Source organism: Enhydra lutris, unplaced genomic scaffold, assembly GCF_002288905.1.
Source record: "Enhydra lutris kenyoni isolate GAN:26980312 unplaced genomic scaffold, ASM228890v2 scaffoldscaffold17, whole genome shotgun sequence".
NCBI lineage: Eukaryota > Metazoa > Chordata > Mammalia > Carnivora > Mustelidae > Enhydra > Enhydra lutris.
Genome location: NW_019154101.1, coordinates 2,090,224 through 2,234,022, shown reverse-complemented (window position 1 = coordinate 2,234,022; position 143,799 = coordinate 2,090,224). Strand labels below are relative to the sequence as shown.

General features: G+C 41.2%; 5 protein-coding genes across 14 annotated transcripts in view; 3 read left to right on the top strand and 2 right to left on the bottom strand.

The window, feature by feature from the left end:
* Positions 1-32,921, bottom strand: part of LOC111147739 (24-hydroxycholesterol 7-alpha-hydroxylase) — an 89,860-nt gene extending 56,939 nt beyond the window's left edge. The window contains exons 1-7 of one of the 2 annotated variants that reach the window (XM_022503961.1): positions 32,573-32,921; positions 17,560-17,695; positions 15,418-15,592; positions 13,969-14,118; positions 12,739-12,832; positions 5,485-5,592; positions 949-1,039 (exon numbers count right to left, since the gene is read on the bottom strand). In XM_022503961.1, the coding sequence (XP_022359669.1) occupies positions 949-1,039; positions 5,485-5,592; positions 12,739-12,832; positions 13,969-14,118; positions 15,418-15,592; positions 17,560-17,695; positions 32,573-32,749 (931 nt within the window). In that variant the 5' untranslated portion in view covers positions 32,750-32,921. The remainder of the gene's footprint in view (positions 1-948; positions 1,040-5,484; positions 5,593-12,738; positions 12,833-13,968; positions 14,119-15,417; positions 15,593-17,559; positions 17,696-32,572) is intronic. The other variant, XM_022503962.1, reaches the window with a different exon arrangement.
* Positions 32,922-33,108: 187 nt separating this feature from the next.
* On the top strand, positions 33,109-59,457 carry LOC111147747 (solute carrier family 25 member 27). Of its 7 annotated transcripts, none has more exons than XM_022503964.1 (9): positions 33,109-33,500; positions 36,185-36,376; positions 38,164-38,248; positions 40,255-40,377; positions 42,404-42,516; positions 46,281-46,365; positions 51,234-51,326; positions 51,951-52,053; positions 58,502-59,457. In XM_022503964.1, the coding sequence occupies exons 1-9, from the start codon at positions 33,395-33,397 to the stop codon at positions 58,676-58,678; spliced, it is 1,077 nt and encodes a 358-aa protein (XP_022359672.1). In that variant the 5' UTR covers positions 33,109-33,394; the 3' UTR covers positions 58,679-59,457. The 7 variants fall into 7 exon arrangements, with proteins under 7 accessions (XP_022359672.1, XP_022359678.1, XP_022359673.1 ...); XM_022503970.1 differs by lacking the exon at positions 58,502-59,457 and adding an exon at positions 51,578-51,643 and having other exon boundaries at positions 51,951-52,039; XM_022503965.1 differs by lacking the exon at positions 58,502-59,457 and adding an exon at positions 57,288-58,326 and having other exon boundaries at positions 33,310-33,500.
* Positions 59,458-66,569: 7,112 nt separating this feature from the next.
* On the top strand, positions 66,570-79,592 carry LOC111147862 (tudor domain containing 6). 2 transcript variants are annotated; one of them, XM_022504128.1, is made up of 4 exons: positions 66,570-72,630; positions 74,246-74,370; positions 76,091-76,180; positions 79,569-79,592. In XM_022504128.1, the coding sequence occupies exons 1-4, from the start codon at positions 66,570-66,572 to the stop codon at positions 79,590-79,592; spliced, it is 6,300 nt and encodes a 2,099-aa protein (XP_022359836.1). The 2 variants fall into 2 exon arrangements, with proteins under 2 accessions (XP_022359836.1, XP_022359837.1); XM_022504129.1 differs by lacking the exon at positions 76,091-76,180.
* A 3,718-nt stretch (positions 79,593-83,310) lies between these two features.
* Positions 83,311-120,048, bottom strand: LOC111147579 (phospholipase A2 group VII). Of its 2 annotated transcripts, none has more exons than XM_022503690.1 (12): positions 119,928-120,048; positions 100,329-100,467; positions 96,796-96,917; positions 96,226-96,373; positions 94,661-94,754; positions 92,104-92,172; positions 91,444-91,570; positions 90,455-90,568; positions 89,218-89,309; positions 86,365-86,535; positions 83,926-84,074; positions 83,311-83,511 (listed from the first exon to the last, which is right to left on the bottom strand). In XM_022503690.1, the coding sequence occupies exons 2-12, from the start codon at positions 100,435-100,437 to the stop codon at positions 83,381-83,383; spliced, it is 1,326 nt and encodes a 441-aa protein (XP_022359398.1). In that variant the 5' UTR covers positions 100,438-100,467; positions 119,928-120,048; the 3' UTR covers positions 83,311-83,380. The 2 variants fall into 2 exon arrangements, with proteins under 2 accessions (XP_022359398.1, XP_022359399.1); XM_022503691.1 differs by having other exon boundaries at positions 83,320-83,511; positions 100,329-100,471.
* A 14,415-nt stretch (positions 120,049-134,463) lies between these two features.
* LOC111147723 (ankyrin repeat domain 66) lies at positions 134,464-140,855 on the top strand. Its single transcript, XM_022503945.1, has 3 exons — positions 134,464-134,626; positions 136,405-136,633; positions 140,654-140,855. Exons 1-3 carry the CDS (start codon positions 134,464-134,466, stop codon positions 140,853-140,855), a joined length of 594 nt encoding a protein of 197 aa, XP_022359653.1.
* Positions 140,856-143,799: the final 2,944 nt, after the last annotated feature.

The following is a 143,799-nucleotide window of genomic DNA, read 5'->3' as shown; positions in this document are numbered from 1 at the left end:
TCCAGAATCTAACATGTTACATGGTTTATACTTAGTGATTCTAATCCTCACTATTTCTATATGACTTAAGGCTCAGAGACAGTATGGCGTAGATAGTCAATGTTGAACAAGACAATTTGCTTTCTGGTTTGATTCAATAAGAAGCAGTAGAAAATAAAGAAAAAAATTTCAAATAAAATATTTTCAGCAATCATGAAGCAGGGGATTGCTGTTAATTTATATCCTACCTTTTGTAGGATATAATATACCTATTATATTGTTTTCTTCCAAATCATTTATCATTCTTTTTATATCAGAATATATAATTTGACATAGTAAGGTTTTTTAAAAAGATACTACTTCCCAACAGGTCAAATTATGCGTAAAATAAACAAGTAGTTGAGTGCAAGTAGCTTGAATAAGCATCCAAGCTTATTTCTGCTTTTTAAAACAGATGACAATTGAAGAGTACAAATCTGAACTAAAAAACACAAGGTGGCAATCCCCACTTAACTGTTCTAACCCCCCAAAGCTCTAACTTTTAAAACAATTCCTTTGGTGACAAAACCTTAAACATCTGTGTTATGTAATATATGCACTGTATTACTTTTTACAAAATCTAGAAAATCCTGAATTCCAAAAATAACTGAGGGGCCACGAGATTTGAAGAAAAAGGCTTTGTCTATACATATACAGTAGAGAAATTGGGCAAATCACAATCTCTCTAGCACTTATTTCATGATTTGGAAAGTAAGGGAGTTAGACTAGATGCCCTCTAAAATAACCTGGACAGTAATTAAATTCTAGGAACCTACCTGATCAATTTATACCCTGAAACACACAACTTGTGTTCAATTTTGGATTACGTTCAATTTCTATAAAATTCTGGGCCTTTAGCTGTACCCAAAACATGTGATAAGCACACATTAGATATCTCTTTAACCAGGTCAGTTCATTCAGGTTTAGTACCTGCTGTGCCAAACACAGAAGATATGCCTTCCAGAATGGTCTCGTGGACAGTGGGATGAGAGAGGACAAATGCAAGTGTCCAAAATGCAACCTTAAAAAAAAACAAAACAAAACAGAAAACATGTATCACACAATACAACCTCCTTTGAAAGTGAATAAAAGCATGCTTAATATTCGCCATAAACATTAGAAGAAACCAGGAAAATGTTTAAATTAAACTTAAAAGTATGTTAGTAAGGAGCATTTTGGGAAACAACTAGATTTTTTAAACAAGAGAGTTGTTATAGACTTCTGAGAGGTCAAATCTATACTTCCATTTTGTCACTATAGTTTAACTCTGTTGTTTTTACAGATTAAACTATCTTACTACAAAATGAGGCAGGATTCTTTTTTAGTAATACACATTATAAAATATTATATATGCATACATTAAATATTCAGAAACAGCAAATTATGACACTTAAAATGTTAATCCCAATGAAAATATTTTTTAAAATTTAATTTCCATGAAATAGATATGAATGAGAAAATCCTATGTTCTGCAAAAAAAAAAAAAAAATGGTAATTTTCAATAAGCCCAGAAAAATATACCTCAAATCCCATAAATTATGAGAGTACTCAATATGAAACATAATGGTCCTTTCCCCAGCTGAATGTTACTGAATGTATCATGCTTGCAAATTCTCTCTAGACCAAAGAAGATTATTTCACATCTTTCCTCATTGTGGTATTACAAGGTTAAAATTATACTGCCATATATCTCAAAAATTAACTTTCCACTAACTCAGGTAGATGTTTTTGCTTCTAATTTTAGACTACATAATAAAGGAAACTGTATAAAATTAATAAAAGAAGTTTGGGTTTCCCTTGCATCTTTTCTGTAAACATGTATTGTAAAAGAAATTTCAGCTAGGACAATCAGTCCTGAAAGACTCAGACAATATTTCACATTTAAAACACTTAAGTCTTTTTGTCTCGTTTGTGGGGCAACTTTACATAATCCCAATACTCCCCTCTGTGGCCAAAAAAGGAAGAGCAACTATCTGAAGGGAAGCGGTCAAGTAAGCCAAATTCAATACTCCTTGTGGTTTCCCGCCCTGGGGCATGAAACCAGAGGGCCCTGTAAACAGGGTACTGTGTACATAGACAAAGTGAATGGGAAATCCAAGGTCACCACCTTGCAGAGGTGAGAGCCTCTTTCTGCAGCATGATTCAGATCACGGAAGACTTACCCTAGATCTCATCCAGTCCATTTTACAATAGAAGAAACACGCTCAGAGAGCTCACTTCTGTCTCCCCGCTAGGGCCCCTGCTACCATTGTCTACGGATGGAAGTGCTGAATTACTGGATTTAATTAATAACGACTCCATACTCACTTCGTCTTATTTAAAGGGTGGAATTTGTAATGGGGGAAAAACAGCTTAGTGGATAGCACATAGATTTTCAGTTATACAAAAGAGGTGTTCAGAGTTATACCAAACAGTGCTTAGAGTTTTAGAGAGTCACAAAAATTGGGTAAAACTTATTTTATAATGAACACAAGGAATTCAACTAAATTATTCATGGCTGTACAAAGGTGCTGTTTATCATTTTTAAATTTGGTAAAAAACTCAATTACATTTAAAAAAAAGAAAAGTCACATAAAAGACAGTAATGAGTAAATAAGAAATTTGCATATATTACGGAAACAAACAAGAATAAATGACCTCGGGATCTTTGCGCACGCCCAGTTAAAGACCGCTCCCCAAAGTATCAATTAGTATTTTGCCAAAGGGTCAAGTCCATGGCAATGGCAGCTCAAAAAGGAGAAGGGCCACCTGGCTCACTGAACTTCAGAAGCAGCCACTGCAATGTTTTTGGGATAAGAATAAAGGTGGAAAGGGACAAGGAGGAAAGTCCAGCCCAGTAAGAGAACATGAAATAGGTATTCTCTTCAGCATCATTTATTGTTCCATTCAAAAGAGATTTAAAAATACTGATGGAGTCTCTATAACAGGTCAGACAGTCTTCTACAATCATGGTAAACACAAACATGTACAAGATATCATTCCTGCCCAAAGAACTTTCACGTCTAGTTGGGGATACGAAATGCAGTCAGGAGGAAAAAGAGCTAAGGGTACAGGCAATGGGTGGGACAGACAACACAGACTGTGGGAGTCGAGGGTAAGGTGGGATGGGGTGGGGGGTCATGGTCAGTACTGAAAGGGTTCAGAAAGAGCTTGGGAGAAGCAATAACAATGATAAAATGTCAGCGGTGAGATTCATTTTGGAAAAATGGTCCACAAGATTTATTGGGCAGGGATTTCTTGGAAATTGGAAATGGTTTTCCCATACAAATTGTTTCGCAAATCATGGTTGGTATTTTGGGGCCAGTCTACCAAAGTTCACCTCGACCACAATGGAGCCTTCTGGTGATCTGTCCTGTCCCCAGCCTATCTCAAGCCTGAGCTCTGAGTTCCACGCCCCTTGAGGGAGAGCCCAGAATGGGAGAGAAGAGAACCTGACCTGGGCACCAAGAAAGGACAGGCCCCACCACTTATCCCAGTGGCAGGGCTTTTGAGGGTTCTCTAGGCAGTGAGGGGAGATCACTGAAGCCAGACAGCAGTGGCCACTCCCACCCTGGGGCATTTGAGTGGTCCAGTTTTGGAAGACAGGGCAGTTTATTATTAATGCGTCACTGAAAGTAATGATTGAAACAACAGCCTTACTTTTCATAAAAGAAAGCTAACATTCATTGAGCACCTTCTTTCTTCCAGGGATTGTCAGCCACTTTCCATATCTTAAAAATATCATGTTCATGACCATCCAATGAGGTAGATTACATTCACCCTATTTTATAGATGAGAACACTGAGACTGAGAGAGGTTAAACACTTGACTCACTGTAACCCAGCACCGGGATTTGGCTTTTGGCCTGACTCTAAATAAAGCCTTTCAAGGGTTTTTGCTGCACACCAGCTGCCTCTTGGAGGTGCCACTGAGAGCCAGAAAGATGGAACTCTCACTAATTATCAGACACTCTCTTTCTGAAATTCATGATTTAAATCCTTTCAGGCTGGTGCCAGGAACCAATTCCAAAGAACTGACTTCCCCTGAGTCAGATCAATGGGGCTTTGTGTCCCCTTCTTCTGGAGGATCTCTCTAGTGAGATCTTGAAAATTAATCCAGTGACAGGAAGGGCTGTTCTGTTCTGCTTAGGGAGATGTTCTGACATTCGCTTTTTAATTTTGCTATAAGCTTAATCAGTATCCAAGAAAACGACGCAAAGAGAAATCAGGGCATGATATCAGAAGTACATAAAGGAGGGGAAAAAGGATTAGATGATTTTTATTTGCCCATGCCAGATGAAGTACGTATGGCAGAGATGGCAGAATTTCTACTTCTGCTCTTTACTCAGTTTACAACCCATGAAAAGAAACTAGACTATCAGTACTTAAAAAGCCTTCACTAAGAGGAAGGAGACATAAATTATACCTGAAATATCTCATTCCTATTTGTTAGAATAAAAAAGAAAACAGACACATTTATCATTAGAGATGGGTTGAATATTCCTGCTCAGTAGAAAACAGGTTACCCTTTAACTTCTCAAATAATATCAGAGCGTTTAGGCTAATGTGAGATCCTCCCTGATGTGCATCAGACAAGAAGGGGCAGACATATCACATGGCTTTAATCTAGTTCATAACAGCTTTAGAAAGAAACAGTTAAAAAGGTTCTGCTTTCTTTAGTACTGTGAGTTCCAATGTCACTAGCTCTATTCATGGGGAAACTTACAGGACCAAGATGCCAGGAAACACAAACAGGAATGGCGTGCAGGAGAATGGGTAGAGGGAAAGACAAAGAACTGATACTCACTGGGCATGAGCTGGGTTTATCTCACTGAATTCTCACAACCACCTTATAGAGAAAGGAGGGTTACCATTTATTAAGTACCCAAGTCCTAGGACCATACCGGTTGTATTACCCCTTTGTTACCCATAAAGAAAAGGCGGCTGAGGGTTTAAATTATCTCCATGAGATTCTATAGCTCTGGCGGGGGTTATCTTGATTCATGCCTAATTCTATCCCAGACTATCCGTTTACCTACTCTCTCCCCAATAAAATGACAGAGTTAAGACTTACTCATCTTTGCAGCGCCAATACTAAGCATGTTGCCTGACAAAGAAAGCTCTTTTTAAAAGCACCTGTTTAAAAGCAGGTGTTGTCACAACTGATCCCAAAGTGCAAGCTTTTCCCTTAGCCTGATACAAGCTTGCCTTGCAAAGGCAGAATTCACTTGATGTCTCTGCTCTGCCTCCTTTGTGATCTTATTAGATTTCATTAGGCATTCGGTTTTGTTTTTCTAGCTTACAACCAAATCCACTGTAGCCTTTTTCTTTCCCATAATAAAGTGAAAAGACAAAAACAAAAACAAAAACAAAAACAAAAAAAAAAAAAGAAGAAGAAGAAGAAGAAAAGAAAAGAAAGAATAACGAAGGGAAAAAACCGAAATTGCAGGAGACAGAAATATAACCCCTATTTTACTAATATACTTACAGGGACAGCATTGGACAGAGAAGCCCAAAGTAATAAAAGCCCATAACTGGGGCTCTCTTCTTCCTTTCTCTCCGTCTCTATGATATCCAGCATAGCCTGCATTAATGTCTGTTTAAAAGAAATACATCTTGTCAAACCACAGCTATGTGACAAAGAATGGTGTTCGTAAACATAGACCACACATTTTTCCTTAATCTCAAATACATTATTTCTGTCTTTCCTAGGTTTGCAGCTTGAAGCATGCTAAAGGGTTTATGTAGTTACTGGTAGCATAGTAATTAGGAGTAGGCACTCTAGAGCACAATTGCTTTACTGCATTGGTTCAAACCATGGCTTCGTTTTTGTTTTTGATTTTTTTTTCTTAAGTACTTTATTTTTATCACAATTTTAAGTTTACAATAAAACTGAGAAGCAAGTACAAAGAATTCCCATATAGCTCTGATCCCTACACAGGCATAGTCTTCCCTACTTATCATTATCATTCAACAAAATGGTACTTTTTTTTTTTTTTTTTAACCATGGAGCAAGGACCTTGACACATCACAATCACCTAAATCCTATAGTTTACCTTAGGTTTGACTCTTGGCATTGTAAAATCTTTAGGTTTGGACAAATGCATGGTGATATATATTTGCCATTATAATGTCATATAAATTATTTTCACTGCCCTAAAAATTCTCTGTGCTCTGCCAGTGTATCTCTCCTCCCTCCCCAACAACCACTGATCTTTTTCCTTTCTCCACATCTTGCCTTTTCCAGAATGTCATATAGTTGAAACCATACATTACATAATCTTCTTAGATTAGCCTCTTTCACTTAGTAATACACATTTATGGTTCCTTCATGTCTTTTCATGGCTTGATGGCTCATTTCTATTTAGTGCTGAATAATATTCCATTCCCTAGATGTGGCACAGTTTATCTATTTACCTACTGAAAGGCATCTTGGTGGCTTCCAAGTTTTACAGTTATGAATAAAACTACTTTAAACATCCAAATGCAGGTTTTTGTGTGGACATAAGTTTTCGAAATCATTTGGGCAAATATTAAGGAGCACAATTGCTGGATTTTATGGCAAGAGTATGCTCTGTTTTGTACGAAACCACCAAAGTGTCTTCCAAAGTGTTCGTACCATTTTGCATTCCCATCAGCAATGAAGGAGAGTTCCTGTTGCTCCATGTCCTTGCCAGTATTTGGTGTTGCCAGTGTTTCTGATTCTGGCCAGAATGAGAGTAGTGGTGTCTCAGTGTTGTTCTCATTTGGATTTCCCCCAAGACACATGATGTGTAGTATCTTTTCATATGCTTCCATCTTCTCTCATGGATTATGTTTTTGATGTTTTATCTAAATAGGCATCACCATACCTAAGGTCAACTAGGTTTTTTCCTACATTATTTTCTAGTAGTTTATAATTTTGCATTTTACACTTATATCTATGATTTGTTTGAGAGAATTTTTGTGAATTGTATTAAAGTCTCTATCTAGACTGTTCTTTTTTTATTTTTTTTTTCCTTTTGCCTGTGGATGTCCAGTTGTTCCCGCACCTTTTGTTGAAGAGTCTATCTTTGTTTCACTATATTGCCTCTGGTTCTTTGTCAAACATGTTGATTATATTTAAAAGGATCTATTTCTGGGCTCTCTATTCTGCTCCACTGATCTACTTGTCTATTCTTTCACCAATACCGCACTAGAACATTAATTACAGTAAATCTTGAAGTTGGGTAGTAGTGCTCTTTTGAAGAACTCTGTTCTTCTCCTTGAATGTTGTGTTGGCGATTCTAGGTCTTTTGCCTCTCCATATAAACTTTAGAATTAGTTTTTGATATCCATAAGATAAGTCACTGGGATTTTGATTGAGACTGCTTTGAATGTGTTGGTCAAGTTGGGAAGAACTGACATCTTGAGAATATTGAATCCTCCTATCCATGAACATAAAATAATCTACTTACTTAGTTCTTTGGTTTTGTTCATCAGGTTTTATAGCTTTCCTCATATAGAGCTTACATATCTTTAGTCAAGTTTATACCTAAAGATTTCATTTTGGGGGATACTGATGTTAATGGCATGTTTTTCTAATTTCATACTTCACTCATTCATGATTGGTACATGGGAAGGCAGTTACCTTTTGGATATTAACTTGTATTTTGCAACTTTGCTATTATTGTTTGTTAGCTTCAGTAGTTTTTTGTCTATTCTCTCGGGTTTTCTATAAATATGATCATGACATCTGTGAACAAAGGCAGTTTTATATCTGCTTTCCCAATCTATGTAACTTTTATATCCTTTTTTGGTTTACTACATAGGACTTCCAGTACTATGTTGAAAAGAAGTGGTAAAGAGGACATACTCACTGTGAAATTCTGATGCCAATTTCTAATGTGTGTGTATATGTGGAGGGGGAATTCCAAACAGCAATAAAAACACTCAGGACACTATCTAGTTGAACTCAGTTCAACTCAATTCTGACACCATCTATCCAGAAATAACATGGGGTTCTACAGGTTAAGGATTTAGTCCTCCAAGACTATATCTTTTCCCCACCTCCCACCTGTCCTTCAGGTGCCAGTCACAGCCCAGGCTATTACCTGTACTTTGGGCCAACTGGCTACAGATTGGAGGTTCTAACAACCTCGTCCTTGGAATTCAGATGCCAGCTTCAAGTCTAGTTTGTTATCCGTACTTCTGACTGATTGCTCGTATAAATCAGAGGTTCCCACAACCCTTCCTCACATTCAATTAATTTGCTTATGGGGTTCACGCAAGTCAGAGAAACATTTTATTTACTGGATTATTATTATAGAAGGATATGATAAAGGATACAGACAGACATGCAGATAACCATACATATTGATTTCATTTATATAAGCACACATTAAGTGTGTGTGTATGTGTGTGTGTGTGTGTATCTGAATATATTGTTGCTATTATAATTTTAACAAATTGTTACCTGTTAGATCAATTAAGATTAAGGAAAATAAATTTCTATTTCACCTTTACTTATTTTTTCTTTGATGCTCTTCCCTTCTTTATATAGATCTAAGTTTCTGACCTATATTATTTTTCTTCTCTCTGAAGAACTTCCTTTAATACTTCTTGTAACTCTCTCATTTTTGCTAGTCTGAAAAAGCCTTTATTTCAACTTTACTTCTAAAGGATAATTTCACAGGGTGCAGAATTCCAGATTGATGGTTTTTCTTTTTTCTCACTCTACTCTTTTAATACTTCACTCTACTCTATTTTTGTTTTGCATAGTTTCTAAGGAGAAGTCAGAAAAAATTCTTATCTTTGTTCCTCTATAGATATGGTGTTTTCCCTTATGGCTTCTTTAGGACTTTTTATCTTTGTTTTTTTAATAATTTAAAAATGATAATGTTTTTGGTGTTTACATGCTTGTTGTTCTCTGAACTTCCTGGATCTATGGTTTGGTGTCTGACATCAATTGTGGGAAAATTCTGTCATTATTGTGTCAAATACTTCTTCTGCTCCTTTCCCCCTTTCTTCTCCTTCTAGTATTCCCACTGTATGGATGCTATCCCTTTTATACTTGTCCCATACTTCCATAGTCTTTGGGTATTCTGTTCTACTTTTTTTTTTAGTCTTTGCTCTCTTTGTTTTTCAGTTCTGGGACATTCAACTGCTATATCCTCTAGAGATTCTTCCCTCAGCTCTGCCAGTCTACAAATAAGCCCATCAAAGGCATCCTTCATTTATGTTATAGTGTTTATTATATCTAGTATTTAATCAGACTTAGGATTTCCATTTCTCTGCTTATATTATCTATCTGTTCTGCCATGCTGTCTACTTTATGTATGAGAGCCCTTGACATATTAAGCATAGCTGTTTTAAAGTCCCAGTCTGATAATTTTAGTATTGGTCTGTTCAGCTTTGCGCTTGTTGTTAGGATAGAGTGGCAACTTCCAAGATCCTTATATGTGGAACCAGAATCTGGCTTCGTTAGTCAAGACCCAGATAACCTTGGACAAGTTACTTTAAGCTCTGTGTCTCGATTTCATCATCGATAAAATGGTCATAACATGGTATCTACCTCATAGAATTGTTGTGAGAATTAAACCAGTTACTACCTATAAAGCGCTTGAAACAAAACTTAGTACATATTATCATTTTGACAATTTTTAAAATAAACCTCTGCTTTTAGGAAAATGCAAGCAACACAGAAACACAGGTATCTGGAGCATTCCAGAGCAAAGCCTACCCCCATTTGCCATGAAGATTCTCAGCCTGTACACCATGGAGAAAGCACTGCCAAGCCAGGAGATAGTATAAATACTACAATATGCAGAGAAGGGATATCTGACTGGAATGGTGCCAACTAAGATCAGGGCCCCATCCAAGTCCACCTATGGTGGCTCTCAGGTCATTACACAAATTCCATGGAAGCTTTATCTTCACTGGGAGGTTTCCCAGTCACACCTTTGTTAATGGTCATTCTCCATCGTGGGGAAGAGATTCAGATACATTTGCATTAAGTTACTCACGTACTTTGAATCTTAAATAACTCAAATTCAGGTGATAAAAATAATGGCAGCTAAGGCCTAGTCATTGCTTGCTAAGGCGAGTACTGCTTTAAGGGCTTTGCAAATGTTCAACCATTCAATCCTCAGTACAATTTGAAGAAGTAGATACTGTTATCTTCACCGTTTTACATTTGAGGAAAGTGAAGCCACTTAGGGAACTCTGCCAGGACAAATAGCTTGTCGGTGGTTGAGCTGGGATTCAAATGCTGGGAGCTTGGCCCCTGCTCCAGAGCCCACATTCTTAGCTACTGTGATATACTGCCCCATGAGAGATACAGCCCACAACTCCCATGGATTAGGGATTAAGAGAACTGTATTGTACCACTACTTAGTAGTTTTGCTTCAGATCTTGGGATACATGAAATAACTGTTAAATCACAATCAAAGAAAATACACAATGAGAGACTAATACTATGACTTACAAAGGCATGTAATGTTTCCAAAGTGATTAACCACTCTAATCCTCTGTTTTCTGGTTTTAATAATCCCCAGTTTTCTGGGTATTAGAGCTGCTGTGAAAAAATGAGTCATGAATTTGTGAAATGTGTAACACTATGCCTAGCACAGAGTAAGCTCCCCATAAATGTTAGTGACGTCTTATTGTTTTTGTAACAATGGGTTAGCAAAATTGCAAATTATTTAAGTATAAATTTTATTCAGTGCTAGTTTCTATCATACAACATAAATTAAAATAACACAAAGTTTATAGCTCATGGAAAATCCTATACATGGATTTCATTCTTTGGATGCTATCCTGTAGGTGAAATCTTAATTTTAAATGAAAATACTAGTTTAATACATAGCTAGAATAACAAGGGAGAAACGACCACACTTGACGTTTATAATGTAATAGGATGTGTGTGTAATATTCCCAAAAAACAAAAACTTCTTCCAGTCTTCTGCTTAACTAGGCCATTGAAATCTACTTATACAGAAGACAACAGAATCTTTTATTTTCTTCTTAGACCACATTAAAAAAAAAATTGGGTACAGAACGCAAGCTCAGTGTGAACACTGCTGGAAAAAAACAAATTATACACACAAAAAATGAAAACTGCTCCTGAATGTTCAAACTGAGTTCTGCCTCCAAGTCTTAAACATTGGATTAGCTTCAGCAAAATGCAAAATCTGTCTTTATTCAAACAGAGAGTTAGAGTACCCATGATTAAAAATGCCTCATTTCTTCAGACTAGGAAAAAGAAATGCTGCTCTAGAAGTAATGTCAGTGGAGAGTTTTATCTGGGGCATTCAAAACCCTGTTTGCCAGGCCCACAGAGCACAGATTCATCCGGGCGCATCTTTTGTACACATGCCTCTTCACCCCTAAATCCTGGAAAATGATGCAAACAAAATGTGTTGGGTCTGTTTGTAAAGTAGAATCCTTAGCTAAAACACTGTTTATCAGTGTGGGGCATTCCAAAATAGCTTTCTATTCCCTTTATTCTGGTGGGAGATAACTAAATATTCATACATCGCTTTTTTTTCTGAAGTGATCTTCCCTTCTAGTGTTAGGCAGAGTTGCTTGTGGTAACACTTGCTGTAATAATGAAAGGCAAGCAAGTAAAAACACTTGGTATCATCTATAAGAAAGAAAAGGTCTGATTTGGGGGGCACCTGGGTGGCTCACTAGGTTAAATGTCTGCCTTTGGCTCAGATAATGATCTCCTGGTCCTGGGATTGAGCCCCATATCAGGCCCCCTGTTCAGTGGGGAGTCTGCTTCTCCCTCTCCCTCTGCCCCTCCCTCCTGCTTGTATGCATGTGCATGCTCCCTCCCTCTCAAATTAATAAGTAAAAATCTTCAAAAAAATAAAATAAAAGGTCTAATTTTTAATGATAAACACATGGTCTGAACTCTTATGTAGTCCTCACTACTCTCCAACTTCTTCACAAATATTAATTCACTTAATCCCCACATTCTATGAGCTAGGTGTAGAAACTGAGCCAAGAGACAAGATGCTATGCCCAAGGTCATGAGACTGGTGACTGAACTGCAGCCCATGTTCAGACAAAGTGAATCCCAGTCGCTGAAGGGGAGGGTGGTCTGGAGAATCAAGTCATTTCCAAAAGCTCCCCGAGATTCTGATGAGCAGGCAGGGTTGAGAACTTGTCATTACACAAGCATCAGAAACACCTGGAAGGGCTATGAAACCACAGACTGGGGGGCTCCATCCTAGAGGCTCTGATCGAGTCCTCCCCAGACGATGTTGGTACTGTTGGTCTAGGAACCACACCTGAAGGACCACAAATCTAGGACACTTGGGAAGTGGCTTCCAGTGCATTGCCTTTCAAAGTATACCTCACTACCTCCTTTTATTTGAAGAGAGAAATAATTAGTGATAATGGCATCAAGAACAAAGTCTGCTTTGTAGAACTCTGTTATCCTTATCTAATGTGCCATAACTCCCAACTATTGCTGTTGACCTAACTATGTAATATATAAATCAATAAAAACCTCAGCACCTTGTTATATGCTGTTGTCTGTAGCCTTAGTTTTTTCTCATGTAGAAGACTATTAATACCTACCTCATTGTTACAGGGTTGTTTAATAGAATAACGTATGTAAAAATCCAACACAGTACTTGACACAAAATGTTACCTAAATAATCTCACGATTTTTGGCAAAAAAAAAAAAAAAAAAATTATTTTAAAAATCATAGCTTATTACTGTTTTCCTCCCATATATTTTGGCAAAAACTCACTTTAGCAAAAAACTACTTACCATGGAATTATTTTTTACAGATTTGTATGTTTTCATATCTGGAATGGTTTTCTCAAAAAGTGCTAAAAGCCACTTTTTGGATTTTGACCAGTTTCTAGGCAAGAAAAAAAACGTGCATAAATTAATTTGAAAGCACATCAGGAGTAATAGGTCATAGCATTAAAGGGGGTATATCTATGGAATTATAATTATTTCTCCAAATTTCTTCTTTAAGTTTCCTAGAATTTCATGCGAGGTCTACCTTCAGACTTACTAGATCACAAGGAAAATGGAGTGGGCAAGGCAGCCACATCTTAGTAGGGGTTTTGCAACAAATGTTTGAATCCCTATAGGATTGGCATTGAATAAAAAACAAAAACAAGCAAAAAAAAACAGAGCCCATGACCTGATTATTCTACTTTTACTCTGGCTGTTAGCAGTGGCTGGAGGATGAGAAACTAGCACAAGGACCCAGTGCTGGCTTAAGCCAGGTAAAGCCAACTGGCTACAATCTTTTTCATACTTTCTGACCAGTCACCACTATAAACCAACTGCCAAGACATTTAAAAACTCATGTGTTATTTTGCATTCGAACCACTGAGCCAACTGTGAAAAATACATTTGGCCATACCTCCTTGTGCCTCAGGGAGAATAAGGTCAACCATGTCAGACTCTAAGACTGGTCATGCCTGATGATTTAGCAGAGTTCCAAAGTATAGCAATGAATGTGATCATAATAACAGTAAATAGGATAAAAGGCCTCAAAACAAACTCTTTGTTTCATTCTCGTATCTTTTCTCTGGCTCTCTCTCTCTCCCTGTATCATTTTTGCTCCTCAAAATAAGGAAAAAAAAAAAAAAAAAGGAAATAATGCATCTCTCTTCTTCAGTTCCTCCATCAAGTCACCCACACACCAAAAACAAATTCGTCTTAAAAAGTAGCTCCTGGGGGTGCCTGGGTGGCTCAGTGTGTTGAGCCTCTGCCTTCGGCTCGGGTCACGATCTCAGGGTCCTGGGATCGAGCCCCGCATTGGACTCTCTGCTCAGCGGGGAGCCTGCTTCCCCCCCTCTCTCTGCCTGCCTCTCTGCCTACTTGTGAGCCCTTTCTGTCAAATAAACAAATAAAATCTTTAAAAAAAAAAAAAAAGTAGCTCCTGTCTCTTCCTCGTAGATGCTGCTCTCTGTACTGAGAACAGGGAAATTGCTGGGAGGAGCTTGGTCAGTGACTTAATTGTAGGGAAGAGCTCCCTACCTTAGGAGACATTCTGGCATCTGGGACCCGTACTCAAAACCTTCATCATAAGCTTGAAAATGCTGATAGAACTCCCTGATTTTTCTCTCGTCTGTGGGAAACAAGTCTTTTTTAAAGAGTATATTCATTGTGACTGGATAAAGGAGATGCCTACAAAGAAAAACAGATAGAAAGTCAGACCCAATGACCAAAGAAGAAAGGCAAAAGAAACAAAAAAAGGACATTATTTAGTAGCTATATATTAGGGGTAGATAATAATATGCAACAGATTCTTTTGGGAAAGAATCAGTTTCAAAAGGTTTTAATATTTGTTTACTGTGGTCAAGATAACTTAGGGGTAACTGAAATTTTGGTTCATTTATCTGAAGGTTTTAAAAGGCTTTCTAAGCAATCGTTGTTAGATCCTGATAAATGTGAGATCATGTGTAGAAATAAATTGATTCAATATAATTTCAACAAGTTCTTATTTAGTAAATAATAGCAATAACTAAGATATAGTCCATGACTTTAGACAGCAGCAAAAGAGAGCCAAAAAATCAGGGCAACACTGGTTACCAAATTCCCAAGCTCTCATAGGATCCTACAGATTTAAACTACTACCCATTGGAGTATAATGCTTATCACCATAAGTGAATAAAAATAATTACTGTGGCATAATAAAGAAATGAATATCAAAGATTGTTAATACAACCTAGATTAGTAACACTAAGTACTGTTTGTTTCAGTTTTATTTGCCATCTCTTCCTCACTAGAAATTTTTCAGGATCTCCTTCCCCCCAAAGTTTCAAGATATCCAAGAATTTGCTTGGTTTCGTTGTAGATACTGGGCATGCTAAAAGTTTAGTCAGTTGCTTGCCTTTTTTTGTTGTTGTTGTTTTCTTCTCTCTCTCTTTCTGGACCTCTAACAAAATATTAACTGTTATTCTTTTTTATGAGTCTGAACTACTGAATCCTGCCTTCAGCATCCCAGTATCCCACTGAGATGGAAAGTGCTTAATAGGTAACTTCAATTGAACAAATCTCCTTACACACATGAAGAATTTTTCTCACAGCTCCTAGGCCCAGCCCTTACCTTTGCCAGAAAGCTTCAGAACATGGCTGAGGTCACTTGATTCCCTCCAGTGCCCTTCCCTGTCTCACCTGTCTCTCAGCATTCCCTCTAGGTAGGTATGTTCTACATGGCATGGAATGGCTGAGGAGAAATTACTGTAAATGTATTAAAATGATCATATTGGCTCACCTTAAAATCGGAGTGCTAATGAAAAATTGTCCATTAATTAAGATGTAAAAGATTAATAAAATCTCTTAAATTACCAGTTAGATCGACTTCATTAATCAACCAGATAATTTTTAAAGTTCAGTGTGCAGGATTCCAAGTTTTTTATTCCAAAAAACCCCCCAAACCAAAAAAACCAACAAGCTCGAACACTACTAATGCATGTACTTTACCTTACTAAGTTGTTCAGCTCCATTGTCCCATGAGTGCCCAAGTTCTCCAGTTGCTCATGTAATTCTTCAGTCAGTTGTCCGGTGAGTTGATACAGGTTGAAAGTCCCTAGTTTCCCTTTCATCATGATATAAAGTTTTTCATGCAGTGTTAAAAAAGTATTCTTTGGAATTGATGCTAAAAACAGAGAAAACTATTTTTAACAGAAGCAACAATTCCTTGAAGCAAACAGTCAATGTACCTCTACTATTACTTGGCCACAGGGACTGCAGCCAAAGCCTTCCCAGTACATAAAATTACCTCCTGCAAGTAAAAGGAGGTGAAGATTCAACCTATCCCATGAAACTGTAAGAGTCTGTAGGGAAATTCACGTTTGGGGGTGATCTACAAATGGGTGACTAGGAGGGCCTCTGGGAAACACAAATCTGGGGATTTTTATTTGCACGTTAAAAAGCTTTCATTGGCTTTCTACATTTAACAAAGTTTACAAAAGGCCTTCTACCATCTTTCTAGTTTTCCAGTAACATTTCCAGGCCCTTCTCCCCCCAGATTTGTATGCCAGGTACAGTGTGGTATTTCCGTTATTTATATTTATATTTTCCAGCATTTTTATTAGATGTTCTAGCTGCGCAAAACACTCTCTCCTTGACCAGCCTCACCCCATCCCCACACACCCACAGCTACAAGCCACACGTTTCTCCTGCCAACTTCTATTTCTCCTTCAAGTGTCTACACTTCCTTACCCCATGAATAGCTTTGGCTCCACTACTTCCTTTGTATTAGTGCTCATGTTTCTTCCATGATACACACCTCCTGCTTGAGTTTGTCTAGCAAGAGTATGAGTTTTTAAACTCATTATTCTTTTATATTTTTCTTTAATCCCGTTTTATTGTCTGTAAGGTAGCTTTTTCAAAAAAATAGTTTTTAGTTTTCTATTTCATCAGCGTATTATGTATTTTATTATTAATTAAAAATAATGTTTCAATTTCCTGAGCACAGATCTTTTCTGTACTAGAGGAATAGGAAGCTGGCTCAAGAGCACATCTTAACATATTTTGTCTATTAAATAGAAATATTTAAACATCAAAGTCCCCAGAGGTGGCACATGTGAAAAAACTTGATCACTTCCATGCACACCTGATTGGTGAGTAAGTTGGTATGTTTTTCTGGAGGGATATGTGAACTTACAGATTCAGAGCCTTCAAACTTCAAAATATTTATTTTCTTTGATCAGGAATCCCATAGTTTAAGTACCGAGAAGCACTCAATAGTCAAAGAATTTAACCAACATGTTGTGATCTTCATGTGGGCAAGAAGAAACAACCATCATGTTCTTGGTCACTGGCAGCTTCTAAATTTTTTGTTTTTGTTTTTGTTTTTGTTTAATGGCAAGAGATGCATGAGAGGCTACATGAAGAGGAACCTAAGAAAGAAGCCAAAAAGGAAACCAAGAGAAGGAAGCTCATAGACAACAGAAGCAAGCACAGACATTACGGAAGCAGAGAAAAGAATGAGGCACCAAAACGAAACAGCTCCCCCTTCCTGGGAGGACGAGTGGCCTCAGCACCTCATATCTGTAGCCTGGGAAGAAATCAAGTGGGCAGTCACACCGGAAGCATGCTGAGAAGTACAATCCAGAAGTCTCTGAGGAGGGAAAGCAAAAGGCCACGGATTACACGAGGCCAAGCCCCACTTACCTTAATAGCCCTAGGAATGTGTCAGGAAATGCCACAGTAAAGGGTGCATTAAACAGTAGAATTTCAGTGAGCAGAGTAGCAACATGTGATCAAGCCAAGAGATATAGCCTGTGGAACATTGTCTACACAGCAGCAAAACAGAGTGAAGGACATCCTGGGAGCTGTAACAGGATACAGATTCCAAATATTTTCCAAAGTAAACAACAGTGGGGTAACCTCATCTCTTACCCACATCTAATTAAAACTTATGTGAGGCTGCCAATAATTTGTTTTTCAATGACCAAACTCATCAGATATTCTTTCTACCTTCTGTCCTGATTTTAAAGTATAAAATAAGGAAGGGGCCATCAACATTCTTGATAGAGGAGTGAGGATATAATTGTTAACAAAGCTACTCTTGGACTCCAAAGTTGTATTTCAAACGAACTATCTGAAAATATTCTTTACCTGTACGATAGACGGGATTTTGCACTGCTAGCTCAAAATTTACTTCTTTGGATTTTAGAAACACATTAATTCCCTCTTCTTCAGTAACAAAGGTCATTCGGGTGCCCATAATGAAGACTGTAAATACTGGTCCATACTGAAAGATAACACAAATATAGATATTAATAAGGATTTCTAATAAGTTACTGCATCATGGGTTATGCAAGAACCCTAATGCTGAAGTTATAGCCAAGATAAAAATTATTATGATTATATATGTAATTAATTATAAATTTTGCTAGATTAAGACAAATCTAAATTAGACAAATCATAATTTATTCTATCCTAATACTTAACCTTCATTTTGATCATTGTTTGAAATTTCTTTTCTTATAGTATGACATAATAATTAGAAATAATTACTAAGGGGTGCCTGGGTGGCTCAGTGGGTTAAGCCTCTGCCTTCTGCTCAGTTCATGATCTCAGGGTCCTGGGATCAAGCCCTGCATTGGGCTCTCTGATCAGCAGGGAGCCTCCTTCCCCCTCTCTCTCTGCCTGCCGCTCTGCCTACTTGTGATCTCTGTCAAATAAATAAATAAAATCTTTTTAAAAAACAAAAGAATTACTTGAAATTATGTCAAACAGTGATATTTAAACATTGTTTTCCAGATATCAGTGTGCTTACGAGTAACCTCTACTCAGTTTTGTCCAAGAAAAAGATTCAAAACAGCTGACTTAAATCTGTGGTCACTCAACGATGTCCTGCAATCCTGAAAAGTTTTCTAATGTGCTCACTTTCCAAAATTACTATTTCCCCTGGATACCTACCCAACCCTTTCCACTCTGAGGTACTGTTCCTGCTTTGTAACTTACTAGGAAACTCGAGGCAATCAAGTAAGAGCACTCACAACTTTTCACCACCAAATCTTGCAAAGATACACATTTGTACCCATTCTCTATGCCTCCCCTCGGGTTAGTAGGAATGGGAGGTCCTGCCCCTGTAAAATGCAAGTGCTCCCTCACTTATGTTATGGATTCTACACTCTTACCTTCTCTTCATTCTACGTCAATGCTTCTGTCATCCACATCTTCAGTTCTGCCCTCTATCAGATCACTAGCAGCCTACAAACCTACACTAGCCCTGAGTTTGATTTCAGGAAGTCCGTGATTTTGTTGGGAGCTTCACTACTGGGTGGAGACCACCCTCCCAGGGCTAGCCAATTCTTGGAGAGAGCAGAGGGCTCAACCTGCCAGAAACATACCTTTCACATGTAAACCAACCAATCCTGAGTCTCTGCCCATCTACTTCCTTATCTAATGCTCACACACCAATATTTTCCCTGCCTGAAATCATCCCAAGGCCAGTAGCCGGCAACCAGAAACCACCCATATAGCCCAAAGCTGACCAGAATTATTCAAAGTAGCCAATCCTAAATTGTTTTCCCTGCCCTGCTTTGCCTTTCCTGAGGAAGCCCCAATAAAGGCTCAGCCACAGACTTTTCTCTGGTATTATCTTGGGCCTCCTGATGGATACCAATGCTTTTCCCTGTGGTCCTGCATGGCCTACAGCAGCCCCTCTTTTGGACACCCCTCAGACACATGGGTATAATAAACATCTTCCTTCCAAACCCTCCTTCTCATTTCCTCCTGTGGCGGCACTGACTTTATAATACCACAATACATACCACATATACATTCTTGCAGCAATCACCCATACTTTCATACCCCATTATAGTTACTATAGTTACTGTAAGTATTTCAAAATATTATGCTTGTCACTACCCCAATACTGCAATCATTTCTAGGCAACCCTGAAATGGCATGTGATCATTCCTACAACACACTGTTGGGTGCTATCAGGCAACTGTGGGCATGAAAAACATGAAGCCACCAAACAGTGAAGTCTCTTTTTCTTACACTGGTAATCCAGTGTTTTTTTTTTTTTTTTTTTTGAGAGTTTTTTTTTTTTAGAGTTCTGTTTATTAATTTATTTATTTGAGACAGAGAACGAGAGAGAAAGAGAGCATGAGAGAGGGGAGGGTCAGAGGGAGAAGCAGACCCCCTGCTGGAAACCCAATGTGGGACTCTATCCTGGGACTTCTGGATCATGACCTGGCTTAACCATCTGAGTCACCCAGGTGCCCTGACTTTCCAGTATTCCTTATCTACAATTACTTGTTAATCAATATTTAGAAGAATATGAATAATTTCCATTGTTTTGTACAAATGAGAATTCTTAACTTCCCATTAGGAGAGTGGCCCACGTAACACTTATAGGTACCCAGGCCACAGTGTAGAACAGCCAAGTTCAAACACATTGAAGAATTGACCTAACTACTGCTGCATGGTATTTAAAATAACTTACTGCAAAACTGCACTGTACAAATGATCATGTCTGATGTTATAAATTCTGTGGCAGTGGGGGTGTTTGTGTTTCTATCTTATTTGCTTTGCTTTTGTTCTACTTCTTTGTGCAATGTCTGGATGTTATGAAGCAAAGGCCAGAGTACACAGTATGTTGTAGTCGTGGTGCCTGTGTGTTTGTTCATGTACATTTTATTCTAAGATAATGATAGAGTAACATGCAGTTATAAGAAATAATACAGAACAAACCCAAGTACACATTTCTCTGTTTCCCCTAGTGTTAACAGACTGCAAAACTATTAAATGGTATCACAACCAGGCCACAGTGCACAAGTTAAGGTATAGAAAATATCCATCACCATGAAGATGCCTCAAGTTACCTTTTTATAGTCACACCCATTTTCCTCTCACCCCCACCTCTTCCATTACCCTTGACAACTACTAACCCGTTCTCCAGTTCTATAATGCTGAATTTCAGGAATGGTATAAAAATAGAATCAAATCGTGTACAAATAGAAGAGGAAAAGATGAATAGTTTGGAAAGTGGAAACTTCGCGGGTTGGCTTTTTTTCACTTGGCATAAACCTCTGAGATCAGCCCCGGTTGTGGTATGCATCAATAATTCATTCTTTTACATTTCTGGTAGTATTCCACAGTATGGATGCACTACAGCGTGTTTAAACATGGTTGAAGTATCTTTGTGTTCTTTTCAGGTTGGGACCATTACAGATAAATTTGCTACAAACACTAATGCACAGGTTTTTGTGTGAATGCATGTTTTCATTTCTGGAGACTAAATGCCCAGAAGTGAAATTGCTGGGTCAGATGGCAGCTACATATTTCCTTAAAGAACTGCCCAAGCAATGGCCATGGTCGCCAAACTGTGGAAAGAACCAAGATGCCCTTTAACGGATGAATGGATAAGGAAGATGTGGTCCATATACACTATGGAGTATTATGCCTCCATTAGAAAGGATGAATACCCAACTTTTGTAGCAACATGGACGGGACTGGAAGAGATTATGCTGAGTGAAATAAGTCAAGCAGAGAGAGTCAATTATCATATGGTTTCACTTATTTGTGGAGCATAACAAATAGCATGGAGGACAAGGGGAGATGGAGAGGAGAAGGGAGTTGAGGGAAATTGGAAGGAGAGGTGAACCATGAGAGACTATGGACTCTGAAAAACAATCTGAAGGTTTTGAAGGGGCGGGGGGTGGGAGGTTGGGGGAACCAGGTGATGGGTATTAGAGAGGGCACGGATTGCATGGAGCACTGGGTGTGGTGCAAAAACAATGAATACTGTTATGCTGAAAAGAAATAAAAATAAAAAATAAATAAAAAATAAATAAAATAAAGAACTGCCCAAGTGCTTTCCAGAGTAGCTGTACTATTTCCTCTAGTGATCCCGTTTCTCTCTATCCGTACTAGCATCTGAGTGCTGTCACTTTTTTTTATTGGGCCATTCTGATAGGTGTGTAGTCTTATCTCATTGTGGTATTCATTTGCATATCCTCAACTGGCTCATGAAGTTGAACACTTTTCCATGTGTTTATTTGCCAGCTTTATGCTCTCTTCAGCAACTTATTCATGTCATTTGCCATTTCTTTAGTTAACTTGTTGAGTTTTTTTACATGTTGAGTGTGGAGAGTTCTTTATATATTCTAGATAGCAGTCTCTTATTGGATATGTGGCTTGCAGATATTTTCTCTCCATCTATAGCTTGTCTTCCCAGTCTCCTAACAGGTTCTTTATTTCACAGAGCAAAAGCTTGTAATTTTCATGAGGTCCAATTTGTCAGGATTGTTTTTATGGATTTTTGGTGTCCAGTCTAAAAACTATTCTTCAGCCCCAGATTAAGAAGATATTCTCCTTATTTTTTTTTAAAGTTTTATAGTGTTACATTTAACATAAAAGTCAATGATCTGTTTTGAGTTAATTTTTATATATGATGCAAGACTTAGGTCAAGGTTCATTTTGTTTTTGTTTTGTTTTGGCTTATTGGTGTCTAACTGGTTCACTGCCATTTGTTGAAAAGGTTATCTTTATTTCAATAAATTACTTTTGCACATTTGTCTAAAATCAATTGGACATTTAGTGTGTGTATTTCTGGGTTCTCAAGTCTTTTTCATCGATCCCTGTATCTATCCCTCCACTTGCATAATCTTGATTACTGTAGCTATATAATGAGTCTTGAAATTGAGTACAATGACTCTTCCCATTTTATTCTTTTAAGACTTGTTTTAGCTATTCTAGTTCATTTGCCTTTACATATACATTATTGAATAATCTTGTCTATATCTATCCTTTATCAGAAATTTGATAGAATTTGCATTAAACTTGTGTATCAATTTAGGGAGAATTGACATATTTACTATGTTGAGTTTTCCAATCCATGAACATGGTATGTTTCTTCATTAAGTTCTTCTTTTTATCAAGGTTTTCTAGTTTTCATCATGAAGTTCTATACACATTCTATTAGATTTTTACCTAAATATTTCTTTCTCTTTTTGAGTGACTATAAATGGTATTGTATTTTTAACTACTACTTGCAAATGCTCATTGTTAGTATGTTGCGATATAATTGTTTTTTTTCCGTTGAGTTTATATTCTGTGACCTTGTTGAATTTACTGATTAACTTCAGGAGATTTGTTGTAGATTCCTTGAGATTTTCTAAGTAAACAATCACATCATCTGCAAATAGAGAAAGTATTATTTGTTCCTTTCCATATGATCTTTTTTCTTGCTTAATTGCATTCACCAGAACTTCCAGCATTATGTGGAATAAGCAGTAGATATTCTTACTTTGTTTCCAATCAGAGATGAACCATTTATTCTTTCACCATTAAGATTGAGGTTAACTGTAAAATTTTTGTAGATATTCTTTAACAAGTTCAAGACGACTCTCTCTATTACCATTCTGATAATTTTTGAAAATCATGAATGAGTGTGGGATCTTGTCAAATGCATTTCCTGTACAAATCAATATGTCCATGTGCCTTTTCTTCTCTCACCTGTTAATATGGTGGCTTGCACTAACTGATTTTCATATCTTGGACAAGTCTTAAATCCCTGAAAGAGACCCATGGAGTCATGGGATCTGTAATTCCTTTATATATTGCTGGATTTTATTTGCTGATACTTTGTTGAGGACTTTTGCATCTATATTCATAAAGAATACTGATCTGCAAATTTCTTATTTTGTACTATCTTTATCTGGTTTGGTACGAGGATGATTCTAGCTTCATAAAATAAACTGGAACATGCTCCCTTCTTTTCTATTGTCTGGAGATTATTTATACAATTGATGTTAATTCTTCTTTAAACATTTGGCAAAATTTTCCAGTGAAACAATCTGGGCCTTAAGATTTCTTTTTTGGGAGTTTTAAAATTATGAACAATTGTTATCCCCAACAAATACAGGGCTATTCAAATTATTTATTTCATACTGAATAATTGTAGTTTGCATTTTGGGGGGAATTAGGTCCATTTCATCTAAATTGTCATTTTTCTACATGTGGGGTTACATATAGTGTTCTTTTATTATCCTTTTGATGTCTGCAGTGCTATGCCCTATTTTATTCCCAACATTAATAATGGGTGTCTTTTTTTTCTTTTGCTTGTATGAGGTCTTCCAATGTTATTGATCTTTTCAAAGAATTGGCTCTTTCATTGATTTTCTCTATTTTTTTCTGTTTCCACTTACAATGATTTCTGTTAATATTTCCTTCATTTTTCTTGTTTGGGGTATGCTGTCCTCTTTTTTGGTGAGGAGGCTGACAGGGAAGCTTTGTTCATTTCACACTTATGCTCTTTTACAATGAAAATATTTAGTGACGGTAATTTCTCTGTCAGCACTGCTTTAGCTGTGTCCCCCAAATTCTGATAGGTTGGATTTTATTTTCTTTCAATTCAGCATAATTTTTTATTTCCCTTGAGAGTTTCCCCTTAAATCATAGATTATTTAGAAATATGTTGTTTGCTTCCAAGTGTTTGGTGAGTTTCCTGCTACTCAGTTCTAGTTTCATTCCACTGTAGTTAGAGAATACATTGTATGATTCAAATTCTTTTAAATTTTGTGAGGGTCTATGGCTCTGAGTATGGTCTATCTTGTCATGTCTCATGGGCACATACCTGCTTTGTTAGGTAGAACATTCTATGTATATTCATTAGATCTTTTTTGGTTGGTGGTCTTTTATATTCTAGCTGATTTACTGTCTGTTCTACCCATTGTTCAGGTTGTTGAAACATCTAACTATAACTGTGAATTTGTCTGTGTCTTCTTTCAGTTCTAGTTTTTGCTTCACATAGTTTACAGCTCTGTAATTTGGTGCATACACATTTAGAATTGCTAACTCTTTGTAGTATATTGACCCCTTTATCATTTTATAATGTCCCCCTCTGTCTCTGGTAATTTTCTTTGCTCTGAAGGTACTTTTTCTGCTATTAACATAGCCACTCCTACTTTCTTTCGATTAATGCTTGCACGATATATCTTTTTCCATAATTGTTTTTCACCTGCTTATCTCATTATATTTGAAGTGAGTTTCTATTATACATCATGTAATTGCATCATTTTAGATCCATTTTTCAAATATCTATTAATAATTGTATTTATACCATTTATAGCTTAAATTATTGATATATTAGGGTTTAAGTTTCTGGGTTTTTTTTTTTTTTTTCTGTTTATTCTCCCTGGTTTTTGTTTTGCTGTTTTATCTGCTTTCTTGTGTGTTACTTGAACATTGTTTAGAATTCCATTGACTTATCTATAGTATTCTTAAGTGGATCCTTTTGTGTAGAATTTTTTAGTGATTATTCCAGCTATTACAATATATATATACAACTTATCATAATTAATCAATATAGCCACTTTTTGAAGTTTTTTTAATTCCATCATGGTTACCACAGTGTTATATTAGTTTCTGGTGTACAATGTAGTGATTCAACAATTCTATACGTTACTCAGTAATCATGACTTTTTAATCCACTTATTTCATCCATTCCCCCACTCATCTCCCATCTGGTAACCATCAGTTTGTCCTCAATAGTTAAGAGTCTGTTTCTCAGTTTGTCTCTCTCTCTTTCCTTTTCTTCCCCCCTTTGTTTGTTTTGTTTCTTAAGTTCCACATATGAATGAAATCATATGGCATTTATGTTTCTCTGACTGACTTATTTTGCCTAGTATTATACTCTTTAGCTCCATTCATGTTGTGGCAAATGGCAAGATTTCATTCTCTTTTTATGGCTGAATAATATCTATATCTATATCTATATCTATCTATCTATCTATCTATATGATTAGGCTCTCGATTGGGCTATAGAAATACACACACATACACAAACACACACACATACACACACCATATCTTCTTTACCCATTCATCTGTGAATGGACACTTGGGAGGCTCCCATATCTTGGCTATTGTAAATAATACTGCAATAAACATTGTGCTGCATGCATCCCTTTGAATTAGTTTTTGTATTTTGGGGGTAAATAGCCCATAGTGCAATCATGGGATAATAAGGTAGTTCTATTTTTAACTTTTTAAGGAATCTCCATACTGTCTTCCACAATGGCTTCATAGTGTGGCTATTTTATCATTTCAAGTGAATCTCTCTTTATATCCTCTTATCCTCACCCATTTGTAATGTAATACATACATCTAGAACAATATCAAGCAGTGTAATAATTTCTGCTTCAGCCATGAAACAATTTAGAAACCATGAGAAGAAAAGTCTATTGCAGTTACATATCTTCTGTTTACTGTGTTCTTACTTCCTTCTTGATGTCCACATTCCTTCTTTCATTGGTCCCTTTCTGTTTAGAGAACTACTTCTGGTCATTTGTTTAGGATAGTAGGTATTCTGGCAGAAAATTCTCTTAGTTCTCCTTCAACTGAGAATGTCTTGACTCCTCCTTAATTCCCAAGGGATATTTTTGCTGGAGATAGGATTCTAGGTTGACAGTTCTTTTCTTTGAGCACTTGAAAATTGGTATGCCATTTCTCCTAGTCTCCATGGTTTCTGATGAAGAATCCACTATCACTTCAGTTTCTTTCTCCACTATGATAAGGTTCTATTTTTCTTTTGCTGCTTTTGTGCTCGCTTCGGCAGCACATATACTAAAATTGTCTCTTGCTGCTTTTAAAAATTATATTTGTCTTTAGTTTTTAGAAGTTTGTCTATCATTTGTCTTGCTGTGGACTTCCTTGGGTTTATCCTCTTTGAGATTAGCTTAGCTTTTCAAATATGTAGGTTCATGTCTGTTGCCACTTTTGGGAAATTTTCAGCCCTACTTTCTACCAATACTTTTTCAGACTCACCCTCTTCCTTGGACTCTGATGACATAAATGTTATGTCTTTTACAGTCCCTGAAGTTCTGCTCATTTTTCAGTCTATCTTCTCTGTTTTTCATATTGGGCAATTTTTATTGACCTATGTTGAAGTTCACTGATTCTTTTCACTCTTCTCCATTGTGCTGTTGTATCCCTCCACTGAGGTTTCCTTTCTTTTTTCTTACTTTCTTTCTTTTTGTGTGTGTGTGTGAGTTATTGTATTTTTCAGTTCTAAAATTTCCATATGTTTCTTTCTTATATGTACTATTTCTTTACGGACTTTCCATTTCTTTCCTGAGACTTTCTATTTTTTCATTTGTTTAAGGCATGAGTATAATTGCTTGTTGAAGCATTTTAATTTTGGCTACCTTAAGATCCTTGTAAGATAATTCTAATATCTGTTTCATCTGTTGATTGTTTCTTCTTATTCAAGTTGAAATCTTCCTGGTTCCTGGTATCAGGAGTGATTTTCTACTAAAATCTGGATATCTTGTATATTATGTTATGACACTGCATTTTATTTAACTCATCATTTTTCCAGGCTTCCTTTGTCACTATTCTGACGTGAGAAAGGGAATGCCACCATATTATTGCCAGGTAGGGGGATGGAAATTGAGGTTAATTACACAGCATGGAGAGAGGACTCCTTGTTACTGCTGGTTGAGGGTGAAAGCAAGTCTCCTTACTAGGTTCTCACTGTTATCATTCTGGCTGGGAGAAGAAGGGATTCCTCATTATTGCTCCCACATGACCTTCACTGGCCTGGAAGTGAAAAGGTGTTAGAGGAGTAGCCTCTTTCTTGCTAAGTGGTGGTGAAATTCCTGACCCATCTTCTAAGGCTCATGGGGCACCACTCCAGTGAGTAGGAGGGGACTCCTTGTTATTGCTCAATGGTGATATAGTCTATGCTCCTGGTATGATCTCCATTAACCCTGCAGTGGGGATGGCCTCATAACTGCTAAATAGTATGGGAAGTCACGACCCTTCTCTAGGCCTATTTTGACACCACCCCTACTAGGAGGGGGAGGTTTACTTCATTACAGCCTGGCCAGGATTTAGAGCTAGACTCTTCACTTGGCACTTGCTGACTGAGGTGATGCCATAATTTTTTCCTATGATGTTTGCATGGAGCAGTTACAGTCTAAAGGTTTTCTGTCTTGCTGGGGTGCTCCTTTCCTGGCCCTTTACCTAGATAGAGTAAGTTTGTCTTGAGGGTTATTTTTTTTATCTGTGCTCAGGGGCATCTCCAGGTTGCTGGTTTTTCTAGAGCCCAATCCAGGTATGTGAAACAGAAAAAAAATCAAGAAAACTCAGCCACATATTGTTCATCAGATCCTGTGGTCCTTAGCCTGTCTGCTTTTCTCTCTCCACCTTTTAGAATCTTACGTTTGTTTTATATATAGTGTTCAATTATGATTTAGCTGCACTTAGTGGAAGGAATAGGGGGAAGTACAACTATCCCATCTTTTCAGAAGCAAACATTCCTAACTCTTTTTTTTTTTTTTTAAATTCACAGAATACCTCTGAAAGCTATACAAGAGAATGGAAATATTCTTGTTGGAGGAGAAGATAGGCAGCCAGAGGACAGAGATGAGAGGAAGACCTTTCATTGTATATATGTTCATGGCTTTAGAATATGGACCCATCTGAAAAAACAAAACAAAACCCATTTTTTAAAGAAGAATGACTTCCAATTTTGGTAGTGATAATACGGCAACTTCTTTCTGAATTGTTCTGCTTCTTTTCTGGAAATCATGCAAAGCCACAAAGAGAATGAAACACATGTACACTATAAACATATTAAGCTAGATAATAAGAAGAAATTCTACTAACTACAACAGTGTGCCCTGGCACCTGATACCAACAGAACTCTCATTTCTGCCCTTAGAAGCTATCACGGCATGATGGGAAAGAAAAAGGGCATGCACAGGGGGCTCAACAATGGAAAATCTTGGAAATATACACTCTGAGATATGAGAAGGAAATGTACAGAGTTGGAACCTCTATGAGATGGGCTAAGATAACCAGGCCATGGATACTGAGGTGGGGGCGGGTAGCAAAAGATAACACAGAAAGTGGGCTCCAGGAAGCACTATCTTCTGAAAGTAAAAAGTACACTTGGGAAGGTGGGTCACCTCTTTTACTAGCAGCAGCTATTGAAGAAAGGCAATGAGAGCTCATATCTGTAAAATTACATCCTAAAAGCTGAGGAGCTATGGGTGTACAGAGACACTCTATTTTCACTGTAGCAAGGGAGAGTAGAAGACTTAAGTCAAAAAACCTAGAAGGCAACTGCCTCCAAGCAAAACCTCCTGCTGACAGTTGGTCCGAGACAACTCAACTCCTTAAAATATAGTTAAACAAGAAAGGAAAAATTCAGCACTATAAGAAAAATTCTATAAAAAAGAAAGGAGAGCAGAGCTTCCTTATAGATGAAGTAACTCACCAAAAACTTTCTGCACTGGGTACATAAAACCTGTACTGCGAAAAGATTTCCATGGATAAAAGAAGAAAAAAACCCTTGTAATGCAAAATTATTTTCAGAATTTAAAAAATTAATGTAATAATTGCAACTACAAAGGAAATAAGCAAAAAACAAAAACAAAAAAACAAAAACAAAAAACCCATAAAACAAAAACTGTGGAAGAAGTCACTAGACAATTGAGGGAAATTAGAAGATAAAGGAATGTAGGAAAGGAAGAAACAATAAAGATATTTCTGAATAAAAGATAACAATGACTGGGGTGTCTGGGTAGCTCAGTCAGTTAAGCACCCAACTGGGTTTCAGCTCAGGTCATGATCTCAAGGTCCTGGGATGGAGCCCTGCATCTGTTTGGGCTCCGCGCTCAGGGGCGAGTCTGATTCTCTCTCTTTCCCTCTCACTCTGCTCCACCCCTACTCATGTGTGTTTTCTCTCTCTCAAGTAAATGAATACATAAAATCATAAAAAAAAAAAAAAAAGAGGGAGAGATGGCAATGACAAGAAGCACAAGGGGGACTACAACCCACAGGAAATAAAGAGTCTAAGGAAGAGAGAGTATAGAAATGTGGAAAAAAAAAACATTAAATAGAAATAAAATATGTGAAAAGAATTTCAGAGGAAATGACAGCTATAGAAGATAGGTAAAAGAGATTGAAACTATGCATCACTGGACGTCTTTTGCAAACTCTAAATTTATTTATCCAGCTGCTTAACTCAGTATTCCCACTTGGATATCAACATCCCAAACTCCAACATATCTCAGCATATCTTTTTTTTTCTCATTTTAAAAATTTTAATTGTTTTATTTTGTTTATTTTATTATTATTATTATTTTTTAATCAAACTCCAACATAGCTAAAGCTGAGCTTCTGATAACTTCTTCCCTTCCAGTAAATTCTTGTATTTGTGGCTGTTTCACTTGACAGCAACTCCCATTTTCTAGCTACTCAAGCCAAATTTCTTGGAGTCATCTTAGGCCCTTTTCATTCTTTTACACACCACATGCAGTTTCCAGTAAATCCTTCTGCTTCCACCTTCAAAATATATCCAGCCACTTCTCAAATTTCCACTGCCTTCACCATGGTTGAAACCACAATGGTCAAAACCACAATGGTCTCAAGTTTGAAATACTGTAAAAACCTTCAACTTATCTTCTTTCTTTAATTTTTGCATTCCTTTTTTTTTTTTTAACAGAGCAGCCAAAGTGAGCCTTTAAGATTTAAATCAGAGTCCATCACACCTCAGCTCAACACATTCAAAAGGTTTCCTATTTCACTCTAAACCATAAATGCATTTATACTTTGAATCTGATAATTCATTCTGTGGATACATTTTCACACACAGAAATGACACTTGTTCCTACAATATTTATAACAGCAAAAATACGGGAAACAAACAATGTCAATCATTAAGTCACTGTTTAGTTAAGCTAGGATTCAGGGAACACTTTGTAGGTTTTTAAAACAAATGCAGATGCGTCTGTTTCTGTGCAACGAGGTAGAATCAGGTGAGATGAGGATTTCACTGGCAGCTAGGAAGAGATGGATGTGAACAGAGAATAAGTCCCTATTTATTTCTCTGGTGGCATCTGTGATTTCTGTGTATGGATTGAAGGTCAGGACTAAAATAGGCACCTTTGAAAAGTCTGCAGCTAATATCAGGCTCAGTGGTGAAATACTGAACAATTTCCCCTAATAGTAGGGAAAAGACAAGCTTGTCTACTCTTACCACTTCTATTTAACAATATCCTAGAAATCCTACTGATTATAATAGAGGGAAAAGAAATAAAAAAACATCAAGATTAGAAAAAAAGAAGTAAATTTATCTGTTTACAAGACATATTGCTTATGTATAAAAATCCTAAAGCATCTCTGAAGTAATTACTAGAAGCAATCAACTGAATTTAGCAAAGTCACAAGGTATAAAATTAATATACAGAAAACAGATTGTATTTTTTATGTTTCAACAGGATACGAGTGGAAAACCAAAAAAAAAGCAATTTTATCTACAACAGCCTCAAAATATAAAATAATTAACAACCATAGTCATGACCACATCACAAAAATCACGGAACATTTCTGAAAGAAATTACATAGCTAAATAAATGGAGAGATACATAGCAGTCATATATTTGAAGACTTACTATTGTTATGAAGTCAATTCTCCCCCAATTTTTCGATAGAGTTAACAAACTTCCAATCATAATTCTAACAGTCTTTATGATAGATATTGACAAGCCAGTTCTAAAATTATAATAAAATGCAAACAATCTTGAATGGCAAGTCAATTACAGAGAAATACAGAGAACTTTCACTGCCTGATTTAAAGACTTACTATAAAACTAGAGTATTTAAGGCAGTGTAGTATTAACAAAGGAGTGGGCATTTAAATCAATGGACTAGGATAGAAAGGCTAGAAATAGATCTACACAAAAATGGTCAATTAATTTTTGAAAAGCTACAAAGGTGATCAATGAAGAAAGGAGAGACCTTCAGGATATGAAATTGGAACAACTGGACATCCAGATGGAAGAAATTAACCTCACCCCCTTTTCTTTTAAAAGATTTTATTTATTTATTTGACAGACGGAGATCACAAGTAGGCAGAGAGGCAGGCAGAGAGAGAGAAGCAGGCTCACCGCTGAGCAGAGAGAACAGATGTGGGGCTCCATCCCAGGACCCTGGGATCATGACCTGAGCCAAAGGCAGAGGCTTTAACCCACTGAGCCACCCAGGTGCCCCATCACCCCTTACAAAAAAAATTTAACTCAAAAATGGATCACAGACCTGAATGTAAAGTGGGAAAGTACAAACCTTTTAGAAGAAAACAGAATTATATTTTTGACCTTGCTTGACCTTCTGAAACAAGCTTGTAAAACTTGTAAAAACGTTTCTTAAAATTTATCAAAATCATGACTAAGGGAGGCTATGGGAGACAAAGAAATATTCCTTTAAAATATATAATTGTTCCTATATCAGACTCCCAATAATTATGGCACCTAGTGTGGGCCAAAATATGAGGAACTAGGCAATCCTCTACACTCAAAGGACAAGAAAAGGTGTATATTGTTACATTCTTTTGCAAGAATAACACAATAATATGAACAATTTAAGTGTTCATGTCATTGGACTAGGCAATTCCACTTTTAGGAATTTATTCTGAGGAAACAATTGGATAGGTGTCAAAAACACAACCACACAACACACACGGGAATATACATTGAGGAATTCATTGAAATAAAAGGAAAAAGTTGGCAGTAACTTACATACTATTTTTGAAAGATGAACTATATTTGAAAGCTATTTTAAGGACAAAAACATCTACTACAATATTACTAATCTCCTTAGTATGCAGTGAACATGGATCTCATCATCATCAAATAATACCAGCCGAAAATACAGTGCGGGCTAAATCTGCAAAGACCAAGTCTGTAAGTAATTTTTACAGCAACCTGGTGTTAACTTTAGTTCGGGTACTAATTTATTACCCGTTTTCATAAATTTAAATTAACCGTATTTCACTTCTTTCCGAATTATTCCAAATGTTTAGTTAGTGTGGGTACCCTTAGGACTTTTAAACTACGATGAAGTATAACTAACATTTATAAATTAATATCGACGTCCAAAAAGGCAGCTGCAAGCTAAGCTGATAAGAATCTATCCATAACCAATAAAAATCTATTTCTTTCGAAAAAACTTGCATAAGGTTAGCTGTTGATAGCTGAGGAATGAACGTCTGTGGACAGCAGGTATGTTCCCTGTGTTTTAATGTTGCATTTGAGAGCCAATAAAAGAAAATAAAAAAGAAAACATTACCTACTCCGGAAATCCACCTGCTAAGGCCACATACCTTGATTCTTGCTTTCTCTATAAATTCTAGAGGGGCTTTCCCAAACTCAAAGCCAGCTCCAATCCAAGGAATCCATCCCCTTATGCACGGGGGTCCACGCAAATTCTTCCGCTGAAGGAATAATAAAAGAGCAATGCAACCCAGGATTATAATCACTGCTGGGGAAATTAGTTCCATGTTTTTGTGGAACTTTGATTTCCCAATCAAAGAAGGGAAAAGTCCTGCCGCCGTGGCACTTGCTCATTCCCTGTTGGGAGGGGCACCTACCGGACCTCCCAACTTGTCTGCTACAACTTCCGCAGTTTGTTTGCCTTCCTAAGCGTAGCCTCCTTTCCCCGCCCCAATTTTTAGATGACTTCTGCATTATCGCTCCCTCCTCCCACCTCCACTGGTCTTTCCAGACCCGGCCACGCTGGACCGAACGCAGGGGCTGGACCAAACTGGTGCGGGTGCGGAGGGGTGGAAAGCGGGAGAGAACTTGCTCTGTTGCCATGGAGACCTGGGCCGGCGGCGCCGAGGGAGCCTCGCTCGCAGCCAATCAGAGAATGGCGCCCAAGAGGCGCGCAGCCCGGCGGACTACATTTCCCAGAAGCTTCGTGGGCTTCGCGTTGTTGTTCTGCTCTCAGTCCTGTGGAGCTCTCCCGCCGGGGCTGCGAGGAAGGCTGTAGGTTTGCGAGGCCGCCTGGCTGAGCGGAGCGAGGGAAATGGTCCCCGCTCCGCCACTCGCCGGTTGAGGACGGGCCGCCCTGGCAGAGTGGCAGGCCAGCCGCGTCGCTGGGCGCCGGCCAGAAGGGGTGTACTGCCGTCCCGTCTTGCTGCTGAATGTCGCTTCCAGAGGATGAGGAGAGGCTTTTGCCGCTTGCCCAGAGATGGCCCCGAGCGAGCAAGTTCCTCCTGTCGGGCTGGGCGGCTACCGTGGCCGAGCTAGGTACCCGGCCGCCCCCGCCCGGGCCTCCCCCGCGACTCGTCGAGGTGCCGCGCTGGGGGTGGGGGTGAGGGCACCGGCGAGCGGTTTCGGCCCCCCCGGGGGGTGCGGCCCTCTGGGTTGCGCCCTCTGCTTGCACACCTGCTTGGCCCTTGTGGCAGGGCGGGGACAAGGCCGGCTTTGCGAGGAGGCGGCCCTGGAGGTCACTAAGGTCTTTTCCTTCCAATTTCGTCTCCCTCAGAGGTGTTGCTATTGTGTCTGAATGTCTACGCTTGGAAGCTTCAAGAACCGTCCTTCCTCTCTAGGAATCATTTTCCCATCCGTGAGGATGACCTTTTAAAAACATGATCCACTCTTCATCTCTATTGAGATAATCTCTCTGATTTCTATTCTTCCATAGCCTCACCACAGCCTTATCTTTTGTAGACTCGTAGGACTTACTAACCTGTCACTTATATGGAGCATCTTCTCGACATCTGCCAGTTTTCCTCCTTGAGCTTAATTCATCTGTACTGTGTCTGCATCTCGGAGTCTGAGAAGTAGATAATATATAAATGCTAAATCCAAGGCGGGGCGCCCATTAATTGCAACATTGTTATAATTACCACAATTTTAGACTGTGGTGAAGGTGCTTCAAAGACTCAGCCTTGACCTTTCTTACAGGCGGGTGGGGAGACATGCTGAGACAGGCAGTTACCTTGTGCTACTTACTATAATGAAAGTATTAAATATCATAAGAACATAGAGGACAGGACAGTTACCTATGCATAAGCAAGTCAGAGAAAACTAGAGGCCACCTAGGGAGAATTTTGATGCCCTTGAGTGAGCAGGTGGTGTTCCTTCCAATGATTTTGTGAGCAGAGTGCCTGTGTGTTCCCTGTGAAGCCTTCACCGTGCGTTTTAAGATTACCCTTTCATTTTCTTGCCTGCTGAAAAACAAAACTAGCAACAGCTTTGGTGTGTATATCATCAGGAAATGTTACTTTGGGTTCTCATCTAAAATGAATTTGTTTTGTATTTCCAGCGCAGCCAGCACAGGATCCGTTGTTTTGCTCTTTGTGCTCCTCCGCTCTTGCCCTTTGGACCCACTATTTTTTCTCCTTCTCTTCTCTTAAAGCTGATGGGAAAATTTTTGTTACTCACTGTTTTTACTGAAATACAATTCTTCCACTTTAAAAAAAATTTTTTTAAATCAGATTGCTGGATTGGATATTTCTAACTTTTTTAAACCTGATTCCCCCCCCCCCCCCGTTGACCAATGGCTAGGAAATCAAAATATGGGTTGGTTTTGAGTACAAAACACTTTAGGATCAGAACCTGAAGCATTATTTAAGTAACCAGTAAGTAAACTAGAATTATTTTGAGAGGTATAACCCATGTTAATATAGAGGAACCTTAGGAATCTTAGATCTTTTCAAGGTTCATGTGTTAATAAAGCATTGTTAAAATTCTCTACATGCAAACTACTTCTGTTTTAGGGGAACTATCAGCAAGATATTTTTTCCAAAGACCAGTGGTAAGATTTAATATTCTCCTCCCCCTACTCTGTTTTCTCTTGGAAAAAGCATAACTATGATTTTATATCAGGCAGTGGTCATTGAAAAGACTCATGTAATGTCAATAACGTTCATGAACTTACCCGAATCTGGTTACTTCAGTTATTTGGGACATTATGAGTATAAAGTGAGGAGCTTGATCTTCCTAATGTGGACCAGTTAGCTTCACTGTTTCAAGGAAAAATGTATTCTTGAATTCAGTATCTTGAATTCAAAATATAATCATTAGAAAAAAACTTTTCGGGGCGCCTGGGTGGCTCAGTGGGTTTAAGCCTCTGCCTTCAGCTCGGGTCATGATCCCAGGGTCCTGGGATCAAGTCCCACATGGGGCTCTCTGCTAAGCAGGGGGCCTGCTTCCCCTCTCTCTCTGCCTGCCTCTCTGCCTACCTGTGATCTATCTCTATCAAATAAATAAATAAAATTTAAAAAAAAAGAAAAAAACTTTTCAAGTATAATTGGTACTCATGAGGAGGCCACACGTAAAACTTTGTACTGGAAAAACAACTCAATCTGTGCCTTAATTGGAAAGTATATTGAGCATGCTGCCCTTGTATGAACTCCATTACATTACATTACATCTTCTATATCTCAAACTTCAGGTCAGTGAATATCACCCATGAAATTACATAATGCATCTTCACCTGCTTATATTTTGAACCTATCAGAAGTAGTACAGTATTCTAAAAGTCACATTGGGTCTTAATCATGGTTGCAGTCAAAGGAGCATCAGAGAATATGGAAATCTGAAATTATTCCCATTGAAAAACACAAATTAAGGACTAAAGTAGATTTTAGGCTGAAATTTCTGAGTAAAAAGAACACAAATCTTGTCACGTTTTTCCCCCTGATGATCTGGGGGTGAGGGTGCTCTGGGACAATGATTCTTAAATTTGGGCGTGCATAAGAATCAAATGATTTCTAAACCCCCATCAACCTGCTCCGAATCCATAGGTATGGGACTAGGAAATAAGTTTTAATAATTTCTCTAGCTGATTCTGATGTACTCTAAAATTTGAGAACCACGGATCTTGTGGAGACTAAAATATTAGTCCCATGACTTTAGAATTTTGGAATTTTTGTTTATTTCTCTGAATGTTATGGGTTTCCCTCTCATTTTGTTTTTTTTATTAGCAACCTTTCCCCTCGATCTCACAAAAACTCGGCTCCAAATGCAAGGAGAAGCTGCCCTTGCTCGGTTGGGAGACAGTGCAAGAGAATCTGCTCCCTATAGAGGCATGGTGCGCACAGCCCTAGGGATTGTTCAAGAAGAAGGCTTTCTAAAGCTTTGGCAAGGAGTGACACCTGCCATTTACAGACACATAGGTATTTATCTTGATTCCAGCTGGTAAGTTTGTTATGAGTTCTGTGTGTCATCTGCTTTTGTGTTTAGCTGTGCTCAAAATCTAGTGGGTTTTTTTTTTTTTCTGCTAATGTAATAAATGAATATATATTCTCTTGGGAAGAAATTTAACCACCAATTGTTATTAAGGAATGATTGCCTTAAATTTTTAGAAAAGCATATTACAAGTATTTAGGGGTGAACTCTCGTGATGTCTATAATGTACTTCAAAATAATTAAGCAGAAAAATGAATCAAATGTGGCAAGAATGTTAGCAATGATACATCTCAGGGATACAGAGGGAATTATTTTCTCTATTCTCTGCATGTTTGAAGAATTTTAAGAAAAAAATTAGTGATATTTTTCTCCACTTCAGAAACTTTAAAACACAAAATGTAAGCTTTTCATGTTCTTTGAAAATGAAATATATTTGACTAAAATGCCAAATCTCACTAGTCTCTGTCCCATATACTACAGACTAGGCAACTCTGAAAGAGAACAGGGATGACTGATCCAATTCTGGCAGTTGAGTGATTGCAGTGCAGCTTATTTTCACCTCTGTTTCCAAGGCTACCTCCCTACCTGTGTGGGCCTTTAGTCAGTCTTCAAGGGAAATAGTTGTCACTGTGCTACAGCCAGTGAGAATACTTCAGATTTGCTTCTCAAGTGACTCTCACAAAGATAGTCGTTGTTGGGTTTTCTGCTTGTGGATAGGAGAACATAAACTTGGCTTCAAAGGAGGTAGGACAGGTGTGGCATTCTTCTCCTCTACGTTCATAATACTTCCACAAGTATGTAGGGACCCTTGACCAGAAAAGCATCCAGTACTAATACTTACCAGCTTATGATTTTTAAAGCTTCAGTTCTTCAGGTGAGTAAGCTAGAGTGTTTTCATTAAGAGCTTTCCAGAAGTGTGTATAGAGACTGTTGTTGTTTTGGTGATTTGTATATTTGTGAATATTTTAAAATATTTTATTAGACTTCCTGAAATATCAAGAAAAATGCTCTCTATGAATACCATGTGCTGATTTTAATGATTTTTATTTTCCAGTCTTTTTTTAAAAAAATATTTTCTCCTTTGCTTTCCATTATTGTTTTGAGTTTTACTTCTTTTCATTTGTATTTAGTTGAGCATTATAAATGGCTTTACAGTTAAGATTCATTTTGTAAGTTTGACAGCTGACTGAAAAAGTTACCTCAATATAATCAACTACCCAGTGAAGTTATGCATATTTATTAAATGAAAAATGCCTGCTGTGTACCAAGCTCTGTATTAGGGTACATAGAGTAATGAAAACACACAAAGCCTGCCCTGAAAAGCTCATGGTCTGATGGAAAGATGAGCAACAAAATCAAGTTAATCTCCAATTAATGTCATATTGGATGTATGCATGGATTGTTCTGGAGGAGGAGAGGAGAAGCATGGCAGGTGCAGTGGCAGTCTAGAACACTGGAGGTCGGAGAGCATGTTTTAGAAAACGTGTTCTTTGAATTAAGTCTTAGAGGACTAGGAGGAGTTACCCAAGCACAGAAGGGAGAATCCATTCAAGAAAGATAAGACAGCATATGAGAAGGCCTGAGGGGTAAGAAGGCATGCCACCTTTAGAGAAACATCAAGAAAAGCCAATGTGTTGTTCTCTCACGCGAGAGATATGTTGTTCTCTCATGCGAGAACAACACAGCTAGAGAGATGGACTGGCCCAGGTCAGAATGCCCTCTTGTTTTATTATGTCTAGCTGAATTCACCTTTTAAATGGTCCATTCTACACAGTGTACTCCGGAGGCCGCATGGTCACTTACGAACATCTTCGTGAAGTTGTATTTGGCAAAAGTGAAGATAAGCATTATCCCCTTTGGTAAGTTTTGTTTTGAAAATAATGTATACTATTGATCCTAAAGGCTTTAATGTGTATCCATTAGATTTGTATAAAATTGTGTATTTGTACCAAAATTGCCTCAAGTTATAGGCTTAAAATAATTAATAATTACAATGTAAATCCAAATCAGTGAGCATTTACTGCACATTGTATACAAACATACATGTGTGTATGTATATGAAATTTTGCATATATATTAATATTTTAATATTAAAAGAATTCCTTTTTAAAAAAAGATTTTATTTACTTATTTGTCAGAGAGCAAGCAAGCAAGCACACAAGCAGGGCGGGGTGGCAGGCAGAGGGAGAAGCAGTCAGCGGTTATGAGATTCTCAAAGAGAAAAAACAGTCCTGTGTTCATCATTATGAGGGCCAGGCGCTCCTAGGCTGCTGATGTCGGTGGAGAGTGATACAAGTTCTATGGAAAACAATTTGCAGGGCCTATCAAATGTCATGTAAATGTTTACATTTCTTAGTTAAAAGTTAAGCTGTCTAAATAAATTGTGATAGGTCCATAAAATGGAATGCTATAAAACGATTTTTTAAAATGAGGCAGTTCTGAATGAACTGATAACTTTTGAGATACATTATTAGGAAAAATATATCTTAAAGGACATTATTAGGGAAAAATTAAGGTGTATACACCCTAGCATTCCACATTTGTGCTTTTTGTTTTTTTAAGATTTTATTTATTTATTTGAGAGAGAGAAGAGAGTGCAAGTGGGGTAAGAGGAAGGCAGAGGGAGAGGGAGAGAATCTCATGCTGACCCCAAGCCAATCATGGAGCCCGATATAGGGCTTGATCCAGGACCCCGAGATCACAACTCTGAGATCATGACCTGAGTAGAAGCCAAGAGCTGGTGGCTCAGTATATAAACTGAAAATTAGTCAGTTGAGTCACCCCAGCGCCCCTACATTTGTGCTTTTAGAAAGGAGTATTTATACATATATGTTTGTGTGTACACAAACTATCAATTGAAACTTAGTGCTTAAGACTGTGTGGTTGGCACTCAGATTTCCTGCTGTTACATCTTGGCCATATCACTCACTGGTTGTGTGATTTGAACTGTCCTTCAACTGCTTTTATGCCTCAGTTTCCTTATCTGTAAAGAGGATTTAACAGTAGTACTAATATCATAGGGTTGATATGAAAATTAGATGATGTTTTTAAAAACAGGGCCTGACATAATAAGCACTCAGTGAATGCACTATTATTATGTGTGGGAAACCATAAGAAACTAGTAACTGTGATTGCTTCAGAGGAAGGGAACTGATAATAGGGAACCTTGTTACTCTATACCCATTTGTACCTCTTCAAATACCGTTTTAGAGTAAAAGGAAAGAAATTATCCCTTTTCTTCTAAGAAAAGGTAAAAGATGATCAGAGCCTGGTCTGAGACACAGGTAGCTGGCATGGAGAGGAGGGGATGGATTCAAAGCGTGTTCAAGTATAGTAGTCTAGACTTAATCACTGTTGGCTTTGGGAGGTGAGGAGAAGGAAGAGCCAAGGGGCAGAGAGAGTTTCTTCGATGAGAAGAAAGTTCTCAAGCCCCCTTAACTATGTAAAACTACTAAAATAATAGTTTACAAAATCTGACTGACCAGCTTTTGTCTGTTAGACTGATTACATCTATGCTCTTTTCAGTCCCCTGTGGTCAGAATTAAACTACAATTAAATGGTCAGTTCAGATATTTATAACTTTGAAGCAACTGCCCTTCCTTTGACTTTCAGGCCATAGAAGGCCCCTGAAACCAGATTTGAATTTCAACTCCTTTAACCCTCCCTTCAGTAAACAGACAAACCATCTACTTTCCTCTGTGATTTGTATGTCCATTCTTTTCTTCACTTTGTCTTAAATCCCTAGTCAGGGGCCGGATCAGCTTGGTACTGTTCACTACAAAATTTGCAAAATTAACAGAAACTATTTTTTTTTAAGATTTTAATTTAACAAACTATTAAAAAATGTATCTCCTTTTGCAATTAGGAAATCAGTGATTGGAGGTATGATGGCTGGTGTTGTTGGCCAATTTTTAGCCAACCCAACTGATCTAGTGAAGGTTCAGATGCAAATGGAAGGAAAAAGGAAACTTGAAGGAAAACCTTTGCGGTAGGTTCTCCAATTAACTGATTCTGTTCCTTTCCCCTGTCTTAGTTTGAACATGTACCTACTGATTTATGCATTTTTGTAATCCAGCATTCAGTGAAGATATTAATTCTGACTCTTTCAACTTGGAAGATGTATTCATTAAGAGAAGGGCTAACATGGATCTTTTCATTGCATGATAAGGTGCACGTGTTCTCTAGTAGAAAAATTATATGTGTGCGTAGCTGTTTGCTGCTTTTCCCAGCCAAGTCAGCTAGACTTGTGTTGTTACAGCTTGATATAGAGTCTGATCACTAAAATTTGCAGTTTGTCTCAGTGTGAATCCCAGTTTTGCCACTGTGGCTTAGTGTTGTAGAAGTCACTTAGCACTCCTACCCTTAGTTTCTTTATCTTTCGAAAGGGACCGTTCAGAAGGTTTGCGTGACAGACTGCATGGGCTCTTCCATGACTGAAAGCTTGGTTCTTTTCCCTTTAATCCCTGAAAGAGGGAGAACAGCAAGATTGACCTTGCAAGTTCTTCCCACTTCCCTATCTAATCCCATTTCTCCTCTTTTCCCCAAGTTTAAGGAAGGTTTTTATTATGTCTTTGTGACACAAAATTCTCCTACTGCATTACTCTACATTATTGAAGTCTGCCTTTCTTCAAAGGACTTCATGTTGAATAATTTATTAAAACACCACTTAGCCTGGTTCTCTGGGAAAGGGGCAAAATCTTAGAGATTGATAGACGTCTCCCAGAAAAGAGGAAAAGTGCAGAACACCTTTGGCTGAGTAAGAAGAGGTCTGTTCCTCTGAACACTGCAGGTCTGTGGCTGGGCCAGAGATGAAGGAGCGTTTTGAATCTCCTTTAGGAACCCACCAATGACACGGACCACTGCTCTTCACAGTGCTGCTCCTCTAGCTGGCTCAGTTTGAAGCTGAGGTTGGGCTTGGCAGTCCAGGCCCCCTTGAGCCCTCCAGACAGAGAGAATGCCCACCACAGAGGAGAAAAGGGTAACACTCTGACTTAACCAAGCAGTTTACAGAATCCCAGGACCCATTTTGTCATCTTGTAACACCTTCTAATTAATTACTAAGTAGCAGGAAGAAGTGATGTTTTCCAAGTTGACTACATGGGGAGAATCATCGGGATCCAGAAAAATCTGAGTTTTTAACTAATCCTGTCAGTTTCTCCCCTCCTTTGTCTCTGCTGTTGGAAATTATTGGTTTGATGTAGTAGTAAAAAACATTTCCTGCTGTTGTAAAGAACATCAACCTTGGGGTCCGACAGCCCAGGATTCGTATCCAGCCTTTACCACATTTTAGCTCTGACCCTAGTCAAGTTCCTTAACCTAGTTAACTTAGTTCCTTAACAAGTTCCTAAGACTCCAGTTTCCTCAGATGGAAATTGGAACATAAATTCACACTTCATAGAGTTTTCAGGAGTACAATTTATCTAATGTATATAAAAAGTCCTATGTTTAATAAGTACACAACAGATTTTGACTACAGTGACCATCATTTGTGAGTATAACTTCCCATGTAGCATTATAGCAATTTTGCATGCCTTATAAATATATCTTATTATCTTTTTGGTGAGACTTAGGGAATGTAGAGCCTAAATTAAAGCCACTCAGCTTGTAAGTGGTAAAGATGGCATTGGACTCCAGGTATTTCGGACTATATAAAACCCAGACTATTATTTTATAACAGGGGTTTCCAGATTTGATTCATGGGTCAGCACCATTTTTCACCTGTGTACAAAAAAACAAAACTGAACAAAATCAGGATAGGATAGTAAATTTTTATAAAACCCGAAGTATTCAATTTTAAGAACTTTTATTATGAGATTGCCCTCCCCACTCTTTGGACTAAAAATGTCATTTCTTTTATGAGAATACGTGAGGATTGATTTCTTCAATTTCTAACAATTCTGGGTAATTAAGATGTTATTTTACTCCAAATCATAACAGCTATAGGTGAAGTTTATCCAGCTGCATTCCATAGGAAGGCATAGAATTTTCACATTTCGTTATTATTTTTCCTTTAGATTTCGTGGTGTGCATCATGCATTTGCAAAAATCTTATCTGAAGGAGGAATACGTGGGCTTTGGGCAGGCTGGGTACCCAATATACAAAGAGCCGCGCTGGTGAATATGGGAGGTAATGGAAACTTTATTGAACTCTGAGAAGTCCTTACTGCCTTCATGATTGTAATGATAAGCACAGACATCAGGGAAAAGGAAAAACTTTATTTAATCATTTTTAGTAATCATTGGCAACAGTCTTCATTTCTGTTTGAACAACTTAATTGAATATTTTCTCTAGAGTATTTTCACTTTTCTCCATGGTGATCTATGAAAAGGATTTCCTAAAATAAGCAAATTATGTCAATAAAGAGATAGTACTAAACTATTTCTAAGGTTTCCTCTCTACCCACACCCTCCTCCAAGATCCAAAACGGCACATATAACCATGTGACAATCATTAGATCCAGAATGCCCAACTCTTTCCCCCAGCTTGTGCAGCAGGCATCCCGGACTGGAAACCTCAGTGCTTCCTTAACTCAACCTGTCCCTCACCTCCCATAGTCAGTCACTAACTGCTTCTGTCTTTTGTTTTATGGTTTTATTTATTTATTTTTCAGAGTGAAAGAGGGAGAGAGAGCACACAAGCAGGGGGAGTGGCAGGCAGAGTGGACAGAGGGAAAAGCAGGCTCTCCACTGAGCAGGGAGCTCAATGTGGGACTCCAACCCAGGATCCCAGGATCATGACCTGAGCCAAAGACAGATGCTTAACTGACTGAGCCACCTAAGCACCCCTTGCTTCTGTCTTCTGTCTTCTTCTTCTTCTTCTTCTTTTTTAAAAGATTTTATTTGTTTATTTGACAGACAGAGATCGCAAGTAGGCAGAGAGGCAGGCAGAGAGAGAGAGAGAGGAGGAAGCACACTCTCCGCTGAGCAGAGAGCCTGATGTGGGGCTCGATCCCAGGACCCTGGGATCATGACCGGAACCAAAGGTGGAGGCTTTAACCCACGGAGTCACGCAGGCGCCCTTACTTCTGTCTTCTAAATATTTCTTGAAAGTGTACCCTCTCCAATACCTATCACCTTAGTATCCTTAAAACGACCATTTTTACAATTCCCACCATCATAGCCACAGCCATCAGGCTGGTCTCCTCCCCTGTCCTCATATTTATATCCAGTATCCAGGAGGATTTATCTAAAACAGAAATCTCAACATGTTACTGGGACTCTTAAAACCTTTTACTGGCTTCTCATCACTCACAGAAGAAAAGTGGAAGTTTCATAACATAATATAGAAGGTCTGCACAATCCAAACTGTGCCTTCAGGGAATTGAACAATTCATTGATTCAGGAGTAAAAAGTGAAACAGAGAGTCATGAGCTAGAAGGTTCCATTGCCTGCACATACCAAACTGCTCTTCTCCTACTTTCTGTCCTCCTCCCTCTTCTTCTATTTAGTTTCCTTCTTGCAGATGTTTTAGTATTCTGCCAAAGTGTCTTTCTACCGTGTATTTTTCCTGAAACCCACAACCACCCTTCCCTAGCCATGTTGTGTTAGATGCCTCTTTATGAGTTTCTGTAGTTCCCGGTACTTAACTCTGTGATCACTTATACCTCATTACATTGCTTTCTACTGTGTGTCTATTTCCTCTGCTAGATTATGAGCCCCCTGAAGGCAAAGACATTTTATTTATCATCTCATGTAGTCAGTAAACATTTGATGAATGAGCTAATGAATGAAAAGATTATTTCTAAGACCCAACTTAAATGATTCTAGGAAATGAAGGGATGGCCTTTTTGAGGGTTATAGGAACATATCACTTAAATATCAAAGGAAGTAAGTCTGGTTTTTTAAATTTTGCTCTTTCAGTCCATCCATAGCTACAACATCATATTGGTGGCTATTTTAGTTATCAGGAATCTTTACTGATTGTAGTTTCTCAATTCAATGCTTCAAAATCTGTTGTAGCTCAGATTTCTCTTCCAGCTTCCAGCTATTTACTCAGCATGTTTATTTGGGTTATCTTAAATATATCATGCTGTGTCCAAACCAAATTCATTTATCAAACTACTTGCTCTCCATTCTTCCCAATCTCAAAAATACCGTATTTTCTCACTTGAACAGGGTAGAAACCTAGGCAAGAGTTTCATCTCTTTCCTTTCACTTACTCCTAAAAACCAATCAGTCACCAAGTCCAACTACTTCTGTCTCCTAGCTGTATCTTGCATCCATCTACTTCTTTTCATCCCTGGAGCCACTCCTTTGTCCAAGTATTTTTTATCTCCTCCTACTGGGTCAATACAGAAGCCTCCAGACTGGTCTTTCCATATGTACCCCACGGCCATTTTGTCCCCCCATGCATTGGAAACTGCTGTGACCAAGGTCATCACTCCATCAACTTAGTTAAAACATTCTAAATTAGTCAAATCTCATTTTCACCATCTCCAAAAATGGCAGCTCTGCCATTCAAATTGTTTAAGCTCAAAATTTTTTTTTTTTAAGATTTTATTTATTATTGACAGAGAAGACAAGCAGGCAAAGAGGCAGGCAGAGAGAGAGGAAGGGAAGCAGTCTCCCCGCTGCGGGGCTCGATCCCAGGACCCCAGGACCCCAGGACCATGACCCAAGCTGAGGGCAGAGGCTTTAAACCACTGAGCCACCCAGGCACCCAAAACTCAAAAATCTTGTAGTCATCTTTGATTCCTTTCTTTCCCTCTCTATTCGATTTGGTGATTCTGCCTTCAAAACATACCTAGAATCTGACCAGTGCTCCACAACTCCTTTTTCCAAACCATCATCATCTCTCATCAGAATAAATGCAATAGTCTCATCTCTAATCTGTCTTGTCTCCCTGTACTCCAGTCACAGCAGAACCGCCAGAGTGTCATGTAAATAGTAACCCAGAGTTGTCACTGCTGTGCTCAAAACCCTCCCTTAAAGATCCCATCTTTAAAATTCATATATATCATTCTCCTCCACCTTCTGATATTCTTATCCCCTTTCTTTGCCTTATTTGTCTTTGGAGAGTTATAACTATCTGAAATGCTGTGGTTTATATATTTGCTTACTGTCTATCCCTCAACAAAGAATGAGGATTTTGTTCAGTTTATCCGTGGCTTTTTTCCCAGCACCTAGAATAATGCCTACTACCATATGGTAGACACTCACATATTTGGTGAGTGATCAAACGCATCTATCCATTCTTGCTTCTTTACAATTCACTTCCTGTACTTCACTGTAGGTAGTCATTATAAAACTCCAATGTTGTAATATATCACTGCCCCGTGTAAAACTCTTCAATAGCTCTTCATTGTCATTAGAAAAAAATATAAAAAGCTTAATGTAGAATAATGGTCAGGACCTTTTATTTATAAGTGATGGAATTTCATCTCAACTTACTTAGGATTAGAGAAGGAATTTATCATCTCAAATACTAAGAAGTCCAGGGGTTGAGCTGATGGTAGGCGATAGCTGGATTCAAATGTTCAAACGATATAATTGAGTACCTGTCTCTCTTCCTCTTTTCCTCACCTTTCATCTGTTGGTTGCTTTCCCATGCTTGAGAATGATAATAGTATCTTACATCCTTGTACACATTCCTACCCCAAGCCTAATCTATTCTTTTTTTTTTCTTGAGAGTGTGTGTGTGTGTGAGCGGGAGAATGAGAGGGCCAGAGGAGAGGGAAAGAGAGAGAGAATCTTAAGCAGGCTTCATGCTCAGCGTGGAACCCAACATAGGGCTCGATCTCATGACCCTGAGATCATGACCTGAGCCAAAATCAAGAGTCGGAGGCTTAACTGACTGAGACACCCAGGTGTCCTAAGCCTAACATATTATTAACATAAAAGACATTCATTGTCAAATGAATATTTCAGCCTCCTTTTTCTTTTTATTGCCAGATTTAACTACTTATGATACAGTGAAACACTATTTGGTACTGAACACTCCACTTGAGGACAATATCATGACTCATGGTTTATCAAGGTAAGTGATTATTTTAGTTTGAATTATTTTCTGTATCACTTTTCTTCCACATTTGGCACAAATTCTAACCTTTTATCTCCTGTGATGGAGAATCTAGTGATATTACCCTTAGAGAAATGTGATAGTACATTTAAAAAGAACAATTTTCTTCGAATTTTTTGCAGTTAAAATGGGGAAGAAAGAGACAAAATTGCACAATGTTTCATATTAAACCATCCCAAATATTTGCACCTTGATGGGACCCTCCTGGGGTCAGATTCTGTTGATCAATTCTGCAATTCAATTCCACAGTTAAGTTTGAGCATCTTTTATGATAAAGGCACCTGCAGGGCACTGCAGTGGGTACAAAGGGTAACCCCGGCTTCTTTCTAGGCAGCTGAGCAGGGAAAAAACAAGACACATATGAAAACAATATCTAGGGGTGCCTGGGTGACTCACTCAATTAAGCATCTGCCTTTGGCTTAGGTCATGATCCCAGGCCTGGGATTTAGTCCTGTGTTGTCAGGCTCCCTGCTCAGGGTGGAGTCTGCTTCTCCCTTTCCTTCTCCCACTGTCCCTCCCCTGCTAGTGCTCTCTCTCCTTCTCTCTCTCTCAAATAAGTAAATAAAATCTTTAAAAAACAAAAATAATGTATGGTAAATGCTGAAACAAAATGCCTAGTTACTGTACCATTCAGAAGAGGGAGGAAAAAAATAACCACTTGGGAAGGGCCTATAAAGGAGCTAGAATTAGGTGTTTTGAAAGGCTGTAGCTCTTGACAGAGACAGGAAGTAGAGCAGTCCAGGAAGCAGAAGCACCTTATCTCTTTGCAGCACAATTTCAAATTATCCATTAGAGTGAGTTACTTTATAGATGTATAGTGTTCTTAACCTTATAGTGATTTCATATAGCTTCTGATCTTGTGTCCAAATTCCAGAATGCTTTATGCTATTAGATGACCCCAAAAGTATATTAAGAGTGTTGAACCAATGAGATTTGGAGATATATAAATATAAGCAATTCCAATTCCAGATTCACCTTAACTTTATATTCCTAGAGTAGTTTTTCTTCATTCCTCCACTCTTAAAATAAGTGTGATCTTTAGTGCTACTAGGGCAATCTTTTTATGTGTCTTTGCTTACCATTCTTTTCCATTCCAGATTCTCACCCAGGTGTGTTCACTAGCTACACCATACTTTCTGTAGCCAATAGTCTGGCCTCCTTTTTCAGAGAAAACTGAGGATTTTGACCTCCTTCCACTTCTTATTTCCATCCTGATAAACATATATATATATTTGTGTCTACCCTTGCCATCTCTCCTGCACTATCTTTGTTCATGCTGTTCACTCTGCCTAGGAGACTTTTGTCTCCAGTTTCCACCCAGTAGAGTCACCTTGTAAGACTTCCTCATCTTTCAAGATGCTTCTCTGTTCTGGTGTTATGATCTACTCTAGGAACAAGATAGTCAGATCTGTCCTGTAGTTCCACGTTGATATTACCACTCTCTTTCATTCTCTTTCCACCCAAATGTTCTCTCAAATACCACATCTAACCAAAGAATCCTGGATTTCCTGGCAGGTGTAAATCTGCCCAACATATACCAAACAGATCTGTCTTTTGTGGAAAAACAAGATTTCCAGCTGTATATATTCGTCCTAATGTGAAATAACTTAGTCTTATTCTTCTCTAGTTCAGGTTTTAGGGAAATGAAATTATGGGCATTTGTTTCATTTTTTAGCTCTACCCACTGGATCAGTTTTTTAAATGGGTTGGTATGAATACATGTGTTACATGGGGCAACTCAAAAGTTGCTAACGATGAAGTCAAATCGAGTAGGTAAACGGTGCTATGTGGTATGGAAGTTCTGGATACTGTGTCCTAGAAGAAAATGAATGCTCCTGGAGGCTCAATGGGGATTGCAGCTGTACACCAGAGAGCTTCTTATGAGCCATCCAACACCTGGGAAAAAGGAATTTGATATAAAGAACAATAAAAACGGTATAAGCTCTGAACTGTGCACTTAAAAATGATTAAAATGGTAAATTGTATGTTGTGTCTGCTTTACCACAATTTCTAAAAATGGGGTAAATAAGAAGTCCTGGGGTAGGCCAGGAGCAATAAAGACAAGTGAGGATTTTAGTGAGGTGGGAAGGCAGGTGGCAAAGTATATTAATCAAGGAAGCAGAGGAAAGGTAGAGAGTTGAATTAATCATCAGGAAATGATATAGAACAGGAAGACCAGGATAACCTTGTTTTTCTTTTTGAAATCATGAGGCTGTTGAGAGGTAAAACTGTGAGAAAGGTGAGTTTACTCTGTGTGAAGATGACCCATGAGCATGATTTACTTCATCCTTAAGAGGCTGGCTTTCTCTGAAACAGTGCTGATGGGAATATCTGAAACTGGTCTTAGAGATAGCCGCTTGGCTGCCTGGAGAGATCAGGAGACTCACCAGTCACTTTCTGTCTGTTATCACTTTAGTTGTGTCCTCAGCTTCATCATGTTGTTAACAAGGAGCGATGAAGGTCAATAGTAAAAAGCAGCAATGTCCATTTCAGTGCAAAGAGCTTGGGCGAAATCAGTGTTCTTTTTATTGCTCTATCTTTTCCCATTGACTCTGGATACCGTCTTCCTTGAGGCCTCCTGAATACATTATTCTCTTTTAGTATTTATTTTTTAAAGAAGATACACTATATCCTTAGGTGTTGGTTAAGAGGTTTCTGTGTGAAAATTTTAAGGTATATTAAAATCAGTGGTATTAAACTTTCAAAGAATAGAAACAAATAGGAAAGAATATTAAAAGAGCAGTAGTGTATACCTACTGGAATGTACGTGGTGAAACGAGCTCTTTCCACATAGACAATGACTTGTGTGGGCAGAGACCCAAGGATGTTATATGCACAGTTAGGTCTTTTGCTGTAATACGAAATAGGTTATATGGGTTTCTTCCCTTGAATTCAAGTATTTCTAAAGTAATTTTCTCCTTTGAATTATAAATCCTGACCTGAAAGTGGTGGACAGAGTCTGAGTACTTTCTGCTACAGCAGTTTAGAGTAAGAGAGAATACAAAGATTCCTAAGGTAGCTTCAACTTCCCTGCCATAGAGCTTTCAGAGACTTCAAAAGCCTTGACACAGAAATCAGTAGTCCTTGTCTTTGTGAGGTATTTGATGTTCCAGAAGATCTAAAAGTTTTCCACAGTTTTCCTTTCCAGTTTTGCATTAGCCAGACATAAGCTGTTATTCAGGCTGCCTTGATCCCAGTTTCTGTAGATTCAGCTGCTGGGATGCGGGACTTCATACTCCTTGACTCAGGGCAACCACCCTTTTTCTCATCATAGGTCTTTCTTGTGGAAAAGTTTAAAGCAGCTCATGAGTTTTCAGTTTGTGGAAATTCATCCTCTGAATTGCCTTGCATACCCACAAGTATAATGAACTGCTAGTGATTTCTTAACTTTCTTTTTTTCTTACGACTTTATTTATTTATTTGACAGAGATCACAAGTAGGCAGAGAGGCAGGCAGAGAAAGAGAGAGGAGGAAGCAGGCTCTCTGCTAGCAGAGAGCCTGATGCGGGGCTCGATCCCAGGACCCTGGGATCATGACCCGAGCCGAAGGCAGAGGCTTTAACCCACTGAGCCACCCAGGCGCCCCTGATTTCTTAACTTCTTAGTCACTCATTTATAGAATTGCGATTGACTCTGCCGTAGGTTGACCACAGAGAGCCATTTTGTCGCTTCGGAGGAATTGACAAGCCTTTTTCAAGAAGGAGCAGATAACATTGTTGGACAAAGGAAGAAGGGATAAACAGAAACTTATTAGACCTTATGCCTGAGCGTAGACTGAAGGAAAAACAGGAATTTTCCAATTAGACGGGGGTGCAGGCATAGAGGTGTTGCATAGTACGGTAAATACAGAGCTACACTTAGTCATGTTGTTAAAGCAAAATGGGTGAAGAGAGATATGATCTTGGAATAATATGTATGACAACTAGTGTGTGAGCTAAATCAGGTAGTAGGGAATGAGTCTTAGCTGCCTTTAAGTAGGGAAAAATGACATAATTGGATTTCTATTTTGATCCCTTAGGATGGGGAGAAGAAGGTAAGATTATATGCAAATGGAATAGCTTAGTGAAATGAGGCCTAAATAGTGGTCAAAGTGAATTTTTTGTTGGTTAAATATTAAGCAAATAAGGTGATTCCCCTGCCCAAGATCCTCTCAGTGACTTCTGTTCACATCTAGAATAAAATCACACCCCTTCAATAGCCTTCATGGGCTGATCTCTGCCTGCTTCTTCAGTCTTTCATCTGGCTGGACCCCTTCAGGATGCCTTGGCCATGTGGGCTTCTTTCTCTCTCTTCAGCCCACCTTGGCCATTTCTGCCTCAGGGCTTTTCCTGGGCTGTTCCTCTAGTGGGCAACATTCTTCCTCCATGTCTTTACATCCTTGCTCCACTCCACTCTGTTGTCACTCAAGAGCCTCTCCGCGATGGCCTGTCATCCACTTACTCCCTATCATGCTATCCAGTTTTATTTTGTTCGTAGCACTTACCGGAGTTTTGAAATTATTCATTTCTTCTCTGCCTCTTCCCAAGTAAGGGCCTCAGGGACAGGCTTGTGTGTGTGTGTCCTCTTCACTGCCTAGAAGAGTGCCTGTCACCACCAGTAGGTGTTCAATGTCTATTTGTTGCCTGGACATTCTTTTTAATTTTTGTTTTTTCTATCTCTTTAATAATTTCATTAAGCATTGATTTTAAGCAAAAATAAGATTATTATAAAGAATAATACAATAATATATTTAGTATTCCATTCTTTCTAAATGTCAAATTTCCTTTTCTTGCAATTTAGAAATCACTATATTTATTATCCTTCAAATTCATTTATTTGTATTTATAGTTTATGTTCTGGACTGGTAGCTTCTATTCTGGGAACACCCGCTGATGTCATCAAAAGCCGAATAATGAATCAACCACGAGATAAACAAGGAAGGTAGATAGAAAGTCTTCACTCTCCATGTGTTCAAATGTCCTTAATAATAATGTTCCTTAAAGATGTTTTCTTGCATTTACTTTTGATAGAAATGTATCTGTGTGATCACGTGTTCAGCCAGCAAACTGTCTTTATGTAATTATCTGCTCTTTGTCTGATGGAAAAGTACTGTGCATTTGGGGATATAAGCTAATTTAATGATCATATTATTTAGACACAAGGTATTTATTGTGATTTTATTGTTTTTAAAGAGTTTATGAAAATATACTCTGCTGAGAATTTACAGAGCACTTTCTTCAGAAGCTTATGACTTACAGGTAACATGGAGAATTTGATTTGATATAAAACAGTATGTTCTCTCTGGAAGAGATCAGGTGGAGTGAATTCTAACTATAAGACTAAGGGTGGGATGAATCTGAAGAGTCAGCCTTAGACACCTAAAGAAATTCTCTTTAAACTCAAAAGAGATGATTTCTATATACTGAGTCACAAATATTATTTGTTCTAAATTAGCAGAAAATGTTTAAGTTTCCTTATAGTAAGTTTCCTTTATTTTTTAATTTATGATTTATTTATACACTATTTACACACAAATTTAGCAGAACTGTCTTCTTTCCTTTTTAGGGGACTTTTGTATAAATCATCAACTGACTGTTTGATTCAGGCTGTTCAAGGAGAAGGATTCATGAGTCTATATAAAGGCTTTTTACCATCTTGGCTGAGAATGGTAACGTCAGGTTTTTCCTTCTTTTGTTTTTGTCTTCTTTGCACTTAAATTGCTTTTAATCTACAAATATTTTCCCCTTTCTCTTTCGGTTTTTAGCATGGCTCTGCCCCCAAACCACAATTCTTTCTCTCTTTTTTATATCTCTTTTTGTTTTCTTTTTACCTCTCCTCAGAGTCTTATTACCTTCCTAGATGGATTAAAGTAATACGATTCAGTTACTATTCAGAAATGAAAAGGTTGACATTCTGTTGTTATAAAGTCAGTGGATAGGGTTTTCTGCAATGTAAAACCTTTAGTAGTCCATTTAGCCAAAGTATCGTACGTTTGGAACAGGTATTAAGATTTTATACTAGATACTGTTCCTATGAAAATGTTGCTGTTTCAAACAAAATTTGTTACTTTGCTGGCACATGTTGCATTATCCATTAATACTCATTACCACAAAACTTAGTTTGGTAAGAAAGCATTATGTCATTTTTATTTGATCTGTATATTACTTTTTACTGAAGGTAAACTAAGATGTAGAATTAAATAGACTTATTCAGGTAACATAAGATACATAATAAAAATAAGGTACTCAAGTATTTTGTAAGGTAGAACACATTTGAAAGACCGAACGAGTCATGGGTTTAGAAATTCCAATAATCAACGCTCTACACAATATAATAATATTAATTGAGCACCTATGCCACACAAAGCCCTGTACCCAGTGCCTGGCTTTGGGATGAACAGAAGAGTCTCAACCCCTGTTGTAGTGCCGGAGCTTCTAGTTTGGTAAGGCCAGACACTGAATAAAAAACTAGAAGTGACGAGTGGTCAGGCAAAGTGCCTGGTGCTATGAAAATATATAGCAAGCACATATAGCCTAGGCTTGGAGATTAGGAGCAACTCTGTGGAGAATGGGCTCTAAAACTGAGTCTGAAGAATGAGTAGTATTTGCCAGGTAAGAAGAGCAGAAAAAAAAACATTCTAGGTAGAGGGAACAGTTGGAGTGGACAGAAAACTTGATGAGTTCAGGGAATTGAAGGAAACCCACAGGCCAAGGCATGGAAACATGGAGGAAAGAGGCACAAGGTGAGGCCAGAGAGAGGTAGAGGCCAGTTTGGGAAGGGCTGTAAGACCCATAAGAGTGAAGGGCACCAGTTTGATGACGTGTGTGTTTTTAAAAATATCATTCCAGCTGCCATGTGGGTTGGGGAAAGGCCAGGAGTAGTAGTAGGTGAGACATAATGATAGCTTGCATGAAAGTATGACAGTGAGGACAGAAAAAGATAGATTCAAAAAATAATTTAGGGGAGGTAGCAAGGAGCTAGAAGTATGACTGGATGGGGAGGGGAAAATTGTCAGAGAAGACAAGGAAAGTTGGACTTCATTCCCAGATTCCCGACCTGAGCAACAGATGATGTAATTTCCTAACATGGGATCATTGGTAGGGAAGATCCTGTGGTAGAATAGCAAGCTTAATTCTAAATTTGTTGAGTTTTGGGTATTCGTAGGACATCTAAGAACAGATTCTAGATGGCTCCTTCGTATGTTGATCTGGATCTTACAGAGCATATGGGGGTGGAGCTTTAGAGGTGAGCACAAAGCCCTTAGCCATATCTGATGCAAAGAGCCAAAGCTCTTAGCAATATCTGATGCAAACGTGTACCCAAGTGTAAAACCTTATTTTGATTGTCTTGGTTATACCTTGAAATTATCTCAAATCTGTGGATATTTCTTAATGGAAAGGAAAATTTTGATTTGGCCTGCATATCGTAAGTGCTGGTGGCACTAAGGAGTAAGATGTTTTGCATGAGAGCAGCTTATAAAAGGATGGAAAAGAAAGATATGTAAGTAGTTAAAATTACAGAAATGATAAAGCCAATATTATTATTATTATTATTATTATTATTATTTTAAAGATTTTATTTATTTATTTGACAGAAATCACAAGTAGACAGAGAGGCAGGCAGAAGGGGGTGGGGGAAGCAGGCTCCCTGCTGAGCAGAGAACCAGATGCGGGGCTCGATCCCAGGACTCTGGGATCATGACCTGAGCCGAAGGCAGAGGCTTAACCCACTGAGCCACCCAGATGCCCCTAAAGCCAATATTATTAAATCACTTGGTATTAGCACCAACACTGTGCTAATCATTTTCATGGCTTACCTCACTGAATTCTCCCAACAATCTCTTCAGTAGGTTATTATCATATCTCTTTTATAGAGGAGGAACAAAAGCTTAAAGAGTCTAAATAACTCAGCCAGTTTAGCTGTTTACTACTTTATGAAGTCAGGGAATCAAACCCAGGATGTTTGACTCCAGAGGACATGGTCTTTGTGAGCAGGTTGTATTAAATGCTCTACTCGTGGTGAACAAAACATGGTGAGAACATGGGTAGTAAAGTAAAAATTGGCTTTACCTGTTTAGGAAGTCACAAAGTCTTTCACAGAGATGATGTCTGACCTGAGCTTTGAAAGATCAGTCAGCATTTAACAAGAAAGGCACGAGGGAGCAATGTGAACACGGACATCAAGTCATGTGTGTACCCAGTAGGTTTGGACAACCGCAGAAAATTCAGTGTAGCTGGAGAACAGGTCCTCAGAGAGGATGTGGTGGGGCAAAATTCTAGAGAAGAACTTAAGGACCAGGTTAAGAAGGACCTTATGGGGGCAAGTTTAATGGTTTAGGTGGAACCTGTAGTAGGCAAGCAGCTGTTTAATAGTGGGAGCAAGGTACTAAGGTTTGTTTGGGTACAGGATTACTTTGGCGGCTTCTTTGGATTAAGAAGTAATACTTTGGATTACTTCTTAATACAGAAGATACTCTGAAAGCTAGAACCCAAGAAAGGAAGTTTTGGCAGTCGTCTAACGTGAAGATGCTTATAAAAATGGAGGGAAAGCAGATTCTAGGGCCATTTATGGTTAACTCAACAGGATTTAGTAATTGACTCTGTGTAGCTGATGGGGGAGGGAAGGGAGGAAATGGGACTTTCATATTTCTAGTGTGGGAGACTATAAGGATGGTCTATAAGGTTTTCCATTGATGGAAAACAGAATCAGAGTCAAGAGGTGTGAGGACAGGGAGAATAAGACAAAGGAATACTGAGACAATTTGACCCATTCTCTTTATGCATGAGACTCAGGAAGTATAAGTGAGGGGAAAAAAAGAGAGTACTTCATGTATGGTAGACACTGTGCTAAGCTGTTTACACATATTTTTTTGTTTTTAAGTCTTGTAAGAGCCCAGTAAAACAGGTGGTGTTATCCTCATTTTTCAGATGAGAAAACCATGGCTCCAAGTATAAGAAACTTGCTCAAGTTCATACAGCCAGTGTGTGGCAGAGCTGGGAACAGACCACAGGTCTGTTGAGTTCTAAACCCATGTTCCTAACTAATACAATGCACAGAATGTCTTGAGATCCTGCGGCTAGCTATTAAAGTTGTCAGGGGAAAGGGACAGTGTGTAGTGGTAAAGAGATGTTGCTAGAGAAAGGCTGGCTAACCACCAAAGGTCGCCTGGGTGGCACTGCCTTGTTGATGTGCCACAGTGCATGACCATGACCTTAAAAACTGACTCATGGGCACTTCCAAGTAAACTGGCCTTGCAAATACAGATTTCACCCTCAACTGAACTCACTGAAACTGATGATCAGATCATAGCATTGGCTCATTCACATTGAGAAACACCCTTGGCTAGTGATCCAGATGCTGAAGTCCTCTCAACAGTGTGCTTCCTCCTAAATTCAAGCCATCTGTGAAGGCAAGTTATAATCAGAAGGTTGCTTACTACACACGGAATAATAACAGGAAGAGCTTATTCGTAATCTTAGTATTTAAGAATATCCAAGAACCCTTAATGTTCAGCCCCACAGTAAAAGACATGGAGAAGGACTCTTGTTTTTCCAGCGGTTATGGCAACAGGCAGACCAAAGCAGACAACACGGAGTCATACACTTGCATTATTTACAGCGGTCTAGCTATGCTAGGGAAGAAAAAAACACAGAGGCTCAGTATATGCCATTCGTATACTACCCCGTTATTGGCTGTATGATCTCCCTGTTTAACTTCTATTCATAACCCAGCTAAACTCAACCCCAGTCCCTCCCATTAGGTAAGGGTAGCGAGACCTTGCTTTGCTCACTCACTGATTAATATTTACTTCATTTGCCTACAGAAGCCTGACCACCCGAGTAGCTAGAAATGATTACATAATCCACTCTTAGCTGAGACCTCTATTCCTTGATCTGATGGCAGTTATATCACTGGCTCACTTCATTTTCATATTCTTTATTTTGTCCATGTCTTCCATATGGTTAACTAACCAACATGTGTTCTCCTAAATCCACTGGTAAAGTCTCAGTCTCCCAATATAACACACTCAATATTTCCAAACACAGGACATAAATATTGCTTCACAAACTCTCTAACCAAATACATTTTATATTCTAATTGCTCAAGCTTCTTTTTTGACTCTAGTTGGACAGTTTCTCTCTGATCAATATTACGTATCATCTATGAACCAAACCAGACAGGACCTGGATCCAAAATACCCCGCCTCTGATGATACTTCCAGTGTCTCCTCTGCTACTTCCTTCTTTGTCTTTGATGTTTTTATCTTCCTTTGTTAAAAAGCCTTCATCCCCTGATAATTCCTTTTGATGTGGTTATACCTTTATTCAAGTTAGTCAAGTCTTTCTGAGCTGGAAATTCTTTTCCCTATTTTATATGAAATTTTATAACCATTTTGTAATACATCAGGTGTTGAGCTTCTGATCTAACTCTCAAAGGATAATCTTTCATCTTCACTTGCAAGTTCTTAACTGACTCCTTGTCACGCTTTACAATCTACACACAGAGGAGCCTAGCCTAGAATTCAGGCATGCAGAGTCCCAGCCTCTTAGCGGGGAAGGGTTCAGTAGAAGGAACCCTGGAATGCAAGCCAGAAGTCTGTTCTCTAGCTCCACAACATGTTGATGGCTTTTTGATTGCTAAGCCTTAGTGTCCTCATCTGTAAAATAGGGGTATTATTACCTTTCCTTTCTATTGTAAAGTGTTCAGAGAAATCTATGAGAAATAAGACATGAAAATACTTTGTTAATTATAAAGTGCTCTATAAAGGTGAAATACCAAAATATTTGTTTTCAGCCTAAGTGGATTCAAAATGACTTTGTCATTCAGAGATGTATATGCATAAATGTAGAATATTCATAATCACTTTGAAATATGCACTAACTTCTTTGGTTAATCTTTCAGACCCCTTGGTCACTGGTGTTCTGGCTTACTTATGAAAAAATCAGAGAGATGAGTGGAGTCAGTCCATTTTAAGCCCTTAAAGATGCAGCCCTTAAAGATACAGTGTTCAGTATCATTGAAATGTGGGCATCTACAACACACACCCCTATTATTTCTACCTCTTTAGGAAGACACCTTACTCCACAAAGACTGTGATTTATAGGGGCAGCACTTTATTTTTCTCTGGAAACCCAAGTTCTCTTTGACTCCTCTTTTTGTTCAAGAGCAATCTGGTTGGATTACACAAGGCCACCCAATGAGACCTGGCACAGAATTTTCAAGAAGATTTGAATCCTGAGCACTCATCTTACAAGAGAAGATTTGACCTTTGAGATGCTCTTCTATGCTGAGGAGCCTACGTAGAGAGGTGCCAAAAGGGAGACAGCATCTCAGACCTGAAGTAGACAACAGGAATCTGGAAGAACACATACATACATAGTGATTCAGAAATATATTTAAACTGTTGTCAGTATTTTCAATGGAAATTTGATGATTCCTTTTTCTGTTGTTAAAGCGCACATACTGTAAATTAAAGGGAGGTGAATGAAAATTCATGAATAAACATTTTGAATTTCCCTAGTAGTGAAGGAAGTTAATGTACCTTTTCTTGCCAAGAGGATGAAAAACATCAAGTTGAGATGATGTTTGGATTTCCAGGAGAGAAGCTTCTTTCTGTCAGTGTCCCATCTTTGGTTAGGTCTGTATTATTGGCTAGCACTCCACTGCACATGCTAAGGACTTCCTGACAGCCACATGAGTCTTGATGAACACCAAGTAGAGTGTTTGCTTTGTTACATACGCTGTTGCAACTAGAGTTTGCCGGTAGCCTCCAAGAAGCTCGATATATAAAAAATGCTGCTTGTTTGATTAAAGCTTAGGTGGGTAGGTCCTTTTCATAAAGCAACCTGTTATTATCAGCCTTTCCGTGGCATTTCCAAAGCAGGGCTGAGATGAGGTCAGCCACTTTGGACAGCCATCCTTTCTCATCTCCTTCCCTAACACTAAGGGCCAGAGAGAGAGAGGGAGCGAACTCAGAAATCACACTGAAGCTGTCTCTATCCTGAATCTTACCCAGTTTTGACAAAGTTTCCTGCCTAAATAGTGATAAGTATAAACTGCCTATGGTGTACATTTATGTCTTCAATCATCGAATCAAATCCATTTTCTTATTTTAGAAAGGTGAGAGATTTCTTCAGATTGACCTGTATGCCACCTGTTCCCCCAACCTCAGCCAGTGGGCATTTCTGGAGGGATGGATAGAGTTGTGGGTAGAGGCTGTAACTGCCAATGTAGGAAAGCTCAAAAAGCTTAGACCCAAGAAACATCTTGGAGTTAACCAGAGTTTGTTATAGACATAGATGATGTTGAACAAAAAAAGTTTACACATGCCCTGTGGTTGCACTACTGTATAATCACTGCCATTTAAAAGGGGAGTTATACTTTAGAATATATTTTAATGTGATGTACTAATATGCAGTGGCTTGTTGTTTTTCTATGGAATTTTCAGAATGTGGAGTTCAACCAAAATCTGTTGGTGGTCTACTTTTCCATTCCATCTGTCAATCTGTATGAATTGAGTTGTTAAATATATTTAAAATAATATTATGTATTTAAATCCCCACATGTTCTGCATTGGGACCACTTTTGGGAACTCTTTGGGTTTTCATGTTTTATAACCTTTCAAATTAAGTAAAGATTGGATCAAAATATACCAGCTGGACCACAAAAAAATTTATTTAGCTTTATTCTTCAAGGGGCATGGGGTGAAAACACTGCTTTTAATTACTGAGACTGTTCCTTGATATCTGGATTCAACATGAATAATTGGAATTTTTTAACCTGAAGTGACTCCTTGGGATCATCTGGTTTAACCCTCTCATTTTACATGTTATGAAACAGAGGCCCAGAGAGGTAGAGCTGCTTATGCTCATAGGTTACTTCATAACAGAGCCTGGATAAAAATATAGACTTCCTAACTATTATTATTATTAGTGGGACTTATTATATATGAATTAGGTACATAGTCAATACTTTATGTTTTCTTCACAACAACCCAGTCCAGTGCTCTTGAATCTTCCAAAACCAGATTTTTCTCTATAGCATTTTTCTGTCTTACACATTTTAAATAAATTTGAATTGTTTTCAACACAAATTTTAGAATGGAGTCACCCTACCTTAGCTTGAGCCTGAAGAACCTCCACCATCTGATCAAATCCTTTATATCTAACACATAATGTCTCTTCACATTTCATATTTTTCCAGTGAAGTCATATCCATTAATGTGTCTTGGAATTTTGATCTGTCTTTGCCAACTTAAAATCATCTTGATCCTCTTCAAAATAATCCACAATAAATAAAAAGGAGTAAAATTTTCAGTAATTTTGTATCCATACTAAAAGACTTAACCATTTCAATCTCACTTGTTGATTATAATACTACCAAATATAGTATTTATCCTCACTAACGAATACCTAGCATTTAAGTTGGTTTTGCTTAGCTTCCACATTTTTCTCTTCTGAATGATTTTTTTCTCATTGAAAAATAGTTATTTTTAGTTATATACAATTGTTTTTATATGTGTAAGGGAATTAACATAAATAGAGATAACCTATCTTAAATGTGTTTTTAGTAAGGAATAAAGAGTCTATCAAATGCTCCATGTCCCAGTTCATTATAAGCTGCTAATGGTAAGACCATGTCTTATTTTTATATAAATCTTTACTCTCATTAGTAGCATTTCTTTGCTGTTAGGTACTCAACAAAAATTAATTACAATTATATATAACAAGTCAATTTTGTCTTCATTATTTCAAGAATCTATCATAGACCAGTCTGAAATTTATTTCACTTTGCTAAGGAAAAGAAGGAAATAATTCAGGGAGATTTTAAATGTTTAAAAAAAAAAAAAAGCTGTTCTGTCTTCACCTTTTTAAGCACAACCATTTATTTACATCTGAAATAGTTTATATGTTCCTCTTGTTAATGAAAGCAGATTCCTTCAGAACCTCCCCTGGGGGGTAAAAATGTGTATTTTATTTTAATACATGATGCTTAAAAAATTGAGGGGAGGTAATTAATTCTCTTCCCTGCAGTTAAACCAGAACTCTTTAAAAATGATTACCAAACAAATATATATTATTATTAAATGCCTGGTAATGTGGAGGACAGATCGAGCATGAATTCTAATTAATCCATCTAATTCTATCTATCTAAATTCCACCTAATTCGGGTTCTACTTATGACAAAGTAGCATAAGTATTAGCAAGTCCTTCCATTTCTCTTGATTTCCATTTCTTTGTATGATGAAATGACTGAACTCTAGAATCCTTTAGAATCTTAACTTGCATATCCTTGAAGGTGGGCATTATATTGATGTCATGGGGAAAGAAAAGAGGATTTAAAAAAAATCTGTGGGGATTTGCTTTTTCCTGGATTTGATTAACTTCTCATATTTGAAACTCAGTTAAGGTTAATGCAGGCCTTCAAGTATAATACAAACTTTTTAATATGGGTGGCCTGTCTCACAAGAAAGTCCTCCCTCATGGAGTAGCAGCATCCTCTTGGTTCAGACAACTCTGGACATGTGACTAAGTTCTTACCTTCAACAACTCCTCATATACAATAAAAACGAAAATTTTTAATACCACGCCCAGGACCTTCTCATTCTGACTCCAAGCCATGTTCCTACTCTTTGCATTTCACTACATACCTGCACTCAACCTCCTTGCAAATGCAGTGCTCCACTTTTTTCTCTGGGGATGCTCTTCACTTGGCTGCTTCTCCTGCAGTGTTCCTGTGGTTCTCCCCACCTAACTCTGCTCCCATCACTACCCGCCCCCCATTCATGCTCATTTTTGGGTTAAAGCCTACCTTAGTATCTAGAATGATCTCAGAAGACTTCCACATTTTCAACCCCTCTGTGCTCCTACTGCTTTCCCTACTGAGGATATGTGTCTGTATATATGGATTTATGCCTGCTTCTCCTATACAGAATGAATTGCTTGCAAGCAAGGACCTTGTCATACATCTGTTTCCCTTAAAACTTCAAACAGAAGCCACTCAGGAGGTATTTGTTGCATTCAGAGATTTTTTTAGGGGGTGGAGAGAGAAAAACATTTCTGCACACATGATAAAGTCCTTTGTTGTTTTTCTCCTACCTTCAGAATAATTATGCTGGGTTAGTAACGTGTGATTTCATGAGCTTCTTTACCGTAATAACTGCTTAACTGCATTTTCAAAAGATCATGTGTGTTTAACATATGTAATTGTTATAATGTTAAGAAGTATGCCACAGTTTAATAGCTATTCCACAAAAAAATCGAGAATGTAATAGGTTAATACAAAATATCTGGTTAGTTAATAATTAATAATGTGACCAGTTTATATTATTCTTCCTTTTACAGTGTGTATGAAAGTTACGTCACTATTTTGGCCTTCATTGGTAGCATACAAATGCACATTTACCCACTCAATTGTTTTATTATTTCTGAATTGTGAAGAGTACGTGATTATTTTTCTCTCCCCGTACTTTACCCCCAACAGGCTGCTGTGATTGTCAACAGCAGCAGGAGCCACTTTGAAGGTTTGATAAAAGCAGATGAAGATGCTTAAAGATGTCTGTTTGCTGAAAATATCTGGTAACAGGAATATATGTGAGTAAATATAGTGCATTATCCTGATTTTTAAAATAAATCTTTAAGAATGCCTGATTGGTTGTGAAAGGTTTTGTTTTGTCCTGGTATGGTTTCATCCTGATGTATTTTTAAGTGCAAATGGTCATAAACACTGTAGAGATAATTTTTAAGCCTTAATCTTTACTTTTCACAATTGAAATAGAAACTGACTTAATTTAGATATCAGATTTTAAAACTTTACATTAGCAAAAAAAGAATCCTTATGCCTTGTCAATATAAATTCATTAATTTATAATAACTCCATCTCTGCATTTAATCCAGTTCTATTAATCTAGTTCTGCTGTGACTAAAAAAGATATTGACAACTGGTAATTACGGTGATGGGCATCTCCCTGACTGAGCATAGAGGAGGAAGATAACACCGGAATTCCTTGAAACACTGAAGAATCATTCTCCTTTTTGAATACCAAATTCTATTTTGATTTCCATAATACTTTTCCCTCCTCTTCTTACTATTTTTCAGTCTCTGTTGGCCATTTCTTTGCTGCATTGTACTTAAATTTCGGTTCTTTGAGGTTCTGTTCTTGGCCCTTTTGTCCCTTTTCACTCTCTTTCTCTAGGAAGAGTCCCGCAGTTCTGTGACTTCAGCTACTACACTTACACTGGTAATTCCCAAACATTCACCATTGCTCAGGATATGGTAGATGTTGCCATTATCTGTGTTTTTGGCCCTTACACAGTTCTCAGGCTTTAGGCATATTTTCTCAGTTGTCAACTATATACCTCCTCCAGGATGGCCATAGTCCTTGTGAGCTGACATTTCCCAATATTACAAAAAATATTGCACAAATTTTGTACAAATATCGTACAAGCTTCTATATCAATATTGTACAAAAATATTTGTACAAAAAATATTGTACAAATCCTTCCTCCCTGCCCTTTAAAATCTGGTCCTGCTCCGGGATTCTCTGTTGCACTACAAACTCACTAATGCAGCCAAGAAACCTCAGGACAGCCTTGACTTCTCATTCGTTTTTTTGTTTGTTTTTTTACTTATCGTCCAAAATGCTTAAACCCATTTATAAGAAAAGACAACTACAGACCAATGTCTCTTAGGAACACAGATGCAAAAAAATTCATGAGTACTACTTCATACCCATTTGGACGGCTATTAACAACAACAACAACAGGAAATAACAAGCATTGGTGAGAATATGGAGAAATTGGAACCCTTGGGCATTGCTGGTAAGAATGTAAAATACTGCAGCTACTATATAAAACAGTATAGGGTTTTTAAATGTAGCATTATCATGTGACCCAGCTGTCCACTTTTAGGTAAACAGGCTAGGAACTAAAAGCAAGGACTTAGACAGATAGTTGTATACCAATGTCATTTTCAGCATTTTTCACGTAACCAAAAGGTAGAAATCCAAATGACCATAGATAGATCAAAGTATGAACAGATAAACAAAATGTGGTGTATGCATATGTATATGTGTATATATATTTATATACATACACAGATAATAGAATATTATTCTGCCTTAAAAAGCATGGGAATTCTGAGACATGCTAGAACATGGATCAATCTTGAAAACAATATTCTGAGTGAAATAAGACACAAATAGACACATATTGTATGATCCCAGTATATGAGACAACTAGAATAACCAAATTAATAGAAACAAAAAGTGGAACACTTTCTATGGGCTGGAATAGGGGAGAATGAGAAGTCAGTGTCTTATAGGTACAAAGTTGGGGGTGATGGAAAGGTTCTAGAGATGGTTGGTGGTAGCAGGAGCTTAATCTTCACGTGCAGTAGTCTGATTTTTTAAGTTCCATGTCCAGCAGCAGAGCAATACAGAGCAAGTAAAGCTATCTCTCCCAGACACGGAAGAAGTGGGACATTGGAAGTATCTGGGAAAATGGGAGGAAAAGGCTCTCAGCCCATAATGGCTGAATGATATGCCCAGATTATCCAGGGCCCTGAGCCATGGAAGGAGGTTGAGGGACAAGTTTGATATAAAACAAGTAATTTACTCTGTCTACAACCCTGTGGTCTCTGTAAGTTTGGTTATATTGCTTGAGCTGATACAGAGAATTGAAATTTCCATTATTCCATGGGATGATCAAACAAGTCCAGATGATAATAAAACCATTTTATAATGAACAGCTTCCTTTTACCATAAATGACACAGTGCCAGATAATCTACTTATTCTCTTGTTAAACATTTATTGCATGTTGATTAAAAGTCCCATATTGTGCTAGACACTGAGAATATTAAAATAAATTAGAGGAGTTCTTGCCTTCAAGAAATTCACGTTCTGGTAGAAGGAGAAATAGTAAACCATTGCATGATATGATCAATGTATATTATAAACACTAAATGTAACAGAAGTTTGTAAAAGGGGATAATCAATTCCACCTGGGTGAATAGTAGGGGAAGAGGACTTAAGAGCTAGATCTTGCTAGATGGTTTTAAATCAAATGTTTGTTTTTCTTCTATCATGAGTATAAAGCATTAATTAAAGAAGATCTGGAAAATGAAACTAAACTGAATTTTCAAGGATGAGTTTATCAGGTTAAAAATTAACTTTTTAAAGAAATCAAATGATTCTTTTATTTATTCAGTCAGTAAGTATTTATTGCCTCAGTCCCATGATAGGTTCCAGGAATGCTCAAAGACAACTGCCATTAAAAAGTAAGCACAGGGGGCACCTGGGTGGCTCAGTGGGTTAAAGCCTCTGCCTTCGGCTCGGGTCATGGTCCCAGGGTCCTGGGATGGAGCCCAGCATCAGGCTCTCTGCTCAGTGGGGAACCTGCTTCCTCCTCTCTCTCTGCCTGCCTCTCTGCCTACTTGTGATCTCTGTCTGTCAAATAAATACATAAAATCTTAGAAAAAAATAAAAAATAAACAAAAACCCGGGTTTTTTAATTTTTAAAAAAAAAAAAAAAAAAAAGTAAGCACAGGAGAGGCTCCTGGCTGGCTCAGTCTGGTAGAGCATGTGCCTTTTTATTTTTTTAAGATTTATTTATTTATTTGACTGAGAGAGAGAGAGAACACAAACGGGAGTGGGAGAGGGATATGCAGCCTTCCTGCTGAGCAGGGAGTCCCATGCAGGGCTCCATCCCAGGACATTGGGATCATGACCTGAGCCAAAGGCAGATGCCTAACAACTGAGCACCCAGGCGCCCAGAGCATGTGCCTCTTGATCTTAAAGCCCTGAGTTCAAGCCCCATGATATATAGAGCTTGTAATCAATCAACAATCAATCAATCAACCCATCCTTTAACAAAGATAAAAGTAAGCACAGGAGGCTTTGGACGTAAGGTTACATCTACCCTGAATAGATAGAAAGTGCTGCGATTTACACTGGTAAGCCAGGATTATATTAAACACTGTCTTGATTTTATCTACATTGTATTTGATATTTCAGAATGTGAAGGAGTGACACGAGACACTCCCACAAATGTGTCGGACTTTGCAAATGAACAGAAATCTACTATAGACAGATTTCTGGGAGCTCCTCACAGTTTGCCTGCAGGTTCCCCTTCCCCTCCCTCCCCCTGGAGGATTACCCTGGTTAAGATTTAGGTGGGGGAAGAGAACAAGAGTCCAGCCAACAGATCCTCTGCCATGGCGGCCAAGAGTACCAAGTCATGTTTCTTCCCGTTCCTCTAGACCTCCTTTTGTAAGTCCGGTTATGCACCAGCTCTGTGAGGAAAAGAACAAATGCGTACAAAGTTGGGAAGCTAGAACTAGGCAAACAAAACAGCAGGGAAACTCAGACCAGTAACTGTGGAAAAGGGGGATCGAACAGTCTCCAAGTACACCCATACTTTATTGTAACGCTCGCAACAGCTCTATCAGTTCAAGTGCGGGAAGGGGTTCATGGACGAGGGTGAGCAGCTTGCTGGGCTCAGAACACGGAATGTGCACAAGCCACCATTCGCGCCGTTCCGTCTCAGCCCGGAAGGGAGCGCGGGGCCCCCTCAGGGTTCGGGCCCTAACGCCCAGGCGCGTGCCATGGGCGCCTCCAGGTTTCCTCCCGGTTCCTCCCCAGCCCAGCACGGCGCGGGGCACCAGGCCTAGCTCAGTCCTAAGCCAACGGCCCGCACAGTGAGCGGCTCAGGGGCCCCTCCGGAGCCCCGCCCTTGGCCAGACCTTCCCTCCGCCGCGGAAGGAGCCCTGAGCAGCAGGCTGGGTCCCGACGCTGCCCCGCGTGACCCGCGGAACTGCCCTCGAAGCCCCTCCCGCCCGGGCTCGCCTCCGCACCCCGCCCCCCGGGGTCCAGCTTCCTGCGCCGCGCCGGCCCACCGACCCCCTCCCGCGCCCGGAATGCCGGAGCGCGCGCTGCAAATGCCTCCGCGGCGCGACGGTGGGCCGTTGGTCCCGCCGCCGGTCCTACCAGTCGGCGCGAGTCCGGGGGCCGCGGCGTCGGGCAGGTCGCCGAGGGGGCGACTCGCCGGGCGTCTTCCCCGGTCGCTCTGTGCCCGGAGCTCGGGTCTGCGGGGCCGTCCAGCCGAGGGTGCGGGCGCGGGGGCGCCGGCGGGCCTGACGCGCCGCCCTGACCGCTCGGGGGTCGACGGCCGCGAGGCGCCGCCGAGATGTGCTCCACGCCCGGGCTGCCCACGCCGGGGGCGTCGCTGGTCCTGCGGGTGTCGTTCGTGGACGTGCACCCTGAGGTGATCCCCGTGCAGCTCTGGGGGCTGGTGGGCCAGCGGCGGGAAGAGTACCAGCGGCTGAGCCGGGAGATTCAGGAAGCGGCGGCCACGCGCGGCCCGTGGGCGCTGGGCGGCGTCTCGGCCTCACCGGGCGAGCTGTGCCTGGTGCAGGTGGGGCTCCTGTGGCACCGCTGCCGCGTGGTCAGCCACCAGGCGCAGGAGAGCCGCGTCTTCTTGCTCGACGAGGGCCGCACCATCACGGCGGGCGCGGGCTCCCTGGCGCCGGGGCGCAGCGAGTTCTTCCACCTGCCGTCGGAGGTGCTGGGCTGCGTGCTGGCCGGCCTGGTGCCGGCGGGCGGCGGCGGCGCGGGCGGCGGCGAGCCCCAGCACTGGCCGTCCAGTGCCGTGGACTTCCTCAACAGCCTGCAGGGCAAGCAGGTGCACGGGCGGGTGCTGGACGTTCTGCTCCTCCATCGCGTGGTCCTTCTGGAGGTTCCCGGGCTGTTCCAGCAGATGCAGGAGCTTGGGCTGGCGCGGCAGGTGCCGGACAGCCTCTTCCGCTCTCTGCTCAAGCGCTACCTAACGGCGGCCACTGCCGGCCTGGGCTCCGCGGCCCCGGTCCTCCCGCGGGTCCCTCCGAAGCAGGAGCAGCCTGGCCTGGATTACTTCTACCCGCGGCTGCAGCTGGGCGTGACGGAGCCCGTGGTGGTGACCCAGGTATGTCACCCCCACCGCATCCACTGCCAGCTCCGGAGCCTCTCGCAGGAGATCCACCGCCTGTCCGAGAGCATGGCCCAGAGCTACCGGGGTTCCACAGGGACCGGGGATGAGAACTCTACCAGTGCCACCTGGGAAGAGAGGGAGGAGAGCCCAGACAAGCCTGGCTCTCCGTGCGCATCCTGTGGGTTGGACGGACATTGGTACAGAGCGCTCTTGCTTGAGACTTTTCGGCCCCAGCGCTGTGCCCAGGTGCTCCACGTGGACTATGGAAGGAAGGAGTTAGTGAGCTGCAGCAGCCTCCGCTACTTGCTGCCTGAGTATTTCCGAATGCCCGTGGTGACCTACCCTTGCGCTTTGTATGGACTCTGGGACGGTGGGCGAGGCTGGTCTCGGTCCCAGGTCGGTGACCTGAAGGCCCTGATACTGGGCCAGGCAGTGAACGCAAAGATTGAATTTTACTGTTCCTTTGAGCACGTTTATTATGTCACCCTGTATGGAGAAGATGGGATCAATCTGAATTGTGTGTTCGGAGTCCAGTCCTGTTGCTTGGCCGACGGGTTCCTTCAGAGCCAGGGAAAGGAGGAGGAGGAGGAAGAGCAAGAAACAGCTTTTCAGTCTCAGTCTCCTGCTGAAGAAGTGGATGAGGAGATTTCACTCCCAGCCTTAAGATCGATCAGGTTAAAGATCAACGCCTTCTACGACGCCCAGGTGGAGTTTGTTACAACTCCTTCCGAGTTTTGGATTCGGCTGAGGAAACACAAAGGCACTTTCAGCAAGCTGATGAGAAGAATGTGCAGTTTCTATTCCTCCGCCAGTAAGCTAGACGGAGTAGTTTTGAAACCCGAACCCGATGACCTTTGCTGTGTCAAATGGAAAGAAAACGGCTATTACCGGGCCATAGTCACCCAATTAGACCACAAGAGTGTGGATGTGTTTCTAGTTGACCGTGGCAGTTCGGAAAATGTGGATTGGTATGACGTGAGGATGCTGCTTCCCCAGTTTCGGCGGCTGCCCATACTGGCTCTGAGGTGTACGCTAGCAGATATTTGGCCCTTAGGGGAAAGTTGGAGCCAGGAGGCCATTTCCTTTTTTAAGAAGACTGTGCTCCACAAAGAATTAGTTATCCATGTCCTTGATAAGCAGGATAATCAATATGTTATTGAGATTCTGGATGAATCAAGAACAGGGGAAGAAAACATTAGTAAGGTAATTGCTCAAGCTGGTTTTGCCAAGTATCAGGAATTTGAAACCAAGGAAAAGATTCCTGGAAATGCCTACTCTCCAGGGCATGTTTCAAGCCACTTTACCAGTGAGAATAACAAAATATCTCCTGCCAAAAAGGCAGAAGTAGAAGAGAAAGCCAAGAGGGACAATCAAACTGCATCTGTTTCAGAAATTTTGACTGAAACAACAGTCATTACAGATATTCCATTTGGACTAGTTATGCCAGAAAAAGAGAAGAGAGTATCTGTTTATTCTCCTCTTATAAAGAATTTCTTGGAAATTAAGCCAGGCTCTTCTTGTAAAGGTGAGCTGAAAGTTGGAAGCACGGTAGAAGTCAAGGTGTCTTATGTTGAAAGCCCTGGCTACTTCTGGTGCCAGCTGACCAGGAACACCCAAGGGTTTAAAACTTTGATGTGTAATATCCAGGACTACTGCAAGACGACAGCTACTTCCTATGGGGGTACCACCCCTGCTTGTCTGGCAAAACGAACAGTAAATGGAAAATGGTCCAGAGCTGTGATTCGTGGGGTACAATCTGCAGAGCATGTCAAAGTCATGTTCGTAGATTACGGAGACAAAGAAATGGTATCTGTAAAGAATATTTACTCAATTAGTGAAGAGTTTCTCAAGGTTAAAGCCCAGGCTTTTCGGTGCAGTCTTTACAATTTAATTCAACCGACTGGTCAAAATCCTTTCGCTTGGGATGAAGAGGCAATACAGGCTTTTAGTGAATTTGTAGACAATGCCTGGGAAGAGAATCTTGAATTGAAATGCACAATATTTGCTTTGGCTTCAGTACAAGATGAAGAACTGTTTAATGTTGTAGATTTGCTCACACCTTTTCAGAGTGCCTGCCATTTTTTGGTAGAAAAGAGACTCGCAAGACCAGTTAAACTTCAGAAGCCTCTGGAGTCCTCTGTTCAGCTACATTCTTACTACTATTCGACACATGATATGAAAATTGGAAGTGAAGAATCTGTGTATATAACACATGTTGACGACCCTTGGACATTTTATTGCCAACTGGGAAGAAATGCGAGTATTTTAGAACAGTTGTCCTGTAATATTACACAATTAAGTAAAGTTTTATTGAATTTGCAAACAACTCCCTTGATTCCTGGAACCTTGTGTCTTGCCAAGTATACTGATGGAAATTGGTATCGAGGGATAATAATAGAAAAAGAACCAAATAAAGTCTTTTTTGTGGATTTTGGAAACATATGTATGGTAACAAACGATGATCTGCTTCCAATACCAACTGATGCATATGATGTCTTACTTTTGCCCATGCAAGCTGTGAAATGTTCATTATCTGACATTCCTGATCATATACCAGAAGAAATTACAGCATGGTTTCGGGAGACTGTTTTAGATAAGTCATTGCAGGCTTTGGTTGTAGCAAAAGATCCAGATGGAAGACTGATTATAGAACTCTATGATGACAGTATTCAAATTAATGCTAATATTAATGAGAAGTCAGGGCTACTTGGCTACAAAGGTGGGACCAGAAAAAAAGAAAATGTAGCACTCCTCGCTACAACTGAAACTCTTGAAATAAAGAAGGAAAATATGAAATTGTCACCTATACAGTATGTAAGTAAATCCACAGAGAACAAATTATGTAGTATGGAGATCTTGGGAGAATCCTACAAATCTAAGATCAGCTCAGCATGTAAGGAAACCAAGCTTTTACGAAGTTCAACAAAGGCAAACTTAGTCACTCAGTATCAGGATTCTGTAGGAAATCAAGATAATCAAGTGTGTCTGGTAACACCAGAAAAGAAAGAAGAAGGTTTTGCTGAGCCACCTTTGAAAGCGAAAAAACTAGAAGCTACTCCTTCAGAGAGAAACATAGGAGAGTCCTATAACAAAGATTTGCCTCTAAAATTTTCTGACTTCCCCCAGAAGATTATAATGCCTGGCTTTAAAACAGCTGTGTATGTTTCTCATATAAATGACCTTTTAGACTTTTATGTTCAACTAACAGAAGACGAAGCTGAAATCACTCATCTTTCAGAGAGATTAAATGATGCTAGAACAAGGCCCAAATACTACTCAGGTCCACCTTTGCAGAGAGGAGATGTAATCTGTGCCATCTTTCCGGAAGACAATTTATGGTATCGAGCTGTGGTCAAGGATCAACAACCCAATGACCTTCTCTCTGTACAATTTATAGATTATGGCAACGTTTCTGTGGTTCATACTAACAAGGTAGGAAAGCTTGACCTTATGAATGCAGTGTTACCAGGATTGGGCATTCATTGCTCCTTGAGGGGACTTTGGGTCCCTGAGATTTTAAAATGTAAGGAAATGATGCATTACTTTTCCCAAAGGACGGATGAGGCTCAAATAAGATGTGAATTTGTTAAATTTCAAGACAGATGGGAAGTTATTCTTACGGATGAACATGGGATCATAGCAGAAGATATGATTAGCAGATATGCTGTCAATGAAAAATCTCAAGTAAGACTTTCTGATCAAATAATTAAAAGTGCCTGTTCAAAGTCTGTCAACAAAACCGACACTGACACTTCACTGTTTCTCAACTGGTATAATCCAACGATGAGGATGATAAGAGCTTATGCCACCGTGATAGATGGACCTGAGTATTTTTGGTGTCAGTTTGCTGATACTGAGAAACTTCAGTATTTAGAAGTGGAAGTACAAATGGCTGGAGAACAGGTAACAGATTGGCGAAGTTGTGTCCCATGCCCTCATATTGGAGATCCTTGCATAGTGAGATATAGAGAAGATGGGCATTATTATCGGGCACTTATCACCAATATTTGTGAGGATTCTCTTGTATCCGTCAGACTTGTAGACTTTGGAAACATTGAAGACTGTGTGGATCCTAAAGCACTCTGGAACATTCCTTCTGAACTTTTGGTGGTCCCCATGCAAGCCTTTCCATGTTGCCTTTCAGGATTTAACATTTCAGAAGGTGTGTGCCCTCAAGAGGGAAATGACTACTTTTATGAAATAGTAACAGAAGATGTGTTGGAGATAACAATATTAGAAATCAAAAGGGATGTTTGTAATATCCCTTTGGCAGTTGTTGACTTGAAAAGCAAAGGTGAGAGTATTAATGAGAAAATGAAGAAATATTCTAAGGTTGGTATTAGTAGCAGTGATCTGCCCTATGAAATAAAAGACCCAGAAACAAAGGGAGCCCTTGGGTCCCTCAGTCCTGAGGTTAGACTTAAGAAACCAAGTAGTAAAGCTGGACAAGAGAAAACCCCATATGTGGAACCATCCACAGATGAGCTCTCTGAAAAAGTTGAAAAAGGCTTGAAAATTCTCGAAACCAAGCCAAGTAAATTCTATGACCCTGACACCGGTAACATTTTTGAAGCTTTTGAAAACTCAGGCAAAGATAAAATTGGCCCCGAGGTACTGGAAGGTAAAATACAATGCCATCTGGTTGACAAGGCAAAGTTTGATGATAAATACCTCATGGCAGGATTTAACGCGTTACTACCCCAGGCGAGCGAAACAAAGGAGATGTTAGAAATGAACTCCCTTGAGGTGACCCTTTCCCCTGAGGATGAATCCAAAGAGTTCCTGGAACTGGAATCCATTGAGTTACAGCATTCTCTCGTTGGGGACGAAGACAAAGAAGAGCTAGGCCTGGTGCCTCCAATAGTGCCGCTGTCCCAGGGCTGTGACCCAGAACCCACCCTGCAGCCATTTACGATGCAGCTTTCCCTCAGCTGTGACTCTGAGAAACAGCCAGAACTTGAATTACCCACAGCCCAGATGTGTCTGGATGACAAAATAAACACTTTGTTGCTAAGAGTTGGTCAGATGGCCCAGGAACCCACGTGTGTGGAAGACACAAGAGAGCCAAGTTGCGTGGAGTGTTTCCACGACCAGCATGGGTCACCATTGCACCTACACGCAAAGGATTGCCATCCCAACATGCAGATTGAAACCAATATATATAAAGAAGAGTTTACAGAGTATCACAACAGGGATGCCATTTCACCATTGACTTTGTTCTCTGAAGAAGAATCCAGAGCAGGAAGGAAGCACCATAATGCTTTACAAGACCATGTCTCAGGTAGGTGATTTCTCTTTATTTAACTTGGTGTCTTTCAAAAGTATTTATTTATCTTAAAGATAATGATAATTTTTTTGTCTTATTATTTTTTAATTAGTTTGGGGTTGGGGGAAGGTTAGAACCTGAAAAGAAAATCAGATCTGGATTTCATGAAGGGCGTCTTAAATGGGGGGGATGAAGTTGTGAAATCCATGTAGGAGCCCGCCGGATGAAATGCTGAATTGTTACTACTGTGTTTACAAGTAGATTGCCTAAAATCGGTGTCTCCAAAAAGCAGTTATGTTTAAAATGTAAGCAAGTACGCTCCAAAATCAAGAGTTTATGTTTTTTTGTAGGTCTTAAAAAAACAGGGTGCATTGGGGCGCCTGGGTGGCTCAGTGGGTTAAGCCGCTGCCTTCAGCTCAGGTCATGATCTCAGAGTCCTGGGATCGAGCTCCGCATCGGGCTCTCTGGTCTCTAGGGGAGCCTGCTTCCTCCTCTCTCTCTGCCTGCCTCTCTGCCTGCTTGTGATCTCTCTGTCAAATAAATAAATAAAATCTTTTAAAAAAAAAAAAAAAAAAAAAACAGGGTGCATTTGTTAAGCACTACTGTGGGCATGAATTGATAGGGATCAAGTTTGCAGCTTTCAAATTTAACTGTTTTGCTTTATGCATATAGCTTGCCGTTGATTTAGAAACCCCTAAACAAACACTAGATTTAGGGAGTTTATATTAACCGGACAAGAGAACTGCCATGAGTAAATATTGGAGAATATTTTTTTTTCATTAACTTTTTCATGAATTACATTTACTGATATTTTCCTGGCTCCTTAATAAGATTTAAAAGTTACATGAAACGGCTAACTTTGAGGGTTTTTTAAATGATCAATGTCAGACTTTGCATAAGTACATTTTTATATTGTTAAATTTGAACCATCATATAAAAGAGAGAAAACAGTGGTCTAGAGAGAATGGAAATTACCATAATCCCACCATTGATAAGGCTGCAGAGCACTTGCTGTCCTCTTTCACCGTGTGTGTGTGTGTGTGTGTGTGTGTGTGTCCCCGTTTATGTAGGGTTTTAAAAACTAAACCAAAATCACATTATCATAGTGTCGAATCCTGCCTTTTAATCCCTTAAATATGCTTTCAAAATATTTTAATTCTATGGTATGCCTCCGTGGATATACTGTGATTTATTTAAGTATCACCGTAGATTTTTAGTCCTCATCGCCACATTTTAATAACAAGAAGTGATAGCTTTATGATAAGAATGTCTGCTAACTTGTAATATGCTTGCTGCTTCGCTAAAGAAGTGGTGGTTGTAACTGCTGACCTCACCACATGTAGCCACAATAACCAACTTTTGAGAGAGAGAGTTTCAAAGTCAGGAATCTGATTCACATCCTTTAAAACACCACATCACATCGTGGGGGTGTTTTTTTGAAGAGAGCGGTAAGGAATTCTATTGGGAAGGGGTACTGGAAGAATTTAAAGTGAAATCCAGGAAGAGAGACAGACTCAGACCATACATGATGCTGATTATATGGTAAGTGCAGATTAAGGAAATGCGCTAATAGTGTATCTAACGTGAAGGGATTAAGAGGTATGCATTGAGGCTTTATTCAATTTGGCAGCTCAACCGGAGAAAACCTACACTCTGAAAGGATTTGCTGTTGGATCTGCATGTGTTGTGTGGTCAAGTCTAAGAAACACATGGTCTAAATGTGAGATTCTGGAAATCACTGAAGAAGGCACAAGGGTAAGTGAAGTGGAGGTACTTTATCTCCAAATATACTAGGTGACTGCTAAGGAAATGTTACTGAAATTTACCAGACTAGAAAATGCAATTGAATAGACATTTACTGGATCATTCCCCCTGATAATTTGGTGCCCTCCAAAAGTCGTTTCAAAGTTCAGATAGAAGCATCCTAGAAAGAAACCGTCTTAGGCTCTTTCTCCTCCCTTACTTCTGAAGTCCTATCAGTCACCAAATTCTACACTTTCCACTTCTTGTCGCTTAGTTTTAAACTTTTTTATGCCGAATGCCACTGCCTTGGCAAAACAAGTCCCTTGTTTTACAAGTAGATTACTCTATTATCCCTCAATCTGGTTTATTTCTAGTCTTCCTTCAGCTGATTCTCTGTACTGCCAGTGTGAAGTCTGTCACATGCAAATCTGAGTGGGGCATTCCTGTGTGTAACAGTTGCTGGGGCTTTCCAGGTCCTAGTGCTCCTCCTGTGATCTGAAGACCAACCGTATCAGAATCACTTGCTGTGTTTCTTCGACTGGAGATCCCTAGACCTTGCCCTGGCTGGCTGATTCAGGATTTCTGAGGGTAGGACCAGGAATGTACATTCTTATGCCATTAAAATTTGAGAACCACTGGTCTAGGGTAGAAAAGTCAAGCTCATTAACAAGGGTCTTATGAAAAACTGGAATCCTCTAGGGTTGAGTGTCCATATTCATCTCCAGTCTTATGTGTTTTTTTAAAGATTTTATTTTTATTTATTTATTTGTCAGACAGAAATCACAAGTATGCAGAGAGGCAGGCAGAGAGAGGAAGGGAAGCAGACTCCCTGCGGAGCAGAGAGCCCGATGCGGGGCTCGATCCCAGGACCCTGAGATCATGACCTGAGCTGAAGGCATGATTTTAACCCACTGAGCCACCCAGGTGCCCCTCTAGTCTTATGTTTGTGTTTTATTACCTTATATTAGATGGACATCAAATTGCTTGATTTCTCTTACGTATACTATTCTGCTTGGCTTCTTTGCTCTATTTAATAATCCAGTTCTATTCACTTGTATTCTATCCTCCTTCCAAACTGGTTAATTTTCACTTGTTTTTGAAAGAGTTTCATTTTGCGATGCCTCTTCTGTGAAGCATTCACTAGCATTATTTTCTAAGTCTCTCCATCTTGGGGCACCCAAGGCAGGTAATCATCAGCCTTGGGCTCAGGTCATGATCTGAGGGTCCTGGGATCCAGTCCTGCATTGGGCTCTCTACTCAGAGGGGAGTCTGCTTCTCCCTCTCTCTCTGCCCCTCCTTCCTGTTCATTCCATCTCTGGTGTTCTCTCAAACAAAAAAATAAATAAAATCTTAAAAATAAATAAATAAATCTCTCCATCTTTTCACCCCCCCCCAAATACCTGGGCTTGATACCTGTATTATATTCCTATTCTTCCTGCTGTAGAAGTTTGTACTTCCTATATTGTATTGTAACTCTCTGCTTGTAGATCTGTTTCTCCACAAAATTTTGAACTTCTTGAGATCTCATTTTTAATCATCTTTGATCTCTAGGCATAGATACACAATATATTAATTGAATGGAAGTTCTGTAGAGTTGAAACGTAATATTGAAGTTTAATAAGATTATTTTCATTGCCTTTTGAGGTATTTCATTTGAAGAAGGATTGCTGTGGTCCATAGATCACAGTTTTTGGAAACTCCCAGTTTTTATTAATTTATCTTTCTCTTGCAGGTTATGAACATTTCAACTGGTACGGAGGAGATAGTGAACCCTGAGAATGTCTGGAATGGCATACCCAAATTGGATAAGGGTCCATTTGAGGTATGGAATTATATAAATATTAATTCATGAGAACATTGTCCTTCATTTTAAAAGGTGACTTAAGCTATTTCCAAAGCCTTTGTGTTTGGGAATAATGGAGGAAAAAAGTACTAATATGGGGATACCAACAATGAAAAACAACAGTAACAAAATCAATGATTCTGAACTTTATGCCAGGTAACCCTTTGGGCAAACTAGTTATTACTGTTTTACTCTTTGGGGTTTTGGAGGGATTTTAAAAATGATGAAATAGATCCATTCAAGACAAAGAGGTTGATCAATTTTGTTTTCTTTCATGATTTCTTTTTCTGTTTATATGGAATGTAAATATATCATCTGTGTATTTTGAGCATAGTTGATTTAATTCTGCATATAGCTTTATACTCTATATTCTTCATTTAAAATTATATGGTGGGTAGTTTCCATGCCATTATAATATCTGGGCATTTGAGTTTATTCTGTTTGGAGTTTATTGAAGTGCTTCATTTAAAATTGGCGTCTAATAGTTCCAGTACCTGATCATCTCAGGACTTGCCATTTAATGATTGGCTTGAAAAATGATGAACTTTTCCTGGTTCTTTGTATGTTGAGTAATTCTGGATTATGCCCAGAGTGTCTTGAATATTATGTTGTAAAACTTTGGATCCTTTTAAAATCTTCTAGAAAATATTGAATTTTTTTTTTTAGCATGTGATCAACTGTTAGGTTCATACCACAATTCTGTCTCTCCTGAGTTTGTTGGTTCCAGTGTCAGTTTACTTTAAAAAAAATTTTTTTTTTAAAGATTTTATTTATTCATTTGTTGGGGGTGGGGAAGAACACAAGCAGAGGGAGAAGCAGTCTCCCTGATGAGCAGGGATTCCCAATGTGGGACTCAATCTCAGGACCCTGGGATTGTGACCTGAGCAAAAAGCAGATGCTTAACTGACTGAGCCACCCAGGAATTCCTACTTTTTTTTTTTTTAAGATTTTATTTATTTATTTTACAGAGAGCAAGCATGAGTTTGGGGAAGGGATAAAGGGAGAAGGAGAGGTAGACTCCCTGCTGAGCAGGGAGCCCAACGCAGGGGCTTGATAGAGATCATGACCTGAGCCGAAGGCAGACACTTAACTGACTGAGTCACCCAGGCTCCCTCTTTCCAGAATTTTTAGCTGTAATGAGAGTGAGAGAGAGGCTGTAGTTGGTTCATTCTACCTTGGCTGCAACCAGAAGGCCATAGCTGCATAATATGATATGACATGAATGGTCGGTCACTTGTTAAACCATTTCTCCTAGTGGTGCACATCGAGGTCATTTGAAATGTTCCACTATGAAAAATCACTGGACATCTCTACCTTCTTATATTAATTCCATGTTTTTGTTTACTTGTCGAAAATAACAACTTGTTTCATTTATGTTACATCAGCAGTTACTAAAACTTTCTTTTACATTCTGATCTTTACCATTCATTAATTTTCAAGCATCCACAGCCACAGATAGATACATACAAGATTCTGTTTGGATAAACTACCCTATACCTGCCAAATAGAAGATAACCATTTAAGACAACTTAAAGCGTTCATAAAATAGTATAGATATATAGATATAACTCTGGCCTTGCATGGTTATTAATGAGATTGAAATGATTCTTTCCTCAAATTCGAAGAAACTTACATATGTGTCTACAAATGAGCTGTGTTCCCTTAAAAAGTAGATATTGTGAGGTATTAAATTATGTATGACTTTTCTGGTGATATGTCAAGGCACTGTGATCTGGGAGTCTTTCTGATTACATTTTTTTTAAAGAAATTTTTCTTAGCTGAGTGATGTCATTTCACTGTAAGAATGTCTCATGAATTGATTTCTGTATAGGCCTCACATACACATACAGTGCTATTATTTGTTGAAAGGAATACAGGAGAAATATCCCTCTTCATTAAGTCTTTAATAAAGGGTCTGTGGCTCGCTCACCATGGATAATGTGTTCAAATAGTAGCTCTTTGAAAAAGACACCAGAGTTGTGAGTTTGGGAGCTAAAAATTAGAAAGTGATACTTTTCCCAGTGTGGGATGTTCCAGAGAAGTGAGTACTGGAAAGATAAAACATGTACTTGGATGATTCTTCACTGTAAAATCAGATTGTCATACTTTTAAAAGGATATGTTTTTCATTGTTTACATTTTTCTGGTTTATCTATGGTCCCCTTTCTGATTTTAATAATTTTGTTTCTGTAACAAAAAGTTGATAGTACTCCAAAGGTTCTTTTTGTGGGGCTATATTCCAAACCGGGGGAAAAGATCTTTTACTTTGTGTCATCGGATGATACTACAATCGAAAGTCACTTGTGTTTTTATTTTTATTTATTATTATTTTTTTAAAGATTTTATTTATTTATTTGACAGAGATCACAAGTAGGCAGAGAGGCAGGTGGGGGTGGGGGGAAGCAGGCTCCCCGCTGAGCAGAGAGCCCGATGAGGGGCTCAATCCCAAGACCCTGGGATCATGACCTGAGCCGAAGGCAGAGGCTTTAACCCACTGAGCCACCCAGGTGCCCCCTAACTTGTGTTTTAAAAGAAAATAACTTTTATCACCTGCTTGCTAAGTCTGAAAGATACCATTATCCTGAATCCTCAAATAAAAATGGTCTATCAATTTCCTTAGATGTCAGTAGTAGAAAAAAAACCACAGCTCTTTAGTTAAAAATATTAAATATGCTTCTGAGGATAAATAACCAAGAAGAGGATTTCATGAAATGTCATAAGAAAACTTTATTTGTTGATTGAATTCATCTTGAAAATTACATTGTGAATTTGATAAATTTATATTTTAAAGGACTTTTAAGAATTTTCTCAGTGTGTATTAGCTCATACATTTGAATGATCTTTGTATGTGAAAAGATGTCTTGGAATTTCTTTCTGGGTTTTTAGCTTAGCTCATAAGATTCGGTTTGTTGGAAGTTACTAGTTATTGCATGATCTTGTTCATAAGCAGCACACTGGTTCTTAGCATCGAGGTACACTGAGAAATCAGCTCTGGGAGGCTCTAGTATTATTTGAAACATACATACTAAGGAAAGAGAACAAAGGACTTACTTGGTTATCAGCTTGGCTAACATCATTCTAGCAAAATATAAAATATGCCGATTTTATAATATTTTAGAGAAACTTTGTCTGATAATAGTAGAGTGAGAGAACCAAAATACTAAAAGAAAAAAAGAAAAACAAACAAGGACAATCTCCATGGGATTATTTCTCCATAGAATAGTTCTCACCATTTTGAGAGGACATTCAATTTGTTGTGGGCGCACTATGTAAATAATTTTCTTGTTTCTTTTTTTTTCAACTTGAAGGTTTTGGGTTTTTTTTTTTTTTCCCTCTTTCTCTCTCTCTCTCTTTTTCTTTTCTTCCAGAAAAGGGGTCTGGAGGTGATCTAGATTTAACAGTGGATCCACAGATGTGGCTAGTCCGCCGGTCAGGAGCTGCTATTCCACCAGTGGCATCTCACCAGGCCAACAGAGCATTCGAGCACATCGAGATATGTAGTCCCAAGAAGCTGCCATTTTTGAAACCTCTGATATGCATGGAAAACCAAATAGATCTCATTGTGACTAGGCAGTATACTTATAGTGGGGTTGCTGTGTATATGGATCTGGGATCGTCTCCCTTTAAATGTGTTATATTCTTAATCAGTTAGGAGAATTTATTTTGCTAAACAGTTGGCTAACGCATTACTCAGATTTAAAAAAAAACAAAACAAAAAAAAAAAAAACAAAAAAAAAAAACCACCCCAAACCCTATTTTTGTTTCTTTTGAATATAGTGTTTAAATTAAAATAGAAAATTATAGGTTTATGACAAGTATATCCTCTGATGTTACTTTGGGGGATGGGTTTGTTAGCAGGAACTCCTCCCAAATGTTTTGTTTTGTTTCTGAAGCTTTACCTTGTCTGTCTAGTCAAACATTTGACTAATACTCTGTTTGATTTTGGAAGTATTCTAATATGACCCAAGATTTGAATAAAGTTTCTCCTGAAAGGTGTGGTGGTTTCATTTTATTAAAAAGGAAATACGATTCTGAACACTGTGGTTGTGGATTATCTGTAGTAAGGGAATCACAGTTCTAGAAATGGGGGAAAGCAGTAATCGTCAATATTAGCTCTTACAGGTCAGTCCCTCAGTTGGTGCTTTAAATGCATGTCTCATTTAATTTTCAACTGCAAGGGGCATATCAATATTATCCATAGTTTACAGGTGAGAAAATTAACGCTTTTTAGAGAAGTTACATTAACTTATCTAGGTCAAAGAGCTGGAGAGTCTCAGAAACCTGATCAAACCCAGATCCAACCAACTTCAAAGCCCACTCTGTTAAAACAGGGTTTGTATAGGTGGTGGTACAGATCCAGCTGTAGGACACTCTTAGCTGTATGCTGCTAACGAGATAGGTGACCTGCACAGGTTATACAAGGTCTCTGAGACTCGATCTTCCTCATCTGTCAAATGAGGATGATAAAACCTTTCTCAAAGTGCCTTTAAGTATTCTTTTCTCTGCAAAACCAGTGTGTGCACTGGGTCATTATTATATTTTTAAATTTTAACTCACTAAGTCTTCTCCATGGTTATATTCTCCTTTAGCATCTGCATGGCCCACTGATAAAGGATTTTTTAAAAAAATGCTACTTAATGAGACATCAGGACAATTGGAAGGGTTATCCATTTCCAAAATGAGTAAGGAGGTTTGCTTTGTGCAGGTAGGGGAAAGAGGCACATCTGAAACATAATCAGACTCCCAAAGCCTGATGGGGGAGCAGTGAGAACTAAGGACATTGAAAGGTGGGTACAGTTTCAATAAGTAGAGAGGTGAGGGTTTTGCAGTAAACATAGTTGAGGTAGAAAGCCTACTGCTTGTCCCTGGGATAAGAGGAGACAAGTTGGGTTCACACCTACAGGTGATGCAGCTACAGATTAGTGGCAGAAAAGGTCTGAGAAGATACCTTAGGGCCAGATTATAGAAAGCCTTCAGTTTCATGCTAAGGAGTTTATTTAACACTTTAAAAATTTTTTTAAATCAGAATGGCTATAGGATAGAAGTCAGATTTCTCAAAATGAGCGTTTTTGCTCCGTAAAACACTTAAGATAGCCTGAAGTATCACATCAAAATACATGGTCACTTATTAACTGAGCAAAAGGGGTGGGGATGGAGTGGTTAACCAGGCTCTCTGTGAAACCGAGTATCCCTGTTCACACAGGCTTGAACACGTGTGGAGAATTCACAGGAACCAGACCACCACTAAGCCAAAATATACTTGACTTATGAGTGTCACACGCTTTTATATTCCTCGGGAAACAAAACCCATTTCCCTTGACTCCCAGATATATAAGCAAGTTTTGAGCTTTTTACCTCCATGTGCAGGCCTACCTCGGGGATATATGGGTTCAGTTCCAAACCACTACAATGAAGTTAGTCAATGACTTTTGTTGGTCTCCCAGTACATATGAAAGTTATGTTTACACTGCAGTGTAGTCTATTAAACGTGCAATAGCATTATGTAAACAAAGCGAGATACATACCTTGATTAAAAAAAAAAAACCTACTTAATTGCTAAACAAAAATCCTAACCATCACCTAAACTTTCAGTGAGTCGTATCTTTTTGCTGGTGGAGGGTCTCTCTTCCGTGTCGATGGCTGCTGACTGATCAAGGGGGACGGTTGCTGAAGGCTGGAGTGGCTGTGGCAATTTAAAAAAATAAGACAACAGTGGGGGCACCTGGGTGGCTCAGTTGGTTAAGCGTCCTGGGATCCAGCCCACATTGGGCTCCCTGCTCAGCAGGAAGCCTGCTTCTCCCTCTCCTGCTCCCCCTGCTTGTGTTTCTTCTCTTACTGCCTTTCTCTGTCCAAATCTTTAAAAAAATAAAAACAAATCAATAAAAAAAGACAACAATGAAGTCTGCCCCTTCAATGGACTCCTTCCATGAAGTTTCTCTTGCATGTCGTTTGATAGCATTTTACTCACTCCAAATTGGAGTCAGTCCTCTCATGCCCTGCTGCTGCTTTCTCTGTGAAGGGTAACTCCTATTGTAAATCCTTTGTGGTCATCTCAACAACGTTCACAGCATCTCCACCAGGGGCAGACTCCAGCTCAAGAAACCACTTTCTTTCGTCATCCATAAGCAGCCGTTCTCAGCCACTCACGTCTTATCAAGAGATTGCAGCAACTCAGTCCCCTCTTCAGGCCCCAATTTGAATTCAAGTTCTCTGTTTCCACCCCATCTGCTGTTACTTCCTCCACTCAAGTCTCGAACCTTCAGTTTGTAAGAAATGCAATAAATTGCAAAGCCCACTAAAGCAACATATGCCTGTGTTGGGCTATTCTGCTTCCACAACTTCATACAGAATTAAAGAACATCGAAGTAATTGGAAAAATCAACCAGTTAAAAGTACTCTGAATGTTTCCTTTGTTACCTTCGCAGCCTTCCGGTGAATAATGTGTTGTAACCGGAATCCCTGGCCTGTCTTATGCACCTTCCTTGAGTAGGTAGAATCCACCCGAGATAAACCATTAAGTAAAGGCAAACAAATTATAAACTCTCTTTCATCCATCTTAATCTGCTGCCTTTGCGTTGTCTCCAATATCCTTATCCTTGGCCAGGCCCCGTTTAGTTACCATATTGAAATTGTTGAGTATCCCTAATCTTGTGGTGAAACAATGCTTTTACCATTTGCTTGGTCTAATTTTTCTTCCCATGACCAAAAGTCAAAGGGAAGTGCTTCCAAATTCTACCTAGAATACCACATTGCTAAAACTCAATTCTACTCACAATTTAAAAAAAGATGCATGAAAACCTGTATTGTATTTTTTCCTGTATTGTATTTTTAAGGAGTGTTATGTCACTGCAACACGTTTTCATTAGCACTGTGCCCGTTTTGATATACTTGTCCACTAAAGTAATGTAAAAGTCATTATTAAGTTTGACACTAAAAAAGCATCATCTTACTAAAACCAAAATTTAGACTGGCATGGTTCTAATATACATCTGTCTTTACATTTTAAGAAAAAAAAAAAAATCCTAGTCCAAGCTTCAATCACTTTTATGGTATAGTCTACATTTTACAATATGAGTTATTTGAGAAAATACATTAAAATCATACACACACACACACACACACACACTTTTAGACCGTTTTTAAACAAGACTTTAAAAAAAAAGTGCCTTTAATCTAAATGCTATTGCTCTGTTTCTGTAGGGTTCTGTAGACTGACATCGTGGCTGGTTATGTTAATGTTGGTCCCTGGAATAAGATTAGCATCTTTTCCTTCAATCAAAGAATCCCACTGATCAAAATCTTTCTGCAGTCCTGTAAAATAGAAATGGTAATATATTAGCATAGTAAACTTTTTGAGAGCATGAAACATCTCAGTGCCTCTAGGTGGCAGCATAGCCTCACTAAAGACATGATTACAGCCCTGGCCGCTGCTTCTGTGTAAGTGATGGAGCTAGGCACCTGCAGATCAGCCAGGACCCTCAGCATGGAAGTCCACCAAGTGCGCCCAGAAGAACTATTCCCTTTAACAGGTAGACTCGCTGTCTGTGATACAGAGCATGCAAGCAGCAGAATTAAATTTCTCACGCTTCTGTTTGAGAACTGATTTACTGCCCTATTACATTACAAACCAACTGGAGACAGTTAAAATAGGACTAAGGCTGGATTAAGAGAGTTTTGTCCTAAGGATCACCTGGTTTATGTCATGAAATACTCTTAGTTTCTTACCTAAGTGCTTTTGTAAAAATGCTAATGAAGCTTTGTTGTTAAGACCAAGTGCTACATTTGAATCTGTATCTCCTTTTAAGGTGAATATGTACCCAATTATTTTGCCAGTTGCAAATGTGAAATCAGCAAAATTTTGATGGACTGAACCCCTGAAAGAGAAAGGAGAGTTATAAATCACATAGTTTGATAAACTTATTTCTGTAGTTAGGGTGCAGGAAGGATACTGGCCTCGCTGACTATGTACTGAAAAACCAAGGAAATAAAACCTGTAGATTCGATCTCTTTAGTTGTATTTGTAGGTCACAGGGTGCACGTATAGGGATCTTAGAGTATATACTGATCTTCCCTTTTAGGTAAACAAAGATTCCAGTCTTCAGCGGCATCTTGGCTTTAGAAGAAACGATTCCAGCTTCTTCTTTCTTTCTTTCTTTCTTTTTTTTTGAGCTGATGCAACGTATTATGTTTTGCAGGGACTGTGTACTCAGAGCCAGAAGGCTATTATATCTGCTTACCAACACCACCTAACTTCGTATCTATTTGATGCTAGTCAAAGCACACTGCACAGAAGCCTGGGATAAAGTAGATTTAAGGGAAAAAAAAAACAAAACCTTTTCCTTTTATTATTTAAGCTGGAAGTATCTTATAGGTATCATTTATGCTGCTCCTTAAATCCACCAACAGCCTAACATCAAGTAGAATGGCCTTTTCCTTGGTGCAGTCGTTTTCTACTGCCTCTCAGACATTTGACACTTTCTTGCAGGTTTGTGTTTTTTTCTTTGTTTCCCTGACCATCTCTTTCTTGTTTATACCTTCTCTTCTTCCCCTAACCACTCTGTTCTCCACTGGCTCTTCACATACATAGAGGCATTTCCCAAGATTCTGTTCTCAAATCAGTTTTAACCCCCTTGGTGGTCTTATCTGCACAGGTTTCATGTATAATATGCAAATTCTATATTTTCCCAGTGTGTGGCCAGACATCTCTACCCAGATTTCCCGAGCTCAAGCTAAGAGATTATAAGAATACATCTTTCCAGCACCCCCTCCCCTACCGTGCCCCCCTTCCTCTTTATTTTATTCCTGCTTATAAGCCAACCACCACTCCCAGTTATCTATACTTGAACCAGAGCCATCTGCCTCCCGCTCCTTCTTCCCTGCTTCCAATCACTACATGAATGTCAGAAGCACAAAGAAGCTAGAAACGGGGTCAGGAGCAGAAGCCCAGATGCTACCAACAGTGGTGGAATGGCCTCAGGAGGAGACCATGGTGGGAGAGAGGGAGCGAGCGGTCAAAACAATGGGAGGAAGGGCGAAGAGTAGGGTTGTAGTACCCCTGCGGGGAGAAACAGGGACGTCCACAAGGTCAAGTTCGAATGGATACAGAGAGCAGGGTCCAGGTGGCAAATAGCCTGCAGGGTCTTTTATGTCCTTGGTAGGGCGAGCTCCAGTATGCTGGTGGGGGTTTGGGGAGCTAGCCTACAGGAATCAAAGTGCACCTGGAAGTAAGCATGAACTATGAAATATGAGCTATTATTTCCAGGCTCCTAGTAGAGAAAGGAAGAAAAAAAAATAAGGTAGAGTAAGAGCCTAGTAAAGAAGTGGAGTTGAGGGAGGCTAGGCATTCTGCATTATTTCTGCTTTAAAATTAAATAGACTTGCCCATCCAAATAATGAAGTCCTTAGCTCACGTGAAGCTAAACTGAGGTCTTTAACTAAACTACCTAGACCCTCCTCACTATCTAAAGTCTCTTGATCCTTCTAGACCAATTCTACTCTCTTGTCTTCCAAGCAGCCTGTCCTGAACACCTCAGGCGGAAAAGCCTCCATTCTCTGACCCCATAGCGTTTACTGCCTACATGGTTTGTGTTTCCTTCCCACCCCCTCTTCTTGTCTTCTTTGAAATAAGCCAGGTTTCAGAAGAGGGATGAGCCCTACCTTGTAACATCACGTTGTGAGTTCAAAACTCTCCTGGGGTTTCTTTTTCACACCCATGATACCAGCATATCGCTGATGCTCAAAGGCATCCCATTATAGCTTTGGGGGAATTTACAAATCCATATTCTTTTGAAACAGGTACACACTGCAGATCTCAACAGACGCTCTCCCTTTTTTCCCCAAAGAGTTCCTAGTCTAGTCTGTTGATGGAATACTTCTCCCTACTCCAGCTCCCAAATGCATAAGCCTGCTCTTGTATCCTAATGCAAATTTTAATTATCAGTATAGGAAGGACTTACATTAACACATTTCAAAACATCTGCATTTTAAAAAAGAACAAGCATAAATGCACTTAGACCCTGAAATTATCTCATATTCTCCCTCATGGAAAGTCTAAACAATGCATTTAATGACTCTATCATGCCTACCAAATGGTATCTTTTGGTGTATATCCAAGTTTCAAGTTTCTGTTTCAGATGATGAAATAAATCACTTATTAATACTCACCTGATTGTAATCATTTTTCTTTCTTTGCCGGGTGAGTAGCACTTTTCCATTTTTTCAATATTAGCAGGATATTGGAACCGTTCCGAGTTGATAAAAAAGAGGGGCTGAGGAATTCTGGAAAATATTTCATCATCCAGCGGAGCCATCCAAGCATCCAGGGCAATCCCACATCTGCAGGAGTTCGGGGACAATGACAAAAGAAGGCTGGTGACACGCTGACGGACATGCGGAATTTCTAATGACATTAGGATTAATGGGCATACACCATCCTGGTTCACTGTGGGTTATCTCACTGGTATTATACCTCAGTGTGGGAAGGGAATATGATGAGCTTTATTAAGGTAGCAGACTTGGAATTACATAATCATTTTCTTTAGTAGACATTTAGGAATTGTGACCTTAAAAAGATAAGAGTATCTTTAAAATGTTTTATCATTTTTGTTACATTGCTTTCAAAATAAACTTTTCAGTAAGAATTTCTCCAAAACGATGGGGTGTCTGAAGACATACAATATATGCATTATTGCTCCCATGTTTCCAGGCCTTCTGGACACCCTGCAGTCCATTTACTGTGCCTTTTTCACAATTAACTGTTGGACCAGTTGCTTTATAGGTAGAGGTACTTCACCTGGATAAGTGTCTGGAGGTTGAAGAAAAACATACAAGGTATATCATTTGAAAATGTAACTTGCGTTTTAAAAGTACGTTTATCCTGGGGTGCCTTGGGTGGCTCAGTGGGTTAAAGCCTTTGCCTTTGGCTCAGGTCATGATCCCAGGGTCCTGGGATTGAGCCCCGCATAGGGCTCTCTGCTCTTCAGGGAACCTGCTTCCCCCCTCTCTCTGCCTGCCTCTCTGCCTACTTGTGATCTCTGTCAAATAAATAAATAAAATCTTTAAAAAAAAAAAGTAAGTTTATCCTATGTTTCTGGACCTTTTGGACACTCCACTTTATGTGCTAAATGGGCAAAAGAAGAGAATTCCCTTATAGAAACTGATTTTAAAAATTTGTGAGATGAAGTTTCACAAAGGGTCCTACCCATTTTCTAGATGGTTGGCTCTTCATGAGTTCATCCAGTCTGTGATGCCATGGTTCAAGAAAGAAGGTAGTTTTTTAAGTTATAAGACTGGGACCTGGTCCTGACTCTCACCCAAACAACTATAATTTAAGACCTCTATCCATTTTTTTTAAAAAAGATTTTATGTATTTTTATTTTTTATTTTTTTAAATTACCATCTAATTTATTATTTGTTTCAGGGGTACAGGTCTGTGATTCATCAGTTTTACACAATTCATAGCACTCACCATAGCACATGCTCTCTCCAATGTCCACCACACAGCCACCCCATCCCTTTCCACCTCCCTCCCCTCCAGCAACCCTCAGTTGGTTTCCTGAGATTAAGAGACTCTTATGGGGTGGTTGGGTGATGGACATTGGGGAGGGTATGTGCTATGGTGAGTGCTGTGAAATGTGTAAGCCTGATGATTCACAGACCTGTACCTCTGGGGCAAATAACACATTATATGTTAATAAAAATAATTTAAAAAATTTTTTGTAAGCACCTTCTAAAAATATATATCAAATACTGTTCTTAATGATGTGATTCAAAAATATTCCCATTTAAATTCCAAATAAAAGAAGAATGTTCATTAAAAAAAAAAAGAGTCCCATGGTCTGTCTCCCTCTCTGGTTTCATGCCATTTCATCTTTCCTCTTCCCCCATGATCCTCTTACTTGTTTCTCAAATTCCACATTATCAGTGAAATCATAAGATAACTATCTTTGTCTGACTTATTTCACCTAGCATAATACCCTCTAGGGTGTTATGTGAAATATTAAGTGAAATAATATTTTATTTATTTGTTTGTGTGTTTAATTTATTTGCGAGACAGCCAGTGGAGGGAGGAGCAGAGGAGGAGGGAGAGGAAGAGAGAAAGAATTTCAAGCAGACACCACACTGAGTGCAGAGTCCAACCTGGTCTAGTTCTTAAGATCCTGAGCTCATGACCTGAGCTGAAACCAAGAGTCAGACACTTAACTGCCTTAGCCACCCAGGCACTCCAAGACCTCTATCAATCTTAAAGATGGAAAAAAAAAATCAATTTAAAAATGCCTGGCATATTGGGGAAATCTAGAAATACTGTAAGATACACTACTGATGTCACAACCATTATGTCATAGATTTTATATATATATATATACACACACCCACACATATATATATGGATAGATTTTATATATATATATACATATATACACATATACATATATATGTGGATAGATTTCCAATCTATGTGGATACATAGATTTCCAATATATGTGGATACATTTTCATATGTATATTATATGTATATATATGTATATGTATATATATGGATAGATTTCCAAGTGAAAATATTAAGCCCTTAAGCAAATATATAAGAATGATGAGGGAAAATATATAGGAGGGGGAAAGCTTTTAGTAGCAAGTGAGGTAGATGGTTTCTGTCTGGGAAAATTCATAGAGTACTTAATGGAGGCAAAAGAACAGACTTATAAGCCCTGGAGGATCCTTTCCTCATTAAGAATTTGATAAATGGGGCACCTGGGTGGTTCAGTGGGTTAAAGCCTCTGCCTTCGGCTGAGGTCATGATCCCAGGTCCTGGGATCAAGCCCCACAACGGGCTCTCTGCTCAGCGGGGAGCCTGCTTCTTCCTCTCTCTCTCTGCCTGCCTCTCTGCCTACTTGTGATCTCTGTCTGTCAAATAAATAATAAAATCTTTTAAAAAAAAGAATTTGATAAAAATTCTCTCTCACATGGGTTATAGCTTTCTGTCTTCCAATAACTTAGTTTTCTTTCTCTTCCTTCTCTTACCTGAATCTCTGGTCTTCACTAAGAGTCTGAACAACAGTGGCTCCACCAAAAGAGTGTCCAATTACTGCTATTTTATCCCTGTCGATAGAGTCCTGTATGAAATAGCATGATATATATTCATCACTGTCTCACAGGCGGTTAGAATAGAACGGTTTTTCACATTCTAAAATTTGTGTTCACTGCATGGGCATGGTTAAGTACTTTGATCTCTTGTATAAGAAATGCATACACACATACATTCACATGCACTCACACACACACACACACACACGTATACATACACATACATACGCATGGACGTACACTGGCATATATATACACAAATCTACATGTTGGGCATTCGTAGAAGTTCGAAGTAAACTAGGCAAAGTTCCTAGGCACCCACACTTGAAACACTGACATCATTGCTGACTTCTGCCTCTCCCCACTCCACATTTAATTCATGTGTTCATTCCCTGCGTATCTATCGTGCACCTGCTCTATGCCAGGCACCGTAGACCACTTTCAATGAGCTCCCAGTCTACCAGTGGAAGACCAGGTACAGGTACGTGATGCAGATACAACAGCGTTCAACAGGGTGGTGCCAAGGAGCACACGTGACAGATAGCTCAGCAGCCCAGGGGTGGCAGTGGGGTCCAAGAAAGCTTCCTGGGGAAGGTGATGCCTGACTTGGAGAGTAAGCAAAACTCAGGGAGAAGAATGTGTCAGGCCAAGAGGACAGCATGTACAAAAGCATGGAGGCAGGAGAGGGAGGGGCGGGCTAAGGGACAACAAACTCTTCACTGGCTCAGGAGAACAGACCATCATCTTCTGCCTGAACTGAAGTACATCTTGTTCCTTCTATCCCATCCTCCATCTCCCACGCACAATTTCGGGTCTTTGTTTATGCGGTCCACTTCGACAGTCTTCTATCCCCTCTCAATAGTCTGTTGAAAACTTCTGACCACCACTGCAGGATCAAGCTCAAAAATATGCAAGAACCATCCAGAAATTTAACTACTTCCACTGGACGTGTTGAGTTGAACCAGAGAATTTGCTCTTTTTGTTGGCTGTTGGCAATTTCATATCTTATGCAACCTAATGCATTCCTCATAACTGTAATACTTCGTGTATCTTTTTTTTTTTTTTAAATTTGCAGCCCTCTGTCATATCAAGCCTTGCATTACAGCAGAAAAGCAGATGAAGAGGAACAATGAAGAATGACAGGATAAGGGACATGGCTTTTTCTTAAGCTCACCTTCAATTGCTCCACATCAAACTCTAAATCTAAGACATTCTTCACTGGCCTTCCACGATCAATGTCCAGAATCAAATCAAGAGCTTGGGAACACTCCTTTGCTCTTTTCTGTACCTAAGATGATGATTAGAAAAAGGAAATGACAAAGTAAAAAGCTGTGGCACTTATTTTAGAGTCTGTGTAGGCGTTGCATATGGGAAACCTGGCTGATTGCTTCTACACTGGAAATGTCTAAGTGATTAGTGACTGGAACATGACCAGCGTCATGACGTGGGCTCCAGCTTTGCAGGTTATAGTTGAATCCAAATCCTAGCTCTGGTGCTTACCTGCTGTGTGACCTCAGATGAGGTACACAACCTCTCTGAGCTTCCATTTGTTGTATGGCAATACCTACCTCGGTGAAATGTGGGTGGGATTACATGCAAGGATATATATATGAAACACCCACTGCAAAACCTGGCACAGAGGTGAAAGCCAGTGTGCTCTCACCTCATCTTCCACACACTCTTGTGAAAAAGATGCTGTTATTATTCATTATGTTGTAGCAGATCAAACAAAGAGGTCAAACAGAGTAAGTAACTTGTCCGAGATCAGCCCACCCTGAAGTGACAACATCAGCATTCAAACACAGATCTTACTACTTATTCCATACTGCATCTGTCTTTAATATTGCCTTGGAAGGGAGGATCTTTGTCAATTTCTTTTCTAGCATGTCTGAGATTCTAAAATAAGAAGTTCTACTGCAAAAGATTTCTGAATATGCACTGTCTTCTCTCAGGATATGTATGTTTGTCTTTGTTTTTACTATGATCCAGACTTTTCATTAAGGGAACTGTGTCTCTCAGAGAATCTTCTGACAGATCTTTGGGAAATGGGAAACAGGAGAGCGAGGAGCTCCCCTGGTAGCACATAAATGACATGAGCAAGCCTTAACCTGTTTGCATATACTTTTTAGTCTCCAGGCCCCCTCCCCTCCGGCTGCCACGTACCTGCTCACTTCGTACAGACATCTCCTCCTCCTCTGTTTTGAGGCTTTGGAGATAGAGCCAAGACTTGTTTCCTATTTCTGCAGCAGACTGGTCTTGGAAATAGTAAGTCGCGGAGGCCGATCCATCTCTACAATCAAACAGAGTCAATGCCTTACCCTCGCTCTTCCTCTCCTTCCTCTCCTCCCATGCTCCCCATCCCCAACTTCCCTCTGATCTTTCTGACTTCCCAGTCTTCTTCCACTCTGTTTGTTTTCATATCAAAGAGGCCCCCAAGAAAACGTCTTTGCTACAGGTCAAGTCCACCCTTTCCATCTTCTAATTCTAGGAGGTCAGCTGGAGACTCCTGCTGGAAACCAAATCCCAGGACTGCCACTTACCCACTGTGTGGTTTGGGGTGAATTACTGACCTTTTCCAGCTTCATTGACCTCTTCTTTCAAACAGTGATGACAGTAACCATTTCGAAGGGTTCTTACAAAGACTAAATGATGGTGTACGAACAGGGCACACAATAAACACCAGAAATGCTAGCTGCTTTTTAACTCTTAATAGTTTAACCCAGTCTCCTTTTTTTGTTTTCCTTCATCATGTAACCACAGTTGACAATTTCACTGATTTTTTTTTATAAATCTTTTCTGAAAATTAGAGCCCAGGTGACCTACCTGTGTTCCACAGCAGCAACTATGAACCCATGGGATGCCAGATCAATGCCAATAGCAGAATAAATTGTTCTTCAAAACAAAAGGAGGAAAGCATTAAACTACCAGCCACGCCTGGGGGGGGGGTCCGCTAATAAACCTGGGAACATGGAGCCATTATACCCCTGTAATAATGCCCGGGGTGTAAACCAGATAGCTGTGGTTCTCAAAGCTCTGGCCCTCAGGGTATATTTGACAACATCTGGAGGTATCTTCATTATCATGATGGGCAGAGGGTGCTACTGGCCTCTAGTGGGTAGAGAGATAGTGCTAAACATCCTAGAGCACACAGGACCACCCTCCACTGTAAGAAATTATTTCCTGCAAAACTTTTGTAGTCCTGGGTGCCTGGGTGGCTTGGTTGGTTAGGCCACTGCCTTCGGCTCGGGTCATGATTCCAGAGTCCCAGGATCGAGTCCTGCATTGGGCTCCCGGCTCTGCGGGGAGCCTTCTTCTCCCTCTGACATTCTCCCCTCTCATCTCTTACTCTCTCTCTCTTTCAAATAAATAAGTAAAATCTTAAAAACAAACAAACAAACAAACAAACAAACAAACAACACAAAACGACAACAAATGTCGATAGTCCCAAGATTGAGAAACCCTGATGCAATGATTCTAAATATCGCTTTTGAGAGTTCTGGGCTTTAATCTTGGCCCTACCACTTATCAGCTATATGACTTTAGATAATTACATTCCTTGTCGGCACCTGTACAATGGGACTAATAATGCCTTTGCTTTAGAACAGTTGTAAAGTTTTCGCAAGACAGCGTATGTAGGAAGGCAATGCAGTGTGGTGCTTAGGAGAATGGGACCTGCAGTCCGATCCCTGTGTTTGGTCCACTACTGATGAGCTGTCTGCCTTGGGGAAGTCACTGACCCTTCCTCTGTAATGGCAGGGTACTTGGTGGGATTACTGTAAAGGATCAAGTAAGTTAATACATTTTCAGTGCTTATAACTATGTCTAAAACAGGGTAAAGACTGAACACATGTCAACTCTTATTAAAATGACTGGACACAAAGAATCATGTGCTAAGCAACTGCATTCATACCTCCTTTCCCTTCTTCTCTCTGCACAGTCTTCTCATATGCACTCAGTAGGAAAGGGCAATAGAGAACCAAAGGGAGGTAGTAGGAACTCTGTCTTCTACTGTTAAAAAAACACAACCTACTTAGGGAGGGATCAACAAACCTTTTCTTGTCAAAGGCTGGGATATAAATATTTCCAGCTTGGTGGGCAATACAGTATCTGTCACAGCTACTCAACTCTGCTGTCATAGCACCAGAGTAGCCACAGGCAATGTAAAAGCTGGAATGAATGTGACTGTGTTTCAATAAAACTTTATTTATAGAAACAGGGAGCAGGCTGGAATTGCCAACCACTGGTCAAGTAGAAGTTAAATAACTAGGTGGACAACGATTAAAGTACCAAAGATAATTTCTTTTGATTTATCTATTTATTTACTTATTGAGAGATAGAAAGAGAGAGAGCATGAGCAGAGGGAGGGACAGAGGGAAAGGGAGAGGGAGAGAATCTTAAGCAGACTCCCTGCTGAGTATGGAGCCTGCTATGGGACTCGATCTCATGACCCTGCGATCATAACCTGAGCTGAAATCAAGAGTCACATGCTTAACCCACTGAGCCATCCAGGCGCTCCCTGAAGAGAATTTCTTATTGCAGATACTCCCTAACTTCTTGCCAGCTAAAATCCACCGATTTCTGTAAGTCTTTCTAATCCTCTGAGGTAGAAGAAGGGTAGGCAGCTGAAAGGATGGAAGAGGAGAGGGAGTGGAGGTCATGAAAATGTGCCACTCAGAGGTCATGCCACAGAGAGCATAGCTGATTAAAGACCCCACCGAGCCCCTCCCCCTCTAGATCTATCAGCACCAGCTAAGCTTCCTGTGAGCAGAACCCAGTGACTGGGCAGTGTGGGCACTAATGTAGGCCCATTCTGGTGAGAATTGTTGATGAGCAACTTCCAGTCAAGCATTCCCTCAGTTGGCCTGGTCCCATGTCTCTCTGAAGTGTGCTGTAATCTGAGACTCTGTACCCAATCTCACCATTCCACATCTCCTTCCCATGTGTCCAAGCTGCATCATGATCTGAAGGTTCTCCCTATCTTTTCCTGCTCCGTTCCCTCTATCCTTCACAGACATTTCTCTCAATAAAAGTCTTTTACAGGTAATCCAATCTTAGTGTCAAGTTCTCAGAAGACCTAACCCAGGGCATGGTTTTGAGACTGTAAATATTACAACATAGAAGGGTGATAGCCAAAAATGTAAATCCTTCTCTTCTTGTCATGAGGCTAGTCCCCATGAGCTGGAAGGAAGGAAGAAACTACTTGCCAAGATAGGCCTGGACTGATGAACAGACCACAGCCGAAGGTTGAGGAACCCCAATTCCTCCAAGACAGGACCCAGTGTGATATTCTAAAATCTGCTCTTCTTTTGGGGGGGTGGGGTGGGATGCATTCGGTCATTGGTCCTTCAGAATTCAAATTGTTCAGCCTTTCAAACATTACCGGAATGCTCCAAGACCATGGGAAAAAACAATTAGTGGATATTTTTCCCCAGTCCTCAGAGGGGAGTTCCAGTCTGCGGGAGTTGTCATTGAACCTAGACAACAATGAGAGATGACAATTAGTGTTTTCTCTGACTTGAATGTTCCTGGTTAATTTAACTTACATCTTCTTAGTGCAAATCATGACCCACAGAATTCATACTTATGTTTTTAATGTAGTACTAGTCAATTCATTAAAAAGTCTGCTACTAGATACCTACCGACCAAGGACCTGAAGCATGAAGTTTTTCTCAAGACCATAAAATCATTAATCATCTGTTCTCACTGCTAGCTCTGTGCTTAAAATAAGACAGTCTCCTACTTACAGGTGTATTCAGGAAGGCTATTCTTTAGTGCCAAGCCCAGGTGTTGGCAAAACTTCAAAGGGAATATTCTGAAACCAAAATGAACTGCAGGAGCATTACACTGAGAACCAGAATCTTCAAATCAGGGACTCCTTTCCTTCTAATTTGGTTCTGATCAAGAGGAACACACACACTTCATACTCAGATGTGGTCTTGAGTGCAGCTCCGCTACTTACAACTGACCTTGAACAAGTTCCAAGAACTCTTGAGTTTCCTATTCCTCTTTCATAAAATGGAGCAAATGGTATCTTATAGGGCTTTTGTGAGAATGGTATCTAAGTAGGACATATATGCAAAGCACTCATCTCGTGACATTAGTAAGTGGCTCAAAACATGGAAGATACTGTCTTCCCTTCCTTCACTTCTCAACTGCTCTTGTCATCACTACCCTAAGTGATTTGTGTTCCATTTTCTCCTTTATTTAGACAGAGCTGCAGTCATGAAGACTGGATGTGATGACTGCTTTGGAAGTGATTTGTAACTTATTCAGCACCATATAGAGGTGTAGCTACATTTCCATCATTTCTGTTGTAGAGGGGTTTTTAAGAGAACTCCACGGAGAAGTTTAAAATAAATGCCGGAAGTTGTAGGTAGTTTTGAGAGGGAAGTTTGAAGACATGGTTAACCCTGGCCCAACAGTAGTGTCTGAGCAAACAGATAAGGAAACATCTATATTAGTGATAGGTAGACAAACGAAGTCATGAATGCCCAGCAGGTTGTCTTGGTGAGAGAACCTGGTACTTGGGGATGGGCGATGGGAATGAGGATGGAGTCCCCTTGCTTACCATAGGGGAGAAATTGGCTTTCCCTTTCCTATAAAGCATCCAGGGCATGGGGCATGACAGCCAGCCTGCTTCTTACTCACCAGATTACTGCTCCTCCACAGTATGTGAGCAGGAAAATTAAAGACCAGCCAGAGACAGATATTAAGGCTGTTGGAAAATCTGACACTTTCACTCCATCTCCCCCCATATATATAGAACAAAGCAAATGAGAACCCTTGATTCTCTGATGGTTATCTGGGCTTTTAAGAAACACTTCGTCCTCTGAAGAGAAGTTTAGACTGGAGAAAATCTACTTTGATCTTTGCCTGAAACTTCTGCTGTTTTCCAGCTTTTCTTATATTCTGGAGCCTACAAAGCAGGATCAATGGGAATCTTACCAAAAAATAAGCTTAGCATTTTGCCCATAAGCCAATGTGTTCCAAGATATTTACTAAGACCAAAAAAATATTCTTTGTTTGGGATCCAAAGGGTGTCAGAGTGGGGGTCCTCCTCTTGGGATGGATAATACAAACGCAAGAAGGTACCCTGTAGAGGAAAGAAATTAACATACTTTTAGTGAGGTTCCTTCTCCATTATGTTCCAATAGCTATTTTGCACATTTAGTTAGTGAAGACCCAAATACTTCTGTTGTTCACAGAGAGGTCCAGAAAAAAAAATTTTAAGCTGCTGTGGTGACTGAACAAAGTCAGTATGCTTTCTGAGTGAAAAGAAAGCATAAACATGTTGGTTTCAACCATGATGGATGGAGAAAATAAAGAGAATTTATAGATAAATTGGTCAGATGACAGCAACAAACTAACTTGCGAAAGGCTTCCAATGGGACAAGATAAATGGCAACGTGAGTTGTTCTCAGGTGAGGGCAAGGACAGGTTTCAAATCATTTTAGTGGGCAATACTAAGAGTCAATATTAGATTATAAGGCTAAGTGGTATTAATCAAAGCATTACCTTCTTAGTATAATCAAACATCAAGTCTGTACAACCAACAGAGTAAGATCCATTTCCTTTGGGGATTTTAGATTGGCCAACACTTGCAGCAGCCATCAGAGCTTGTATTTTATTGGCCCATGCTGAAAAAAAGGTAAATATTATCTCGCTGTCCTTCATTACACACCAGACTTTATTATGCAAAAGGAAATTCCAAGGGAATGAAGTCACACCCCTTAGTTTCTGGCCTCCTTCATTTCTTTACCCAACTAGTAAAACACACAAATAATTATTAAGGGCCCGATGTAAGCAAAGTATTTTGTGGGGATACAAGAGCAAGGTGGACACAGCCCTTTCCCTAAGGTACTTAAGGCTATCACCTCCTAATACTTTCAGCCTTGCCCTTAGCTTCTGCTCTGATTCAGATCATGTCAAAGACCATTTCCCCGATCTGTTTTTCCCAAACATGAACCTTGGAGCTTGGACAGGCAGGCTCTTTAGCCTTAACCCAATTCTACTGACTCAGAAAAGCTCTGCTTATTAAAGTTTGAAAAATACTAGGCAAACAAACAAACAAGCAAACAGCACTAGGCTGAGGTACCAGACCACCTGGTTGGACACACGGGTCAACAACTCATAGTTCAAAGGTAAGGAGGGAGTTCCAAGAAAAGCAGGAGATGAATGGACCTGGGGCATTAGAGCTAGCTGATCCTAGTTAGGATCCCAGCTAGACTTCTGATGCTGTGATGCTCTGGCCTAGGCAATTTACTCCCCTCTCTGATCCTCCTCTGTGAAGTGGGGCAAAAAGCACTTGACTGGCTGCTGGACAGTTGTATTAAGAATAAAGTGCTGATGAAAGTCAAGGGCCTAGCACAGCATACAACACATCATCAGCAGACAACTGGTATTCTGTGTTCCTTACCTAGAATTAGCTAACTCTGACTACCCAAATTTAAGCCCTCAGGGGAGTGTTAGCAGATCTAAACTATATCATACCCTTTTCCCTCTGGGCATATTCAAAATCCAAGGTGTTTCCTCAGACATCAAAACAAAACAAAAAACAACTTCACCTGTAAGGTGAACATTTTCAGTCCTATTTAGAAAGGCACTTTCTTTCCCGTTTAAAATGTTCTACCAAGCCATGCTCTGTGGTGTAACGGGGAGACATTAATCCATAGGGAGATACCACATGTGACTCCCTCCTTGAGGAGCAGCCCTGTTCTGCTGTGACCCCACCCACATCAGCCATGAGGGATGGTACTGGGCTTGAAGGGGAGGGCTCTGGCTCACAAAGTTTGAGGAAGAGTCCCAGAGAGCCCACAGCTGCCTTGGAGGTGCCACCTCTGGAAGTAAGAGTTTAGTTCTAGAGTCATGGAAGGGTTCTAAGTCAAACAAGGTTTCTCTTATGAGATCTCCATTCCACATAGGCTCGGGGAACTTTTCTCGGTCACTGGGGAGGACCCAGGTTCTCTAAAACCTGCCCTCCCACAAAGTCTCCTCACTCAACCTTCAGGAGCCACAGGTCAAAGTGAGGCTATATGGCTGTCTAGTCTGAGACACTTGACCCCTCAGGAGACCTAGAGCTGACCTGTGTTGGGGTGTAAGTCTACAGAGCCCCTGTGGCTGTTTGGTGCTGGCGGGGGATGGGGGGCGGTTTGTAGGAAAGTTTCATCAGCCTGCAGCTAATCCAGTCATGGTCCTGGATTTCCTGTTCTCGAACCATCTGTTAGATCAGGGCTCATCTTGAAGGATGAGGCAGGAGGAGGCTTGTCAGGTAGAACTGGGCCACCCTCTAGAGGATACAGTTTGTGGTTCAGAATTTATACATGTCACGTCCTATTTTTCTTCAACCTTTGTTTAAGAGGAGCATTGGAACCGATTCAGGGCTATGAATCTTGTTACACATTTCCGGTGGGGTTCATTTGTCAAGTATTCCTGATACCCATTCCTGGGATTTGAGATGAATTGTACACATGCTAGGAACATGGTATTTCCTTACAGAGCTTCATGTCCTCCACTCACAAAAAGGATATCTCTAGCCCATACTTCACCTGCATAACCCTACTTTCTATATATTCATTTGGTTAGAAGAATACAAACAATCATCCATTACTTTAACCCTTTATTCAATAAATGATTTCTAGTAATTTACAAAATATTTTTGCATTCATTTTTGAGCACTGAGAATGGGGCACTGGGTTCAAGGGTGAGGTTATAAAGATGAATAAAGTAGTGTCTGTTTCCCCAAGTTTCTGCCCGTCCAATGCCAGCTTTCCAATGATTTTCAACAATGAAGGGGATATAAAACGTGTTTTGAAATTCCCACGCTGTTCCAATAAAAAGTACATGATGTAAAGGTCTCTTCACTGATAATCCTCTCACAGTGTAAGATGCTCCTTGTTTCCAATCCTTAGAAAAGGTAATGGGAAAACTAATTTAATTAGGCTGGAAGCTCCTTGAGCTTGTCCACAAACTCACTGTCTTAGTCACCAGTGCCTCAGCTTCCTGGTATGTGTTATTGAATGAGCGAACCTGTGAGATATTACACCATTCCCCATGCAGATGTGGACACAACATATGGTCCTTCCTAGGGATGCCTTTACTTTCCTAGCTATGAAACAGGGCAATATTTATCAGGCACAGGGTGACGAAAGCTTTTTGTAAATGTTACAATAAGGAGTCACCCGTCAAACCTGAACAGCTAGATCCAGAGTGACCAGGCATGGGACCAGACAGTATGACACAATTCAGAAGCCACCTACATGGTTCACCTGAGGGGAAGCTGGCTACAGAAGATGATGCAGCACAATGCTCTGGGATTTGCAGGCATTCCCAAAGCTCTTTGCAGTCAAGGTCCTTCTTAGTGAAGGCACATGTCCTTGTCTAGAAATGGCTGCCTCACTCAGGCCACCTCTTCTGGGCTTGACTCAACCTCTGCCTCTTCTTCTTCCCTCCCACTACAAGGTAAGAACGAGCAAGAGATCCACGTCCATTCTCACCCGGAGCTCTTTAGCTTGTCCCTTCCTCTCCTTGTGATGACAGTGGAAACACCGTTCCCCTCTGGGCCCCAAGACCCTAACCTGCCATTTTCTCATCTCCTCCCCATACGAACCAGAACTAAACCTGTTGATCAAGACAACTGCCTGTCCTTCCCCTTCCACGGGAGCAGGTTTTGCGGTTGCCTCTGAGGGAACCCCAAGGGGTTGTGTCACTGCACATGCGTGGGGGCAGGTTACGGTGGTGAGAGAGACAAGGGGCTGGGTTGAGGAAGTTTTCTACAGTGGTCGTGAGCTGAGTTTCTGGTTTGCCTGAAAAATGCCTCACTTGGTTCTTTCCTGCTGTCATGACGTTTAAGAAGACGGGAGCTTCTTCAGTTTCGGTTGGAGTGAGGAGAAAGGGAGGCTTTGTTCCGTGCCCCAAAACACAAGGTCTCCATAAGCCTCTTTGTAATTAACCTTAGTTAAAAGTCCACACGTGCAACTGAACTGCTCTGGGGTCAGTCGAGTCTGGCAACGGGTCAGTTGCTCAAGCCCTTTAACAAAGAGACCTCTTACCTGATGATCTAATTTGGGCAACAGGATTTAGGTCTTGCCAGTCAATAGGATGGACTAGTGCGAGGCAGCTGCAGAGGCAGAAAAGCGCATGCACTTTGGGTGGTAACATCTTGGAAGCTGAGCAGCGGTTTCAGCTTAACTTTCTTCAAGGCAGGTTATTAAAAGAAAAAAAAAACATGCAATAAAGAGGACTTAAATAGGCTGAGAAATCAGTGCGATTAAGGTACGAGCAACATGACTTCATATATATTGTTAAGGGAGGAAGGCACCTGGAAACAATGCAATGCGCACTGTCTGAGCTGGGTTTGTTTTTTTTTGTTTGTTTGTTTTTTGTTTTTAAAGATTTTATTTATTTATTTGACAGAGAGAGATCCCCAAGTAGGCAGACAGGTAGGCAGAGAGAGAGGAGGGGAAGCAGGCTCCCTGCTGAGCAGAGAGTCCTGGGATCACAACCTGAGCCAAAGGCAGAGGCATTAACCCACTGAGCCACCCAGGCGCCCCTGAGTCCCTGCTTTTAACCACAACACACCAACTTTGGGTAGCCCTGATTTCTCTTGCCCCTAGAATGATAATCTTCTGAAGTTAATGAACACACGACTCTTTCGATGATGCTCTTGTGTTCAGGAACTTCCTGGATTGAGGGTTTAATAAAGAGCTAGAAATTGTTCTCTAAAGAGATGATCATCTGTCTCATTGTTCTTGCCCTAATTGCTATGTGAAGCCACATGCCAGAACCCTTGGAAACCGCAGAGTACTGTATATGAATCCAAAGAAACAGCTACTGAGTTTTCCAAATAAGCAACAGAAGCTGAACCGAGGCTCTCTGCTCACCAGCCTCCAGCACCCCCCTGCTGTTGGACCGTCACAAATGGGTTTCCCATCCAATAACATCATCCACAGAAAGTATTTACAGGGACATGAGGCTTGAGAAAATTCCACCTGCGGTGCTCACAGCCCATAACTAAATAAGAGGAGTGTCATTCGGCCATTTGGAAAATCACGGGGCACGAAGATGAAGAAAAATGAAGGCAAAGTGAAACACATAGGAAGGTCAACAGAGATTTTTTAGGAATATCACACTAATGCAAAGGAAGTTAGCTTGGTCACAGCTCCTCAGTGATTGTGACACGATCCCTGTAACGACCTCAGGAAGAGTTAGAGACAGCCAATTGTTGGGGGGCTTCCCCAAGTCCTCCGAGCAGGACTGGGGTGCTCTGCCCTCCCCCTGCTTCCCGACAGACCTGTGCCGCTGCCATCGCCTGCGGTCCTCAGAGCGAAGCAGGGCAGAATTAAGGCCCGGTGAAATGGCACTCGGAGTTCCACCCTGGCCTCATGCAAGCCACAGTGGCTCTCAGGGGGAACCTTTATTCATAAGTGCCTGGGGCACCTGGGTGGCTCAGTTAGTTAAGCGTCCCACTCTTGATTTCCAGCTCAGGTTGTGATCTCAGGGTCTTGAGATCGAGACCCAGTGGGGCTCCAAGGCTACTGGAGATTCTATCTTTTCCTCTGCATGCCCACCTCCCTCAGCGCCACCGCCCCCCGGCCCCCGCTCAAGCTCAAATGCTCTAAAAAAAAAAAAAAGAAAGAAAAAGAAACATACTGACTTATTCCTGAGTCCTACCCCAGACCTACTGACTCAGAACCTTTAGGCATGTCTGGACCTTAGTTCCTGAGGGGTCCCCACACAGCCACGCCCAGAATATAGTATTTGGAAACTGCTGCAACGGAATGAAAAGAGTACTATTTATTTATTACTTTTATTTATTTATTATTTTTCTTTATCTGAGTAAACTCTAGTCCCAATGTGGGGCTTGCACTCCTGACCCTGAGATCAAGAGTTATCCGCTCTTCCAACTGAGCCTCCCAGGAGCCCAGAGAGTACTATTCGTTTAGAGGTTCTTGCCAGCCTATCATGCATGCTGTCTGATCTCGCCCTCAAAGTAGTAACCCTCTAAATAATTTAATAATTGGGACGCCTGGGTGGCTCAGTTGATTAAGCGGCTGTCTTCGGCTCAGGTCATGATCCCAGCATCCTGGGATCGAGTCCCATGTTGGGCTCCTTGCTCGGCAGGGAGCCTGATCTCTCTCTCTTTCTCTGCCCGCCACTCTGTCTGCATGTGCTCGCTCTTGCTCTCTCTCTCTCTCTGACAAATAAATAAATAAAATCTTTAAAATAAATAAATAAATAAATAAATAAATAAATAAATAATTTAATAATTGGCAGCCTCATTTCTTCATTCACTTGTTCATGTCTTCACGTATTCAATTTTCAGAATGCCAATGTGCCGGTCCATGCTTGGGATAAAAAGATTTCTAAAATGTTTTTTTTAAAAAAAGATTTTTAAAACAGATGTGATTTTTAGCTTCAAAATTCCAGTGGGTTGAGATGAGAGCCTTTCAAACAATGGTGATGAATGCTGTAACAGATTCTTTACAAAACGTGGTGGGAATAAAGCTCTAGTGGACATAACAGAGAAGCAGATACAGAGAAGCGCCCTGCATTCTTCATTCTGGGGGAAGAAGAGCAATGGAGGACAGGCTACGGCTCCTGCCTGAAGTCATAGGGTCACCATCTGCAGGCAGGACTGGAGGGCAGGCCTTCTTTCTTTGACCCCCATGGACCGAGTGATCAAAGGACCCAAACCGGATCCCTCTCCTTCCTCCACCTTCCCAGAGCCACAGAAGGCACTGCCTTCCACTGCTGCCTCAGGCCAGTGTGCTCTGTTGGAGGTGGGGGGGAGACTGTGCCAAGACTGTCCCCCATTGGTGGCAAAGCAACGGGGTCCAAAGCCATGGACAGTCTTCACCACAGTTTCCCTACAGTCAAGAAAGGAGGCCTTCTCTGGGCCTGGCTCCTCAACGGCACCAGAGAAGAAGGGGCTTTCTTACCCCAGAGAGCAGAGGGTCCTGGGTCTGGGCAGTCAAGCCATGGAGCCACCAGCCACATGGAAGGCTGCCCCCTCCGCTCTGCCGGCGTTCTGTACAGGTCTCCACATAGGCATTCTGCTGCCTCTGCCATGAGGCTCTGTTGACAGAACTGCCTCACCCAGTGGCCTGGAAGCTCCTTCAGGGCAGGGATTGGTCTCACAGGTCACTTACTGTTATAACTTAACAAAGGGCCCAGTAGAGAGCAAGCACTCGGAGATATTTCTTGAATGAGGAGGAAGGATTCTATTCTCTTTTTGGTGTGGGCTACCAGGTAGCCCAGAAACACATGCCCCAATGATTTCACACCAGGGGTGACTTCTCCACACACTGAAGTGGGTAGGGGTCAATGACCTGGGCTTCAGGGCCTAGAGCCCAACTGCCTGGGTGTGAACCGTCATCTTGATGCTAGCAGTGTGACCCCCTGCAAACTACGGAGTCCTTCTGAGCCTAATTCCTTATCTGTAAAATGGGGCCAAGGATAAGGACAACCCAAGGTTAAATGATGAATATATGCAAAACAGTGTTTTTGCATGTAGGTAAATGCAAAGGTTAGCATACTCATTTTGCATTGCAACGGGCCTGCCTTGCCCCTAGGTAAGTAGTTGCTTAATAAATGTTAAGGAAGTAAGAGCTAGTGCATCAATCAAGACCTTGAGACAGGAACAGGAAGGCATCCTTGACCATCATCCCCTTTGTCCATAGGTGGTTCTGCTAAATAGGTCTAATGGGGTTCATTAAGGGCTCTAACAACCCCTGAACACTGTAATTAGCATGCCTCCTCCATTTCTTGGGGAACTCTGTATTCACTGGCCTTCTATTCTGCAGCCTGCTAGGCCCCTCCTAAGGTCTGGGGTACCTCTTGTCCTCTACCCCCTCCTTCTCAAGACTTAAGAAATATTCCTCCTTTCAGCTCCTTACTTGGCTTCTCAAGGTAACAGCTCTCTAGATTAACAAGCTGCTAAGAGGTTCTGGTCTGCTCATGAGGCTTTCCTCATCAACTTCTGAATAATAGCCCTTTCTTTTAGCCAAGGTCTCCTGGGGACATGCTATCAAAGCCCCCTGAAAATTTACTCTAAAGGGAAGAATCATATACTTTCGGGAAGAAATGCTTTGGAGAAAAGAAAAAAAAGACCTTTCAAAGTCCTTCAAGTCCGATCCTGTGGGCAGTAACCCACCCTGGTTACCCCAGCCCCCTCTGGCCACCCAGCTTCCCACCAGCATGAGTGAGGCTGCACTCTACCATTCAGCCCTGCAGTGAAGAGATAGTCTATAAACCATGAGTCTGAATTATTCAGAGTATAGGTTGTGATATAACTTCTGTGTTTGAGAGAGCTAGGTAATAGACCATACTTAAGGGATGCAAACGGTTCTCTTCTGGAGATGCAATTTCTTCTCATCATTAAAAACAAAAGTGGGGGGGCCACTTGGGTGGCTCAAGGAGTTGGGTGTCTGCCTTTGGCTCAGGTCATGATCTCAGGATCCTGGGATCGAGTCCTCCATCAGCCTCCTTGCTCAGTGGGGAGCCTGCTTCTCCCTCTGCCTCTGCCCCTTCCCCTGCCTGTGCACCCTTTCTCTCTCTGACAAATAAATAAACAAAATCTTAAAAAAAAAAATAAAAACAATAATGGGAAAATTGTTCTTTTTTGAAACCACTTTTTTTTCCCTCTGTGTTTGGGACAGTAGAAGCCAGTCCTCTTTCAGGAGTTTTAACAGTGAAACAGGCAATTCTGGACAAGAAGCCCTTTTAAAATTAAACTAGTGATGTTATACAGAAAGCTGTAGAAGTAACAGGAAAGAGGATCTTGATATCAGATTTTCAATCAGGTTTACAAGGTCTAAAAGCCTGAATGAGAATGCCTTGGACCTGGGGGAGGACTTGATGAAGCATGCTTCTGGAAGCATCCACCCATGTTCCTGATTAACATATCACAGGCATCTGGGAAGAGACTCAAGGATTGGTTTTCCAGTGTCTCAACTTGCTGGCTTTGGTTTTTGTCTGCTTGAATATTAGCAGGAACTCCTAAAGATAAACAAAGAAGTATTTTGACTGCAACTCAGAGCTTCTGAATCCAAAACTTGATTCCTGGTTTAGTTAAGAAATTTAAAAAGGTGAAGTGAGGTTTAAGTGACTGTCCTTGAGCACCTACTATGTGCCAATGCTGTCTAGCAGTGTATGTAATGTCATCGCTAGTCCTCACAACAAGGAGTAGAGTTAGGCAGGTACCACTGATGTGGGAAACAGAGACAGAAGAAAAAATTATTAAATTTCCTTACCTGCTGATAAGCTGTTGAAACAGGCAGACTGACATTCCTCTAGGAATTCTCCACCTTAAGGCTTTGCTAAGGGCAAAGGGCAATCCTAGCCTGACTGACTCCTACCCCCACCAGGATCCTGTAAATCTATTTTAACAATTCCTTTGGAAACTTTATCTCTAAACCCTCTAAGATAGTGTTGACAATCATTTCCAAGCATATGGCCCACTGATACACATCTAAAGGGTCTCACAACAAAGATTTTACTACTGGTAATGAATAACCTTTTTCCAAACAATAGCTAGCTCCTCAAGGTCCTGGAAAACTTGCTTCCAAAATTCCTTAGAGACTTACACCATCCCTGACCCCCCTCCCTCCCAACTTACAAACACATAATGGACCATTCCTCACAGCCCCGGGGCAGCAGCTTTTTCTGCCAACTGGTCCTGTCCCCGTGCTTTAATAAACCACCATTTTGCACCAAAGATGTCTCAAGAATTCTTTCTTGGTCATCAGCTCTGGCCCTCACCCTACCGAACCTCACTTATATTCTAAAACTTCATTACTATTACCCCCATTTTACAGTTAGGAACACTGAGGCTCGAAGTGATTTGCTGACTCAAATGACTAGTGGATGTTGGAGGCTTGATCAACAAGCCCTGCTCTTGCAGGTAAACGAGTCAAAACTATCAGTATCATAAGCTCTTGTTTTCACTTAGCGATGTACGTTTATACACAAGTAGAAAAAAAGTCTAGATGAATATAAAGCTAGAATGTTCTCAGTGGTTATATTTAAGTGGTAGGATTCTAGCCTTCTTTATAACATGCGCTTTGCTAATTTGTCAACAAGGAACATGCACAGCTTGAGAAGGAAGAAAAATGAAACAACAAAATCCTAGCTCTTTCCTTGAGCAACAAAATTTAAGCTGGACCCTTAGAGATTTTTGGCCCAATCCAGAGACAATGTTTTTTTAATTTTTTAAAAAAGATTTGTATTTATTGATTTGATAGAGATCACAAGTAGGAAGAGAGGCAGGCGGCGGGGGGTGGGGGTGGGAGGGTTGTGGGGAGAAGAAGGTTCCCCACTGAGCAGAGAGCCCAAGGTGGGTCTGGATCCCAGGACTCTGGGATCATGACCTGAGCCGAAGGCAGAGGCTTTAACCCACTGAGCCACCCAGGCGCCCCCAGAGATAATATTGATCTGAGGCTTTGTTTTGAAGCAATAATTTGAGGAGAAAGATGTGCTTCATTTCATTTTGAAAGTCTGGAGCAGAGGCGCTTGGCTGGCTCAGTCAATTAAGTGGCTGCCTTCAGCTCGGGTCATGATCCTGGGGTCCTGGGATTGAGCCCCGAGTCAGGGAGCCTGCTTCTCCCTCTGCCCCTCACCTTGCTTGTGAACTCTCTCTCTCTCTCTCTCTCTCGCTCGCTTTCTCTCTCAAATAAATAAATAAAGTCTTAAAAAGAAAATCTGGGGTAGGTATTTTTTCTGAAAAAAAAAAAAAAAAAAAAGATCAGTGGTTTGTGGCTATTACAATTTCAAATTAGCACCCACGAGCCAGGCATTGCGCTAGGCTTTTTTTTTTTTTTTTTTAATTAACATATAATGTATTATTTGCCCCAGGGATGCAGGTCTGTGAATCATCGGTCTTACACAATGCACAGGCTTTAAAGATAGTTTCAGTGTGTCGGGGGATGGGGAGAAGAGGGAGGTTTGAGCCATTGGGTGACAAACAAAAGAGAATAATATGCTTCAAAGATGCCTGGTTTTGTGCTCCAGACAAAGATAAACATAGGGCACTTGGGTGGCAGAGTCTGTCAAGTGTTCAACTCCCGGTTTCTGCTTGGGTCATGATCTCAAGTGTTCTGAGATCGAGCCCCCAGCGTAGGGCTCTGTGCTGAGCATGGTCTGCTTCAGATTCTCTCTCTCCCTCTCCCACTGTTCCCTCCCATCATGCTCTCTCTCTCTCTCCAAAAAACTAGATAATTTCGTTTTTAAAGATGAACATAACCTATCCCAGTTCTGGTGAAACCACGAGACACCAACTAATCTAATCCCCTTGTTTTATACACAGGGAAACTGAGGCCCCCAAAGGGGGGGGGGGTGCAAAAAAAAAAAAAACTTGCCTGGAACCACACAGCAAGTCAGTGGTCAAATTGGGATCAAAACACCTTGTCCCCTGGTCATGAGGTCATCAGGTTTGGGACAGCAGCGAGCCCAACACTGGACGGCAGGTGCACTTGGGCTTTTGTGGAAAACATGGGATCGGGTCAAGCTCTGGACAAGGACAAGAGGAAAGGCCTGGGCCTGTAATCAGAAGATCAGCTCAGCCAATCACTGCATCTTGGAAACCTAAATGTCCTAGCTGATGAAGGGGAATGAACACTACCAGTGTCGTAAGGCTGATGAGGTGAGGGAACAGGCCAGCACCACCCCAAACACGCCAGCTCTCAGTACATGTCTCTTTCCCCTTCTTGACCAGGAATCAGCTTAGATCCTTTAGGAGCAAAATATACTAGATTCTAGAGACTACGTTCTGAGAAAGAAAAGAGCCCATGACCTGAAAGTTGGTGGTTTTACCCTGCTGAGTCGCCCAGGCAGCATGGGTAGCATGGGCTTCCCATGCCACCATGTCCCTCATCCTCTCCGCACTGACATGTGGGACCAGTTCATTCTTTCTCCTGGAACTGTCCTTAATAGTTAGCAGCAACCCTGGACTCGAGGCACCAGAAGCCAGTAGCAGCATCATCCCCCCGGGCTTGTGACAAACACAAATGTCTCCAGACTTTGCCAAGTGTCCCCTGGTGGGGGAGGGTAGGCTGCTGGAGCTGCCCTTGGTGGAGAATCACTGGGCTACCCAAAGAACAAGTGGGCACGGGCAGGAAGAGCCTTCCCTTATCTAGGAGATGGGACAAAACCACATGCTCAACGCAGAATGGAGTTGAAAACCATCTATTTTAGGAGAAATAAGTATGACTACGAGCCTCCTTGCTAAGCAGGTAGGTTTCTCTAATAGCCTATGGAGGGTCTGTCCTATATAGGTTTAGGTCTACTAAGACATGTGAATTCTTCATTAATGCATTCAACTTGTGATAGGTATGCACCACACACTTCCTTTTCATCGTATTCCCCCCTGTAATCTAGTTGGGGGTCTCCTGCCATGATGTCCTGGATGGTTTCCTCAGCCAGAAGCACCTGCCCACCACAACGCCCACATACTTGGTCCTCTGTAATGGTGTGTACTTTCCCCCTGTGCTGTCTCATCATACCGCAGCAGCCTAGACACCTCACCATTCACTGACCCATCCACCCATCCAAACATTTAGTAAGCACCCCGTGTGCCAAGCACCGGGGGCTAAGTGTATGGCTGCCTCCTACAAGAAGCATCCTGCTCCTTCTGAAGGGAAGCAGTATGGCAAGGACTCCAAAACTAGGAAATTTCAGTCTTGATAAATGTACTTAGAACACTGCAATCAAAAAAATCTGTAAATGAATTATTCTAACTATATCCATGGGTTTTATGCTCTTTTGGCTTCGTGTAGTCTTTGTCTTGAATGACACATGAGGGATGGGGACGGGATTGTGTTTGCAGCATTGTAGCTTCTAGGGTCTTCTCCCTGCTTAGGTTAAGTGCTGAGGAGGCATGGAGAGAGCCAGGGATTTTTAAAAATGCAGTTTGGGGCTTGAGATGTTTTGATAAATGTGGGTTGTGTGTGGACACAATGTAAGGGCCTACTTAGCCAGAGTAAACCATTTTGTTGTTTATGCAGTAAACTTAGATTGACCCTGTCCCCCCAGAGGAACTTACTTAGAAACAAGTCTGGGAAACCAGTAAAATATGACTGACCAGCCCCTGATAACAGAGCCCATATACCAGGACGTGTCAGTTCAGGGGGAGGTAACAGAGCCCAGAATACAAGGATGAGTCAAGCTAGGTGGAGACATCCAATCAGGAAAACACCTCCCTAACCACCCAAGAATGTGGGCCCTGCCTTTTGGGCGCCAATTCTGACCAGAGTGATAGGCTAGTTCAAAGAGCTACTATGGGTGAATTGTAATTCAATTGGCCACCTGTGTGTGGCCAGGCTCAACCACATGGCCTTTGCTCTATAAAAGTTAGTCTGTGAGGCTGGGAGGGGTCGCCTCTTTGTAAGAGATGGCCCTGGCCAGTCAGTTTGATTCTCGATGCTTGGTGTGAAATAAAGCTTTGCTTGACCTTCGCTTTGTATCAGTCTTGCTCCTTTGACCATGGACCCAACACACAAAGGCAGATGGTTGACTCCGGGGGGTACGTGACGCCTGAAGGCGTGGAAAGCCCTCCCAGGAGAGGTCACCCTCCCAGGAGAGGTCACACAGGAGCTGACACTGGTGGAAGGAGGATCCTTAGCAGACTGACCTGAGTCAATGGGGAGAAGGAGGGCATTTCACCCAGAGGAGGCTGTAAGTGAAGACGTGGGAATCAGGGAGGTAGAGGAGACGTTAGAAGGTTGGAGGCAAGAGCAGGGGGGCCAGAACACAGAGAGACCCTTCCAGGCCGTACATCTGAGCATGGACGTCTGTCCCACAGGCAGTGACATCTCCTACCTAACCCAGCACTGCGGGCCCTTCTCCTGGCTGGTGTCCAGTGAACATCGGCTGAGCTAGCAGAGGAATGACTTTGGCCCCGCAGAAGGCCGAGTGTGTCCTTAGCCCAACCACGTGTGGATGTGTGTGTGTGTGTGTGCATCCGGGGTTTACAGAGGATGTCAAGTACAGGGGGCTAGAGCCTCAGCAGAGCCACTGAACACGGCTGGGCCCCCAGGCCACACTTTAGTCTTCCTGTGTCCCAGTGACCTCAGGACAGACCCTTCCTTCCTCCTTAGCTCACCTCACCCATTAGGTGAAAGTGTTCGCTCCTTGAAAGGAGGCACTCTCCTTCCTGCTGCCCTCCTGTTCTTTACAACTGAAGATGGAAACAGCTCCTTCTCTAAGGAGAGCAGAAACACCAGGAGGGCGCTCCCTCAGAAGCCTTTCTCTCTGCCTTGAATTTAATTCCAGACCACAGCTCACCCTCTCCTCTCTGCGACCAGCTCTCTGTCTCAGGCTCTGGCCTCGCTCCTCCTCAGTCAAGGGGACCGATCTCCTTGATGGTGACTCCCCCCAGTGCCTCCTCAGCACCCCAAACCAGTCTCACTCCACACCTTCACGTGTCGGTTAATTTATGTGTCACTTTTCAACACTGAAACAGCTTGTCTGTCTTCTTTCCCTAAATAGGTTGAAGCTGCTCCTGGGAATGGTCCAATACCTTTCACCTTTTCAAATGTCTCACAGTCCTATGTGCTTCCACAACACATCTGCATGGGTTCGAATCCATTTCTCTGGGTTGATTTCTCAGGTAAAGCTGTTTGGCTGTTTCATGCTATTATATTACAAGCGATCACCAATCTTCTACAGAAGTATTACACATTTTACATCAATATGACCAAACATTTCCCACATTAATAAAATGAAAACAGTGCTTCTTGCTTTTCTGAACAAGGGACTACTATCAATGGCTACTAGTCCCTGGCTTTCTCGGACACTGGCTTCTTTAAACTTCCGATGGCCACTGAGATGTCTGGGAGGGTGACTAAGGGAGGCCTCTGAATCCCAACACAGAGGGAGAATTCATAAGACGTCTGTTCTTCTTCTATGGTTCTCCTTCTACAGAAAAGGACCTTCTACTCAACCGCGGGATTTGAGTTAGCTGGAACAGTATTTACGTTTGCAAATGAGGGCTCGGATAAGTATAATATTGACTTTGGACACTTACAACTGGAGAATCCAAGGGGAGGACACTGAAATGTTTTGTACAGCAATGTTACTAATCACAATGTTTGAAGGCTCATTACTGACACCAGCAGCCAAAGTATTTTGATGGAGAAACACGTACCTGACCGGACAGATCAATAATTGGTAAACAAAATCTGGGGAACATGGACTTACATATTTTTGAACTCTGTGAAATTTACCAAAGTGTACTTGGCTGCTGTAGTGGGGATATAGATAGGTACCCTGACCTTTGGAAGGCAATTTGGCAAGCCTTAAGTGGTCCATATCCTTTCACCTTCTCACTTTATTTCTAAGATCAGCACACACAAAAAGTCATATTCACAGGGAAGAAAAATCCTAAAAATATAATGCACTATTGGTGTTTGTTCCAGTTCTATTTATGGGAGCCAACACACACATACACACACACACACACAACCCTACAGAACCTCAAACATTCAGGGAATAACATCAATGGGATTTTATTCAGTTATTAACAAGATATTTACAAAACAAATTCATTATGACTTAAAAAAGTTTGCTATGCAATTCTAACTGAAAATAGATTATAGAATTTTGCTGTGTAAAAATTCACCCTAAAAGACTATTAATTTAATAAGGGTGACAGAATTATGGTGGTTTTCCCATAATGTTTCACATTTTCTGTTACACCCAAACATACAGCCTTACTTCTAGTAAATAATTTTGAAAGAATATTTAGTAGAGCTCGTATGACCATGGAGAGTGTTTATGTTTAATATTAAGTAAAATGTTATGTAGAGAATGAAGAGGATTATCCATGATCTCAGATACGTAAAAGATGAAGAAGAAGGAGTGTGTGTATTGGGGGCAACCGTAAGAACAAGAAGAGATATGTATCTTCAAAATATATAAAATAGATAAAGGAAATAACAAATATTTACAAAGTTCCCCCTCTCTGAAGAGTTTGTAGTTAGAAATGAAAGGTAATTTTTAATCCTTCCTTCTACTTTTCTCTTTTCCAGTATTTTAAGTCGATGAGAATATTTACTTTAAAAAATCAATACTCTTTCAAATAAAAGAGCATTTCCTTCGATCTTGACCCCTTGATCACTAGCTAGAATATCATCCTGGCAGATAAATAAGACCTTTAAAGAGCGCTCAGAGAACACATTCTGTTACCGTCCCTTTAAAAGTTGATCCCTTCTGGGGGCACCTGGCTGGTTACAGTCAGTAGAGCTCTGACTCTTGATCTCAGGGTCGTCAGTTCAAGCCCCACATTGGGGGCAGAGATGACTTTATATAAAAGTTGATACTGTCTTTTCTTCTGTGTACTAATGTCTATCCCTCAAGCCTCAGTTTCCTACTAGCTCTTCAAATCTCAGCCGAGATCTCTATATAATACCATGACCTCCGCTAACGCTGTTCCCCTGTCACTAGTAAATTCTCATCAGGCATCATCCCCCCCTCCTTTTTTTTTTTTAAGAATTTATTTATTTGACAGACAGAGAGTGAGAAAAGGAGAGAGAGCACAAGCAGGGGGAGCAGCAGAAGGAGAGGGGGAAGCAGGCTCCCTGCTCAGCAGGGTAAACGATGTGGGGATAGATCCTAGGACCCTGAGATCATGACCTGAGCTGAAGGCAGAGGCTTAACCCACTGAGCCACCCAGGTGCCCCAGGGCATCATTTCCGTTTTTGAAACAAAAGACAAACCAAAACAGTAGGCAAAATGTCCACTCTTGAATCCAGATTTTCTGTCAAGCTGATGAGTAAATCCGTGTCAATCCCAATCCTGGCAGGAGATTAGGGTCTGTGCTTACTTCTCCTGTTCTTGGTAAAGAGAAAAGAAACGGCTCTTTCATACGCACCAGGACTCTGTTCCTCAAATTCTTTTGGATGAACTTTTGGAATGGGAGTATATGGCTGGCGGAACAACGACACTCCCCTCTCCCCAAATTTCCACATCTTAATTTCCAGAACATTACACAGCAAAGAGGAATCAAGATTACAGATGGAATTAAGGTAGGTAATCAGCTGACTTGAAAACAGATTATCCTGGATCATCCAGGTAGGCCCAATGTAATCAAGGGTCTTTAAAAGTGGAAGAGGGTGGCCATAGAGAGTCCTATGATGCAAGACTGTGTGCCATCTTGCATGGTCCTCGAGTGCAAGGCCAAACTAATGACCAAGAGCCTGGGGTTCAGCACAGTGGACATTCTAGTCCCCAGCAGTTCACCCAGGTTCTCTGAGTGCCTCTGTAGAGCCCTGCGATGCACAGGCAGGGTGGCCGCTGCCCTGGGTGTGGAAGTGCCTGACAAGAGGAAGAGCCCAATCCCAGGGATGCTCCTGGCCTGTGGCTCCTTCATCCCGTCATCAGCACGCACCTGTGCCTGTGTGAGGTGGTCAGAGACCATCAGGGAGGGGAAAAGGGAGTGGGGGTTAGATCCAATGGGAGAACTGGTTGGACTGGACCTTCTGGAGCTTTGCCAGCTGTTGTCACCATCACCGTTATTAAAACTACTCAGAGTACAAATTCACAGCATAACTGGTGGTAAGCACTTAGTTCTTCCATCATATTTGGAGAGCTAACACCTCTTACCCTGACACATATGGACAGGTCAGGTCCCTGGCCATATAGTGGAACATTTCTCAGGTCCACCACCCCCTGCCATCTCATGCTACTGGCAGCTGGTAGGCTGAGACCAGGGGTGCTGCAAGACATCCTACAGTGCAGTGCATAAGATAGACACCACAACATAAACGCCTGGCCCAAAAGGTCAGTAATGCTGAGGTTCAAGAACCCTGGTCTAAAGGGAGACTGGGGAGACTATATCTTTTTTTAATAAGGAAGAAATATTTATTTCATTCTGAAACCAGCATTAGGGAGGTGGACCCCTGGTCAGTACAAGGAAGAACTTATTTTTTGTTTTTTAATTTTTAAAAGAGATTTTATTTATTTATTTGACAGAGAGAGAGGGAGCGCGAGAGAGGGAACACAAGCAGGGGCAGAGGGAGAAGCAAGCTTCCTGCTGAGCAGGGACCCTGGGATCATGAGCTGAGCTGAAGGCAGACGCTTAATGACTGAGCCACCCAGGCGCCCCAAGGAAGAACTTTCTAATAATCAGGCTGTTGTGAGGTAGACCTCTGTGGGGAGAGTGCTCTGTCACAAGAAGGGTTCAAGCACCACTAGAAGTTCTTGCCTCATCCTTGCTAATACTGCAACTCAGAAAGAGAAAAGAGAGTACCTGCTCTATTCATATTACGTTCTCCCTCCCATATTAGCTAAGAGAATCAAAACTTCACCTGGACATTATCTCAAATGTCCAACTTCCCAAGCGACTTCTGCAAAAGTGTGTGAAGCCTCTTACCTCAGGCATAGTCGATACAACTCTTGTGTAATCATTTCACAACCTAAGAAAAGACATAGGGTCCAAAAAGCAGAGTAAGAAGCAGTTCCCTGTTGTGACAGTAACTGAATGAAAGAGACACTGATAAGCCGAAATCCTCAACAGCTGCAAACAAAATAAAACTAATTGATTCTACTCCCATTTTGGAAATGGAAACTCATCTGCAACCAGTTTCCCAACATTTGGTGTCCTCTATAGCTTTAAGGCCGTAAATATTCAAAGTTCCCCAAGACCACAGGGCAGTTTGCTGACTGACATCCTGGAAGGCAAGACTTACCTTTCACACCAGGGAAACCACCTCTCTCTGAACTCTCTGAATTGTAAGGGCTTTCACAACTGGAAGTTTCTTCAAAAGGACAACCACAGAACAATAACCAGACTGATGAGGGAACAAGGCAACAGGGCCATATGAGGAGCTGCTCAAGGAACCAGGGGTCTTGGCTCTGGGAAGCCCCAGATGGCACATAAGAGCTCCAGTTCTACAGAAAAAGAGCACAAATGGGAACCCAGAGCATAGGACCCTGTAGCGGGAGCTTTTCGGACAATTACGCTATTCTAGCAGAGGAGTAATTGAAAAGGTCTGGGGACTCCCAAAAAGGATCCTGAAAAAGGGATTCCTGCAATGGATGAGGGTAGAAGCGGGATGGATGGGCAGGACTCGTTAGCCTTAAACCTGAACTTTCAGATCCGAAGCCTGTGAGGGCCAGCCAGGTAACTCAAATGAGCTAAACAGGACATGAGTAACAGACAAAACAGTGGTGGGGACTGTGGCAAAGGAGACCATCCAGAGAGGAACACCGCAAGCTGTTCTAGCAGGTGTTACCATGTTCCCTCTCTCTCTGCCTGCCTCTCTGACTACTTGTGATCTCTGTCTGTCAAATAAATAAATAAAATCTTTAAAAAAAAAATCTCCTGATTTTTAAAGGGTAGCAGCCAATTCAATATTTCAAAACATAAATCAAAGAGCATCATTAGGCGCCTCTAGGAGAAACCATAGCCTCTCCCTAAACGATGCCCTGACCACTCCCAATCCTAAGGGTCTATACAGATCCCATAATCCCTTGTCATATTTTGTCTGCCGTCTGAATCACCAGACGGGCCACTTCAAGCCGAAATCGGATGCTCTGGCCGGTAAATCATTAATGGGGTCTGGCAAGGGAAGGTAACCAGGAGCCCAACAAGGCACCAAGAGCCCAGTCCTCCACTGCACACCGTGTAAATGAGGAAGGACCTCTATTTTCTTCCACACAGACACATCTCCTCCCCATCAGCACACGTCAAAATGAGGCAGGAAAGAGAAACAGGGTTGCCTCATTGCCGTGGTTAGTCGTCCTGACCCTGAGAAGGTCAAGTGTACCCTCCAGGGTAAACAACTTCAACACTCTTCCCTGGCCCTCTAAAATTTCGTCAGTGATCAACCGGGGAAAGTTCAAGAGTCCCCTGTGAGAGAGAATGCTTCATTAAGGGAAACAGCCCTATTCAACTCTGGTTCACAGCCCTCTCCAGAAATTCTGCTGCCACATATAGATTTTCAATTATCAACAGATCTTTGCAGTCAGATATCTGCACATGGCTGTATCCAGGACAAAGACAAATGTGCTAACTTTCTTCTGAATTTTTATTCCAGTTCCCAGACTCAGATAGTCTTATCTGGGATTCTACCTAATCACAATCAGCTCCCCAGAGTAAGCCAGCTAAGACTGTAGCATTATTTCCCTCCATTCTAGGGTGGTGTGTTTTGTGGGTAACTTGTAGTTAGGATTTTCCAACCTTCTGAGCAGATCGAAATATGTTTTACGTACAAGAAACATAATTTGTTGGAAAGAATAAACTGAGTCAAAAGAATTACTTTTATTATAAAATTATTATAAAATTTTTGAAAATGAAGCACAGGAAATTCAAAGTCACACACCATTAGCAAATAACAGTAATAATGTCTTACGTTACCCTTAAGAGCATAATGACTAGCTTATTTCTTTTTACCAGAGGAGTGGACCAGGTGTAGCAATGTCATCATAGCTAGGTAGATGGGACATGTGAGAGAGAAGCATAAAGGAATTTTCTACTCTACCTCCCGAAGCAGCTTCTACCCACCCACTTCTACCACGGTCTGCTGGGTCACCATGATCAACCCAGGGCAGGTCTCCTTACAGCTCTTCTCCTCCTGTGACCCACTCTTCACACTGCACCCACAGTGACCTCTGAAGCAATCTATCACGTCATGCCTCTGCCTTTGGCTTCCCACTGCACTTCAAGTCCAGATGGCGAACCTTGGCCTACGGGGCTCTGCATGACCTGGCCCCCAGCCTTCAACCTCACTCCACCAGGCGCACTGCCCTCCCACTATGCCTGGAACACACTGAGCTTGGTGTCAGGACTGTGTGATTGTGGGTCTCTGCACCAGAACAATCTGTCAGTATTCTGGGGGCTCATCTCAAGGTCATCCCTCAGAAAGATGTCACATTAGGGGGCGCCTGGGTGGCTCAGTGGGTTAAGCATCTGCCTTTGGCTCAGGTTGTGATCCCTGGAATTGAGCCCCATGTTGGGCTCCCTGATTGGTGCGAAGTCGCTTCTCCTTCTCCCTCTGCCCCTCCTCCCTGCTCTTGCTCTCTCTCTCTCTCTCAAATAAATAAATAAAATCTTAAAAAAGAGAGGGAGAAAAGAAAGATAGCTCTCTCCTTAAAACCCAGTCTAAGGGCCACCTGGGTGGCTCAGTTGGTTAAAGCATCTGACACTTGGTTTCGACTCAGGTCATGAATTTAGGATTGTGGGATTGAGCCTGGCTCAGTGTGGATGGAGTCGGCTTGTCCCTCTCCCTCTGTTCCTTCCCCTGCTTGCTCTCATGCGCTCTCTCTCTCAAATAAATAAATAAAATCTAGAAAAAAATAAAACCCAATCTAAGAAGCTGGGGCCTTCCAACTTTTCCATCTCGCTCTCTCTCTCTCTCTCTCTCTCTCTCACACACACACACACACACACACACACACACACACACACACATCACAGTACTCTACCACGGCTGTTTCCTTTTCTCCAAAACATCTAGTAATATCTGAATTTGCCTTGCTCATCCCTCGATTCTAGAACAGGGAGTCCATAAGGACAGAGACCATATCTGCTTTATTCACTGCATTGTACTCAGTGCCGTGCACATAGTAGGTGTTCAATAAGTATCTCTTGAAGTCAGTGAAGGAATGAACAAAACTATCCCATTTAATCCAATCGATATTGATTCTTAATAGCAGGCTTTTTCTTTCTCCTCAACTGCTAAGTTGGTTTTTGTTTTTTTTTTTTAAACTACAAGCCTATATATATTAGACTGTTTCGTGTGTTCTGAGTCATACCTGCAAAACAGAGCAAGTGACAGTGAAGGTACGTAACAGGTGCCTGGCTTCATAGAAAGAGACGGTACAAATCTGCTGCCCATTCCTTCAAAATACAGAGATTCCTCAGAATTCTGGGACAGCGTGATTTTACAACTAGATGTTCCCCTTTAGGGGCTCTTCACTCAATACTTTCTCTTCAGTGCTTCACTTTCGTGGAAATTTCTCAGTGTCTCAAGAGGACACTCTAGCCAATTATCTGATGAGGCTTCAGAGGAACCAAGGTATACATAACCTGATGATCACCTTCCTTTCCAGGAAATACCCATTTTCTGGGGTGTCCCTGAAAGGAACACAGGTTCCTAAACTCCAGCTGACATTCCTAATGGACCCCACTCCTGCAGTTTCCTTACTGCTCTGTGATAAGAGTCTCAAACAGGATGGGAATGTGTATTAGCCGGGAAACCTCACTGGGTCGGGAATGCATATCCCTCACCACTGGCGTTCAAAAGGCACAGACATCCAATGGACAGGAAATGAGGAAACAGCTGCCCAGGGAGGGGTCTGTTTTCGGGAAAGCCTTTGGGTGCTGGGCATGCCCTTATCACACCTCAGAAGGGATTTCCCAACCGTAAAATGAGTGATTGACCAGATTAATATCCCTCACAACTCCCGGGTGTCAGCCTTGAGCACAGAGGGCCCAGTTCCGCCAAGAGCATCACCATGCCTCCACAGCAGCGACTCCTGTGCGAATGTTTGGGAAAGGGAAGGAACACTCAGGGTCCACGTGCAATGTGTGCAAGCTGGAAAATGCCAAGGGGGTGGGATCTCTCACCAGCTTCTAGGGGACCACCAGAATTCCCTCTGTGAGGTAAGCCGCGGGGTGCCAGCAGCTCACCTGCGCTTGTGGTGGCCCATACTTAATGCCTGGGTCCCTGAGTGGCATGGGAGCCCACGATTTTGTCCTGAGCCTTGTGCGACTGTCAACGCTTTATGGAATACACTTACCAGCTCCTACTTAACATACCAGGCTCCCAGCTCAGGGTTCTCACTTGGGTCAAAGGTAATTTACACAAGACTGATGTGTTCACACAAAGCTCTCCTAAACCTGAGCTTCTGTGTCCTTCAAAAAAAAAAAACAAACCCTGCAAGCGCCCTTTTCTGATTCCCACACACGTCTGCGTCGTCCTTCCTCATCACCTCTGCAGCAACCCCAAGAACCGCAGGCCTCAATGCAAGCCTGACCTTTTAGTTTGGGGAGCTAGAAACTTCCACCACAAACTCCCGAGTGTGATGGGGGAAGACAAGGTTCTCTGAGGCCTGACCTGTCTGACTTTCTGTAAGCAAGCTTCCCTTTTACTCCGGATAGAGCAGGATCTTATCTGAGCCTTGGTGGGGGAGCTCTGAGACATGCGGCGCAGGCGAGGACAACAGAGAGAGTGCTCTGTTTTTGTAATTCTGTTCCTACAATAGCTGCTCTGAACTGGGCTCCGGAAAATGCAGTGCTCCGCAGAGAGGTGTTCCTTGTTTTGTCCCAGCGGAGATCTAGAGATAAGAAATCTCCGTGCGTTCCCTGCTCGCCTGACCTGATTCCCTCTCGGTACCGAATTCTTAGGTTGCCTCCCCAGGTCTTCCCAAGGTTGCCTCCTCCGGAAAAGATTTGAAAAGAACTGGGTTCGAATTCCGTCACCCTCCCCGCAAAGATCCCAGCGCTATCGCGAGGGGGCAGGGGAAGCGAGTCGGACCCCTGCCCCTGGCAGGAGGTGGTACGGTTCCCGTCCCCTCTAGCCCCCCCACGCCCGTGGCCGTGGCCTTGGCCGCTCCGGGATCGCCGTCCTCCCGCGCCGCGCAGCCCCAGCCCGAGCCCAGCGCGCCCCCCGAACCTCCGCGGCCTCCCGCCTCGCCTCGCGCTGCCTCCTCACCCGGGTGAGCTGCTTGCCAGAACCAGGGCCCCCCCACCGGAGCGTGCGGACCCCGACTGCTGCTAGCCGCCAGCGCTGCGGGCCTCTGCCAGCCGCAGTCCCCGCGAGCGCGCGGCCGGTGGGTGGGCTCCGCGTCTGCTGGGCGCTCCAAGTCAGCCCCGACGCGGCGGGAGGAGGGACGGGGAGGAGCGTGTGGCCGCCGGCCTCCGCAGGCAGAGGCACTCGGGCACCGGCTCGCTCAGGCGCACCCAGCACCCTCCCTAGCGGTGGTCCTGCAACCCGCACCCTCCGGGTAATTTAACACGCCCAGGGGTGGACCTCAACGTGCTTGGGGCTGTTGCTGTGCCTCCCGATTTCTCTTCTCAGACTCCTTTCGGATCAGATCTGCTCCCTGCTTCCCTCGACATCAAGCCAACCTGGTCTGTCCTACCAACTTTCCAGTTACTCCGCTTCCCCGTGTAATCTGAAATACGGTGTCCAGTCCCCAGTTCCGTGCCCGGTGCGTTAGATCCCGACTAAGAAATGCGTGCTCTGGGCCCGGGGCTGGAAGGCTGGAAGGCTGGAAGGCTGGAGGGCTGTGTCAGTTTCATTTCTGCGTGGAGGGGCTGGGGAGGGTGATCAGAAGGACATTATGACGGGAAATGCGGGAAGAAGGGGCAATCTCGTAACTCAGTTTAATCCAGTTCCTTGGGGTTTAACTGAAATTCCCTCCTTCGTTTTCCAACGCTTTCTCCTCGATCCACTTTCTCATTAAAACGTATTCATTTAAAGCTTCATTTAGAGACTCCAGGAAAACAGTTGGAAATTCATGGACAGCCTTAGGAGAGTTCTGTATTTTATTAAATAGTGATTTTTGGGTTTTGGTGAGGTGACGTACCTGCAGATGAAATTTATTTTACTTTTATTCTGAGGACTCTGTGGTAATAGTGCACGGATTAGAGCTCATTTCTCTCACTTAGTGGCATGACTTGCACCAGTTGTTTTTTTTTTTTTTTTAATCCTTTCTGCTTCTCAGTTTCCTCATCGGTAAAATGGAGCTAATCAAAATACAACAGTCAGAGGCTGAAATGCTAGGACAGAGCGGACACCTGGGGGAACATTCAGGCTGTTATCTTACTATCAGTGTCTTTATTTTTTTTTTTTTAAAGATTTTATTTATTTATTTGTCAGAGAGAGAGAGGGAGAGAGAGCAAGCACAGGCAGACAGAATGGCAGGCAGAGGCAGAGGGAGAAGCAGGCTCCCTGATGAGCAAGGAGCCCGATGTGGGACTCGATCCCAGGACGCTGGGATCATGATCTGAGCTGAAGGCAGCTGCTTAACCAACTGAGCCACCCAGGCGTCCCAACTATCAGTGTCTTTAAAGAAGCAGTGACTTATCTAAACCTAACCATAGGGAAATTTTAAATAAAACTGCATCAGCTTAATGACATTTCCCTGTACTTCCTGTGATATTAATGTGATATGAATATTAATGTAAAAGGGTACATTTACCCTACTTAAGAGATCTCTAAGGACCTCCTCTTTTTGACCTTAAGACCAAATGAAGAAGCTGGAGCCTCAGCATCACACCTATAAAGGTGACGGGCTTTGGAAGCAGGTCTAGAAGGCAGGTAGGATATATTTTGCTGGTTTCTTTCAATGCCAGCTCTATCCTTTCCCCATCAAAATCAGACCAGTTCTTGATGGAAAGACAATGGTGGCAGTTAGCAGGTTAGTGCCCGGAGAAAATACCCAGGTAGGGTTTGCCAGATTTAGCAAAAAAAAAAAAAAAAAAACCCCACCAAAACAGGATACCTAGTTAAAATTGAATTTCAGATAAACAACAAAAAGCTAATATATATATAAGTATATATATAAAAACATATAAATATATTACATATAAATGTTTATATAAATATAAATAAATAAATAAATATATATATATATATATATATATATATATATATGTAAGTATATTCCATTCAATATTTGGGACATACTTATACTAAAAATCTTTTATTGCTTATCTGAAGTTCAAATTTAATTGGTCATTTTTTTTTTTTAACCTGGCAAACCCAGTCTGGTGAAATTAATAAAGAATGGGGTCTCACATTCCAAAAGAATGGCAAATTTTCAAGGACATACTGATTAAAAAGTGGATCTGATGTGGATTTCGTTTTAATATTATGTAGTAAACGGGAAAAAATTGTGTACTTGTTTTTATAAGTTGATTCTTTGTTGAGCTATTTCTTATTTTTTACTCCTGTTTCCATCAACATAGCAGTGTTTATGTACCTCTTCAATATAAGCAAAAGTGATGACTCTCCCCTCAATCAAGATATTGGATTAAATGGTAATAATGTGCTTAGTAGTATTTTCAAATAGTGTTTATTAAGGGCCAACCTTATGTTACTTACTATTTCCGACTGTGACCTGCAGGCTAAGAAAATCACAATACAGAGTGCTATCCAATCCGATAAGCACAGGACTGTGAAAATTCAGAGGAGTGAGTTGTTAATTATCCTTGGAAAGGGTTGAAGTCGGCGATCCAAGAAAAATGAAGCTCCAACACAGATGAACAGAACAAGGGAATTCCAGGTTGATAACTAGGCCTAGCCTGGAAGCCAACCCATCCTGATAAAAATAATAAACTGGAGGAGAAAAATGGGATTCAATAAAACTGAAAGTATGATTGGGAACTTGGAAAGCCCTGAGGTTCTTAGATGGTGATGAATGCGAACAAAAAATTAAAACATTAAGTTAATTAAATTTAAAATTTAATAAGTTAAAAGTAGGAACTCCAAGGGAGGAAATGCCCAGAAAAGGCATACTACTAGGGTGACACAGCATATAATAGACTGATTTTGAACTGCTGAGTGGTAGCTAAACACAGAGACTACATTTATTTTTTTTTAAGATTTTATTTATTTATTTATTTGACAGAGATCACAAGTAGGCAGAGAGGCAGGCAGAGAGAGAAGGAAGCAGATTCCCCACGGAACAGAGAGCCCAATGCGGGGCTTGGTCCCAGGACCCTGAGATCATGACCCGAGCCGAAGGTGGAGGTCTAACCCACTGAGCCACTCAGGTGCCCCCAGAGACTACATTTAAGCTAGAAATCCAAAAATATACCTCTCTGAATGACCCAGAGAAGAGAGTGTAATCAGAGTGCTCCACTAGACCATAAGGAACAATATTCACATAATATCATAGTGGGAACATTGCTCATTGTTTTTCAACTTTTAGAATCACCTTATAAACAAGCCAAAGTAGAATTAGCCATGATTATATAAAAGAATGAAAATATGATTAATTTTTTTCAATGTGGAAATAAAGGTAGGCAGGTAGAAGGAAGTAGAAGTGGGGAGCAGGGTGGACAGTAGGTTGTGTTACTAAAGTTCTCATTTTAGAAAACTGAGAGTCAAGAGATACTAAGCTGGTAGGACGAAGAAAATGCATAGTAACGCATAGTAGTTCTGCAGAGGGGAGAGCAGCAGAGGGCCTGAGTATACAGATACAATTCTATCAGGAGGCTCAGGCAAGAGAAGAGATAGGGCCAGTGGGTTTGTGAAATAAATGCTCACTTTCCTACTAGCAATTAGATAGCCAGTTCCTAAGATGATACACCAAGAAATAATAGTCTAGCGTATTCTTTTGGAAACACATGAAGGTCACCAGAATTCCAACAAGAAAAATTGTTAAGAGTGATGATCTTGGGGGAACCGGACTGCGGTTGGTGTGGGCTGAGGTGGGAGGGCCTGGCTTTTCTGTTTTAGTATTTCAGAACAATTTAACTATTTGAAGTATGTGCATGATTAGAGTGATTAAGTATTTACAACTTCTGAAGAATAGGAATTTGTGAAAAGGAAAGCTTCCCCAAGAGAGTGGCATGTGTGAATGAGTAGGAGGTCACCTGGAAGAAAGAGGGCAAGAGCGTGTGGAGTGCTGGAACAGAATGTGGAACTACACGAGCAAAGGCACAGGGGCCTAAATGTGAATGATAGTCCTTGGGAACTTGACATTTAGCCGTCAGCAAGCCTCGGGTGTATAGATAGGATGGCACAGAAGAGAAGGATGACAAAGTAAGTTGGCACAACTAACAGAGTCTTCTGAGTGATGCAATGGAGTTTAGACTGTGAGCTCCTTAAGCATGGGGTCTGTGTCATTTTTATTCCCCTGCATCCAATATGGAGCCTAGCACACAGTCGTTGCCACCCCAACCCCCCAAAATGTTTTCTAAATGAATGCAAAATATCTTAGGGGCAATGGGAAACCATTGCTTACATCTGTAAGTAGTAGCATTACTGGTTTCTGGAAGACAATTTTGAACTGAAAAAAGATGCATTGAGATTGGAGAAACTGAAAACGGGCTGAATTAGGAGGCTCTGGGGTGAAAGGTCACGATGGTATAACTAGGACAGTGACAGTGGGAACTGAGATAGGAAGACCCACTTATGAGATATCAGCAAGGGGTGAAGGAGACAGCAGAGGGATTAGTCCACAATGGCCCTGAAATTTCCAGCTGGGGAAACCAGGTAGGTGATGGAACCATTAATTGAGAAAAGAAAGTTGGGGAAAGGAACAGGTTGGAAAAGTGAGACAATAAACACAATTCTGAATACACTGAGTTTGAAAGACCTGGGGTTGATGTTTTTAAATTGGGAGTCATGAACCATTAATGGCCTATTAAATGTACTTGATGAGTTGAGACAAATTTTGTTTTAGAGTTAACTAGGCTCCAGGGGCTTGAACTCACAACCCTGAGATCAAGACCTGAGCTGAGATCACGAGTAGGATCCTTAACTGACTGAGCCACCCAGGTGCCCTGACAGATATATTTTTAATGAAATGGAACATGATAGATTTTAAAGTATTTCACGTGCAGTAAAGTTAAGTGTTGTCTCCCAGAAGCTCTGTTTTCACTGTACACATACATAGGTAACTGACACAGAATGTGTTTTCTACCGTGTGTCAAAAAAATGTTTGAAAGCCTTTGCCCTGGGACACGAGGCCAAACAAGTGGTGGGTGGAGTTGACTTATTCCTGCTCAGAAGCTGTCTGTGCACATTTCTTTCCAGCTCTGTATTCAGTGACTTCACACTGGTAGCTTGAAATCAGCCAGAGGGAGGTTTCATGCCACAGAAATCAGCAAATGCTACAAAATGAGCTTTTCTTTCCCTACAGTGAGCTAGCACATCTGGGTAGAACCATCTTCTGGGCCATTGGTTACGCAGGTCTGAAGCTCAGTCTTGGGCTCTGGGCAGAAGTCATTTATTTGGAAGTGAAAATGTTGGGAACGCATGAGATTAGCCATTGAGGGTTTGCAGAGGGAGCAGAAGTAGAAGACAGAATTCTGAAGAACATCACAGTCATGGACAGGAGGAGGAAGAGGAACTATGGAATGAAACTGAGAGAGGTTAGTCAAAGTGAGGATAGGGAATGGGAGAGAGAAGCTCTGCAGAAGTCAATAGAGAAAAGAGGTTTTAGAAGGTACATATCACCAACACTGTTGATTAGATAGAAGGAATGAAGACTGAAGGAAGGGTCGGGAGGCTCAGTAATAAGGAAGGCGTGGCAACCGCTAAAACTAATTGCATCGTAATAGAGGGGTGAAGGCAGAGGGTCAGTAAAGAGAAGAAGTGGAGATACAAGGACAGGGAGTGTAGACCACCTTTAAGATATCTGATGGAGAATCAAAGGAGAGAGATAGGGCTGTAGCTTGGGTGAGAGGGCTTGAGCAGAGTGACAATCTGGGGACTGTTCCTGGGCCCTGCCTGAGGGTCCTTGAAAGTTTCTGAGCCTCCTGCAGCCGGAATTCCCTCCTTAATCATGGAGTCAGTTGGTCTGGTCCTTTGTGTCCCCGGTGATGTTTGCTGTTCCAGGAACGAGGCCGTAGATGCTTATCTGTCTTAGAAAACTGGAGAGCGGGGATGCCTGGGTGGCTCAGTTGGTTAAGCAACTGCCTTCAGCTCAGGTCACGATCCTGGAGTCCCGGGATCGAGTCCCACATCAGACCCCCAGCTCCATGGGGAGTCTGCTTCTCCCTCTGACCTTCTCGCCTCTCATGCTCTCTCTCTCTCAAATAAATAAATAAAATGTTTAAAAAAAAAAAGAAAAAGAAAACTGGAGAGCGGACTGGCCATAGGCTCTCACATTCAGCCCTCCACCAGCAGTAGACAGATCTGGCCTAAGTATGCTTAAGTCTTCTGAGCCTCAGTTTCTTCCTGGGCAAACTATATTCCAAACTTGATATTAAGACTGATGAGGAATGAGCGCCTGGGTGGCTCAATCAGTTAAGCATCTGCCTTTAGCTCAGGTTGTGTTCTCAGGGTCCTGGGATCGAGCCTCACATTAGGCTCCTTGTTGAGTGGGGAGCTGGCTTCTCCCTCTCCTTCTGCCTTGTGCTCTCTCTTTCTCTCTCAAATAAATAAATAAAATATTGATGAGTAATATCCCTAAAACATGAGGGCGATACCTAATGCACAAAGGCATTCAATAAATATCTCATTCCTTATCCTTCCCAGGTGCCACGTCACCATTCTGTCTACCTCATTGTATCACCTCGTTCACAACTATTGGTTTGAGGACAAAGTCTCTATGGGTCTGTTATTATTATCTTCTTTCGAATTGGAGGAAGGTAAAAGAAAATAAAATTGCGGTGTCCTGAGCAGGGGGCAACAGTAAGCAGTAAATATGAAAGGGAATGACAAAGCAGTCCAGCCCACGCTTGAACTTGTGGTCACCGTGCATCTACCCTGGTTAGGGTGAGAGAGATGGTAAGCCATGTACTGAAACACAGTAGCAGTGTGACTTGAATTAAATAACAGGATGTCAACGGGTCCCAACATTCTCATCTCTAAAATGAATTTTTGAATCATGATTTCTAGAATCTCTCCCAGATCTAAAAATGTTTTTTTTTTAAAGATTTTATTTATTTATTTGACAGACAGAGATCACAAGTAGGCAGAGAGGCAGGCAGAGAGAGAGACTGGGGGAAGCAGGCTCCCTGTTGAGCAGAGAGCCCGATGCGATGCGGGGCTTGATCCCAGGACCCTGAGATCATAACCTGAGCCAAAGGCAGAGGCTTTAACCCACTGAGCCACCCAGGTGCCCCTAAAAATGGTTTCTATGGACAAGATACTCCATGGAGGTCACCTCAGTCAGAAATGTTAGTCTCAGTGTCTGAGCCGGGGTGAACAAAGACCAATAGCTAGGCCACAGGTATTGCCCAGTGGTCTCTGCCACCCCTCACAATATGAGCAAGAGACCTTTGAGGATAGATTTTTGACATTAACCCCAGATGGAAGTTATTCATTCAGTCACAATCTGAAAAAATTAAAATGTCGATACCAATGGCACACAAAGCTTTATAAAAGTAAGACCAAGATAAATCCTCATCTTACAAAAATATTATTTGTATAATACAAGAATTGTATCCCTGCTAATGGGATGCTGAATTTGCATGGTAAATGCTTTTCAATATTCTGTCTTTTACTTTGGACTCTCTTCTCAAAGAAGAAAGGAAACCAGTGCCTTGTTCTCCAGAGGCCCAACACAGTGTCTGGCAGATATAAGGCATTCAATAAATACATGTGGGGAGAAAGGTACCAGAGAAAGGGAAGGGGAAAGAAAAAAGAAAGAGAGAGAGAAGAGAGAAAGGGGAGGGGGAGGAAGAGGAGATGGGGGGAGAAGAGGAGGAGGGGGAAGTAGGAGGAAGAGGGAGTAGGAGGAAGGGGGAGGAGGGGGAAGGGGGAGGAGGAGGATGGAGGGAGGAAGAGGGGAGAGGAGGAGGAAAAGGGGAAGAAGAAGGAAGAGAAGGAAGGAAGGAGAGGAGGGAGGCAAGAGGAAGGCCGGAAGAGGTCCTCTTAGACCAGCATCATCATAAAGATACGTGATGTTAGAATAAGGAATCAAAAAGAAGAGACAAGGAGAAAGGACCTGAAGATTTTCTCCCTCCCTCCCTTTCTTCCTCTACCCTGTTCCAGGCATTGTATAAATTATTTCAGTTACTCACCTTCCATTGCCTTATAAGAAAAGTGTTAAAACCTCATTTTATTGGTGAGAAATAAGAGTTTCAGCAAAGTTAAGGGACTTCCAAGATCTCACCCCTGGGTCTGAAAGGGGCCCCATTGTCTCCACCACCCCATCGTGGTTACCAAGCAGCTTATCTCCCTCACAGTCCCCTGTGGACTGGCAATCTTTCCCCCTCCCCACAACCCAATTTTCATGCATTTTGATCAAATGCTATTTGGAGAGAAGCTGTCAAGGACCAGAAACAGACTGGGAATGCTGGCCAGATTGGGTGGAGTCAGAGCGGCAGCCCCCCTCCTCCACCAGCGGGCACCCCTCTCCGGAAGCTGACATTGATTGGCAAGCTTTAATGAGGAAGGAGGGGCCAGTTTCCATGGCGTGAACACAACAGAGTTCTGACCCTTAAGACACCTGCCAGTGCTGAGCACCTCAGATTTCAAACAAGATAGTAAGTATTTTTATATTATCCTGCCTTCAGATGTTTACTACTTATTACAGATCACTCATGTTTATTGACACTTCTATCTACTGACTAGTTTTTTACATTTAGACACCTGTACCAGAAAGACAGACGTTCACATATACTTAATGAAATATACGAAGATTTAGGTGAAGGAAAATTTGCTAAATTTCAGTGGTCAGTTGTAGGTTAGTCAATTGGGTGTTTTTTTTACAAATAATTTTTTTAAGGAAATCTCTAATACTATTATTTATTTTTAAAACAGCTTTATTGAGATATAATCCACATACGATACAATTCATTTAGTTATAATACACAATTTAGTGACTTTTAATATATTCCAAGTTATGAAAGCACCACTCTCCACTGTCTACTTTTAGAACATTTCATCGCCCCGCAAAGAAATCCAATATTCACTAGGAGTCGCTTCCTATCCCCACCGCATTCCAGTTCTAGGCAACCAATACTCTACTCTCTGTATCTATGGATTTGCCTGTTCTGGACGTTTCACATAAATGCAGTTATGCTATATGGGTCTCTTGCGCCTTGCTTCTTTCATTTTGCATGTTTCCAAGGTTCCGCTATATTGCAACAGGTGTCAGTACTTTGTTGGTGTTTTAGTGTAAGATAATAGCATATGTGTGAGCTCCCACACTTTATTCATGCATGCATCCACTAATGGACATTTAGGTTGTTTCCACTTTTTGGCTATTATGAGTTATGCTGCTTGTAAACATTTATATGCACATTTACATGCACATTTATAAACCTTTATTTTCATTTCTTTTAGGTATATATCTAAGTGTGGAGTTACAGGTCATATAACTCTATGTCTAACTTTTTTTTTTTTAATTTTATTTATTTATTGGACAGACAGAGATCACAAGTAGGCAGAGAGGCAAGCAGAGAGAGAGAGAAGACAGCAGGCTCCCCACCGAGCAGAAAGCCCTATGTGGGACTCAATCCCAGGACTCTGAGATTATGACCTGAGTGTTAACTTTTTGAAGTACTATCAGAGCAGTTTCTCCATTTTATATTCCTACCACGTGTATGAGGGTTTCAACTTCTCTGCATCCTCACCGACCCTCATATTGTCTCTCTTTTTGATTACAGCTATCTCGGAGGGTGTGAGCCATGTGTCAGTGTGGCTTTGATTTGCATTTCCTTCATGACTAATGAGGTTGTGCATCTTTTCACGTGCTTATTATTTGGGACGTATTTCTGTGAGCACGTTATTTTGGAGAAACTTCTGTTTATATTCCTTGGCCATTTTTAATTGAGCTATTGTTTTATTGTTGAATTGTAAGAGCTCTGTATGTATTCTGGATACAAGTCTCTTATCAGATATATAATTTGCAAGTATTTTCTCCCATCCTGTAGTTGCTTTCATACTTTTTCAAAGGTATTGTTTACAGAAAAAAAAAAAGTTCTTAATTTTGGTGAAATCCAGCTTATTTGTTTATTTTTTCTTTTGTGGCATATGTTTTTGTTGTCGTAACTATGGACCAGTGCCTAACGCTATGTGATGATTTACTCCGTGTTTTCTTCTTTTATTTTATTTTATTTTATTTTTTTTATTTATTTGACAGAGATCACAAGCAGGCAGAGAGGCAGGCAGAGAGAGAGAGGAGGAAGCAGGCTCCCTGCTGAGCAGAGAGCCTGATGTGGGGCTCGATCCCAGGACCCTGGGACCATGACCTGAGCCGAAGGCAGAGGCTTTAACCCACTGAGCCACCCAGGTGCCCCCTCCGTGTTTTCTTCTAAGAATTTTGTTTAAGGTTTTATGTTTAGGTCTGTAATCCATTTTTTAAAATGGAATCCAATTTTTAAAAAATTTTATGTATGTATGTACTTACTTATTTAAGACACACAGAGAGAGAGAACAGATAGGGAAGGAGCAGAGGGAGAGGGACAAGTGGACTCAACACTGAGCACAGAGCCTGATGCAGGGTTCGATCCCAGGACCCTGAGATCAGGACCTGAGCTGAAACCAAGAGTGGGACGCTCATTCAATTGAGCCACCCAGGCACCTGTAGGTCTGTAATCCATTTTAAGTTAAGTTTTGTATATGGCCTGAGGGAAAGGATCGACTTCATTCTTGTGCATGTGACTATCCAATGGCGTCAGTACCATTTGGAAAGATAATTTTTCCTCATTGACTTTTCCTGGCACCTTCACTGAAAACCAATGGACCATAAATGTAAGCATTTATTTCTGGACTCTCAAGTCTATCCCATTCCTCTCATATATCTATCTTAATGCCACATGTACGTACCACAAGTACAATGAATGTACTTCATTCCTATCACACGCTGATTACTGTAGCTCTGAAGTCCGTTTAGAAATCAGGAAGTCTGAGTCCTCCTACTTTGTTCTTTTTTTTTATTTATTTAAACTTTATTTCATTTTTTTCAGTGCTCCAAGATTCATTGTTCATTGTTTTGCAAGATTGTTTTTGCCTATTCTGAGTCCCTTGTGTTTATTTCCATATGGGTTTTTAGGATTGGTTTGGTGTGAACTCAAGTGTGAAACAAATGGGCTGATTTTAGCGTAAACCTGCTCAAAGGTTTGTGTGAAAGGCAAGCAGGGGCTTCAAGACACTGACTCTAGAACCGGTTTGGCTTTTTGTGACAGCTGCAGGTTAGAAATCTGCTAGTACTTTTGCTTACTATTTAACATTCATCCAATGCTCCAGTATAAGAGTTTTCTACCAAAACAAATCAGCCAAAAAGACCAAGTGCATCCCATGTCGTCTTCTGTTACCTAGCATGGACTGAGTGCTTGCTTCATGCAAAAAAGCATGTTCTTGTCTGATACAGTTAAAGATTCTGAAGCACTTCAGCTGAGGCCCAGGCCTCCATTTTTTTTTTTTTTTTTTTTTTAAACCCACCAGTAACTCTCATGTAGTTCTTCAGAGAAGAACAGCAGCTACATCCTTACTGACTCTCCCTTACCTCAGGTCTCCCCACTGCCTTAGAGCCTGAGAGACATGGCTATTCAGTGTGGTCTATAAACTGGGGGTTGTGGTAGGGACTTGTCATAAATGATGATCTCAGGCCTCATCTTAGACCAGAATCTGCATTTTACCAATATCCCAGATACTTTATATGGACCAGAGGTTGGTAAACTATGGTCTACAGGCCAAGTGTGGCTCATGGTCACCTCCTATGATGGTGGCCTTCTGTGGGCTTTCCCTGTGAGCTTTGGAGAGCCAACTGCTCCCTCGTCTGCTCCTAGCACTTGTCTGCTGAGCCCACAGCTGTGCCTAGCCTCTGCCCAGGGCCCTGCTGGTCACCACCTACATTTTGGGAACTATGCTGTTGGCAATTTCTGGTCACTGAGCAGTAGAGTTAATGCAACCAAATCACCTTGCCTCCCTCGAGCTTTTAGCTTGAATGGTTGAGCTCTTGGAAAGGAGAAACAGTATGCTGGGATCTGGGCGCCACTGAGGTGGAAGGAGAATGACCACCCTACCAGCCAGACCCCTCCCCCTAGAGCTGTTTGCCTTGCCCCCTGAGAACATCTCCAGCTGAGGGCTACTGAGCACAAAGCATGCTCACCCACCACCCCCACCCCTTCTTCTCCCAGGATGGCCCACCCTTGGCTGGAATTTTTCTCTTATTTCATAATAGTTATGTAATGTTACATAATAGTCTTGATTCTTGCCTCTTGGCCTGATTTTGGCTAAAAAATTTTGTAACCAGCCCTTTACAGGAAACATTTATTTATCCTTGGTCTGTACATCAGAGTTGGAGCTGCTTGCCCTTTGCCTCCCCCGTAGATACGCTGGCCTGAGTTGGATCTTCCCCCACTGCCAGTGCCTTAGATGACTCTTACTCACCCCTTCTGGACCCAGCTTAGGTCACTTTCAGAAAAAGGGTGCCTTTTACTTCCTAGTCCTGGGGAATGGTCCTTTCCCTCTCTCCCCAGGCACCGCCATCAGAACACCTCAGAGATAGCATGTTAACTGAGTTATATACTTCTATCTCACTCTAGGGGTGTCCTTATATTTCAGTGACATCAGTAGGTCTGATATGAGGCTCAAGAATTCGAATTTCTAGTCAAATCCAGGGTGGTGCTGCTGCTGGGCCACGGTGTATCTGGCTGACTCCAAACTCTTCTTGAGATCTCAACTTGCTGGGGTCAGAGAGACATTCCTCCTGGCCCCCCTTATTCTTTTCTTCTGCCCGAGCCCCTTATTTTATGTTTTTTAAAAAATTTTTTGTCTATATTTTTTATCTATATTTTATTTCATGTTTATGTCAGTAATTCTCAAACGTTTGGTTATAGGATTCCTTTACACTCTTAAAAACTACTGAGAACCCAGAAAGCTTATGTGTATATGGATTACAGTTATCAATATTTAATTTATTAGAAATTAATACTGAGAAAAAATTTAAATGTTTATTACATCACTTAAAAATCATAATAAGCATAATATACAGTAACATGAATGATATTTTTATGAAAAATGATATATTTTCTAAAGCAAAAGAAGTGAGAACAGCATCTCTATTATGCATGTATGTAAATATGCGTGTCTGTAGTCGAATTTCTTTACTATGTGGCTCAATAGGAGACAGCTGGATTCTTGGGTCTTCTGCATTCAATTTGTTGTTTTCGTTGAAATACAGAAAGAAGGGGCACCTGGGTGGCGCAGTTGGTTAAGCCTTTGTCTTTGGTTATAATCCCAGGGTCCTGGATGGAGCCCCATGTAGGCTCTCTGCTCAGCAGGAAGCCTGCTTTTCCCTCTCCTGCCTGTGGCTTCCCCTGCTTGTGTTCTCTCTCTCTCTCTCTCTCTCTCTCTCTCTCTGTCAAATAAATAAATAAATAAATATTAAAAAAAAAAAAGAAATATAGAAAGAAAATCTGGTTCCACACATATATAAAATTGGAAAAGGGTAAAGTATCTTATAACCTTTCCAGATAACTGTGGATATTTGACTTGGATACTACACCAAAGCTGGACGGGGGTTGTGCTTTACAAGTGAGTTGGAATCTGAAACAATCTCAGTGTACTTTTCATACTTCTCACTTAAATCCATTGTCCTATCTTGAATGGGTCTCTTTACCCAGGCATGATTTTTGTAACATCATATGCTTATCGTTTGTTCACAGAGTTATGCAGACTTTCCATATGTTGACACATTTCGTTATACAATATTTTAAAATCATTTTTATTAAGTCATGTAACCAAGGGTTAACATTTATTCAAAAAATAACTCTCACTACTTTAGTGTCTTTATTGAAACTAGCTGCCTTTTTTTTTTTGACTCTCTGCTGGTGAATGTCATGACTGCTAATCTAGTTCTGTGTCATTGCCACTGCCTTGCTTTGTGCTAAGGTACCAGCTGCTTTCTACATTGCTGCTTTTGAACTATCAGGACGAATGTCAGCACAGTGAACAAGGCCAATGACATTTTAAAATTATAATGAAAATAGTTTTGACCTCATGGTTCTTCTGAACGAGTCAGGATTCCTAAGCCTCTGTAGACTATAGTTTGAGAATTGTTGGTTTATGTCTTAATGTAAAAAAATTTGTAGGCATTTTGTTTGCATGTTTACATCTTGTCCATCTGAATTGGTGTGCCAATAGTATTAAATTTCTGTGGAGTACCTGCTCTGTGTTCAGTCAGTAAATTTTTCACATGGATTGTCCTTGGATCCTGACAACAACTCTGGCAAATTATACCCATGCTATAGATGAAAAAGGGAACACACAGAATTACACAACTGATTCAGAATCATACTACTAGCACTTTGGAATAGAAGTAGGGAATAGCACTGAAAAGTATTTTGAGGCCAAATAGAAAATCCCAGCCCTTGAGCTCATCCTGTATTCCTGTAGGCAGAGGGGAGCCATTGACAGTTCTTCGCAGGGGACTGGCATATACTAACCACAGTGGCTGAAATCCGAATGCACCCTCAGTAGAACACACACACATGCAATTTTGTGAGGTAAGAAAGGAAATAAATGATAAGGAATCCTATGGAATCACTTACTGGGAATAAAGAATTGTTGAGAATTTCCTAAGCGGTATGTTTTTCCCACAGTTGTTTTTGTCATGGAATTGACCAAAATGTCAGACATGACAAAGCTCCACCAGGCTGTGGCTTCAGGGGACTACAATTTAGTGAGAAAGATTTTGAAAAAAGGTCTCTGTGACCCAAACTACAAGGATGTGGACTGGAATGACCGAACCCCACTTCACTGGGCGGCAATCAAAGGTGAGTGGGCACTGCCTGGGTAGAGTCCATCCCCTTGAGTCTACCGTTCATGGAGTTACCAGTCAGTAGTCTGTGTAGGTAGAGGAAAGGGCATCACTTGAGAGCTAAATGGAGCATATCAACCCTGGCCCCACCACTTACTGGTTGTAGCAACTTAAGCAACTTATTTAATATCTCTAGGCTTTAATTTATTCACCTACATAATGGGAACAGTGATTACCTGGGAGTCTTATGGTGATGATTCAGTAAGATGATGGGTGCATGGTGCCAGCTCATAGTTTGCTCTCAACTAGTATTAGTGCTCTGCCCTCTTGACCTCCAACAGGGAAGGTAGGACAGGGACTCTGTCTTGTTCATTGCTGTATCCTCCATGCCTCACATGGCTCAGTTACAGAAGTGGAGGAGGGTAGTGTGCAAAAACTCAGCCATTGGGCTTGTCAAGCCCTTCGGCAATAGAACACCATCGAAGAACATTAAGGAAGACAGTGTTACAGTCAACTTTGCTTTTAAAAAACCTGTTTTGATTTCTGTATGAAGAATAGATTGGCAGGAAGCAAGACTAGCTTCAGAGAAATCAGTTGGGAGAATTTTGCAGAAATTTGAGCACAAAGTGAGGGTAGTTATACTAAAGAAGCTTTTAGTGAACATTTGCTGTGTGCTGGGTAGCACGGTGTGCAGCCTTTGGCTGTGGTTTCCTTTGGACTTCAAAAGAACTTGGGGAGGTGAGTCATAACACTTTTCACTTACAAATGAGGAAACCTGAGCCTCAGACCTCTGTTTCTTGTCTGGGATTCCACACTTAGCAAGTGGTACTTACTGGGAGGTATGAGTCCACACCTATTGGACCCCAAACTGTGTGTTTTTAATCTGCGCTAGCTATAAAGTAAGTGGGACTTAAAATATTTTTTATTGAGGTATAATTGATATACAACATATCAGTTTCAGGTATACAACATAATTAAATTTTTGTAGATATTATGAAATGACACCACAACTTCACTTTAAGTGAAGTTAAAATCCATCACCACATGTAGTTACAAAAAAAGTTGTAGTTTTTTTTTTTTTTACAAAAAATTTCTTGTGATAACTTTTAAGATCTCTTAGCAGCTATCAAATATGCAAGACAGTATAACTAACTACAGCCACCCTGCTGTACATTACATCCCCAGGACTGACTTATTTTATAACTGATGTTTGTACCCTTTGATCCCTGTGCCCATTTCTTCAACCCCTCCCCCTCCCCCACCTCTTGTTCACTGTACCTGTGATCTTGGTGTCCCTTTGTTTTTTTAGATTCCACATATAAGTGAGACCATATAATATTTCTCTTTCTCTATCTGGCTTACTTCATTTAGCCTAACACCCTCAAGTTCCATCCATATTGTTGCAAAATACTTGCTTTTGAATCACCCCTGAAACTGCCAAAAGTGCAATGAGCCCTACCAGTGCCCACATGGGCTTGTGTAGGGTGATTCGGGGAAGCAAGATTCCTAGGAAGGGCCTGTGGGAATGGACGGGGAAAGGGAGTGCCCCGGAGGGAGTAGAGGGAATCTTTGCAGAGCCCAGAACTCTGGAGGGAGCAAGGTTCATGAGTTGAGGGTGGAGCACTGAGTCCTCAGTAAGAGAGGGAGAAGGAGGAGGGGATGATGCTAGGAGACTGGAAGGGCCCCAAAGCAAATGTCATCCCTTTTTTTATCCTATCTAGGCCATCTCTGGCCTCATTGGGGCAGAGACATTTTAATCTCAACCTCCTCCTGTTTCTTCTTGCTACATCTAAGGGCACATGGAGGTGATGCAGGTCCTTCTAGAACATGGAGCCAGGCCCTGCCTGGTAACTGATGTGGGCTGGACCGCAGCTCATTTTGCAGCTGAGTCAGGCCATGTGAATGTGCTCAAAGTTCTCCACGGACTGCGTGCCCCCATCGATGCCCCCGACTTCTTTGGAGACACGCCAAAGAGGATCGCACAGATCTACGGGCAGACCGCCTGTGTGGCCTTCCTGGAGAAGTAAGTTTCATTTATTTCCTGTTAGAGAAATGACAGAGAAACAGGAGCCTGGAGTCAAGGTCTTTGCCAACTCAGTGGTCTGTGGTCCATGAAAATGAAAGAAGCAAATTCAGCCCACTGTCGTTTGAGTTTTTTTATTTCTTTTCCCTGAAATGACTAGTTTGGGTGGAAACTATATTGTTTTAGATGATGTGAAATCTACTATTTTTATATGATGCTAAAATTACAATTATCATGACACATATTTACAATAATTTTAACAATATATAACTTAAAATTATTGTTTTAGATTATACAAAAATTATCTCAGATAAGAGAGGTGGGACACAAGCTTGAAATGGGTCATGGTACAAGATTCATGGAGCCCCTTCAGATTCTTGAAAGGTATTCCAATTAGCTGTGTGACCTTGGGTGTTTTTAAGTCACCTTGCTGAGCCTCAGGTTTCTCATATCAAAAATGGAGCTGGTGAATTAGGCTCTCAGCGGTAAGGGCCTTTCTACCTTTTAAAACTTCTATTCATCTACGAATCTTCTACTCACACAGTCACCAAAGATCATGAATTTTCTAGCAGTTGTTAATTTTTTCTCTCACCCACTGCATTCGAATAGAATTAAATATCAATTATTTACTTGATAGGTACAGCATTGGGAGGGATGGAATTGGGGAATTTATAATCTGGTTGAGTTAATAGGTAATTCATATAAGAGGCAGTAAAGTAATTGAATGAGGGCAGCGTTGCTTGAAAACCAAAATAAGATCCATAGCAAATCTATCTATAGGGCAGCTCAGGGTGGGAAGGGGGAATGACTGTATAATGCCCTTGTAAGAATTAGCAAATGAAGTTATCTTCTGGAAGTTAAACTATTAAAAGAGTTGCTTATGATGAGATTAGATATCTGTAGGAGTAACCCAAGAGACCTTCTCTTAACAGTGATGTCTGCATTAAAAATTTTCAAAATCAGGAGTGCCTGGGTGGTTCAGTTGGTTAAGAGCCTGCCTTTGGCTCGGGTTATGGTCCTGGGGTCCTGGGATCAAGCCCCATGTCGGTCTCCCTGCTCAGCAGGAAGCCTGCTTCTCCCTCTCCCTCCACCAGCTGCTCCCCCTGCTTGTGCTCTGTCTCTGTGAAATAAACAAATAAAATCTTTAAAAAAATATTCCAAATCATAATCAAGTTGATTTTGGGGGTAAAAGAAGGAGAACCTTGAGTCCTAACTTGAAGACTCTTCTCCCCAATCCTGCACCATCTCCTACGTTCAGTGACCTCCATCCATTGTGGACCTCAGCACCTAAAACATTGTTCTCTGAACTTCTAAAAACTCTAACATATCACTCTGCAACCATAGCTCGCTCTCTTCATTTTGCCAGTTCCTGGATCACCACACAGGTATTTACTTGCAGACCTCTTCTCATTCAACTTCTTTCCCTCCCAATTGATGCCAGCCTGAAGGTTTCATGATTTTCCATCTGTCTGCCAGTTGGACACCATGATACACCACCTCTTCCCCTCTCTTTCCAGCATTCTTAAATTTTCAACCTTCATCCTCCCGTACCATGTGACCCAGAATTCCCAGCCTTGTCTCAGTCTCCGTCTTCTCCGTGCCTGTGCTTGATCTGGGAAAGAAAAGCCCACAAATAATTTCATAGGTACCGCCAGAAGTTCTGGGATTTCTATCTTCAGCTGAGCCCTCAGAACAGTTTGGTGATCTGTCTCCCTGTCCTGCTCCTTTGCTGACAGTTCACATCCCCATCTCCCCAGCCTGTCCCTCAGAAAGTGGGCTTTCTACTGCATAGAGAGTATTGAAGTCAAGTGTTTATACATTTAAACCTCTTCCTTCATGTTGTCCCTCCTTATGGACCCTGACCCAAACCTTTATATCTCCTACAACGTCATCATCCCTGTATTCTTTGTTGCATCTTTTATTCTCCTGTATTTTTAGCTTTTTTCTATTCCTTCCCCCTCAGTCCTCTGTGGCCTTTGAACATGTTCAAATAGATCTTATTGAACAAACACACAAATATTTAGAGATCCTTCTACTGTCTGCTGTTTCTTTCTTCTTCCTGCATTTTTTTAAAAAAGATTTATTTCTTTATTTGAGAGGGGAGGGGAAGGTGCAGAGGGAGGAGGAAAGAGAGTCTTACGGAGACTGCACGCTGAGCATGGGGGCCTACACGGGGCTGGATCTCTTCCTGCATTTCTGTGCTACTTAAATGTCAATCTATGTGATTAAATGTTAATCTATGTGGGTGTCTTCCTCACCCACCTTTGCATTTCTTTTCCGTGTTGTACTGAATCAGCGCTCATCCAGGGAGATCTCTGTTGCTAAATCAATGGCCTCTTTCCAACTCCCATCTTCCCTGCACTTATTTTGATATCTGGTTACTCTTCTCTTTTGGCATGTCTCTTTGAAAAACTCTTTCTCTTCTCTGGTGCTGTTCTCTCCTATTTCTCCTTCACCTGTCTCATCATTTCTTCTCATGATTTTCTTGAGCTCCTATGCTCGCATGCCTGAAAGAGGCTGAAATTCCTCAGGATCCTGTCCTTGGCTGTCCTCGGCTGACTCTTTCTGCAAAAATCCCAACCCCTCCCTGGTGATTAGTGGGTGGACGAGGGTGACACATGATCCCAGCACAACTGAAGCAGAGGAGGAGTGGTTCTCCAAAGAGTGGGGGGTTGTCAGTATGAGGAAAAGTGGGCAGGCAGAGCTGAGCAGACAAAAACAACAAAGGTCAGCCACATCACGCGTAAGTCATTTCTAGTGATCATCATCTTCCAAGAGGAACTTCTTTTTCAACAGTTTACAGGGTTCAGAGAGAAGGGATCCTGATTAAGGGAAAATTAATCTGGACCTTGAAAGACAGCTAAGATCTGACTAATGAAGGAGGGAGAAAGATTCTTGATTTGGAGTGAAGGCATCAAGTTGGAAATGTGCATAGGGTGTGTGGATGTGTGAGGACGTGCCGAGATAGTGGGGGGACAAGGACCAGGAGGAATTTCCTAATGCCTCTTGTTGCAAGCAGGGGGGCTCCTGGGCTAGGGTGATGAAGAGAAAGGATATAAGAGAACTTCAGAAGAAGCCTAGATAGTATTTGACCCTTTTCCGAGTAAATCTCTCTTTCAATAAATATTTTTGAGCCCTACCATGCAGATGGCTTTGAACCAGTTGCTAAAAAGGATTTAGAGTTGAATCAGAGACAGAGCTGGACATTAAGTTCCCAAGAGAGGAGATCCTTGTTTACAGAAATAGCATGAATACAGGCTAGAAAGTGGCAAAGGTGGAAAGAACAGGGCGGAGGAGCTATTCTATATGGTCTAAATAAAGAGCCGTCACTTCTAGCTTGTTGAAGGGATGCGGACTGAGGGTCAAACAGGTTTGCTCTCTTCTCATTGAACCGTGCTTTTTGCACTTTACTTCAGACCATACTTTCGTATGTTTCCCCTTGTCCATGTGTATATGATGATTGATTCACCTATTTCTGTATTATCTATTATATTGTTCCATATCTATCATCTGTCCATATAGATCATCTCGCTATTCTTTCCACAAATCCATCTACACATACCATACATATGTGATTACGAGTCCTTTTTATTTCTTTTGTATATATTTCCATACTTTAAAATCTTACACGACAAACAGACATGGTTTTATAATCAGGATAAAATACAATGGGAATAGAAAGGAAGGAAAGCCGCCTCCTGCTAAGATTCTGGAGGCTCTGTACATGTGAATGCTTTAGAATTAGCAGCCCCTTCCTCAGGCTAAGTGCCTGTCCTTGATTCTATGAATGTCCCACTCAGGGGCTTGCCACTTTCCTCCGTGTCACAGTCATGTCCTTAGTGTCTGAGGCATCCTACAGGTGCACTGGGAGATGCTGGAGCTCGGCCTCCTTCCTTCTCTCCTGGACTGCTGTCGTGGCCAGCCTGTGTGCAGAGGGTGGGAAGAGGGGCCCATGCTGCAGAGGGGACAGGCTCTCCTGGCCAGCCAGGAGCTGAGGGCCACCGTCTTCCCCCTCTCCAGGGCTGAGCCCGAGTGCCAGGACCACCGGCGCACTGCCAGGCAGAAGGGGCTGCCTCTGGACCAGCAGGACGAAGACTGGGATGCCAAGAAAAGGGAGCTGGAGTTGTCTCTCCCTTCCTTGAATCGAAACACTGATAAGAAAATGAATAAAACAATTCGAGCCCCCACCAGGCCTGGCCATATGAAGGAGAGACGGGAGTGAGAAGGACAGCATCCTCGGCGGCTCTACCATGCAGGTCGGCTGCGGGGGACTGTCCCTGGACCAGAATAGGAGTTGTGAGACCTGTACCGTCATTATGTGATGTTACTTAGAGACCGTTACCCAGATGACTTCTTTTGGTAGCTCAGCACTTGCCATTGGATCTGAAGCCTTGATGGGTGTTCTCTGCTGGAGCAGCTGCCTCCCTGCTGAGGCGCACTGTCCCCAGGAATTGCCAGGAACGGCCGACCGTTCGCTGCTTGTACGTGGTCACCAGTCATTTGCCCTATCAGCATCCTCTGGCCCTGCTGTGTTGTTACAGAATTTCAGGAGGCAATGAAAGTTCTTCTTAAGAGAACTCGATTGTTGAGATGGAAAACAAACAAAAAAGTAGTAATAAAATCTCAGAAATTTCCTACCTACTCAGTATAGTTAATCGGTGACAAATACGATTTGTTGTCCCATAAACGAAGCAAAGAGGTGAACAAAGGTAGCTCCCAGCTTCCAGCTATGGCTTTCCTGTGTGGGGTGGAGGGCCACAATCCCAGAGCGGTCATTTCTACCAATGATCACTTCCCCATAGGAAGAGAGATCCGGGCGATAGACCAACTTGGTGAGCGAGAACTGGGAGCACAGACGAGGATTTGTTCCATGTAACAAACGAGGGGTAGCATGAAAACTAGGACGTGTGATTCCGTCTTTACTGTTTGGTGTGCGTGTTAGGAAATCTCAGTACAGATCAGGTTATTTCCAGTTAAAATGTCACATCCAACCTGAGATGTGCTCTACATGTGAAATACGTATCAGAGTTTGAATATTTAGAACAAAAAAGGTAAAGTGGTTCATTAACAATATTATTGATTATGGGTTGAAATGATCATATTTTGGATAAAATATGTCACTGGCAGGAATTTTGCTCTCTTTCTCTCCACTTTTTAAAATACGTGGCTGCTAGAGTGTTTAAAATTACATGGCTGGCTTGCTTTGTTTTTGTTTTGTTTTGTTTTGTTCTGTTCTGTTTTGGGGGGGGGTTGTTTGTTTATTTGGCCTATCAGATAGTCCTGCAGTAGAAACCAGAAAATATTTAGAGCCTCCACCAGGCAGCTGGCCTGATAAACTCCAGTTAATAGTTTTTCTACCTAAATCAATGTCTTTGGGCACCTAACATCCTCATTACACATTCCTCAATTAATGCTTATGTTAATACAGGCCATGCTTGGTTTGAATTCTCTGAAATGAATAAATGCTTGAACCTCTGGTAGGAAAGTCGTACAGCTACGGAGGATACCTTTTCTAGTGTTTGTATCCATCCTGAGCATCAATCCCCTTTTTCTATGCTCAGCAAGTCCCAGAGGTGGTTCCTGCTTGCCGTGCTCCTATTGGTCCTCAACCAGGGTACGAACTTTGGAAGACACCTGACTCAAGCTGGACCACTCAGATTCTTATCCTGGGAGCCAGCTGTTTCTGGCGTCTGAGACTAGGCTCTGGTACAGGGGGGTCTCCGCCTCTGTCCTGACCTGCCCCACACTGCCCTTGACAGCTGTGCAGAGTCCATCCTCTCTCAGAGTTCACACTTCCCCCTCCTGCTAGCCACAGCTCATGCAGAGGCTTGCAGTTGGAGAGGGGGTGGGGGTGGGGTGGAAAAAGACCCAGGCTGCAACACAGAGCACCCCCAAGTTGAAGAAAGGCCTGTCGTTTCCCCCTTCATCCTGAGACCCAGTCTTCGCAGGGGTCTACCCCCACCAATGAGCCCCTCCCTCACTGGCCCTCATTCACCTCACTAAGCCCCCTCCATCTCAGAGCACTCAACCACATCCAAGAGTCTCCTCTCCACAATTTCCCCTCCACCCTCAGCCCTAGCAACATCCTCAGAAAGGCATAGACAGGACCTATGACTGAGCCGGGCTGTGGGTGGAGAAGTGGGAGCAGGATTGGGTTCTGCACTTCCCCTCTTGCCTGGGCCTTCCTGGGCTCCCTACCTCCCTGTGTAGCCTCAGGAGCAGAAGGGTCTCTATTCCCACCTCTGCCCTCATCACTGCTTCTGGTTCCTGAGCTACTCACAGCGGGTCTTCCTCTGGAAGAATATGTCTGCCTAAGTGCCAGCTACCATGCACTGGGATGAAAAAACAGCAGGGAAATCTCGCCCAAAGATCGGACATGGTGGGTGGCAGTTTTGCTTGGTGTGGTCAGGCACCCATTTCGGAGGAACATTGATGACCAGAGCTTGTGGGCCAGGAGCTGGGAAGGGAGGAACTGGGAAACCCTGGGGCTGAGCCTGCTGCCCAGGCCTGGCCCCTCAGCCTTGGTAGGCTCCTTGGAGGAGAATTAATAGAAGCAGGAGCAGTATATACAGGTGGGTGTTTTAACAGCCAGGACTCCCACAATGAAACTGGCTGCTCTGGAGGTATCCAAATGGAGGTGGGTGAGCCCATTTTGGGGATACACAAGACTACCCACAGAAGTAGGCTGGACTCGGGAATTTCTGTGGCCTCCCTCAGATTTCACATCTCCACCTGGATAATTAAATTTTTTTTTAAAAAAGGAAAAAATGTTAAAGGAGTCTTCTCCTGGTAACTTGAAAAGGAATCATGATAGGATAGACCAGTAGCATATAACTTCAGAAGCATGGAGTGGCTCATTCTACACGGGGCTGAGGAAGTGTCCGAAGGTGCTCCACAAAGAGAGAAGACTGAGGTAAAAGATGGCAGGTGTAGGGAGGGAGGGGTGGGGGCAGGTGGGGACATGCACGCACATGCACAGCTTTCTAGTTTCCAGTTCTGGTTCTGTACTCAGGAAATCTGTGAAATACTACTTTCATAATAGTATTTCCTCTTTTGCTTACAGCATATTGAATTGATTTCCCCCAGCAGTCTTTTCTAATAAGTACCGTATTTTATGATCATGGCCTTATGAGTCAAGTGGGCTTGGGTTTATATCCTCCTCCATG

Bases quoted from the DNA above. Each gene is read 5' to 3' on its own strand.
- LOC111147747 (XM_022503964.1), top strand. From the start codon at position 33,395: ATGTCGCTTCCAGAGGATGAGGAGAGGCTTTTGCCGCTTGCCCAGAGA. The intron at 46,366-51,233 runs GTAAGTGATTAT...TTGTATTTATAG, and splicing joins ATGACTCATGGTTTATCAAG to TTTATGTTCTGGACTGGTAG. The intron at 52,054-58,501 runs GTAACGTCAGGT...TTCTTATTTTAG, and splicing joins TACCATCTTGGCTGAGAATG to AAAGGTGAGAGATTTCTTCA.
- LOC111147723 (XM_022503945.1), top strand. From the start codon at position 134,464: ATGGAATTGACCAAAATGTCAGACATGACAAAGCTCCACCAGGCTGTG. The intron at 134,627-136,404 runs GTGAGTGGGCAC...GCTACATCTAAG, and splicing joins TCACTGGGCGGCAATCAAAG to GGCACATGGAGGTGATGCAG. The intron at 136,634-140,653 runs GTAAGTTTCATT...CCCCCTCTCCAG, and splicing joins TGTGTGGCCTTCCTGGAGAA to GGCTGAGCCCGAGTGCCAGG.
- LOC111147579 (XM_022503690.1), bottom strand. From the start codon at position 100,437: ATGTTACCACCCAAAGTGCATGCGCTTTTCTGCCTCTGCAGCTGCCTC. The intron at 92,173-94,660 runs GTAATGTTTGAA...TTTGTTTTGAAG, and splicing joins CATGGTCTTGGAGCATTCCG to AACAATTTATTCTGCTATTG. The intron at 89,310-90,454 runs GTGAGCTTAAGA...TATTTCATACAG, and splicing joins TTGATGTGGAGCAATTGAAG to GACTCTATCGACAGGGATAA.
- LOC111147862 (XM_022504128.1), top strand. From the start codon at position 66,570: ATGTGCTCCACGCCCGGGCTGCCCACGCCGGGGGCGTCGCTGGTCCTG. The intron at 74,371-76,090 runs GTAAGTGAAGTG...TTTCTCTTGCAG, and splicing joins TCACTGAAGAAGGCACAAGG to GTTATGAACATTTCAACTGG. The intron at 76,181-79,568 runs GTATGGAATTAT...CTTTTCTTCCAG, and splicing joins TGGATAAGGGTCCATTTGAG to AAAAGGGGTCTGGAGGTGAT.